The sequence below is a fragment of the Pyxicephalus adspersus genome, chromosome 7, assembly GCF_032062135.1.
Source record: "Pyxicephalus adspersus chromosome 7, UCB_Pads_2.0, whole genome shotgun sequence".
Classification (NCBI taxonomy): domain Eukaryota; kingdom Metazoa; phylum Chordata; class Amphibia; order Anura; family Pyxicephalidae; genus Pyxicephalus; species Pyxicephalus adspersus.
Window position 1 is genome coordinate 54,616,954 of NC_092864.1, and position 144,179 is coordinate 54,761,132.

The 144,179-nt window shown below is 36.8% G+C and overlaps 2 protein-coding genes across 10 annotated transcripts in view; one reads left to right on the forward strand and one right to left on the reverse strand.

Annotated features, from left to right (window-relative positions):
* Positions 1–7,246: 7,246 nt before the first annotated feature.
* Positions 7,247–83,896, reverse strand: COL6A3 (collagen type VI alpha 3 chain). The gene is made up of 45 exons (XM_072418513.1): positions 83,705–83,896; positions 66,162–66,287; positions 59,172–59,774; positions 53,820–54,413; positions 52,289–52,891; positions 49,289–49,870; positions 47,010–47,624; positions 46,182–46,781; positions 45,355–45,957; positions 43,788–44,396; positions 42,327–42,673; positions 41,175–41,253; positions 39,699–39,844; positions 39,299–39,391; positions 38,776–38,829; positions 38,536–38,607; positions 38,423–38,449; positions 37,075–37,119; positions 36,933–36,986; positions 36,641–36,703; positions 35,780–35,845; positions 32,862–32,915; positions 32,279–32,314; positions 31,833–31,895; positions 31,679–31,741; positions 31,086–31,148; positions 30,260–30,322; positions 28,649–28,699; positions 28,408–28,443; positions 27,238–27,300; positions 26,927–26,989; positions 26,789–26,821; positions 26,660–26,696; positions 26,468–26,479; positions 25,120–25,613; positions 24,600–24,696; positions 22,651–23,349; positions 22,022–22,124; positions 21,456–21,544; positions 20,306–20,596; positions 19,705–19,890; positions 17,833–18,003; positions 16,067–16,117; positions 9,010–9,183; positions 7,247–8,214 (listed from the first exon to the last, which is right to left on the reverse strand). Exons 3-45 carry the CDS (start codon positions 59,542–59,544, stop codon positions 8,174–8,176), a joined length of 8,658 nt encoding a protein of 2,885 aa, XP_072274614.1. The 5' UTR covers positions 59,545–59,774; positions 66,162–66,287; positions 83,705–83,896; the 3' UTR covers positions 7,247–8,173.
* Positions 83,897–127,452: 43,556 nt separating this feature from the next.
* The window catches only part of MLPH (melanophilin), a 32,457-nt gene continuing 15,730 nt past the window's right edge, over positions 127,453–144,179 (forward strand). For 2 of the 9 annotated variants that reach the window (XM_072418514.1, XM_072418521.1), the window contains exons 1-9: positions 129,497–129,657; positions 135,181–135,331; positions 137,625–137,846; positions 139,650–139,786; positions 141,896–141,934; positions 142,594–142,682; positions 143,104–143,229; positions 143,406–143,607; positions 144,067–144,179. The exon at positions 144,067–144,179 is cut by the window's right edge and continues 114 nt beyond it. In XM_072418514.1, coding sequence (XP_072274615.1) covers positions 135,222–135,331; positions 137,625–137,846; positions 139,650–139,786; positions 141,896–141,934; positions 142,594–142,682; positions 143,104–143,229; positions 143,406–143,607; positions 144,067–144,179 — 1,038 coding nt within the window. In that variant the 5' untranslated portion in view covers positions 129,497–129,657; positions 135,181–135,221. Of the gene's footprint in view, positions 127,485–129,482; positions 129,658–132,039; positions 132,136–135,180; positions 135,332–137,624; positions 137,847–139,649; positions 139,787–141,895; positions 141,935–142,593; positions 142,683–143,103; positions 143,230–143,405; positions 143,608–144,066 lie in introns of those variants that run through there. The other 7 variants (XM_072418515.1, XM_072418519.1, XM_072418522.1 and 4 more) reach the window with 7 other exon arrangements.

The following is a 144,179-nucleotide window of genomic DNA, read 5'->3' on the forward strand; positions in this document are numbered from 1 at the left end:
CTGACGCCTTATCTGGTTTGCAGTGGGACAGATTTCGCGAGCTGGCCCCGGAGGCAGAGGACAGTGGTCGTCAATGCCCGGAACATCTGTGGGAAATTGCGAGGGGGTTATCAGAGGGCTACGTTACAAAGTCATTCATTGTACGGCAGGCTCTTAAAGGGTATAGAAGGGGTAGGAAGGTTCGCGACGGTAGAAGGCCTTTGATGTTTGAATTGTTGAAGGGTTTGGTGGGAAAATTTGAGGCACTATGTTTTGGGGGATATGAATTCTTGTTGTTTAGGGCGGCCTTTGTGACGGCGTTCTTTGAAGCTATGAGGGTAGGGGAACTGGTGAGCCCGGCTAGAGATTGACCAGGAGGGCTTTTAGCGGAAGATGTATTTCTCAGTACGGATAAGGTGAGTTTGAGAATTAGGCGGTCGAAGACGGATCAGTTGGGAAAAGGTTTTCGGGTAGATATCTTTCCTTTGGGGGGTTCTGGGGTTTGTCCTGTGCGGGCTTTGGAAGAAGTTTTGAAGGCTAGGCCCCAAAAACAGGGCCCCCTGTTGATGCATGAGGATGGGATGTGCTTGTCCCGTTTTCAGTTTGTAGCGGTATTTAGGCAAGGCTTGGCCATGCTGGGAGTACAGAGTAAAGAATATTCATCACACTCCTTTAGGATTGGGGCGGCTAGGTGGGGGGTCGGGGAGTCAGTCATTAAGAAAATTGGTCGCTGGGAGTCTGAGCGTTTTAAAGTCTATGTGAGGCCGCATTTACTGTAGAAGCTACAAGGAACATGAAGGTAAGGGGGGGAGGGGGTGACAAGTTCATTTGGAGTATTGTGGGGGTTGGCATGGTTTGCTTTGTTTTTCAGGTCGGGAGCCAGGCCTGGTGTGGATTCTTGGCCATTCCTACGTTTGGTGGGGTGCCCGGAGAGCAGCGGTCAGGGCAGAAGGCAGACAGTTAGGAGTGCCCAGGACGGAGGCTACGGTGAGGTGGATCGGGATCCCAGGAATGCTGTGGAGTCGGGTGGTGCCGGAGGTCAGAAAATATGCAACGCTGGACAGGCCGCCCAATGTTTTAGTGTTACATGCGGGAGGTAATGATTTGGGGAAGAGAGGGATAAGGGAGTTGATTAGAGATATTAGGTTGGAATTTTTGAGGCTGCAGGTGGAATTTCCGGGCATGTTGGTGGTATGGTCGGATATTGTAGCGAGGACCACTTGGAGGGGTGCAAGGTCTGTGGAGGGTGTAAATTGAGGTAGAATTAAGGTTAATCAGGAGGTGGGTAGGTTTCTGGCCAGACATGGAGTGGTGGTGCGCCACAGGGAATTAGAGGAGGAGACGTGGCAATATTTGAGGGGGGATGGAGTTCATTTGAATGCCATAGGTATTGATCTTTGGTGCTTGGGTTTGCAGGATGGGGTGCAGAGGGCCCTTCATGTGTGGAGGGGCGTGCAAGCGTAAGGGGTCACCTGTGGGGTGCGCTGTGGCGGTTGGGGTCTGGGGGGAAGGTAAGTACCCGGTGGTAAGTCGGGGGTGAAGGGGCATCCTGGGTGGTGGAGTGCCCCTTTAAATTGGTTGTGGTGGGGCCCCTGAGGCAGGGTGGGCCCAGGGGCCATAGCGTTGTTCATGGTGGGTTGCAACTATTGCAACTGGAGGCGGGCTTTACCTTCCAAGACCTGCAGCCTGGATACAGATAACTTAATAAAAGTAGACTAAGAGGAGAGTCTAAAGTTGAAAGAGGGGGGTTAATTTAGTAAATGTTCGGGGTTATGAAAATAATAATTAATAAAGTTATTTATGGTTATATATATAGTTATTTATAAATGTTTACAGGTTATGCTTTTATTAATGTTAAATATGTTATTTATGGTATTTATGGTTATGTAATTAATGTTATTAAAGGTAAATTGTTTATGGTTATTTAATGTTATGAAAAGTTTATGTTATTTATATTTGTATTAATAAACGGCTGCTTGCCAGCCAATTTTAAGTCCAAAAGGTGTTGTGTGTTGATATAAAGGAAGAGGGAGGTATGGTAGGTTGGCAAGCAAGGAGGAGATAAAGGGGGTGGGGGTGTAGAAGTTGAGAAAAGGTTTTAGGAAGGGGAAAATGGGGGGGGGGGGGACAATGAAAGGAGCAGAGGCAGGACATCTGCACTACCCTAGTCATGGTTTCAACACACCTCATTAGGATAATTTCTTTACTTCTTGTCCTGTGCAGACAGCACCTTACCAAATATCCAAAAGAATAAAAAATATTACTAAAGGCTTTTTCAGCAGAATTTTTAAGATGATAGGGGACCCTCAATAAATAGGTGGACATTGGTATTTTAGTGCAAGGTACAATTTCAATAAGCATTCCACTTTAAACAAACATAAATCAAATGCAGTCAGTGCAAAGTACTTATGTGCACTAAGTTTGTACTCAGTGTCAAAGAATGCATTTAAACCAGAATGATATTGATGTATTGATACTGATGTAGCTACATGGCTACATGAAGTGTTTTCAAATTTACTTTTGCCAACAGAACTGTGTATAGACCCCGTGGTGTCCTGCTGTGAATAGAATACATTTTGTTCATTGCTTGGACAGAGTGACTCATGGAACTGGATTTGGAGCATTCAATTCCACCTTTACTTCCATGTGACTAACACAAACCTAGGTGGGGAAAACCATATTGGTTATACTGACTCAGTAAATCTGTGATTTTGTCACATTTACTGATCCAGCATAATTAGGCTGTTGATTTCCAGATTTAAAATTAATCATGCTGAGCAGAATCACTTCCATAGCCCACTACCATTCTTTCCTTAGTGCAGTGGAGCACACGCATACACTGTTTTATATCAGCTGTGCAATAATAAAATATGTTCTGTACAGTGTATGCCTGAAATCACTCTTGGCTGCAGCTTGCATTCCAGAATATGCATCTCCTCTCAGTCCCTGCACTCCTCTGTATGTCTGGGTATTACACTCCTTTCTTATGTACAAGGTGTTTTGGTTTTGTGTTTGTCCAGAACAGCTCTTTAGCTCCTAAGGGAGTGTTTGTCAAATTGTCAATTGTTCTATGCTCCTTTGAGTACGTCTGCCCATCCAAGGACAGATCTCTCAATGAGAAAAGTGTGCGGTGAGCAATGTACTCACTTGTGCTATGATTGCTTAGCAGCTGTACCCATCACAACTTCTTTGCTGGAACACGTGCATGGAATATTGTACCCTTCATTATAGGAAAAGTACTTAAATTATTTGCAGAAAAAGAAATACCTGATTAAGTTAAACTTATTGCTGATTGATTGTCATACTTTATTCACATGACTCTCCTTACTAAACAGTTGCTGATTTGAAAATATCAAAAAACCCTGAAAGTATATTTAGGACTATCTATCTATCTAAAATTCTATATACAAATTTAACTAATCTAAATAGATACATTTATACTGTATACACTTTTTTTAATTTGTATTCATTTTTATCTTTGTATGTCCCTTTTTAGAGATTTCCATTCCCTTCCTGAGACGTAGACTCAATTGAAACAAAAAAAAAGAATGAGTCCAAAGTGAGGATACTACTTCACTGACAGCTTACAACCAAAGGTCCCCATTAGAAGAATTTCCTCCCTTTTTCTGATGACAAATTAAAAAAAATTAAAGAATTTTCTTAGTAAGGACCCAGACAGAAAAAAAAACTAAAAGAGGTCCAAACCGTTTACCATTCTGTGTAAAACTAAAACAGAAAATCTGAGTTTTAGATAAACTGATTATCCAGGGCTTATCCAATCTAGCAAGACAGTTACAAACTGGATGAAGAAGCCAGAGTCAGGAATAGATTACAGATATATTTAAAGTAAAATTACAGCCTTGCATAACACACAATAAAAACCTGCTTCTTAATTCCCAAATAGTTTCCTAGCTGCCTTTGTCTCAAAGTTATGTCATTTGTGAAATAACACTAATTTTCCCATTTCAGAGCCCATATTACTTAGTTAGATGTATTTCTTAGCTAGACCATATCCTGTTCAGAGGGAGATCTGCAGAAAATAGGATTTGGTTGCTTACAGTTATTTCACTTGTCACTTCTCCTAGGTTGTTTGCAAAACAATTTCAGGCTGATTTTCTTCTCTGCATGCATCAAAAAAATGTCTTCCAAGCATAGACTTACACACTTCCTATGGGCTCAGCCTCCATAAAAATGTCTTTTTACTACTTTTTTTTTTTTACTATGGATTCTCCTTTTTTTTTTTGAAGAAAGTGAATCTAATAAGCCAAAAAACCCTAACACCCTGGAAATTGTTTACATCTGTTCTCTTTCCTCCACTACATTGTACATAATAGCACAGCTTATATACAACAAAATAGGAGAGTCTGTAATTGCATGATGGGGAATATGAATTTATACAAATTCACATCTGTTTAAATGTAATAGGCTGCACAGACGGCCCTTGTTTTTTAATTATTCCACATGTGCTTGTTAGTGGCCTGGGAACAAAATAAGCATTAACTTTTCAGAGAAAAAAAGAAACTGCAGGGAGGTTATTTGGCCAGTTTAGATACAAATAGTTCTTGCCAGGGTTCTTCCTGAGCTGTATTTAAAAAATTATTTTTGCCTAATTTTGAAAAATAGTTCTTTGTGGAGAAACTCTTTGTTCCAGAGTGCTGACAGTTTTCAAACAAGGATATTGAGCTTTTTTCTCAATTGCTGAAACCATTATATAGAGGATAACATGTTGAGAGAATAATCATTGTAATAAAGCAATACTAAATTATTGAGTAACTGTAAGAAAGCTCATGGATTAGTTTTTGTTGGCATATCATTTGTATCATATCATGTTTGTAAATATATTAGATGCATAATATAGACATCATTAAGATACAACTCAACCTTTTGAGTTTTCTTTTAGTGCAGACATGTCCAAAGTCTGGCCCCGGGGCCAATTGCAGCCTGTGTTCGGATTTCCAGCGGCCCACAGCCTCTGTCATAAAATCAATATTATGCGGCCCGCCAGCACTGTTGACCACAGTATAAAATACACGTGTACAAGAAAGCTACTTTATATTTCATTTGATCAACTGCCTTGCAATTATCAGCCTGGTACTTGGTGGGCATAATCGGCAGAACGGGAGTCCCCATGTTTGCACAGGGAATCCCCCACATCACTATAGTAGTGGTGTGCTGTGCAGGACCCGCACGGACCACACCCACTCCTATTCCAAGAAGGTGCTGTGCATGGAGCCCACACTGACACCGGACTCTGTGCACAGGCAATCCTTCAAGTCACTCTGGTGGGCGTGTGCTGTGTGGGACCCGTGCAGGCCACGCCCACACTAATCCCGGTTAGTGGTTGGCCCCCATACATTTTCACCTCACCAAATCTGGCCCTCTTTGCAAAAAGTTTGGACACCTGTTTTAGTCGAATGTAAAAAAAAAACTTATGTAAACTTTATTTTAGATTCCAATGTGTTTCTGTTCAGTTTGTTTTCCAATAGAATGCTAAAAACCAGTCCTGAAAGAAGGTGGCCTTAGTGTAATGCCTGAGCAGCAATGAAGCAAAGCAACCACCTACATCACTGATGATTCCTCATCCTACCACAGATATAGAGGTTGGGTACATTTCTGCTCTGACTTCTGACAGTTACCCCATATAGCAGGAAGCATTTTATAAATCTGCTTTTCAGCTGGTGCAAAATATATTAAAAACACTTGAACAAAAGAAAAATTTGTATTTTTGTTCATTTATGTATGCCAGTGGTGATCCTTTAATTAGAACCAGATATACAAAACTAAGCCTTTAATCCCTTTCCAAAATAATGGCTGGCAAATAAGGCTGACATTTGGAAAAGTCATTTTAGGTTCCTCTTTCAGTTGTGGGTTTCAGTTTAAAACTTCCAGACTATGAAACAATCATTTGAAGTTTCCAGCCAGATAACGGTGTCCCACTAAAAACCAGAGATTTGAATAAATGTTTTATAACTTTATAAAACTACATAATAGTTGGTGTCTTAGCTATGCAGATTGTAGATGTAAGTAGCTCATGCCTAGCTGGGAGACTGGAAATATTCTTGTAGTAAAGTATACCCTAAGGCAAAAACTTTTTACGCAGTTTTAGTCGGTGAAACCCATGGACTTTACAACCATGCAAACTCAATATTCTGATGGTAAACCAAAGTGTTAATTAGCCACTGGGAATAAAATAAACATGGGCAGAGGGGTATGTGAACCCAGGATTGCATATTAAGCCTTCTACATCTCAGGCTCTGCCTTTGTTCTACTGGTTTACGTTCACAAAAAAAAATAGGAGCCACGCATGGCATTAGCAGGAAAATTATAGCTACAGCTACAACTAAAATATTACTTTTGGATGTATTGGTCATTAATTATAAAGTGTATGAAAATTACAATATTTGATTCTGTTACTTTATTTATTAACTATAGATACTAGTAGAAAGAAAGAACAGCATGCTCACATTCACTGAAGTTTTCATTGCCCAGTTTTACAAATAAATCCTAAGTAGTTATGAACTGGCAAAGCTCTGACATTTCTTGATGGTGTTAGACCTTGCCTTCTACGTTTTGCAGCAATATGTTCCTATTGATTCATCATTGCAATGGGCCAGCTAACTGAGCAAAGGAAATCTGCGGAGGGTGGGCAGATTTCATCATTACGGAACCTTGACAAAGCTATGCCCAGTTACAGTGGACCAGCAAGAAGTTGTACAGGGGTCATTCAGAGCTGCTATCAAAGTATGTACAACTCATTATAAAGACTTGTCATGCCAAAACATTTTCCCAAGAAATCCTTTTGTAGAATGCTGTTTACAAAATTTACCATAATAATAATGGTTTTCAGAACAAACAACCCTAACCTTTCAATTAACAAAGACTATATAATGGCATGGGGGCCTTGGCTTGCAGAGGTTTCTCCCAGAGGACCAGATTTATTAAAGCTCTCCAAAGAGGAGAGAATACACTTTCACTAGTGAAGTTAAGTGATCCAGCACACTTGGAATGGATTTTGTCCAGGATTGAAAACATTTGCTAACAAAAGAAAGCAATAAATCCATTCCAGGTTTGCTGGATAGCCCGCTTCACTGATAAAAAATGTATCCTCTCCAGCCTTGGAGAGCTTTAATAAATCAGGCCCAATGTAGCCTAGTAGCATAAAAATTCCCCCTGCCATTGAGAAGAAAGTTTACAAGAACATTGCATTATTGTGCTCTATTATGGTAAGAACAACACCAATGTTTAGCAAGAAATAATGACACACATGTTAAACACCTCTTCATTCTTTATTAGCCAATCTTTGTATTCTCTCCCTTCTTTAAAAAAATAAAAACATACAAAGAACAAGAAAAGCCACGCTCCCAAATTTATAACAAAATTTCCCAACTTCCCAATCTAAACACAAATAACAATAAGATCCAAAAATATTGTATTCTTCTGCTCAGACTGCAATAATTGCAGTGTAAGTGGTAAAACCTAAAACTTTAAACCCATGTGCAGCCAGAGGGGCCTGAAAACCGTGCTCTGCAATTCTTTACAGGCTCCTGATGGCAGAGAAAAGGGCTAGCATCTGTCACTTCTGAGGGACCTGCTGCTCTAACAAATGAAATGTGTCACGAGTTTCTGCAGTGCCCTCCTACTAAACATGGAATGTAGGGCTTAGCATTTTAGCTGGAATGGTAACTGTTGCATACATGGACTCACAGTTAGTTGTCAGAGGTGCTGGATGTAGTGAAAAGCTCTATGGCAGAAAAGAGGTTACAAGTCTACTGAATAGTGGAAATAAAAGAAGGGAGGCCTGAGATGAAGCAGGTGTTACTGGAAAGGTCAGCATATCTCTGAGACAGACTCTAGTGCTGGCAACTCTGACACTTGAAACCTGACACGTACAAGTTGCTGATGTATAGGAGTCCGAAATGCCAAGAAACCCTTTCAAAACTGTAGTGAGCAGAGCAGCATTGCCCTCCAGGCTATAAACGTAAGGCCCATGTTGCTGTAATTGCTACAATAATGAAAGGGTTAACATTATGCTTGGCAAGATCTGCAGCAAGTCCACAGAAGAAATAGCACCATATTGATAAACCTTGTAAGCCTCCCTCCCCGTACAGAAGGGCAGGCTGGCAAGGGGAGAGGGATAGAGGAAGGGCAGTGCATCCTGGGTTGTCTCCTCTTGAGTGGTAAGAGTTGGGCTTCATTATGTTCCAATTGCAGAGACTACACTGGCATTCAGAGGTGCTGTGGATGGAATATGGAAAAGAAAGTCATTAAATGGATATTTTAAATAGTCACTGGCACTAGCTAAACTAATTTAAAGTGTGCCTAAAACTATTTTTTTTAAATGGTTTTGTAAATTGTAAAAAAGATTAGACACCCTCAGTTTTTTTTTGTTAAGTTGTGATATTTTGGAAATGCCTAGGCTAAAGATTTTCTATTGTATTGGCCTCTCTATAGACAAAAGCAGGGGGTGGTGGCCTGTGCAGTTATGGAAAATGAAGTTTGTGGGCCTGATTTATTAAAGCTCTCAGGTGGATCACCCAGGTTTACTGATGAAAGTGTATCTTCTCCAGCCTTGGAGAGCTTTAATAAATCAGGGCCTTTGTTTGGTGGGCATCAAAGAGTGGAGAAGGGCTACCTGCTTCCATGTCTTCCAGGTCTCCCCTTCCCCAGTCCTCTAAATTAATTATTTTAAATTAGTATAAAAATGTCAAATAATGTCCAAGAGTTGACAAAATCAAAAAAATGATGTTACCATGAAAAAGCTTTTGTATGACAATAATATTATTTCAGTATGAAACTTTAGTCCTACAATAACTGTAGAGAACAGAAGAGCTGCATATAGACTATCTAGGGTGGTGGAGTTGGAGGGACAGTTCTTTATTTAGGAGCAAGGCACAGCCCCCATAGCCCAATAACTTTTTTGAATCACTTTAGTGCATATTTAAATATATTTTGAGAGCACACTGACCACCATCTACAGATGCCTCCTCTAAAACGATCCATGTTTTGTGTTTTTAAGTTTTGATTACTCACCTGTAGTACAAATCTTTTCACATTCTTTCTGTGTGTTAAACCTGTTCTCATTTCCTCCGCAGCCACCATACCAGAACCGGGCACAACTCTTGGTTTCTGAATCATAGTACCACTTTAGAACAAATTCTCTGCAGGTGCCTTCCTCTTTTTGCAGCTTACATGCCTCAGGTCCAACTGGATAAAAGAAACGAGAGTAAGAATGGAAAAAAACCTATGACAGTAGTAAGTATGATCTACATAATCATTATTTTACATTGTTACAGTCTGTAATTATCCAAAAGAATAAAAACTTTTCTCTGAATATCACAAGCTGCACTGTTTTATCAGGCTTAAGAATAGAGATACAGATTTTTAAAATGCCAATTAGTTAATGGTCATATTTACAATAATATGGATTATAAGGCTTTCGTTGTTATTTACATATTTTGCTCCAACAAGAGAACTAGAAAATATAAGTGAATATATAAGTGAATAACAGCACTCATACCATCCCTAAGAAGTCCCTAAGGGCTTTTACCTTGTATCGATTCCATTATTATGGAATGCTTTTAAGATAATTCAGAAATAAAAGACATGTGCATTTGACCTGCCGTTGACCTCTTTCTGGCCTCATTTGACCCGCAAGTAGGTTTTGCACTGCCATAGATTTGTATGGACATGCAAAACCTGTTTGATCCATACAAAAGTTTGTCCACCCTTTGAGCAGAGATTTGTATTTCTAATTCTTTTTACAGTAACACAACCAATTTAAGTTTTCGATGTGAGAATAATTTCTAGATTGACAGGAAGAGAATGCAATGAATAACACGATTCATATTATACCTGTGGAATCAGACAGCAGTATTATAACAATTTAGGAATGGAGATTCAGATTTTTACAAATGCCATTTCCTGACTGGTTCTTTTTACAGAACAGTGGATTATTTTGCTTTCCTTGTCAATGAAACAGACATGACTAACTGAAACAACTGAATCTATTATACAGCTTTGATGGTTCAGAGAATGAAACACTTAAAATAAAGTATTTAAGGAAATCTATTTGTTTTTTTGTGGATTGTTCATCAGTTTAAAGTGATTCCGGATGAAGCTATTTTAGGCTTTGGTTTCATTCATGTAAGTGATTCAGAACTATTTTAGAACTTCAAACAGAATGATCTACACTTACAGAGTTCCACCCCTCCAATCTTTATTACAACACATGTGCGAGCATTAAAAAAGTTAGGTTTCTCACGCACTCGAGATAGCTTGATATGCTGCGAATACATGTATATTGGACACGATCCACTAAATGTCAAGATCTATCTGGCAATACATCAAATTAAAATGAAAACCACATGCAGTTAGATCAGGCTAAAATGACATCACCCCCACTTTATGCGTTTTCTTAGTTGATTGGTTGCTCTGTTTTTTTTTTTTTTTAATCTGCCTTGAATTTATAGGCCTCTGGTTGTTATTTAAGCACCCATGATGCGTTTTGGAGCCCTAAATAGAACATAGCTATTGTAGCCACTCCCTCTGGGAATTCTGGGTAAACTCAAATGAAATGTGGCGCAGCTATCTTTATGCGTATTAAACTGAACGTATATGTTTAATATGACACAGATGTGTAATAATCTGGAAATCTGAAGTCATTTAACCTTATACTTAAGAATCATATAAAAGATAAAACTAAATCCTAAAGCCTTCATTATGGAATTCTGGGTAAAACAATAGAAGGCCTACATCTGTTGATATAGCTGGTGGCTTATGTACGCCTCATGAGCAGCTTTTTTTTTTTCTTTTAAATAAAGAAAACCATAGCATTGCTGTTGTATCTTGCAATTGCCTAAATATTTCTTTATGTATCGGGCCGATTTTACTCCTTTATCTTCACCTGGTGGTCCCAAAAGTAACATACTGCCCTAAGGTGCCAAAGCTCTCACACTGTACTGTATGTATGGAGGAGCAGCATTGTTACCCTAGGACAGAACACCTTTACTCTAATCTCCATAACATGTAGCAGCATATTGCAGGGATGTTAACAATGACTGATGAGATAAGACTGCAGATTGCGCAGTACAGCGCTTAAATTTGTATGTGTAAATAGGTATAGAGTTTCTTAGGCTATGTACACATGTGCAATCATTGTCCTGGGAAAGGATCTTTTACGGTCCTTTCCAACGACTAAGCACTGCACGATGCATAAATGAGTACATACAGGACCGTTCTGCTCTATAGAGAAGGGGGAGGACGATGGAGCGGCACCACGCTGTGCTCTCTCCCCCTTCACTTCCATTACAATTGTTTGTCCTCCATCGTCCGTGGATCTGCCAGGAGGATGGACAACGAGCGATGTACACATGTAAGATTAACGTCTGATATCGGCCCTGAGCCGATTATCGGACAAGAACAATTGCACGTGTGTACATAGCCTTAGTGACATATTTCCCAATCATTAAATAATTATCATAAATTGTCAACGGTTATTGGCTGTTCAATGTATTAAATTATTGTACGTATTAGCCTATTTAAGTCGGATAATTTAAGGATAAAATCTGATTTGTTAGTCTAACTTTAAGTCATTGAAATATGTATTTGTACTATGCACCTGTCAAACAGTTTATTGCAATACAATATACTGTACTTTAATGCTGTAATGCTACCGGCTTTGTCAGGTGGTAGCAGACACCATTGGATGGGGGGGGGGTCACGGTTCCAAAAATCCCTATCAAACTCTGGAGGCACTAGGATTCTAAAAATATGGAATGAAATCTGAACATTTACCATTTCAAGCCTTCTCTAATATATTTTCTACAGTCCATGCATTGTGTTTTACTGTACTTGATAGCTAAAAGGAAGTAAACTTGAGAAAACACCAGCAGAGAAATAAATCTGAATCTGTGAATCTCTGAAACTGTGTCCCGACAAATTCGATGATGAAAAGGTTAATGGGGTGAGCAGCTACCATAAAAAACAAGTCTGAGGTTTCAATTGCAGAAACAGCTATTCTAGGCATACACATGAGCTTTTCATTAAAATAAATTGCAGAAAACTCATAGAACACAAGATTGACCATAAGCCAAGCACTCCTTAATTTTTCTTCTCTGTGTACATGTTACTGTTAATAGTTGTATGCCTTTGTGCAATGTATGTATCTCAGTACACCATCCAGGACAAAAAAAATATATATTTACCTGAATTCAGGGGATGGCTATCATGTTAATCAAAGTACCTCCCTTGAATAATGGGTGCTACAAGAACATGTTCAGTTCCCAGGACTAATTAAGTATCATATCGGAAGGTGTATTTGAATGAGTAATATGTGAACACATATAAAGTTTTACTTTAAGGGACCAAGGGGGTAAAAAGTCTACTCATCATGATGGCAGAAAGCTGTTTGAAAAACCATTTTACAATGTCATGCTATATATATATAGCATATATATAAAGCATGGCAATGAAGCTGAAAAGTCTACATCCTAGGATACTGACACTGGTCATATAAGTGGAGTTGCACAGGGATTGGTAGTGGACTGTTTATTTTTATGCCCCAAAGTGACTCCAAACTCGGACTAAAAGCAGCCCTGGTACATTCAATAAACACAAATGTATAAAAGTCAGCAATCATTTCTAAGCTACATAAAGCTGGATTGCGCATGTATGTAATCAGTACAGCTCCATGCTGTCAAAAAGAGCAGAGAGTGACCAGGTGGTTTGTACCCTTGCCTTGTAACTTTTGGACCTGAGTTGGAATCCTCTGTCTGCACAGAATTAGAAGGTTTCCCTGTGTCTGGGCAGGTCAGTTGTTCCAATGTCTTCTCACAATCCAAAACCTATTGGTAGGTTCATTGAGTTTCTACCAAATTGCCCTTTGTAAGTGTACATATGGCAGGGACATTAAATTGTGATCTCGTTCAGAGGACAAAGAATAAGATGAGGTTCTTTACACATTGTAAAGTGCTGTCCACACTATATTAATACCAGCAATGCATTTGAAAGATCAATAAAATTAGGCTTCCAAAGTAGCTGTTCTGGAAAACATCTGAGCTATGAAATTGTTATTCCTGGCTGGCACCAGCAACATTAGTTAATAGACTGGAAAACACAGACAGATACAACAAGCTGAGAAGCAAGGCAAACATGGCAAAGATGAAATGGAACACAAATACAACCATTATCCATGAAACGGCACTATAACAAAGCTAAAGCACAACCAGAGAAGCATGACCACATATGGTGTAGACGAAAAACAATATGAAGACCAATAAACAAAGAAACATGCTACATGATGTTCATGGACAAAGAAAAAAGATCTTCACACATATATGACACAGAACACTCCATGGAATGAGACAATGCAAGACAATGATAAGATATGTGACAAAAACAAAGTGACAACTCTAGTTGAAATCCCAGTTCATTTCACATTGCTCATAATTGTGCCCAATGGTAAGCAAAGTTTATGTTGCTTGGTACAAGTAGTGCAAGAATAGCAATGATGTACAAAGAGCAATGACCCTAACATACATCAGATTTGAGTTTGCCTTTATCATAATGGTCACAAAATAAATTCTCATTCAGTATGTATAGGTTATTGCTTTGAACGTATTGCATATTGTCTTGCTGAATAAATCCCATTCAATAAATTCTGTTTTATTTCTACATCTATGTATAGCACAGAAGAGACCTCAGTGCACCTAATGTTGATGAAATTTGGACGTTGATGACCCTGTGACTACCAGTGGGTTGGTAACTACTGCATAAGGCAAAAACAAATAATAAGAGGTGTTCACTTGAATTTTCCATTGGATAAACTACATATACATAATTTTCCATTGGAATAAACCTTAGTAGTAACATGGTTTACTCATAGCCCAGGGATTCAGTAATATTTTAGTGTATGCACCAAATAAAAAAAACAGAGCAGGGCAGCAGTTTATTTATTGTAATGTTTAGGAGTGCAGAATTTAAGAACACCAGGAGCCAGATATGTCATCAACACATCATTTTTAGGTGTGAAACGGAAAGTATTTGAATGCATTAGTTTGGGCCAGAAAATGTTGCCTATGCTAAGATTAGCTCAATTGTGTTTGCCCATTCTGCTACTGTTTATATTTTTGGATTAACTGGATTTTTAATCCAAAAATTTGTCAACACATGTTTTATGGTGCCTTTTGAGGAAATAAATTACGGATCAACTGGCTATCTTTGTTATGATACTAACCGGCTGTACATGACTTTAAGGCACAGTCCAGGTTTACTAGGTCCTACTGCAGATTCAACCATCTTTCTTTTTCAAAGTTAGACCCAACCTTGCCCCTTCTTTCACATTCATCTCTTTTGTGACTTTTAGCCAACTTGGTGGATTGTCAGAATTCAAAAGCCTATGATGTCTTTAACCATTAAGACATCCAAAGTCATATGGTGTAAAATCATTCAGTGTGCCGAGTAGCTCACTTCTGTTCAAGTGGTGACAAAGGAGGTAAAATGACCAAAGGGGAGTTTTTAGCACCAAGATTCTTTTCTGACAACCAACCCCAGTTGCTATGCTACAATTCTGATATATGAATGAAAATCTCCTAACCAGTAACAGTATATAATATTATAAAAGTTTAAACTGTTTTTATATTGTCTTTTTTAACGAGCGATAAACACATAGTGTAACTACAAATAATACAATAAAAACTGGACAAGAGATTTGCCCTATTTCACAATATATGTCATCTGATATGCTTGAGATCTCCCTGTACCAAGATGTTAGTTATGTAATTACCTCCTTCTCATGCAAAAATTCATGTGTCCGAAGTAGTGTACACTCACATGTGCTTTAGTTTATTTTTTATTAAGTTTGCATCTGTTTGGGACTGACTTACAAATGAAAAGCAAAAACAGATCCATGAATCATTTTAATGAAATATTTTAGAAACAAGCTGTAGACACGTGTGCTTTGCCTGCTGAAACAGTTTCCATGACTTGGGAATACATTCTTGGGTTGAAGAACAAATTCAAAGTAACAATTCCCCATTACCCCTCAAAAAGCCTCACTAATACTGGTTTACAGTTAACGCCTTCAAATATTGTAAAAATGGCCCTCAGTGAACAAAGTGGTATTTTCATTGCATTGTGCTTATATACAGTGTGTGTAACAGATCATTCACCCCACCCAAAATAAAAAAAATAAAATAAAGAAAAACTACTAAGACCTGCTTTTAACATCAGGAATTACCACAGCTTTAAAATGTCCATTCAATGGACTAACACATACAGTGCCAAATGAAGAATGTACATTTTGAATCTTTTGTTTTCTTATGAATTTGTATTAATTCACATACTAATCTGCACCTTGCACCACCCCTTCTTTACAGTGCTCTGTTGCTATAGCTCATCTAACACTATGGGGCTGATTTCATTAAGTAGATGTTGTTTACTTAGCACAGTGAATGTTCACTCTGTACAATGAACATTATTAAACAAGGTGAACTTGTATTCCTTTTTATTACCCAATCGTGTGCAAGAGACATTAACAAATCAGAGTCATCTGATTTGATTGACATTAACACACCTTTACATTATTCACAAAGCTTAAAAAAATACTAGCTCATTTTGTGTGAACAGTCACTGCTTTGTGTGAACAGTCACTGCTCCTTTAGTAAATTAAACCTAATATCTCACTAAGGGGCTTATGTATGAAAACAATGCTAACAAGAATATTTCATGTTGTTTCCATTTGCCTTTCAGATTTCAGGATGCAACGAGGAGTCTGATTGGCTTCTACAGCAACAACATCATTTCTACCACATGTTTCACACATAGTACCCAAATAGATATAGGTTTTTAATTTTAAACTGTGTGTTAATCTGAGCTGAGCCAAGGATCTAACATGCCTAGGGGTGTTTCAACAATGCCCATACAGGTGCAAGAGGTTAAAACTTGAAGTGGTAGTTGTCTGATGCTTTAAAATAAATCACATGGTATCTTTAATTCACAGAAGTCCTCTTTTGATAAAGGTGAGCTTTGTCTGGTTGAATCCGTCTGCGCCTGACCATTTGTCTCCTTAATGGGCGTCTTGTGTAATTACCTGCGAGTGTTTTTGTTTCCAACGCTGGTAGCTGCATGGATTTCTCAACCACTAAGAAAAAGAGAATAGGTTATATTTATTAAAATGACACATTTGCAATTGACTTGGAAAAAGTATAATATAGAAAAGTTATTGATTATTATTCCTGTGTGATGAAGGTTCAATTGAAGAAGGTTCAGAAAATTATAAGGTTCACAAATTATCTGCATCTACTTTCTAGAAAGAAAACAGCAGTTAGCAAAGCAAAACATGTTGCTTTATTAAAAACCTAGGAAGTAATGATGGAATGAATTGTTAGTTACAACAAAAAAATGAAGGATGAGTTTTGAGTACTACAAAGGCTCTGAGCTTCTAATAAAATTACCATAAGCTTCTGTATCAATGTGCTTTAGCCTTGTCTCAATGGCATCACTTTGAAATCAGTTTGCAATGCTTTTGAGAGATTTCAAAATGAATTGACAGGCACATTTGATAATTTTCTGACTTGTGTTTGACCTGCTCCACACAGATTTCAAATTTCGATATACTGGAAAACCTGAACAAAAGCTTATTAACACAGTCCTTTTCACTGCAGTGATTTTATATAGGGGAGTGAAAAACAATGCCAATATGTTAAGACAATTCATATATAATAATAAAGATGGCACTGATATCTTTGAAAAGGAGTGCAAGACTGAACAGTACTGTGTGGCTTTTCTGCGCAATATTTGTAAAGTTTTAATTTACAAACCTTTACTAAAAAAGGAATTATGCTAAGAATTGGTAAAGGAATTATGCTACCAATCTACAGGTCCAACTTAATCCAAGTAGTGAGTTGCTGGAAGTACAAACATTCTTTTATTGGTGACATTGCATTTAAAGAATAAGTCAAGTGAAGCTTATAGTGTACTTGAATTCAAATCAAGTAAAATCGGTAAAACCAGACCAAAAATGATTTTTTTTAAATAGGGTCACCAAAAATGTAAATTTTAGTGGACCTGGTGGGCTGAATAACTTCCTTGCCTCATGTATATACCCATCTGTTCCATTCTTCAATAAACATTAAACGTGAAGAGTCTGTTTAAAATGGTGACATATTGGGAATGAAGTATCTTGCTTCTGCTAAAAGCACAAATAGTAGTTTGTGATTCTTTAACAACAAGCTCTTTTTTTCTTAGAACTGACCATATTTACAGTGTATGTACATTTAAATATAGACTTTGCATTTTCTTTTCAGTTAAACAATGTACATACATTTTGATTACCTTTCAGTTTTTCATAATACAATTTACTATAGGTCCATCTTATAAACATTATGAAATATTTGGGATCAGAAGAAGCTGTACAGACATGATGGAGTTTTGGAGCATTATATAACATAACTCCTGAGGTTAGGCTTTCACACTTCTTGGGATTTCTATACTAACAGCAAAGAGGAACAAAATAATCCATGTGGATATGTTCATTTGATGTTGCATGAGACACAGATGGAAATACCTATAATGACAATGGATTATCAGCCCTAAAGCAATTAGATGCTGCATTTTTTTACTAGGAAAAGTCTTGGCCTGTTGATGAAGATGACTGATGGTTAACAGTGATGATTGTCTTTCATGCTTTCATGCAGAACAAGCAAGATTATAGTGAAAGGAAAAGATTGAATCCATCATGTTGTCTGTAGTTGCTGTAAAATGTGAAGCCTGTGGGAAAGAAGTCTTAAGAAATAAAAAACGTTATTTTAAAAGAAAAGTGAATGGTAGATCAGTTTTCCTGGGTCTGATACTTACATGTTGTTTGACACCTACTGATGCATTCAGCTTCTGTGTCAAATCTATTGGCATTGCCACCACACCCACCATACCAAACCTGGGTGCAAATCTTGTTTGTCTTGTCAAAGAACCACTTAACCTCATTCTCCTTGCATTGGGTGCCCATGTCCAGATCTAGCTCACAAGGATCTGTTAAAGTGGAATTTCAAAAAGTTTCTAGAGTTACAAGGTGAACAGGTGGACATTGGGCATACCTAAGGGTTTACCAGGGGCCTTTCATCCCTTTAAGGTTTAAAGAAGAACTGAAAAATGTTAGCCTTGTGGACTCTAAATGAATCAAATTACATTGAATGATCTTCATGTTTTATTGCAAAGAAATATGATTTTATTTTACTCAGCGATGACTGAGATATATTATTTTCTGTAATTGGGCAATTACTATGGTTGTATTTCTAAGCTGGATGGTGTGCAATAGAATACAACCAAAATGTAGGTTGCTTTAATTTATGTCTATTGCATTTATGTAACAATTAAATATTCAATAAGATTTAAATGTTTTTAAAGTAACTTACTAAAATTAATGAACAGAATATTCTTTCCTAATCTAGGCATATTTTCTACATGCAATATATATAAGTATATCTAGATTATTAAAGAAGAAGAAAGTGTTCACTGAGAGCTGTGAATTAGGTAAGGTTGTATTTACTTTGAATAGCCATTTTTGTGAAAGGGAAAAAAACATGTTTTTTGGGTACATGATGGAATGATTAAAGTAAACATAGCTTCATATTATTTACTAATATCAATGAACATTTACATTAAAAAAGTAACCCTCTTTACCTTTATTAAATTACCTCTCAATCATTTATTAAATCACCTCTCTACCTTTATTAAATTACTCCTCAATAACTGTTATTTAACAAGATATACACAATAGTATTAATACATTTCATCCCAACATATGTATCTTTTTTAATTGTTTTAAACTGTAGTGCTCTCAAAAAAAGAAAAATGGTATTTGAATAGTTGTAAGAAGAAGTTAAAACACATTGTAAATGACTTTATAACATAAATATATAAATACCTTTATACACTTAAATATTCTAAACATCACATTCAACCATAGAACTAATATTGGACTATATTTTGAAAAATTTATAATATATATCTAACTGCAGGTGCTTTAAAATATTGAAATAGTGGCAAAACATAAACCCAAGCTGTCAGAATTGCATTGGTTGCAGTATGAATAAAGGAAACATTCCAATTAGTTAAAAATTGGGTGCCCAAGTAAAATGTAGAACAAGTTTAAAATTTGTAAGATAAATAGACAAGTATCTTATTTCGTTCATGCACAACCTTCACAACTAAGGTATAATCAAGATCACCGTGATAGATATTTAGCCAATTTAGATATTGCTTTTAGTGCATAAATTGGTGCCAAAACATATAAGACTGCAATGTTTGCATAATTTAGAATTTTTCAGATAATTATTTTGAAAATGGCTGCACTAAGAATGAATTTATTAGAGGTACATAAGCTTTTTTCATTATAGATTTGCGTGACAAAAATATGTATTAGGACAAACCCTTGTCGCTTAATAAGACCTCATTCTAACCTACTAACTACCATAGCACTTAACTCCCTGACACTAAACCATAAAGGTTAACCCATACTGTAACAAATTTAGTTTATCACTTTATGTTTTATTTTTTTTATGTCTTAGCATAACTTTAAATTTGGCTATTAGTTGGCACCTGAGGTCTTCTGTGAAAGTTGTAATGTTTTTCATGTCTTACATTCACTAATTTTTCACCACATAACAGGCCTAACTTCCAAGCCTACAGAGATCATAACGTTTTTTTTTTAGGTATTACTATAACACTTACCTATCTCAGGACTGTTCAGTGGTTCTGTTTTCACTGATGTGTCAGATTTCTCCACAATCTCTGGCACTATAACCTCTGGTGCCACATCCTCTTGTACTAAAACTTCTGGATCCACAACTTCTGGTACAACTGCTTCAGCTACCACAACCACTGGCTCCACGACCTCAACCTTGGGTTGTGAGTTGCCTGTAGAGGAAACACAAGTCATATGGAAACTTGATGTTAAAAGATGTTAAAAGATAGTGGGGGTTTTAATAAAGGAATGTAGGTTGTTCACTTTACAAAAATTAACACTCTACAGAGGATAATTCAGTTGATTTAAAAAGTAGTGAACATTTACTATACAGAGCTTCATCTCACTCATTAAGCAAAGTGAACTTTGCTAAGTGATAATTTAATTTGCCAAGTAAATAGGACAACAGCAACCAGTCAGCATTCCTGTCTCATTTCCAACTCCACACATTAGAAATGATTGGTAGAAGTCAACTAGTTGTTATAGGCAGCAAAAAATGTTCTAGAGTAATGTCCGCAACCACAATACAAATTCTGTTTTACTACTAAATCACATTCCTTAACAAGATGTAAGAACCCAGAGACTTACTAGTAGTAAAGGTTGCTTGGTAAGTGACCAGGCCAAGGCTTTTGTGTTGCCCTGTAATGGTGACTTGGTATATTTGTCCACTTTTCAGTCCTCCAATGAGTCTTTCAGTGCCTGTGACATTTTGCTTGAGGACTAGACTCTGGTCTGCCAGTGATATGACGCTGAGCTCATAGACATGGGCTTTCTGGGAATCTGAACCGGCCCAGTTTAGACGTACACTATTTTCTGTAACATCAAATACTCGAAGCTCAGTCCTCTGAGTTGTTGTGGTTTCTGGAGTCAAGGTAACATCTTGAAGGAAAAGTAGCAATATTAGCCAATGGAAAATGAAAATGATCATAAGTAAATGTCTACAACATATAATATCTAAGTTTTTTTTAGAAGACCCATTAGAGATGGTACCTTATGAGAGAAGTCATTGGAGTTGACTTATTGTAGTTTTGTATAGAGCAGCAGTCGCTGAGAATAGTTTGGTGGTCCTTCTCCTGACCCCGCTAAGGGGGCGCACCGCGGATCATGTCCCATGTTTGCATTGCAGGCTCAGGGCAGTGAGCGGGTTGTGTCTCTGGACACAAGCCGCCCACTCTCTCTTAGCATGCTCAGACCTGCGATGGGAGAGTGGGTGGGTTCTGGCATCATCACTCTGGGGGAAGTTACTTTCCCTTTGAGTGGCACTGGGCTCCAAGGGCATGCACAGTACAGAGTCGGTAAATTTAGTGGTCTGTGACTTTCAAAGTGTTGATGACCACAGGTATAGTGAGGAAGGCATATAATCCCTATTTTTAAGTATTATCTGGTGTTCTTCCCTCACTAGATGTCCCCATGGCATGAAAAACATGAAGATAAAACTCACAGCCATGTTCAAAGGGTGCATTCAACATAGTTTGTGTATTTTGTAACAGAGAAATACAGACAATAAAAATGTTAAAGAGGTTTTATTGTTTTCTTGATCTACGGAAAGCCAGGGCTTGGGCTTTATTTGTAATTAAATCATATATATGCAAAAAGTTTTGGGGAAAAGAAGTCTTGAATTTTTTTTTGTCAACAAAAGAAAAATTCATAAGAATACACAAGTTGATTGTGACTTTCACAAAGGCATGAATAACAACACATATAAATTCACACAATCATTTCATAGTAATTTAGTTACCTGAAAGAGTGTTGATGCTTGTTCGTACCGTAACAATTTCAGGTTTTGCGCTGGACAATATTTCATCAGATACTAGAGCACCTTCAGTCCTGCAATGCAGAATGTCAGAGCTGTGACTTTTTACATCACATGTATAAAATAATGTTCTGCTGGAAAACTTTTCTTGCTGCCCATTCAGCTAAGTAGATTTTTTTCTTCTTAATATCTGCACTAACAAACTACAGCTAGATAGGTGTTACTTTATTAACACAAGCACTTTATATACCTTATTTTAAAAAATGTTTCATATTATTATATTCATAACAACGATTTGTCTGTATTACCTTCAACAACCAGAGAGAATGAAACCAGCATAAACCTCAGAGGTGGTACTTAAAATTTGGAATCTGGTAGTAGTAACACAGACAAAGCAACAGCTTCAGATTGAATAGGAATGTTTTTTTACTTATCTTATATCTTGCTAAGCTTTGTCTATATCAGAATCAAAAATATTTCAATTGATTGACACTATTTAATATTAATACTGAAAATCACATTTGGACAGATGAAAGATCAGTCTCACTCACGCTTCATTGGTGCTTTCATTCTGTACAGTGTTTGGAGGCTGGTCATTCTGGAACCATTCACAGTGCTTTTGGATTTCAGGAGATAGATGGAATGCATTTTCACCTGTGAAGGGATAGATAAACATGAACAATTATGAGAATTATTATTATTAAGACAATTATTATGAATCTTAACTTACTAATAGGTTTGTTTTGCTAGGTATGAAATAACTGTTAGGTCATATTTACTAGTCGTTAAATGAACTGAGGGATTTAACTTCCTTTGCACACTTACCTAACTTTCAATTCAATTGAAACTCAAGTTTTAAAATAAACATATTTATCTCCTTTTTTCTGCTGTCCAAATTTATCCCTAAGATATATGTAAAGACTCATTTATAGAACCCTCTTTGAAATTCATAATGGCAGGAAGAGCAAGAGGCATGCACATCTAAAAACTATCCAAGAATGCATTCTTTCATACGATGATTTGAAAATTTCCTGCTGGTATATTATCACAGACTGTTTATTGGGCTACACAAGTGTTATGGATACTTGCATTTAATATCTAAAGTGTATTTAAAGCCAAAACTTTTTTAGGATTACAAGTAGTGATTATGTGTACAGATTCATATTATGTTCACACTTACTGCTGATAAATCCTGGAAGTTGTATTCCAAATCTCAGCATGGTCTCTTCATTTAGTTCTGATGCCTTTCCAACTTTCTTGGAGAAAACATCATGTGGTTCACTAGCCAGTGAGTTCAAATGTCCAGTATGCACCTTCTTTCCTACACTCAAGATCACAAAGAAGAAGCCCTTGCATTTGGCCTCGATCACGGTTTGGCGCAACTGTTTGAGCTCTTGAGGCTTCACATCTCCAGTCAAAATAAGGAAGATGACCTTCATGGCCCTTGGGTTGGGAGCGCTCTCAAACACATGTTCTACCACATACTTGATAGCACTGTTCAGTGACCGTGTTCCATACAGCTGAGCCATTTTAGTTAAAACAAATGCCTGTAGTTTCTCTTTCTCAGTGTATTCAGTCAGTCCTACGTCAATTTTTACAGGAGGAAAGCTGGAATTGATTTCATGTTCATAGGGAGCATGCTGGAGTACTGATATGCGTGCATGGTGGGAAGAAGATTTAGGATCTGGACTGAGCTCCAACTGTCCTATCACATGGGAGACAAATCTCTTTATTTCTGCAAACTGGTCTGCGTTTGTGGAGTCTGAACTGTCGAGGAGGAAGGCTAAATCAATGTCTACATCAGTAGCTGCTGACCGTCTGAAGCGGACATCACCCCTGGGGGCGCCAATTCCACATTCACCAGCTGGCTCACACACATCTATGGATAAAAAACAAAGTTTGATAAATATACATTTTAAGTTCATGTTGTCCCTGGCACACCAGAATTATCCCTCTCTTTATACAAACACAGTCTCTTTTGCTACATACTTGGGTGATTATTAAAGTGTAAGTAAACCAATGACTAAAATTTAATTTTAACTGTAACATGTTATTGTAATTATAAAAGACAGTTTTTATTGCTTTTAAATCTTTACATTTAAAAAAATTAAATAACCAGGGATTCTGCCATTACAGCTTAACTCTTAATAAATCTGTGCAACCAATCTTGTGAATCTTCCTTATTTAGATGCTCCATGCTGGGGTACAGGCCTGACATCACTCCATGATGCATGACCAAGAGTCCTGCATTGTAATAGGGATGCCAAGTGTCTGCCCACAACCTGAAAGTGAGAAGAGTAGCTCACCTGCTGCTAGGTGAGATGGAAAAATATTATGTAAACTGGATTAACAGGCAAAAACAAGAGTTTAACCATTGCAATGTGAGGGTAGCTCCACTGTAAGAGTAGCTCTCTTATATAACTAGTGCTTAGCTTTCAGGTTCCTATAACAAAGTGACAAAGCTTCCAACTGTGCCCCTGCGCCACTGTCCTATCACATGGACTCCTATGTGTACTATAAAACACATCCAGTACTGCTTCATGTAGACGTTAGTGGGTTGCAACGCCATTCATTTTTTGGTCTAAGCATGGCAAAAATACAGCTACGTTACAGTGCATTGCAGCACTTTGTGTGTTGTGTTCAGTTGTGCTGCAAAAAATGTGGGATGACCTATTTTTACATGATGTGCCTCAACACAACAAAAATGTGTGCACTGAAGCTAACTGTGTTCAGGTGTAAATGTGCTCTTCAATCCAATGCTTTTTGAAAATGTTATCAGTAATAATCCTTTTTTTAACAAAAGTGGAGTCACATTTTATGGTTTTGAAGTGCGCCTGAAAAGAAAATGTCATGCTATTTTGTTGAATTCTGTAGAATGAGTTAGACTTGTTGTAGCATAAAAGATGGAACTACAAAGTGTGCATAAGCATGTACAGAAGAATAGAGGGAAGATGTTGCATCGGATTTCCCAAGACACACAATAATTGTGGATAATGTAATTGACCAACATCTACCTAAAACTAAAATACTAGTTACCTGTTTTATAAGAATGTCACAATGCAAAAAGATATACCTGTTATCCATGTTTTATTTTGAACACTATAATACATTAAAGAAGATATCACTTACCTAGACATACAAAACAGGAAAGAACTTTGCGGATGGTTTCATTAAACTGAGCGCCGCCTCCAAGCAGTATAGCCTGACCTGCTTCTGTGTTATTAATCTAGGAATAAAAGAAATGAAAACAAAGTATTCATTATCAATCCATAACATAGATCACTGGTTTGCTATATAGCCCACTCAAAGTAGGCCTAACGCAAATAAGAAGGTTATCAAGTAAAGGTCAAATGCACATGTCAAAAAACTCTGTAATATAAGTGTCTCAAACTGATGTCAAACTCATGTTATTGACAAAAGACTTAGACCCAGTGACCCTGGCCCTTAAATCGATTGTGAATTTTGTGATCTATCATTAGTTAACAACTCAGTAATTTGGATAGATTTTTTTTAACTCTACTAAATAGAACATACAGACATTTAAATCATGACACAAGGTACCTATATAAATAAAATGTAGCTATATGTTTGGTTTTGCCTTGGGATGCTTCCAATTTTAATAGCTATCCATTGATTCCCTTACACTTACCTTTAATGCATTGGATAATGGCCTGTCCTCTCTTGTTGTAAGGAACACTGAAGACACACCAGCATCATACAGTTTGAGTACAGCCTCATTTAGCTGTGGGGAGGCTCTAGTTGGAGCATTACTGAAGAACACAGCCACCTTTCTGGTTAGAAATCCGCCACGTGACCTCTTAAATGTGTTCCGTGCCACAAAAGACATGACACCATCAAGGCTTCTCTGCTTGTTAGATGTGACCAGTTGCAAGTTTCGTATCTCAGCAAGCAGTGCTTGTTTCCTGAGGCCTTCAGAAAAGCGAACTTCTGTGGTGACATCACTATTGTAGGTAAGCAGGGCAACACGGGCTCCTCTAGGACAGTTGCTCTCGGAAATTGCCAGTTGGTTTACCAATCGCAGAACTGCTTCCTTCATGTTATTAAATTGGTTTCGATTCACATCAGAAGACGTGTCAATAGCAAATACCAGGTCAGTGGGGAACAGAGGGCATTCTTTTTGACCTGTTTAATGAAGAACAATTTATGATATTTTACAATGTATCCAAGATGGCATGAATCACTTTGTAGGGTAAACAAAGCATTGCCTAGATGTACAAGGTAGCCACTTTTAACATAATCAGCTGCAAGAGGCAGTAAACTGGGTAATAAATAGCTTTTACTGAATACATGTTGCATGATTCATAGCCTGAGTATACTAACTAAGGATGAGAGAGAATGTCTCTGGCATTCTCAAAAAAATTTCCTCGAACTTCCAATGGGTCCCCAAAATTTCGGCGAACTGATTTCGCAGACCCATAGGAAGTTCCAGGAAATCATTACAGGAGGATTCCCAGGGCTGCATTGATTCATGCAGCCCTAGGAATCCTCGTGTGTGCGATCCCAGGGCACTAGTTGTCAATTAACCTCTAGTGCCCAGGGATCGCAGTGGTATGCATTCATTCATGCAGCCCTGGGAATCCTCATGGTGTCAGTGTGCGATCCCCGGCACTAGAGGTTAAATGGGGACAAGTCTCCCCATTCAAAGCCTCTAGTGCTCTCTGATTGACTGAGGAAAGGAAAATCCTGATGACGCTTGAGCTCCACAGTGCCCACAGCTACAAAGGTCAGTAAAGGCTTGTTTTAAAGCACATTTACTGCTTAAAATATAAATAATTGAATGTTAGTAGCCTGGCTACAGGTTCAGGGTAAGTGTAGATTTGCATTTGGGTCTACGTTAGATGGACCCCAATTATGTGTGTGCATCGATTTTTAAATTGTAGCAGATATTTGAACAAATCAGGCACACTGGGCTGGCCACACAATTCATCAAAAAACAGGTAAATTTGTGTTAAAAAGTATTAAATAATTTTACTTACCATAGCAGCAAGCTGTAAACGTTGAGGAGTATTATTGTCCACAAAGAAATAAAAAAAATAGGAAATTAAGAATTTAAATAAAAACACTAAAACTTTTGCTATGTTCATTTTCATTGTACAAACATATTTTAAATCATGCAACTTTATTTTATGTTATATTTATTGTCATGCTATCACAGTTGAATTACTTACGACATGTGTTTTTGATAGTCTTCACAAGTCCACATTGCTGAAAAAAAATTTAAAAAAGTAAAGTAAAATATATTGTGAATGTAAATATATTGATTACGTCATATGATGTCTCTATAGACCAGTTCTTACATCTCTTGAGCCTTCTCGTTCTCCCTTCAGGCCCTGGAAAATAAATATGCACACTTAGTAAGTACAATGACTTTTCCTTCACTATAAAATCATAGATGTGTACATATAATTTATACATCCACATTTTGTGTAACTTACACTTGGTCCTGGATGTCCAGGATCACCTTTAGTGCCGATTTTACCAGGGTCACCTGCAGAGCCCTAAACAAAACACATAAACAATATATCATCATTTAATGACAATCATAGATTTTAAGTTGTGCTGTGGTGGAAATTGCATATACGTTTAACATACAGCACAACCACCTAAGGTTTCCAATTGATTAATTAAAAATTAAAAACAGAGATAATAAATAATTCAATTTTTGCACTGGTATTCTGTAAAAGGCTTGTAATACGAAATTACTTTTTGGTCCTTTTATCAAATTGTTGCTTAAAAAAAAACCTACCCTTCGCCCTCTGCTTCCTTTAGGACCAGGCTCTCCATTAGGTCCTCTGTCGCCAGAGTCTCCCTAAAAAAAATATAATTTTGGTGTTTATTGATGTAGATTGCAAATATGAACAGTAGTCAGGTAGAACCATTACCTATTCAAATTCTGATCATTAATACAGAACATATTTAAATTATAAAGTTAATTACATCAAACAAAACCCCAGAAGGTTTAGAACCACTGTCAAGTTCTTATCACTGATTGCTACGCTTTACATAATTACATAGTTACATAGTAGGTTAGGTTGAAAAAAGACATAATTCCATCAAGTTCAACCACTAGGGAAATAAAGATATCCCAGATATAAAACCCTATAAGTCATAGTTGGTCCAGAGGAAGGCAAAAAAACCCTGGTACAATTTGCTTCAACAGGGGAAAAAATCCTTCCAGATTCCATGAGGCAATCGGATGTTCCCTGGATCAACAGTCTCTGTTATTTTTACTTTAAAGCTTTAATCCCCAGTTATATTCTGTGCTTCTAGAAAAGCATCCAGCTTTTTCTTAAAGCAATCTATAGTAGTTGCTGAAACTACTTCCCGAGGGAGCCCATTCCACATTTTCACAGACCTTACAGTGAAGAAATCCTTCCTTATCCGGAGCTTAAACTTCTTTTCCTCCAGACGCAGAGTGCCCTCTTGTTCATTGTAATGATCTCAAAGTGAATAATGGGGAAGGGAATTATCTATATGGACCATTAATAAATTTATACAGAGTGATAATATCTCCCCTTATACGTCTCTTCTCAAGGGAGAATAGATTCAGTTCAGCTAATCTCTCCTCATAGCTGAGCTCCTCCATTTCTTTTATTAGTTTAGTTTGTGAACTGGTGTCCAAAACTGGACTGCATATTCCAGATGTGGTCTGACCAATGCTTTGTACAGCTTTGACATTTTTCCCTTGCATACAGTCACTGTGACAGTATTTCAGAGACAGGAGAGATCTCCAATGGGAACACATACAGCCCAAAATCCCTTCTCTACCGATATAAAGAACAGTTTTACTTTTTTCTGTTCAATCTCACCTGTAACTGTTTTTTTCTGGTTAGATAATTCTAAATGTAAATTAGGTAATATATTAAGAAAAGAGATAGTATATGATTGAATAAAATAAGTTAAAATTTCAGATTACCTTTGGTCCTGGATATCCAGGGAACCCAGTTTCACCCTAAATAAAACATAAAAGATAACATGTAATTTAAACATTTTCATTTTCTTGAAATTTTACCAAAAGTGTAAAACAGTTTTTATATTATTAGAATTTACCTTCTAAAACTCCTAATGAGTGTTATAAACAAAAACTAGTCGTTTGTTGAGTTTTCAAGATTTCCTTGTCTACATGTCTGCCCAGTTATTATGAAAAAAATTCTTACCTTTCTGCCTTTAAGACCAGGTTTTCCAACACCATCACGGCCATCATCTCCCTGTAAAAATAACATTTGGTTTTCATTACTTCCTTCTTCTTTACTTTGTTAGCTTTATTCACATTTTTTTGATATGGCAACCCTTTATTTACCCTCACATATCTATTTACAAAACAATGGCATGGCAATGTGCTTTGCAAATTGCAGATTTCTCTCTGCAGACAGTGGCAAAGGAATCACCAAAGCAACTTGGTATGGTGCCCTGAGGTGGGGTAAGTTAGTATATTTACCTCTGCTTTTCCTGCTTACAGTCTGGTACCATCTGCCAACTTCTGGTTCCTCCAAACCAAATCAGGTTTGGAATTGTGAGGATGGCATTTGTAAGCAGGAGTGCAGGCAGTTAATATACCACTAAAGAAAATATTCTGTTTCTATCTCTGGGGACCAGGGGGCACATTAATTATAACCGCTATAATTGGGGCACATTTTAACAGTGGGGCTATAAATAAAGCCAACATAAAGAGCAAGGGATCAAAAATAATGCTCATAGCAGCACCTCTGCCTTACAGCATTAAACAGAAAGGTCTCTGGAATGCTGCAGACCCACGGTGTAATCTTTTTTAATATATGTCCTGCTTTTACCTAAATTATACAAGCAACATTTGTTTCCACTGTGATTTCCTTTTATAGGGTGACAATGCTTTTTATGTTTTGTTATAATACACTTACTTTGTACTCCAGAGTTAAAATACACACAGGTTTGTCTATAATTTTTGTGTACTTAAAAATCAGCTGAAATATGCACAGATCCCAGAAAGGTCATGCAAAGAGCCAACAGCATGTGCACAGCAAAGGAAGAGATAACATGAAGAAAGGGGGAACTGTATCAAAAATACATAAAACAATCCTATTATACCTAAAGTGCTCTGCAACATTTTAGTTCCATTTAAATTATATTTACTGAACTATCACAAATGCTGAGGAATGAATTCCCTTTTCTTTTTAGGACTACACTGATACATATAGGTAGGGAGCGTATTTTTTGGTGAAAAACTGATGTCGATAAAAAACACTTCTACCCATGTTCATTCATTTAACCTAAAGAATACTCATTTATGTATAATGGATGTACAGGTGTGCATAATATTGCTTATACAGATGTGAAGCCATTTGGGATTATCAAGATCAACTAATTACTACTTGCTATTGGCTACAGTGATCTTTAAAATAACTACCTCTAATGTTTTAAGGAAAAACCTAAACACTGTATTTGCAGGTACAGTGTACATTAGTTTGCCACTTTGGTTTGGTTATGTGGATCTACATTTATTATTCAGCTGTACCCTGCACATTTCCTCACCTTATACTTTTTAATAAGATCTACCAAGAACAGTTCTGTAAGCACCAGGAATTACCTTTCTTGTCTCCAGCTAGCAACTTCTGGTGCAAATAGCTCTGCCTCGGCTTTCTGTTTACAGAACCCCCATATTTTACTCAAAGAATTTATTCTGCTTGTGCTTTTCTGATGACTGTTTATTATACTGTTGGAAATGGCTGCACATGCAATATATTCATGAGTTTTAGAAGTTGCATATGGATGGTAAATATTTCTCTACTTACTGTCTCACCACGTGGTCCAACAGGTCCATCAGATCCTTTAGGTCCAATATCTCCAGGCTCACCCTAAACATTGGGAAAGGTTAAAATGAACTACAATTAAAGTAACTACAATTACAGAGAAATTTAAAATGAATACTAAAGCTACCTCATTTTTTTAAGCTGTAATGCTTAGTAGCTTTGTCAATTGTATATCTACATAATATTAATGTAACTTTAGTTTTTAGATAAAATATATATTCTGGATATACCTTACTGTAAAACAATATATATATATATACAAAGACCAACAATACAATCTAAACGCATAGATTAGCTCTAAACACTATTTGATGGCAATTTAGTAATAAATATTTAAATGACTGGTGTTTTGTATATGCCCAGAGTTCAGCTTTAAGTTGTAACTAAGGGAAAAGTTCTCTTTCATTTTGATCCAATAACTCTTACTAATAAAGAGATTTCAGGTAACTTCTCATCTTTATCTTTCTTTATAGTGGATGATATAAAACAGGAGGCTACAAAAAAATCATGATGTGCCAAAGTCAGGGAAACTTTCTATGCATCTCTAGATATATTATATATATATATATATATATATATATATATATATTTCTTATGTAGGCAAATTGATTTCTAAGATTTGCTTTCATTTTATTTCAGTTTTCAATATCAGCTAACCTAACAGCAGTGATTTCTTTGTTTTAGTACAGAAAAAGTTAGTTGAAAACTACACAATAGCAAAATTTAAAGAAGGCATTACTATTTTATCCTTTTACTCAATAAAGAACAGAAAAGAAGACAATAAGAAACACTGCAGCTGGAGACAAACCTTGCGTCCCAGTTGTCCAGGTCTGCCACGATCACCAACAGGTCCAGGAGTGCCTCCTGCCCCCTAGTGGAATTTAGAAAATAAATATATGCAAATACAGGATCACTATAATAAATTTCATTTCCTTTCTTCATTCTTTTTACTTTGAATCACACTTCTGTCATTGATCTGTATCACCATTCGTTTTATACTCCAAAGATCCATCAATGGAATTAATACCATTTCAAGAACTGAAATTATTCTATTCTCAATATTATGCTCCAAAATTTGCTGGTGGTGCGTTTCACTTTTATGCATTTATAATAAAAATTTAGGTCTAAGGTTGTACCAAAGGCATGAAACCTCAAGAAAAATACCAACATGAAGAAGATGAAGGCACTTAATTTATTACTACTGTAACATGCCAAGCATGTACATATCATGATCACTCGATACTTGAAACAAATTAATTGATGGATATAATTTATTACTGAAAAACATATGTTGGAATCTATTATAATGTACGCAAGATGTACATGTGAGTAGTCATTTTGAACCTAATGTCTGATTACATCTGCAATAGTTTTTCTAGAAATCGTATCCAGATAACTTACCCTTGGTCCTGGGCTACCTTGTTCTCCCCTTGTGCCTGGAGCGCCTTGTTGTCCTGGCGGACCCTGCATATGAGAAAGCCCAGCAAGTTGTGAAAGGGCACATACTATAGAACAGATAACCTTAGTTATTATTCTTTTACCAAAAATAACTTACCTGAGGACCCCTAAGTCCTTGCTCTCCTACTCCACCAGCAGCACCATTAGGTCCGCTATTACCCTAAAGAACATATTAGATAGTTCAGTTAATTTTTTAGGATTTTTACAGTTAGAGACATTTTTTACAAGTTGGTTCATCTTGATAACCATCCCATTTCTTCTCCATACGTTCCAGCATGTGAAATGACATTAAAAAGAATGCATATTAGCAACAGAACTGTAGTAGTTAGTAGAATAGTAGGAACATATGTTTAAAGTATGAATCATGTGAATTAAAAAGTATGAATCATTCACATATTATAAGAATCATAATTTCACATGATTTAATACAACTTAGTTAATCTAAATAACCATTCAATTTCTCAGTAACTGGCAGTTGCTTAATCATATTACAGAAACCTTTGGACCATTTGTGGTCATGTGGGTTAAAATCCATATTTGTACCTTAACTCCAGGAGGTCCTCTTCGTCCTTGAGATCCCTATAAGGCAAAAAATAACATGTTCATTAAAGGCAGGAAGGGATCCAATTTACCCTAAAGAAAGGAAGGTGCTTTTAGCAACCCTTTGGACATTGGCTTGGTATGTTGTCATTGTTTTCTAACCTAGAATATTATATTTTTCATTTTCCGTATGGTAACACAATGCTATCTATAGCTTGGATATTACAACCTATACACACTGAACTGCATAGCTGCTATGGCAAACAGGAGCGTACACAATAATAACTGCTCTCAGGAAAGAGGATGTACTGTGTATTATACCCCACTTCTACAACTGCCAGGATTACACATTTGACCCTTTACTTATATATAAAGAATTTTATGTAATAGTAAACCTGGATATTGCTTTAAAATGAGAAGGTAACATCAACAAAGATTATGGGTTGTGTAGTTAGACCCAGTTGCTATTTATGGCCATAGGGGATTTGCAGTTCACCTGCTTTTTGGTGTTGATGTCGCTCAGCATATTACTATACAGGTTAGCCCTACCATTTTATGCTTTTAAAATAATCCAGAGAGTACTCACTACTTTTCCTGCAGAACCTTTTGTTCCTGGTAAACCATCTCCGCCGGCCTCACCCTGTTGACAGTAAAATAAACAATTACTTTTTGGTGTTAAACATATTTAGAATACTTTTATTCTGAGAACTTGTGTGCTATGAATCTGCCAACAATGAAAAACATATGCAAAATATTTAATTTTAAAAATAGGCACAGCTAGATTGCTAAATGAATGCAATACTCTTCTGAAGAAAAATGGAGCTTGGAATAATTACTTTGTAGAAGAATATAAACCTCAAAAACCTCTAGTCTAAGTATAAAGCTGCATTAGCATATATTCTATTTAATGGCATACTTAGACCTTGTAAATCAACTCATGGATGATAATTTAATTATCAGAAAAAAGTGTGGTTCATAAAATGCAAGGATAATAGATGTGCAGCTTTACACCAAAGGTTCAATGCTCTGTATAAACTGACCCCTGCCTCATGTTTTGTCTTTGAAAAGAATAAATTCCAAGAATTGACCTATATAGTAAGTAACTGGAAAATGGCTGTATGGTTGTATGACGTACCGGTAAGAGATCAGAATCAAATCACTATACAGCAAAGCTGATAACAAGGATAGTTTCACAATTGTTTGCTGGGTTGGGGTTCTCAAGTTTTCTCTGAATTTCTTGCCATTTCATGCCCAAACCTAAGGACTCCATGACCTTTGTCCCTGGTCAGATGGGTCCCTAGGAGCCAATTATCTGAAATAATAAAATATCTGTCCCTTACCGCAAGAGGGGCTTCGGGTATATAGATATATATATATATATATATATATATATATATTTGGAAGGGGGAAGGTTGATATTTTATTTTATCTTGTGTTGCTAAGGTTGTGTGGGGTAATTGAGCAGTTTTTAAGAAGTGTGCATTAAAAGCACCACCAATTCACCCCCATCACCTTGTTTGAGTAACAGTATGTTTACCTCCCAAAAAATGCTACCATAACTTTTCTAAAGATGTGTCTCAGCTAGAAAGCTATCATTTTTATTGCAGAAAAAGCCCTGACACATGATTTTGAATTCGAGGCTTGTTTGTTCCTTTTACTTTTAAGGCCTTTTGTAAATTAGGTTTTATTCTTCAAATAAACCAACAAAAGCATTACCAATACTAGCATTTACAATAGAGTTTTTTACAACTGTAATTGTTAACATTTCTATATAAAAAGTGTTCTTAGAAAACTATAAGCTGGTAATGATCCTCAGCCATATGAAAAGAAAAATTGATAGCATGTTCTAAATCTGCCCATAGTTTAAAAGAAAATAAACCCCATAGCAAAACATTTATTTATATGCTGCCAAGGCTGCTGATCAGACGGGTACTGTCAGCAGCGAAAACCATGAAAAGTCCTACACTGCAAATGTTAGGAGAACTGGCGATCTGGCTGACAACTCCACGCTGTGTGTCATCGCAATATAAAACAGTGTTTCTTCTGTCCGGAGATGTCATTTGCAGCAGCAAGGAGAACTAAGATAGCAGCAGCCCCTGCTTTTCTTTAGCTGTGCATCCTGATGGATTTATGGCATCCCCAGCATCCATTGTTAGGCTGATTCTAGAGGCTGATCAGCTCCTGACTCAGCCCTGCACTGCCATTGGCTGCTGGGAGTTTAAAGCCTCTCTGCTCCCAGTCACCAGTGCCTGTTGTAGCGTTTAGCTGGGCTTATCTGTGCTGGAGAGATTCTGAGTATTTTTTTTCTGTTGCTGACCTTTGCCTGTTCCTGACAATCTGCTTGAACTCAGCCTGGACCGACCTTTGGCTGTAACCCCGACTCTGCTTGTGCCTTTTCCTTTGTACCTGGTTTGGTGGACTGTGTATTGTTGGGCTCCTGGTCAGCTGCCGGCCTATCCCCAGACACCATTCCTTGCACACCAAGTCCTGGGGCAACCGAGTGCTTGGAGATGCAACCAGTCTACCGAGGCTGGGGCTGCTATAGGTAAAGACTGCGGCGTGAGATTGGGGGACTGGTGTCTGGAGAATACTGGTACTGACCAGGCCTTACAACTAAGCTGCATGGATCTAGTTTGGCAATACCATTGGCTTCTATTTTTGTGCCAGCGCTGCCATTACAAAGCCGAAGAAGAGGAAGGATTGGGGGCTGGAGGGGAGGAGGAAGCTGGATAGACTATCAGGGGACATTTCAACCTTCCTAAAGCCTAGGTAATATACACAGGGGTGTGGAGCAGTTGGAGGACAACTCTGTCCTTAGTGTGTTTCTGAAAAAACTACCTGAAAAAGATCTTCTCCCTTTTTATCAATATTAAATCTGATTGGGGTTATGCTGTATGTAAGCTACTTCTAAAAGCAAAAAAAAAAATATTCTACAGAGAAATTTGCGCTGCCAAAATGAGTCTCTAAAGGCTGTCCATGAACATTGTGTAGCTCCATGGCACCATGTGCAGCTGAAACCTGTCCCATACATTTACCTGTGTTGTGAGTCATTAGTGTAGCCATCAAAGCCACATAAAAAAAGGTCTTTTGTAAACATTATGGTATTTTTTTAGTTTTGGCATTGTAAAATATCCTCCGTAGCAGTGTTCAGTTTCCTATGTCTCTTCTCTGACAGATTGAATATCAATTTTCAGTGGGGTTCAGAGAATGTATTTTCTAAACTTATATATTTTTAAAAGAATGGTCATTAAATAAACCTTGGCTGATTTGATCATCCCTACTTTTGTAACAAAAGCTTTTGACAGACCTTACATGTATAATGCATTAACCAACAGAGAGATTTGGAGCTACCATTGCTCCCCTCCTTTAAAAAAAGATGGTCAGCTAGCTGTGTCAGAGTAAGCATAAATCATTAAATCATAGGAAATTTATAAAAAAACTCTAAAGGATTAAACATGAAAAGTTATAATATTTGGCTTGTTCAAAGCCATTAGGATACTTTACCAGACTTCCTGCTTCTCCTTTTGCTCCTTTTGGACCTCTCTGAGTTGAGTCGATTCCTGGTTCACCCTAGGAAATATTAGGAAAAAAAAAATTGTCAAGTTAAGTTGATTTCTTAATAATTATCCATGCATGCAAGCTAAACATGGATGGCATCTGTCCCTAACATTATCTGTACCAAGATTATGCAAAATTTCTGCTGTTTGGAGTATTGCATATTATAAAAATTTCCAAATGAGCAGCCAAGGAATGAATTTGATTTTGTCTCTTCTTTTTGTAATAATGACAATAAATGGCTACAACTGTATCTTATCATAAAATATCACATTAAAGTTGCTTTTTAGATGTAAATGTTCAGCCTAGTTCCTGGTACCATTCTGTGTTCATTTTCTCTCTGGTGTCTGTGGATAACCAAAGTAATAAATTGATCAATAAAGGGTTCCTCAACTTAACTAGTTTTTTTTTTTGCTTTTTTATACTTTCTGTTTTTTTCAGGGTACAAAATATTGTGATTACATTTCAAGAAAGCATTTTTTTGGGAAACTCAGTAAAAGAACAAAAATGATCCCTGATATAAAGCACACCAAGACTGGAAAACTTTGCCTGGCCTGGGGAACAAATTACATTTATTGACATCTATTTTACAATTTTCTATTTTACCAGTAAATTTGTAACAATCATTTATAGTGCACAACATGTATAACCTAAAGTAATGGTTATTGTTTCATTACAATAATGGTAACTCAGGGTTGAAAGCCCAACAGAGCTCATAGCATGCTCTTAGATAGACACCGCAGTATGGAAATTATAAATGTAATATAAAATCTATATCATGGAATAATATGAATATCTGTTAGGTCTTACCGGATCGCCTCGTAGACCTTGTTCTCCTCTCTCCCCTCTTCCTCCTTTCTGACCTTTTTCCCCCTAGAGAAAGATACAGGGGACAATTTGAAGATAAAGGTTTATAGACACAACTATAGTAAATAGCTATTTCAAATAGATTAAAAGCAATTGCATACCAATAGATAATGAAATGAGATAAAAAAAAGAAGTTGTATTTACCTATTGTCTGTGCTAGAATATTCTTTATACATTTTATCATCAGTGCAGAAGTAATGTGCCAAAAGGATAAAAATGAGAAATAACTACTTACCCGTGGCCCTGGGCTGCCTATTTCTCCTAAAGATCCTGGAGTGCCTCTTTTACCCTAAAACGATAATCATGTCAAGGTAAGGAATTTAAAAACAAAATTCATGGTAATTCTCTTCGGACAATAACAGAAAGGGTTTACTTACTTCTTCTCCATCTATACCATCCAAGCCAATTTCTCCCACTTCACCCTACAAACACAAACAATGGTTTTATTTATTTTCCTTGTTTGAAAAAGTTGCAGATGTATAGTTAGTGGATAGGAGCTCACCTAAGAGTCCTCTCTTGTATTAAAGTTGAGCTATAGTTATCTAAAAATACCATCATGTGTTCCTTCCTAAAAATTTTACCACCATGATAATGTAATTGGTCTATTGGCAGTAAAGTCATCTAGCTAAATAAGAGGAAAGAATTAGAACACACATTTACTAACACACACTACCTGCTCAATAATTGGAATGTTAGTGTGGAAAGGGATGAGGGCGTGTGGGTGCCTTCATTGTTCTAACCTAAAGTGGTTTTCGTGGATAGTAGCCATAATTATTCCTCTCCTGCTGTCAATGGGGAAAACTGCAAGTGATTTCAAATACATGTACTTGGAAATAACAAGTCATAAATATATTTAAAACACAAATTGGCATTTGACAAGTATAACTCTACTGGAAAGTTACATAGAGATCCTTCATGGCTAGCCAGCACTTAACCATAGAAGAACGACATGGAAAAAAGATACTTAGCATGTTGTAAACTATTGTGAGAAGAAACTTTATTTCCCCCTTGTTTGGCTATAATATAGTGTGGTAGTTATGGTATACTAAGTGAAATTTACAGTAATATTTGTTTTTTAATTTTGGCAAGCACTAAATAAAGTTCTTTGTTTAAGAAACCGATTATCGTTTAATATTGCTGTTTTTTGCCTGCAAACCAATGAACTATGTATTTACAAAACAAATGTCTAAAATATTTAAACTTTGGTTTATTGGCTGAATCTAGGATCTGTATTCTATTTCAAATGGGAAACGGATACAATACAAAGTGTGGCTGTACAATTTCAGTCTGAGGAAATACAAAGTGGAATGTTACAAAATGGCATAATATAATTTAACAGAAATGATGGCACCGCAAAGTTATGGTTAGGTATATCTGTGTGGCAAATCAAATGCCTTTCTCATCTTCCACTATCTGCATCTAGTAGATCAGAATAATTCTGAGTTGGAAAAAGTTTAAACGGACCGGTTTGAAGCATAACAATAATATTAAAATCAAACCAGTTAATAGGCCTGGAACCTTCCTGGATAGGAAATGGGGGAATCAGCTGTGTGTCTCCCTCCCCTCCCACCCATGTATCAAAAGGGTCTCTGGACAAAGTATGTATTATGAGTGAAAATAATATCTTTTATGTTTATACATCATATCATGTATGATATGATTATCTTGTTAATGTATTACTTAATGTGTACAGCTTTATTGTGTGTAACATAACGTTTATCTTACCTTATCTCCAGTGAACCCACGACCACCCTGGAAAAGAACAGAAACAATATTTTTTAGCTTGGAGAAAATATGGCATAATTACTAAACACCAGTTAAAACACAAATCATCTCACCTTGCTTCCTCTTGGACCTGGGCATCCCTGAAAACCTTGTGTTCCATTCACACCAGGAGGACCTCGCTCTCCCTATGGTAAGAATAAACAAGATTAGAAAAAAGTAAATAAATAGATAAAATATCTTAAGTCAGTAAATAAAGATAATGTAAAATTCCGTAGCTTTGAACTTGATTTAATTGCACTAGAAAAGAGAAAATAATACAAATACTGATCATGAACTAAGTCATCGGCACTTACTGGTCCACCTTCTTCTCCTGGGAAGCCTTGGTGTCCTTTGAGACCTGGTAAACCCTACAAAAAAGAGAGAACCATAAAAATAATCTTTTTAGCTCAGTCCAGATAGCTGTACATATTTTATCATAGTCTGCAATTGTAAACAACTACAGTAATGATTCATTACTCAACTCTGGTAAGACTGTGCGGCCATAAGTGCTGTTCATAGTCTATTATTTATTTTGGTAATTTTTTTTCCGCCTCCTATTCCGTCTTTAATGATTTTTTTTTCAGTTTAACCTCATAACTGTTATTGTTAAACATAATACATTTTGCAGTAGCTGTTGATTCTTTATGACTTTAACTGAATGTAACTGGCAAATACATGTGTAGATTGCTCTTATTACTTTCTAATGTGTTCAAAAATAATAAGAGGGAATGGAAAATGTAAATAAAATGAATAAAGGGTAATGGAAAAGAAAAGAGAAATGAAAAACTCATTATACCACATTATTGATTGGTATTATTTATATTATTTGAAACCAACCTTTTGTCCAATGACACCTGGAGGTCCAATATCACCTCTCTGTCCAGAGCATTTACATGGCACTCCACAGCATCCTTTCTCTGCAATGTTATCCTGTGTTAGGAATAAAATAAAACATCAGACACTCACCCAACAAAATTAGTAAATAATTATGTATTTTTTGGCATTAGCTGGGATATTACATTTCTAGAATTATTGAAACTGTTCACACCTTGACCAACATTCTATAAATGTAGGTGCAAAAGATTAATTTGCTTAACAAGGATTTTCTTGCACATAATAAGCATCAGGGTACATTTACCAAAATGTCATTACTAGGATCTCTACAAGTATTATATACATTCCGTTCCCTAAATAAAATTAAACATAACAGTCAATAACTGAGACAAGATTGATTTACCAGCTCTTCAACGATCTCATAATCCAAATCCACACGGTTTAATCTCAATGGGTTATTGTAAGTGAATCCTCTTCCAAATTCTAACTGCATAATTTGATCAAACCTGGGAACACTTTCCAATCCCACAAATAGCAGTGCCTTCACTCCTGTAAAATATGATTTACAAATATTCAAATTTAAAGTAGAATACACTGACAATATATACCCCTATAATGTCTTTAGGTGTTTGTGCAGAGACAACCTATTTAGTGGATATTGCTCAGGTGTATATCACTTATATATTAAAAAAAACAACTAAAACTACCTTACCTCCACTGCTTTAGTCAGACCCCTAAATGAGGTACATACCTAAACTTTGTGAATGACTAAGTCACTTCCATGACAGTTCTGGTGCTTGGTGTTTTGCTGAGCACTGTTCCTAGTCAGCCCTGACTATAGTGACTCTAGGCTTACAAATAAATCATTTGCTTTCTCCAAAGGATTGGGGAAGGGGGTAAGTGCTACTTGGGAATTGATGCTTTTCACTGCATTCACAAAACATGTTTATTGTCAGTTTTTTTGGTAATGCCATTTGTATCAATGGCTACAGCTGTCTTCACACTTTGCAGGTTTACCCCTTACACTGACAATACTGTCTAATTTTTGCCTAAGTGGTTTACTCATGTGTCATGCTGCCAAACCTTTAATTTACTAAAAAAACTAACAGTGCAGAGCCTTTACACCCTACTTAAGCATCATGGTAGCAAATATGTAATGCTATGGAGAAAAAGGATTGTTTTTGGAGAAAATGAACAGGGGGTGGCTACAACAATATTCATTTTAGACAGACTTGCAGATTTCTTTTCTGCCATATTATATGTGATGAATGTAACTTGTTGTAGGGCACTAGAGATGGGCAGGCATTTTGTGAAGTGGATGTTGCTGCAAAAATCCTCTATGTGCATTTGGAGAAATAATTGACTCCTCTGGACATAGTATTGTCATCCAAATTTTTGGGGATAGAGATCAAGGGGTCCAGTGTGAATATGTCCCAAGAGAAATAAACTGCAAGAAAGTATGTCATTGCAACATAATCAATGTTAAAATGTGGCCAGGAAACTTCAGCTTTTAAGGTTTTTGCCATCTTTTCAGGTTAACAGAGATACAGAACTTATAACCGAAATTGCTGGATGGGATTCATTGAGACCTATGAAACTTGTTCAAATTGAAAAAGCATGCTTTTGTTTTCTTTCCAAAATATATGTCTCGGAATAAACTTTGAGTAACAGGCAAAACAAAAAAAACATTTTTATTTGTTTTCATTGCTTTTTTTTTACATGTTCCCCTAAGCCCTCACACCTTTGGGAAAATTAATATAAAACTGTAATTTCACAAAATTTCACTTTCAATACATTTCTCAGTTTCACCCATCCCTATGGGCTACTCTTAATCCAAACATTTATACTTCACTAAAAATATTTTTTCATGAACACTTACCTGAAGCCTGTAGAGCTGCAGAAGCTTGTTGCAATTCAGACATGCTTGCATCCACTCCATCTGTCATGTGGATAACCACCTGTGTATTATGAAAATAGGTATCAGTAAAGCACAATCCACTGTGTACATATCCCTATATTTAATATATAATAGCAGAACTGTCATCACATTTTCAACATTATGGTAAAGAGTGGCTATTCTGTTAATGGAAAAATGTGCTTTTTTAAATTATTTTTAATTGTTTGGGGGAGATCCTCTTCCGTCTTTATCACTGCAGCCTCCTGGAATACTTGGATCACATTCCAGGAGGCTGTGGGCTGCTCTTCCCAAGATCAATCATGCGTCATTAAGGGGCTTTCCTCTAATGTAAAAGAAAACAAAAAAAAAAACAAGTGCTCAATCTCACACATGTGCAGTGAGATCATAACTCATTTTTTTACATTTGGACGAAGACACATCACCCAATGATGCGCGTGCACAAAAAAGAAAGAAGATGGCTGTGTTGAACCAAACAGCAAGCCCCGGAAAGAAGAGCGAACCCAAGACTATTCGGAGCCTGCTGGGCTTAATTTGTGGATAGATCAAGGGCTTTTGCAAGAGTAAAGATAAATGATGATAAATGATGATTTTTTTATTGAAAGCTCCACTGTGTTGTTGAATGATCACACGGCAAATCTTGTGTTTTTCGACCTACAGAAAATGGCTGTTACTCCAATAATAGCCTCACCTAAAAGATTTTCCTTCAACTAGCAATCAGTACCCTCCCTCCTGCTTAGGGTAAACTTTCTAGAAAACAATCTATGTTACCTTTCTCCATTTGGAATATAGTTTTGAATCTCTTAAATGTCCTGTAAAAATCCCCTAAAATGTGGTAAAAGCAATTGATAGCAAACACATGTCCAGGATATGGTATTAAAACAAGATATACCCTAAGTTACTAATCTTTTTTTGACATGCCTAATGAAAAGTACAATGCACACTTTTTATAAAAAGTGAAAGTATACTTTAAGATACAAGATCAAGCATGCTGAAATACTATTTTACTGTACATATTTTTTCTTATATTTGACATTCCATAAAATAAAATACAATTTAAAAGAAATAGTGTTAATGAATTTCATTTGATCTTAGAAATAAATCTATCTATCCTACCTTAACACTGTTGGGTTCCCCAGCATTCTTGAATTTGTTCAGATATGACTGCAGGGTTCGGCCATTCAGCACATACGGTCCTCGAGTGCCCATGGTAGTGATTTTGTCAACCAGTTCTATACGGTAATCAGAAAAGTCAAATGCCTCTACAGGACCTGTCCTGCCCTGCGACAAGACAGCAACTTTCACTGAAGGCTTTTTGTCACCAGTGCAGCTTATTTTTTGCATATTGGAAATCCTTTCCAGTATTTGTCCCAGTTTAGGTTTTAGCCCTCTCTGAAATGCAAACACATCTTGCCCAGGGTTTACATCGACATCAAACCCTATAATCACCTCCAAATTACAATCTGAAAAGAAATGAAAATGATATTATTCCACATGTTCTGTTTGATTTATAATATATTTGTTGTGTAACAACAAAGATCAGAAGAAAAAAGAAGAGGATGAGTAAACACTAACAGTTTTATTAATAAACCAGGGAATCTGAAATTCACTCAAACATTCCCTGGTGGGAATTAATTATTCCCTGTTTTATAAATAGAGGCCCAGGTGGTCTATTTCCACCCAAGATGCACCCAACTTTTGCCTAAAATGTACACACTTTTAAAAGAATTGAATTGGATTGAACCCAATGTGAAAAATATGTACATTTTAAGTAAAAGTTCCATAAATATTGGGTAAAAACATTTATAAATAGATTCTTAAGTCGGAAACTCCGGAGCTGCAGTCTGTTATTAGTATCTGATCTACAGCTTGCAGTTGTTAAGTGTGATCAGTGGGTTGTAGATATAGCAAAAAGGTTGTTGGTATAACAAACAGTAATAACATAGACTACATAACTGAAAACTAAATATCTAAAGGACAGAGTTAAAAAGACTTCAGCTTTACATTGGTGTTCTGTGAAAATCTGGTTTTATGGAAAATCTCTAACTCTGGTTTAGAGTCTGAAGCATACTAGTCATCATGACAGCCAAGCAACTTCAAAGCAAAGATCAGTTAGGAAGTCAGCAGTGGTGGATTGCATTTTGTTTTCTATAAATGTGCCAAAACAGCTTATTAGTTAGGATCAAAAGGGTGTGGGCTTTGTATATAAATACAAAACTGGGTGATCCAAAAAATCTGGAATAGATCTGGTCCAGGACTGAAAACATTTGCTAACAAATAGCAAATGACTTTAAGAAATCCATTCCAGATTTTCTGGATCACCCAGCTTCACTGATGAAACTGTATCCTCCCCAGCCTTGGGGAGCTTTAGTAAATCAGGCCCACTGACTTAAGCAAGCACAATGGGTACATAAACATGTATTTGTCTACAATAAAAAAATATGTGTAATTACATTTTAGAAGTTTTGCCACTATTACTGGCAAGTTTGTGGTTAAAGCGTAAATTAAAATACCAGTAGGAAGAATAGAAATAGAAAAAAGAGACGTGGGAAGCAAAGGAGAAATAGATCCACATACCTTTAACAGCACCAGCTGCATCTGGGCAGATACTTTTCTTCTGTAGAGCTGTTTCTAATGTGATCAGAATCTGCTCATTCAACTCTGAAAGGCCCTGTACATTAGGCACTCTGAAAGCACTTGGTGCTTCACTTGCAATTTTGGAAACTTCTTCATTAGTAATGCTTCCTACTCCGATGGAAAAGACTTTGACTCCTTTGCCAGCTAGAGCAAGTGCTGCAGATTGTCCTTCACTGACTGTCTTTGCTCCTGTGATAATAAAAGCAACCTGAGGAACACCTGTGCCAATTCTACTGCCTGCTTCTTTAACAAAATGCTTGTCCTGCAAGTGACGAATAGCAACGCCAAGGTTGGCCAGGCGTCCTCCTTTAAACTCTGATTTGGCCACAGCATCCATGATCGCATCCCGGTTGGTATGATCTTTTAGGAAAAACTCATCTGTCACATCTGAATTGTACTGAGCCAGCCCTACCTGAAAAGTACCATCGTCCTCCTCAATTACAGCATCCACTATGCCAGAAACAAACTGAAGAACCTCCTTAAAGTTATCTCTCCCCAAATTCATGGAGCCATCCACAAGAAAAACAATATCAGCTTCTTTCTTGCCAGCTAAAAGAGAAAAGTAAGAATTGAGCTTTTAGAATTCTTTTTACAATAATATTTAGCTTCAACAAAGTTCTGAGCCAAAACATTTTTTCTTTACTAACATAAGTATACTATAACTATATTATATATATATACCTTTGTATACATTTTTTATTGTTCACATCATGTAAAAAAAAAAAAACACAGAATGCTAAAATGTGTATAATGCATATACTACGTAAAAGGGGGTGATTGGATGCATTTTCTTCACATTTAAAGGCTCCTATGTGACAGCAGAAACCTTTTCCTGTGATACACAAGCCACATACAGTAAAACTAAACAAATAAATAAAAATGCCCTCTACCTTACATGTGAGCTCAAATTTGCATCATCCCAGACACTGCAGCTCCCAATAGGGGGGGGGGGGGTAAGTTGCGGGGACAGTGCAGTCAGTCCAAAGAAACTGGGCAGGGATAAAAGCCACCCGAAGACTGACAGCCTACAGGCTTGTTGATCAGCAGTGATAATGTTTATAGCCTTGCCCCATGCTATCTCTTCCTACACCATTGCGATAGAATCAAACACTGTCTACATGAAAGATGTAATACTGTTTTGAATTTAGGAACATTTATACTCCATGCAGGGGGGCCCTTCCTCGCAAAGCTATTATAAAATGTACTTGATGTTATGTGTTACTGTTTTTTATTTGCAGTAAAGCATGGGAGTTGATTTACTTAAGTAAAAGTAAAAAAAAAAAAAAAAAAAAAAAAAAAAAAAAAAAAAAAAAAAAAAAAAAAAGTAAAAAAAGAAAACCTAAAAAAAAGAAAAAATGTATGTGCTATGCATGCTTCCACATTATAGCAAGTGCTACCACTGTCCCACCAGTCTCTGTTCTGCTTTTACTCCTAAAATTAGGAGCAGCTATCTTTTTTACAATTGCAAAGATTAAAAAAACAAGAAACAAGAGGCAAAAACACTTACGGGTTACAATTTCTGGCCCTGTTGGTGGAGTTGGATCAACGGGTCCTGTAAAAGACCTTATTATTACACTTTCAACGGTTGGAAGCTCGTTAAATTCTTTGATGGAGAAAAAGTACCGTGGATCTGACACTATGGTTTCTAATTCAGTCCTGTCAGCACCACTGGTACCTACAGCAAATGATTTCACCCCAATGGTTCCAAGTACTCTTGCACCTCCCCTGACATCATCTGCAGATCTTCCACCAGTGAGTAGCACTAAAAATTGTGGAACTCCTTCTTCTACTCCACTGCCAGCGGATTTCACAAAATGATTTTTGACCACAAAATCCAGTGCTTTCCCAATGTTAACTGACGTTCCTCCTTTGAGTCGTAGACGACGGATACTGTTGATCAAGGCTTGTTTGTTAGGATGGGTTTTTAGGAAGAACTCTGTGGTAGGGTCATTACTGAACTGAACCAGACCAACTCTGACTTTGTTAGGTTCAACTTGAAAGCTTTGAATAACCTTAATAATGAGATCCCTGATATTTGCCAGCCCTTCAGGACCTGTTCTTGTAGAACTATCAACCAAGAAGACCACATCCTTTCTGTCTGGATCACTTTCTATAAAGAAAAAAAAGTAGTACATGGAGCATTATGATGTTGTTGTGAATCCCCAGAAATAACGCAACAAGGTTAATTACACTTTTCCTCTTACTAAATAAAAATAAAGTACAGTAACCTAAAGCCAACTGTATATCTTTCTAAATGTTGTGTATCTGGCTCTAACACCAGTAATTTTAGTTTCTGTGTATTATATTATGTTGAAAAACATAAAGAATAATTACCAGTAGGAACAGCTGGGACTCTTTCATAGATTTTTTTTATCCCTTCTTGGTCCAAGGTTGTGACAGATGTCAGCAGTCTTTGCTCCAAGGTTGGCAGTTCCCGGAAGCTAGAAACCTCATAAATGAAATCCTTAGTCAAGGCAATTTTATTGGCCTGCTTAGAATCCATGTTCTTTCCAATCAAGTAAGGAACAACAGAAGATGCTTTAATCTGTCTTGCTCCCTCATCTATATCATCAGATGAAGGTCCAGAAGAGGCCAATATAAGGAACTGAGGGACTTGCTCCTCTATTCGGCTTCCAGCTGGCCTTGAAAATATGTTCTTAGACACATACTCTAAGGCATTACCGATATTTGCTGATGATCCTCCTTTTGGTTTCATCCTTCTCACTGCATTTTGTACCTCATCTTTGGTGGAATGAGCATTTAACAAAAACTCAACACTAGGAACTTCACTGTACTGGATCACAGCCACACGAGTATTATCTTGACTGACATCCATTTTTTCTACTAGGTGTCCAATTAGCTCTTTTACATTGTTAAACTCAGAAGTAGCACCCCTTGAACCATCTATGAGAAACACGACATCCTTCTTTGTGCCTAAAATGAGTTCAATACACAATTAATATTTCTTGATAAAAGTCTTGATAAAAAGCCATAGGAAAAAAATTAAGCTTTGCAAAATTTAGTTTACATGGAAATATTGGAATTCTTCAAAGAATCTTTATTATATTTTTTCATAATATACAGTAATTTTTATTGGATATACTGTATAGCTTCATTAAAAAATACAATGATAAATGCTAGTACCATTGCACTGACACTTACCTCCATAGGTGACAGTTGGGCGTGACTGTATCAGAATATCAATGTCACCAGTGGTAAGTTCAGACACTCTTGTTGTTATGGTCTGGTAAACATTTCCTAGTTCGCTGATGTCAGGAACAGAAACTGCAAAATCTGGAATGAAAGAAATTGTTTGCAGCTCAGCTGGGTCAGCATTGCGGACACCGATGGCAAATGGAACTACTCCAGATCTCTTGAGTTCTATAGCTGGTCTACCGACATCATCTCTTGACCTGCCACCGGTCAACAATATTAGGAACTGGGGCACTCCTTCAGAAGCCCGACTACCAGCTGAGCTGGTAAATACATTTCTAGTAACATAGTCCAAAGCTGCCCCTGTGTTTAATGGTGTTCCTCCAATAGGTGATAGACTCTGAACAGCACTGAGGACTCCCTGGCGGTCTGGGTGACTGTTAAGCTGGAAGCTGGGTCTTGTGGTATCACTGTACTGAACAACTCCTATACGAATTCTATCCTGATGAACATCAAGACCCTCAACCACTCTTTGAATAAAGGAGCGTAGAGATGGAAAGCTTGTTCTGCCTTCGTTGGATCCATCAATCAAAAATACAATGTCCTTCCTTTTGCTTATGTCATCTATATAATAAAACAAGTTAAATTAATACAAGCTCATGGATTTGCACTATGTTCGTATTTTAAATACAAAAATATTTCCTTTTTCACAACATTTAAGATTGGAATTTCCAAGTCAGCATGACATTTAAATCTAATACAAAGTATTTTTTCACCACTATATGCAATCTGTGAAAATATTAATGCAATCAACAGTTTGTATCACACCTAAACTTTCTGTAAAAATGTATTTGTTGAACATTTCAGAAAACTGTATTTCTAGCATATCCAGATATATATTTAAGCAGAAGGCTTAATTGCATCAATTCCCCATGCTTCTGTATGGTATAGTGTATCTTCAGTATTGTAGACATTAACTGGTCAAAAACTGCTCGCCTTTCTATACCCTCAATGATTTTCAGTTCACTGCTTAGCAAATAGCTTTGCATACAAGCATGATTTAAATGATGATCAATCATGATGATCAATCATGATCAATCAAATCAATCATGATTTTAATCTGATATAATATAATAAATAATATAAATAATTTCAGGGATTTACTTTTCTTACCTATTTACTCCTCAAATAGCCAAATGATATAGATTAACAATTACCAATCTATCTTAAAATCTTATAAAATAGATTCTCATTGGAGAACCTAGGATATCCAGCAAACCTGGAATGAATTCCTTCAAACTCATTTGCAATTAGTTAGCAAACGTTTTCAGTCACGGACAAGATCTGTTCCAGGTTTTCTGGATAACCCAGTTCCTCATTTTGGAGAGCTTTTTTTAAAATCAGACCCATTTAATCGGTGGAAAATGGATGCATGGGTTCCACTAGGCTACTTAAAAATCTATTTAATAAAAAATGTTAGCATATTAATGGAATAACCTAGGCCATTTATAAGATAATTATTGCACATATGGTAAAAAAGGGGCTGGGGAATATTGGAATCAGACAAAAGCCTCACAGTTATTTTAATTCAGTACAAGAAACTAGTCTGGAAAGTGGTTTACTAATAATGTATCAAAAACTTTTTCTAAAATGTCCAAAATGCATTAGGCTTTCGAAATTAAACTGTAGATTCCAATGGAATTCTAGTGCAAGTTTTGAAATACTATGTGCCTGTGAAGTTACTCTACTAAAGATTGAAAGCTATAAATTCAGTGTGGTTTTATTAGTGTTGAATTAAATATTGGTAATATATAATTCTGTCTGCCAACTTTTCTTTTTTGCTATTCATTTTTTAAGCAAATAGCAAAATTATGAATATGACTGTTATAGATATTACAATAGCATTAATTTGTTATGCATGTTTTTTTTTTACATTTTAAAAGAACAAAATGGGCACTAAGTGACTGTAGGTCACATCTCTGTACAGCTGTCATAAAGGCTCCGTTCTTCATGGAAAGTTGGCTATTGGCTAATAATGCATGATGCATTTGACGTAGTCACAAACGTTACTATACAATTAAGGTCTTGTGGTCCTTTAACCAATTATGCCCTTAAGTATTATATTTTTTTTGCTTTCTCTGTGAATGAATCTACATTTTAAAGAAAGAAATACAGTTCCCACTTAATTCTTATACAAATAAAAATGTTAAAAAAACAGCAATTTTTTTTTCGTTTTTGTTTGTGTGCTTCATTTTTTGCCAAGAATAAAAGAGAAGGTAAGTACTTACAAGACTGTGTTGGCAGCTCAACTGAAATAGTTTTTATGAGATTAACAAACTGGGATTGGATGGTAGAAAGATCTGTAACAGATTCTGAGGATAAAATAAACTGTGGAGCCAAAACAATCTTCTCAAGTTCCTCAGCTTCAGCCTTTAGTGTCTTGACTGCAAATGTCACAATACCAGCTGTCTTCAGTCTATTAGCTGCATTATCTACACTGTCAGTAGATTTTCCTGCTGCAAGCAACACTAAGTACTGTGGTACACCCTCTCGGATCCTACTTCCAGACTCCGGTGTGAAAAGGCTGTCATGAGCATATTCCAGTGCAACTCCAAGTCTAAACTCTTTGCTTGGTCTGAACCTCATTTTTCGGACTGCACTGACTACATCAGCCTTGGTGGCATATGAATCAAACTTAAATTCCACTTTGACATTTTCACCAACTAAGCCCACAGCGACGCGAGTGCCATCTGGGCTAACATCGAGATCATCAATGATGCTTGCCACAAAATCTCGTACAGCAGGAAACTTTCCAGCAATATTTGAAGAGCCATCAATCAGGAATAAGATGTCCCGTTTGCTGTCTGCCACTGTACAAAACAAATGTAACAGTTATAAAAATCCTAAAAAACTTTTTTTAGTCTAGGCAAAGAATAAGTGATTTTTTTGTGTCCAATACGTCGCAAGATCAGATATTGCCTGTTTATTAGGCGGTTGCTGATCGCTACATAGAACAGTCGACCCCATCCATTGGCATATTGTAATGATGCTGATCTCCAGACAGATATCAGATCTTATTTAAATTTTTATTTGCCGCTTACTTACAAACTGAAGATTCAATTCAGAGACTTGGAAATGGCAAATGCCATTAAGTTTCAGTCAACACAGATTCTCAAGAAACTGTTTTTCCGATAAGATAAAAAATGTTTGAGTTTATCCTAAAAAAATTGTTAATATAAATGTTTCCTCTTCAGAAATTGTTTCTAGTATGTTACACATACTGTACATGGAAAGACTAAAAAAAAAGCTTGAATTGTCGTCGTATTGGACGGAAAAGTGCCTGTGCCTAGTGAAATCCTTTTAAAAAATTGATATAGAAAATTTATAGTAAAAACGCTAACATTCTTCAATGTACAATAAAAACATTTCTCAAGCAGCAGAAAATATAAGTGGAGGAAATTAAAAAGTATTCAAAGATGAATACACTATTCCATATATTCCCTGTCATTGTTCACTCTTGCTATTTGGATCCAAAAAAGGAATTTCTGGGGTGAATTGGCTGCAGCTGGATTAAACAGCACCATTTACAGTTATTTCCAAGTTAGATTTTCTGCCCACTATGATCAGACATTATGACATTGAAATTCAGACGAAGACCAATATTCTCTCATCTCATCTCAATTTATGGATACATAGAAAAGTAGGACTATTTTATTTTGTCTAGGGTAAAAATACAAAAATTTTGCCCTTTGCAAAATTCCTAGCCTACATGTGAGCCTCGCGCATACGCAGCCGCTGTTCAACATACAGAAAGTGATGATGTGCAATACGTAATGTTCCACATATTATACAGAATGAAGCGCCGATGAATAAAGCGTGAAAAGCACAAAATACATAATGAAAGTATGGAATAGAAAACAACAACAGCATCAAGAATGGGATGATGTGGAATATGGAATGTACACCACAGTGTACAGAATGGGATGGGGTGGAATATGAAGTGTGCAGGACAGCACAGAATGATGGTGTGGAATAGGGAATATACAAAACAATGTACAGAATAAATAATTATTCTGTATGAAATACAGAATAATGCACAGGATATGGAATGAGGCATGTGAAATAGGGGATAACACAAAGATTTGGGTTGTTTTAACATATGAAATGTACATCACATTGCGTAAAGTAGAAATGATGTGGAACTGGGAATGTAAATCACAACATACAGAATTAAACATTTTTAGAATAGGAAATGTATAGCACAGTGTACAAAATTAGGTCGCGTAGAATATAGAATGTACGGCCCTGTGCAAAGTGTACAGAATTCTTCTATAGGAATATACTGCACAATGCAGAAAATGAGACAATGTGGATTAGGGATTGAACATCCCAGCATACATAAGAATACGCGAATAGGGAATGTACAGCACAGCGTACATGAAAAGGCAGTGCGGAATTGGGAATGTATAACACAGCAAACAGAATCAGAACATCAGAACAGAAGTAGAGGATCCAAAATTTGGGACTTTTAAGCCCAATTCATTCAGGCTTAAGGTATAAAATTAGTAAAAAAAATTATTAAATACATTGTTACAAACCAATAATAAAAACGCACACTCCGTCGACAGTTGGAACATCACATTTTGGTATCCCTGCAAGAGATATTTACCAGTGTGGTGTGTTTTTATTATTGTTATGTAACGGTGTATTTATTTAATTTGTTTTTTACTCATTTTATACCTTAAGCCTGAATGAATTGGCCTTAAAAGTCCCACATTTTAGATCCTCCACTTCTCTTCTGATGTTAACTGAGGATGTGGCCTTAAGAGTATTTGCCTAGAGGGATCTCAACATTCTCCAATACGGAATGAGAACAATTTGAAATATGAAATGTAAAGCACACAGAATGAGGTGATATGGAACAGTGAGCATACAGTGCAGCAACCAGAATGGAGAGGCATGGAATAGGTCATGTACAGCACAGTGCACAAAATGAAGTGATGTTGAATACAGAATGTACAGCTCAGCACACAGAATGAAGATGTTCTGAATTATGAAATCTTTAGCACAGCTTAAAAAATGAGGCATCCTTAGAGGACTGGCAAACCAGCCTACATTTATTATACAGTACAATTATTTTTAGCGGCTAGTCTGACTGACAGCAGGCTTTTGTCAATAGCAATTTGTCCACCAAACCATGCAATGTATTTTTCTGTAAAATGTGTTCAGATATGTTGCAATGTAAACACACGTATTAAGAAAGAAAACATCATTTAACATGGTCTTACCAGCTGGCACTGACTGTACTAGAGTACGTATATCAGATGAGGAAAGTGAACTGACACGTTGAGAGAAAGACTGGTAAGATCTCTCCAGCTGGTTGACATCAGGAACAAAAAGAACAAAATCAGAAGAAAGAGAGATGGTCTGAAGCTCAGTCTGATCAGCTCTGCTAGTTCCGATGGCATATGGCACAACGCCGCTGGCCTTGAGGGAAGTGGCGGGTCCCCTCACATCATCTCTAGATCTCCCAGCTGCCAGCAAAATCAGAAATTGTGGTACTCCTTCTGCTGCTCGACTTCCAGCTGACGCAGTGAAAATGTTTCTCTGTACATAATCTAAGGCAGCACCTGTGTTCAATGTAGACCCTCCAATGGGAGTCATGCTCTGAATAGATCTTATTACATCTTGGCGGTCTGAGTACGTGTTAAGTTGGAACTCAGGTCTGGAGGAGTCACTGTACTGGATAACAGCAATGCGTACTCTGTCTTGACCCACATCAAGGAACTCTACCACCCTCTGAACAAAGTTCTTGAGAAATGGAAAACTAGACCTGGCATCGTCTGAGCCATCAATCAAGAAAACTACATCCTTCTTGAATTCTGGATCCACTGTTAGCAGAGTCAACAGAGAATGAGAGAAAGGGTAGAGAGTATTAGTAGAGTATATTTTTTGTGAAATTAGTCAATTTATGCAGTTGAAAAGAGAAAAGGTCTGTTTATAAAAAGTATAGATATTTCATAAGACAAAAATGTTAAATTTCAGTGAGTTAATTGAAGAATAAAATACCATTTAAAAATTAGAATTAGTTAACCAGAAATTAACTGTTATTATCTATAATAAGTTCCCCACAAATACACACCTGAAATCGTTAAATGGTTTAGAAGTTGTAAATATACCAGAGTTGTGAATTATTATTCAGTGTGCTCTAGGACATGCTAAATGTACTGGAAAGTACTTTTCCAAATTCATCAATTGCCCAATCCCTCCAGAATTTTACTGTCTTTTGATTTTCATTTGCACATACTTACATATAAACATTTATTCAAAATTACTCAAATAATTACTTACAAGAAACCATAACATGTATCTCTGTTTACTGTAACTTGCAAGTAACCCCTATGTCAAGTTCATATAATCTGAACTCAAAGTGCAAATTACACCATTTGTTTCTAAACAGCTTCTTTATAGTCACTTGTATAGGAATGTTTTGTTTTTATCAAGGAATATATAACTTTTAATTCTAGGATCTGTTTGTGATTACTCACTACAAACCTCTAATGCATAACACAGCTGTATTTGTTTCATACATATGATACAAAGTAAAGGTGCAAAGGCCCAAAATAATTTTAGACCTTTTCTCACATACCTTCCACATCAGCAAATTAAGCTTGAATACAGTCAGCAAAGTAAAATAGTCATGGTAACAAAAAACTAACAAACAGAGAATTTCCTCTAAACAATATTTTTTCAGCGGCCTTTAAGTACATTTTAAATAACTAAAAAAGAAAAGACCAGAGAAAAAGAAAAAGACATTACCTTCTGTTATTGTCACCTCAGTAACTTCTCCTCTAACGAAGGATGTAAGAGGTGTTATGATTTGCGTGCTGAGGCCAGGCAAGGACCTGATATCATCCAGATCATAAACCAGTTGAGGGTTAAATGCAATGGTTTCCAACTCCTGCTTATCCGCATCTCCGACCCCAACACAAAAAGTCAAAACCCTTGATCTTAAGAGGTCTTTTGCAGCAACCTGAATGTTGTCTGAGGACTTCCCAGCCACCAAAACCACGAGAATCTGTGGAACGTTTTCCTCTATTCTGCTGCCAGCACTGCTTGTAAAATGATTGCGGAGAACAAACTGAAGTGCTGAGCCAACGTTTACGAGATCACCCCCTTTTATTCTTAACTGCCCCAAACGATTAACAAGATCAGATTTTGAGGTCAGTGTGTTTAGATAGAACTCAGTTCTGGGGGTGTCACTAAACTGGGCCAAGCCAACTCTAGTGCCTTCACTGCTGATACCAAGGTTGTTAATGATATTGATGAGAAAGTCTCTGACTAATGGAAAGTTGGCATTTCCAACGTTGATGGAACCATCCACTAGGAACACGATGTCTCTTTGGTTTATAACTGCAAGTTGGTGGGTGGAGGATACAGAAAACAATGAACATGACATCACAGCAAATTCAGCTTAGCAAGATCATTTAATGCATGTGTTTACACAATGTAGACACATAACTCTTAATAATGCTTAGAGGGCAGCCAAAGAAGGGAATGACAATGAAATCAGAGCAACTTAGCATAGTTAGTCTTAGACATTATCTTCCATCTACTAAATAATTATTATAAATAGTATTCCTTATGGTATGTTGTGTAATTAATCAGGTTATCCTCACATCAAACCATACCAAAGTAAATGTTTGGTGCAATAAAACAAGCCCAGGAAGATAGAAATAGGACAGTTTCTTTGCTGAGTTTTATATTGGTGGAAGTTACAGGTCTGCCACTGTGATCCTGGCTTTACTACAAAGTGTATTGCCTCAAACAAGCATGCAGGCCATGATGTCTTAAGTCCTGCATGCTTGCACGGTTTGTAGTAAAGCAATTTAAAAGCAAGGGCTTATCTTAAAAGCAAATCAGAAATGGCAGCTATCTTATTCCTATCTTTACATGTTCTGTTTAAAGGCCACAATAAATGCTTTTAGCTTTGTTTGTACAATCATAATCCATGAGACACACCTCTCAGTCATCTTTATTTTTCAGGACATATGGTAGGGTATGATTTCACTGAAATAAAGTGAGGTCTGGGGTATAGTACTTTGAGTTATATGAATTTCATGTTTTTCAACCCAAGCCAAAAGCAAAAGCCCTACTTTACAGCCCCCAAGAATATTTCCCCACAAAGTCATTAAAAAAGAAAAGCAAGGCTGTTAAGCAAAATCTCGGGAAATCAATAAAAAGAAGATATACTTGGGCAATATCTATGTTCTCTAGAGTTCCACCAAACATTACAAATGTAGTTCTGGGTGAATCCTTTAAGTATGAACTACAGCATCATAATGCACTAAAAAATGATGTTCATCAGCTTCTTGTACAACTTGTATTTACTTGGTGAAAATGAAATAGCATAGCTATCTACAGTCATTTTTAAAAAGGACATCTCTGCTAGTATTCACACCATCATTAAAGCACTTTGTCCAATCTCTCACGAATGACCAGATCATGCCTTCAAATCCAATTGAAGAAGTGTTCCATGATGTAATGCATACTAGCCAGTGAGCCCAATATATACCACCCATTGCATCTGACAAATATAAAGCATAGAAAAATTGGCACTAAACAATTCTATGTAGATGGAAGTCATAAAATGAGTAACCACAATAAAGTTTTAAAACAGAAGAAAATGAAAGAGGAAGAAGAATGACAGAAGAAATCATTAGGGAGAATGAAGAAAGTAGAAAAGACATAATGCTGTATGTTTCAAGTTCATTCTGGTTTTATCTCACAATCTAATTCTTAATTAATGTTTTGCCATCCTGAAATTCAAATGGCAGATCCCTCTGCTGCATAACAAGCACTTTTACCATTAGTTCTACAGTAAAACCAACCTTGTGGGTAGATACTGTTAGGTCCTTTTTTTTAAACATGGACTATAAGGTCATCTTTATATCACAAAAAGCATTACCTTCACAGGGTAAAAGAACCAAATCCCAGCAGTTTAACAATACCCACAGCACTCCACACAGCTGCTATGGGACTTGCAGGTGGGATGGCATCCTATTAGGTAGATCGTGAAGCACAATTTACATGGAAAAACTCTGTTTATGTGATAACAATACAAATCCAGTACTGCATCAGTGCAGGTTGAAGAGGTTGCTAATGACATTGACCCCCTGTAAGGTCTCCAGTATCGAAATGCTGATATCAGATGCTTAGGAGGAGTATTCAGATCAGTTTTTTCCTTTATACATTTATTTATCTGTTTTAGCTATGTTGATTTATAGCTCCGAGAAGATCTATTGCAGTCTCTACCCAGCACTGTGTATGCATAATACATTTTTTCTAAGGCTTAATGACATGTCACCTGAAATTTGTAGTTCTGCAAAAAAGTCAGTTGGTATAAACTAAAACAAGTTTGTATTAGGATTAGTTCTTGTGTGCAGGAAAATTAACAATCATAAGATGTAACTGCAGAAAAAAAGGTGAAGAAGCAAAACTGAACAAGAGTTGTAGTTGCAAGAAAAATGATTATTACAATATTTTACATTATTCTTATTATTTATTGTTATTTCCTAAGAAACATTGTGTTAGGCATGCAGGGTTAATTTCAGTGTTGGCCAGAATGTTTCCTCCTGTGCACCTGATATCAGCCCTTCTTGACTGTAAACTTCATTAGGAGTACAGGGTCATTACCACAACTCTGAAATTTCTAAAAAAATACATTACTGGATTTGAATTGTATCATATCTTCATGTGCCAACAAAAATATTATTTAAAATGCCTACTGAGGCTCTCAATTACCCCTGGGCCCTATAGTAGCAGAATAGGCTGCTATGGCTCATGGTATGCCACTCGTGCGATTGCTATTGCTGACTATAAAACTATGTCTTTTAGCACTGACTTGCTGTAGCAGGTAAAGTGATCGATGACACTTAAGGTCGAGGGTCCTTTCAGACCCATATGTCACAGCTGTGTGAAAAAAATGGGGGAGGTTGAGCTTGCAGACAGTGGCCCTAAAGGTTGATTTCCTAACAACTAACTCTGGAACCAGTCCCAAGTGGTGTATGGACTATGCTAATAATTCTCCTGGAACCTCTCCTGTGTTATCTATATACCTACAGAACGTCAGCACATATGTACCCTAAATGTTTGAGTAATTGTGAGCGAAAGGTTACAACCTAAGAAGATGCAACTCTTGTGTACAAGTCCCAAAAAAAAATCTTAAACTACTTTTAGCGTAGAAATATGTGAAAGTCACAAAAACTTAGTTAGTTTAAAGAAAACATTGCAACAATACCTCAAAATGTGGCTTGTGATTCATTATACTTTCATTTAAAGTACAAACACTGTGTCAGCCTTTGAATCTTAGGCACATAACCCAAATTAAAGGCAACAATAATGTGTTCAACAAATAAATAGGTAACCTATACTCTACTATACATTTGGGATTCGAGGAACACCACACGGAACTAGGTGGAAAATGTGACTGTGCTACTTAATATTGTGAAAAGTTCTGAAAGCCCTGGGTGATACAAAGTTTCCCTTCACGTAATAAATATGCTCTGTAAATAAACAGTAATGAATGCTTGGAACAAACTTCAGAGGTAATAGGTTTTTCAGCAAAAATTAAATTTAAACCTGCCTGAAGGTTTATCCTTAAACAAAAGAAGGTCAGACTATATGGAGTCATAGTGTTTTTCTGCTCTCCTTCTTCTATGTTTCTAGGTGAAACAAGCTTGAGGATTAACAGCTGGGAAAATCCATACAAAAATGGAATGTCTGTGAAGGTTCTCATTTATCCAGGCCATTATATATCTAGTAGCAGTTAGTCACATTCAAGGTGTGGGTCAAGATTACAACTCCAAAGATATTTGCTTTTAGTGAACACATAAACTCAGTGGACAAACACATCAAATTTAAACCAAAGACAACAAATTACACAATTTGTATTGCATGTTACATGTGAAGAAGGGAGTGATTTGAGGGGATCATTGAGGTCTAAAGGAAACCTACCCACAAATATCAGCCTTTGTTGTTGACCTCCAAACTGGGGGTTGTTAGAACTCTGCAACACTGGACTGAGATGGTAACAACAAAAAGAGTATAAAGATAAAGATCATAGACATCTAAGGAATGCAATGAAAAATTCTGGCTACCCAGACTGGGCTTTTGTTAAAACATAAACAAGTCAAGCAAGATTTCAAAACCATCAAACAGAGCAGACAAGCAGTAATATAGTGGGTCCTGTATGCAACTCCAGTGTCGGAAAAACTGAGAAGACTTTTTAACGAGCAGCACAACCCTGTTTCTTTCAAGGCCACCAACATACTGAAACAGAAGTTTATATATCAAAACAATCCAACACCCAAACACAAGTGAAGTACCCTAGTATATGCAGTGCTGTGTAGTGAGAAATGCTAAGACCTGTACATTGGGGAAAGAAAACAAATTCTCAGCTAACAAATGGTCCAACAAATGGAGGGTAAATGCAATATGGCAAGATTCAGTAGTTTCCCTACATCTGAAAGAAAAGCGGCATTCTTTCCAGGGCAATAAGGGGCACGTTTTGGACAGAGAGAACAACCGGTTTGGAAGAAGTGTAAAAAAGGTCATCTATATCCAATCAGAACGACTACATCTGAACAGAGGTGGGGGCACAATTGAACACAATTTTCACCTTCAACCATATGATTTGAAGGTTTACCATTTATGCAGACTTCCTGAAATACATTATCCTGATGGGATTATGTTAATAGGATAGGTTGGTTCAACAAAACCAACACCTCCTGATCTTAGACATCTGCAGTGTCAAATACCATGGTGATTGGATTGAGGTATGCACGCAAGATGGATAGAAAAGTTGGGGTACTTTATAAACTGATAGAACTGAAGAAGCAATAGGAAAGGCTACAAAACATTTCAACATTACAAGGGCAAGACCAGTTTGATGTGACTAACTACTAGTAGATACAAAAATGGAATGAACAGGTAATTGTGTACAACCAAAGTAAATGTAACCAGCTTTGTTCCTTACAAAAAGTTTGAACAGGACAGTATAGAACCTATGAACAGATCTGCAATAGACAAACAAATAATAACCAAATTGTAGGGGGTAAGATAAAAAAATCGAAGAATATATAAAATACAGATATTAACTAAATGTGTTACCTTCAGTTGGTCCTTCAGAAATGACAACTCCTGTTAGGGTTTTCAGAGGAGTCAGCACCTGAGGAAGTAAGACTTGTAGAGTAACTTGTTTAAATTCTGATGGCTGAAAAACCAGTGAAGAATCAAAAGCGATTTCTTTAAGCTCAGCTTCATCAGCATTCTTGGATCCTATGGCAAAGGTCAGAATTCCTGCTCTCTTGAGGGCCAGTGATGGCTGGACAATGTCATCTCTTGACTGCCCACCAGTAATGAATACAAGAAGCTGTGGAATTCCTTCATCCACACGGCTTCCTGCCGATGCAGTAAAGAAATTATTCTGGACATAACTCAGAGCAGCACCGGTATTTAATGGAGTGTTATTTAGAATCTTCATCTTTTTCAAATGAGCAATAACATCCTTTTTAGCACCAAAGGAGTTCAGGTAGAATTCAGGTTTTACATCTCTGCCCTATTGGGCCAATCCTACTCGAATAAGATCAAGACCAACTTCCAACCTGTTTACTATCTTTACAATCAATTCGCGAATGGCAGAAAAACTTGGCCCGCCCAAATCACTGGAACCATCAATCAGAAACACTATGTCCCTCTTGTTGACTTCCGTAACTGCAAGGGAAAGATATGCATAAGTAAATCAACAAAAACATAAAAATATTCCAATAAATGTTATGTTGACTGAAAAGCTGAACTCACACAAAAAATAGTAACTCCACACAAAATCTTACTAGTCAGTTTAAGATATGTCAGGCATGTTGATGATTACCTCAAGGCTCCTGTAATTTATCCCTGAGCTCTTATAAAGCATTCCCAAATACTTAAGGAGCACTCAAGCCAGAAGAGCTTTAATTCAAATAATAAAACGCAGGAATACAGAAACATGCATGTCAGCATGGCAGACAGATCTTAAGCAGGCCAGGTCTTTAATTGGCTGAACCGATTTTGAATGGGGTTCCATATTGATTACTGCGTTATGCTTAAAATCTCCCTGTTTTAGCACAGCTACTTTAAAGCACATGTAAATTAAATATTAAATGTGGCAACACCATTAGAGAACATGAACATTCATACATAAGGCTAGATGTTAAGGTCATGGTATTTAAAAACAGAGGAAAGAAAATGCTTCCCAGTATGAAAACCAATGTGTGGTAAGTAAAAGCTAGTCACCTAGCAGTACTCACTGGTTATATATCAAGTTTTTCCTATAACCATATAAATTCTGAATTATATCTCATATTTTTCCAGAGAGAAGTACAGGTGATTTTTATCGTATAAAGCTTCCTATAAATCTTACCCTTTATTTCACGCTGAACTCACCAATATGACCTACCTACCTTCTGTTATAACAGTAGGGGGTTGTAAAACAATTGTCCTTTGGGCTACTCCAGCAATGTATGGAACAATTTGGTTTTCCAGTTGACCCAAAACCTGGAACTGGGGCACGGTAAACACAAAGGTATCATCAGTTGCAATTTGCTGCAATTCACTGTTGTCTGCTTTTCCCACACCAATGCCAAATGTGATGACACTGTTAAGTCTTAAAGAGTTGGCAGCTTCTCTCAACTCATCACTTGATGGCCCACCAGTGATGATCACTATTGATTGGGGAACGCCTTCCTCTCTTCGACTTCCAGCAGCTGAAGTAAACAGCTGCTCCACCACATATTCAACAGCAGCCCCCATGTTAGCCTCTTCTCCTCCAACAAACTGTAAACTCTTCAGGGCATTTATCAGCTCTTGTTTGGAAGTATGTTCATCCAAGGTAAATTCTATTTTGACATCATCACTATACTGCACCACTCCTACTTGCATCCGGCTCCTTCCCACCTCCAAACGTCTCTCCACATAATTCGCCAAGAAGTCACGGATGGCATTGAAACCCGTGCGTCCGACATTGTTTGAGCCGTCAATGAGGAAAACCAGGTCAGCCGAGTCTGGTGTTAATTATGAAATCGTGGTGTTGTGTAGTGGGTTAGGTGAAAGATAAAGGATAAGTGCCAAAATAACAAACAGAAACATAGGAGAGAAGAGAAAGAAATGCAAAGGGTGACAGTGTTAACCTAAGTGCAGTGAAAACATGCAGATGTACAAAAGTGAATACATGTTTCTCTCCAACAACAATAAGAAACATGATGCAATGGAAGCAAGGGACTTTAACAAGGACATTTTCAGTTCCTGGGAAACCGTTATACTACGTTATGACAATTTAAAGATATTTTATTTTCTAGCATATGTGCTGACAACACTATTAGAACATATAAATAAATAAATACACATATATTTATATATATATATAGGAGTCACATCTGTGACCAGTATTCTCTAGAGCTCCTTGCAGTTCAGAGCGGATGTTAGTCTGCATGAAATCATAGTCATATCATAGCATTAGCTAGGCCTGCTCTGTCTTTTACTTGGACCATGGATATGAGAGGCATCAACTATGCTCATATTTGGAATATAAATATCTATTAGACAAAGTCATATTTATCCAGCTAACATAATAAACCACTGGCATAATCAACTTACTGCTTTCATTAGAATGAGAAAAGTTATAACTTTCTTTTACAAACACATGTCATGTCTGTATTATTTACAATTGAAAGGAATAGGACCTTCTGTCCTGATGTTTTTTCAAACACCCTTGCCTAAAATAACAGGCTTAAACTGAAAAGGGTTTGGATAAGCAGGGTTATGATATGGAAAAAAATAGCATTCTGACTGCAGTTTTATTTTTGTGACACTGGAGCTCAACATATTCTTCATTGTTTACCAGGTATTGTACTGATGGTAATGAACAGATCAATATATAAAACTTTCAAAATAAGGAACTGGAATGCTTGTGAAAAGTCCCGAGCACCCACTACATAATATCTCAGTTTCATTACATGACAGCAAATTTTAACATCAGCGTTCTGCATTCTTGTTGGATAGACATTACCAGATAATTGATATGAAAAAAACTAAATAGTGTGACAAATAAAGACCTCCTAAGTGTTTAACATTGTGTAACAGATTGTATGCTTTTAATAATTGCTAAATTTAATCAATCACTTGCATTTTTCTTAAGTTGTTTGATATGAATCTGCACTGAACACTACTTTAGACCTGTAGTCTATCTACACTGGTCAGGTCATGTAGGTAATTGTCATGTCATGCTTATAGGTTGCATTTAGATTTGATCACATCTTTTGTACTATAAAATATTTCATTTATATAAAACTAAAATGTTATCACATACAATATTCCTGTACTGGAGTACCTTCAGGTACAAAGCAGCATTACATAACAGATAATAGCAATAATAATAATATATAATGTATTATGACCTTTTTTCGGGTACGTTTCAATTGATATACAGTGTCAATTGATATATTTCCATCACTCACTGTTCTATACATTTATAGAATGTAATAAAAAAAATCTATTATGACTACATGCAATTCTAATTTCATATTTGTTGGGCCATAAATAAATATTTGAATAAAGTTATTTGTGTACCTCTTAACTATGCTTTTTGGTCATATCAACTTGTGTCAGGGCAATGTATGTCTTTTTTATAGACAGATTGTATTTGTTATATTATTTTACTACAATCTTTAGTGTACTAGTATATGTTGTATGTGTTAGCTCCTTTCACTATCCCTGCACATCTAATGCAAGGTAATATTATACCTAACTGTCTTGGTTATCTTAATGTCTTGGTGTGTCAAGGTTGTGTCTTTATATCAGTCACACTATGTTTTGAGAAGACCTGGTAAATGTTTATTCAAACAAATAATGCAAAATCTTGTTAAGGCATTAATAACAATACCAGTGATGACAAGATTTATTCCAAGACTTCTGATCCATTTCCATATACAGAAAAGGCTTCTGTAATCCTACATTGTTTAAAAGAAAGAAAACTGATTGTGACTAAATCACAAAACATTCTGCCAAAGGTTTTGTGTTTTTTAGCTGCCAACATAGTTTCTTGGCTGCCAACAACTTGCTTGACAATTTGTATTTTTCATTAATCAAAGACAATAAGTGATATTGATGATGCCTTTCTTCCATAATAATTTCACTAAGGTTGTTATGATGCCAATTTTAACCGTGGACAGTAAAAGTTAGCCATCATGTGTGACCTAATACTTAATAAAAAATTTCAATTTATCATCAACTAAGAGACACACTATCATTATATTACCAAAAGTCTATATACCAACACTTGTAGGTAGAATGACCAAATAACAAATGTAAGCCATCTCCTATGGCAGCCTTCTACAACCAGACACCAGAGAAATGCCTGCTTACATTGTTGGTCAATGACATAAGTGCCACTTTATATTGATGATCAGTGAAGTGACGTTTTACAATACGTTCAGTGTATTGGCACATTACAGTAGTGGTCAGCAGGGAAGGACCCTTTTAAGTTTGGAAGAATGATCCTCTTATCTTAAAGGTCATCAAGAAAGTCAATGAGAGAACGGCCTCATGATGGTCAGTGTTAATAATGCTACTTACATTGGTGGTAACTGAGATCCCACCTTACAGATGGCTAAAAGAAGACTACTTGCTTTAGTACTTACTTATTTGAGAACTGACTTATTGTACAGTTATTTGTGAATTCAACTGAATAGGTATTGAGAATGGGATCATCAGTCTTTTTGGGAGGTCTTTGGACATAAATGCAAAGTCATCACTGTGTTACAAAAAAATCAGCATATAAACATTTCTAATGGCTGGTTCCAAACAGACCCCCATATATATATATATATATATATATATATATATATATATATATATAGTATATTGGTAATAGGGTCATTATGTGATTAGATAATACCCATTGTACAGCCCACCAGATAACTGTTAGAAACCATTAGGTCAAGCTAGTGCTTCACTCCATAAGCATGCATGTTTCTGACATAAATGTCATCAGAAACATGTAATCTGTTAATTTATCATTGTAAGGCAGGTTTTTTGTTCTCTGATTGTATTTTAGACAAATAAATCTGAAAAAAGACAAACTTTGCACCAAACTCGGCATTTCAATTTTCTTATAAAATGAAGGTCCGGTACTTTCCTCAATGAATAAAGTCATTGCCATGGCATTGAATGTGAAAGTTACAGTGATATTAAAGTTAATTGGCATCATGGAATTACATACTCATTGAAGGGTCACATGACCAGTACATGCTTCATTCCACACGAATTTGAAAGTGGTAAATCTAACCTTCTGGGTTTTTAAGGTGGCATGTTCCCAGATTAATGTGTGAGAATGAAGTCAGATGGGTGGAAACAAGTGAGGCTGTCTAAGGATTTCCCTTGAAATTGTACAGCCAAAATGATGTCATTTTAGTCTCCTCTGTAGTCTAAACCATTTCATAAGCTGCTAAGCAGCTGAAATAAATGTAATATACGCAATAAATGGGGGCTAAAAACTTGAAACACTCATATGAGCTGGTAATGTTCGCACTACAGCCTCAGAAAAAATTATGAACGTCTAAAAAGCTATATACGACACCTCCATCCTATAAACACAAATTAGAAAAACAAAATACTTTACTTACCCGTTCAAATAGCAAATGCAGCTTAACTGGCTAGAAAACTGCACGTTCTATGTTAAATAATTGTAGTTATAAATAGTTGCATTTTGAGTGCACAACTGTAATAATATAACATTATAAATCCAAATATATACACATAAGGCATGTGCATTTACCATAAAGTAATCATTGCCTTGTGTCTAAGACAGAAGAGTTGACGGTGGTAGCACAAAGCTAAACAATGCACAAATATGTTTGTTTTCTTCCTAAAGTGTATATGAATGCAACATTTTTACTTGAGATTTGAAAAGAGTAGAGATGGTTTGGAACAGCCTCAACAACAGAACAACAGGGTGTAAGAGGAAATTTGTCTAAAATGATGGGAATTTCCCTCTTACACAGTTGTCACCATGATATTTCGAGGGCAATTGTGTTTATTTTAAAAATAAATAACAAATTCTCTTTTTTCTTGTTTAGGCCCAATTCATACATGTATGCTGTGGCATCACATGTGTTACCACAATGCACTTCAATACATCTGACACTCATTGGTGTGTTGTAAGGCCATCTCATTCTGATGACACCCCAGTTCACATGGCCAACAGATGTGGGTGGGCTACCACGCATTACAATGCACAGTAACACATTGCCATGTGTTTTGGTGCAACTAAAAAAAAGAAAAGAAAAAGGGCCATACCCTTCTTTTGGCACGCTGCCATGTGTAAGGCAGCTTCCCAATTATTAGGCTTCCTTGTCATATAGCAACAATGCACTGTACAATGCAGAACACAAATACTATATTTGCAAGACATGGATCTAAAATGCCCAATAAAATTCAGGGCATTAAAAAAGACAGCTAAAACCATCATTGTCATCGAATGAGTCAAATGAAAGTTACAATCACATGGGTGAAAATATTGATCTTTATCCTAGTGTGTGCATTCTCAGCTTTGTGAAATTAACCTTGTCATATATCATATAAATTGTCATATACATATTTGTAATCATTTTTTGTCATTAACAGTCAATGTAATCTGTGTCATTTCTCAAATCAATAGCTATGTATTTATAAATGACTATATAGAGAAGTTAGTCACCAAAGGCAACCACTATAGTTGGGTCAGTAAAGAGATGGCAAATACGGGTTTGCCATTGCTGAATTCCTTCTGAAAATTGTAGTTGCCTGGGTCATGGACTGAACCCAAACATGCAGCAGGAAAACTTAAGACACGGGAATTCTTGTTTTGGGAAAAGCAATTCTAAAGCTTTAAAACCTGTTGGATCAGCATGTCAGCCATGCAACTAGCATATTCAGATAATAGAGTCATGAAAGGAAGCTCATATAACTCTTTCAGTACAGGTTAATGTTCAAAATAAACACACTGAAATTAAAACATTTTAGTAAGCCAATCTCTGCTTACCTTACCTTATGTTTTCCTTGTATCTCTCATTATATTTTGACACCTACCTTCTTGTTGCTGTGCATCCAGTCTATGTATCCCTGAGAGCATTAGGCATAAAAGCGCCACCATTGGCAGTAGGCCATGCTCCCTCATCTTGACCATGTATGGGTAATAAGCACCAGATGATCAAACTGAAAAAAATGATAACAAAACATGTTGGATTAATTTTATTCCCTTCTTAGAAATGATCATTTGCTTTCCTAAGATTGTTAGGAACAACAATAGCAATTACTAACAGAATAAAAAGAATGATGTAATGCACATATATATATATAGACCTAATTCACAAGCTAATACACAAGAATGATGATCCTTGTTTTTGAAAAAGCAAGACAGTAATTTTCATCCACTGAGCCAAATGAAAGTTACAATCACATCCGTGAAAAAAATCTTTATCCTAGTATGTGCATTCTCAGCTTTGTGAAATAAACCTTGTCATATATCATATATATTGTTATATACATATTTGTAATCCTATTTTTCATTACAGTCAATTTAATCTGTGTCATTTCTCAAATCAATAATGTAATTATACATGACAGTATACAAAGTTAGTCACCAAAGGCAAGCACTATAGGTGGGTCAGTAAAGAGATGGGTTTTGACTTTTTTGTTATGGATTATGTGTTGGAATACGCCTATGATCAATGAATCTGGTACAGTCCTACTAAAGGGTCATTCACCGAAATGTGATATGACACATACAGGTGAATTATGATAAATCATCCCCAATCTACGGGGGATATAGCTAGTGAGATTTCTTTAATATAGATCCTGCCTTTAGTACCCCTCTACTTAGTCCCCACTAAGAAGGTTTGGGTAATCCAGCCCACTTCTTTAGATGAATTCACCATGAGATAACATCAAGTTTAAACTCTAAGTTGTGTGGGACCTATCATGGGATGCGAAGGGTGTGCACAGCTAGAAACCCAAGAACACTTTACTACTTTGGTATCAAAACTTGGTAATAAATCATTGGGTGATTTTACCCCTTTTTTAACCTTTGATAAACATTTTGCATTTTGGTAAAGGTAAAAAAAGAGACAATTTACAAAGAAAATGGCTATCCAACACACACGTTTTCTGAAAAGTAAAATATAAACTGGAAAAAACATTTACAATCATGAAGCCTATTACAATCAAAGGTTTTTTTTTTTTTTTTTTTTGCTAGAGCCCAGATAACACACACCATAACCATTACCATATCCAATAGAAAGAGCATTTTCTTGGAAAACCTAACATTGACCATCTGTCTTTAACACACATGACTCTACTGCTAAACAGAAATGATATACACATAAAACATTTTTGCTGTTGTCCATTGACCCCATGTAGTGAGTTTCGTGGCTCTAGCATATAATTCTTGACTGACATGAATTTCTGAAGCTACTTTTCTTAAACGTAAATTAGTCATAAATTTTCTCAGTAGGTAGTTATGAAGCTGTCCATCAGTTCAAACATCATTTATACACTTTGCAGGCTATGATAATACCCAACACATGCTGCAAACTCATGCATGTCTACACCCCAACTGTGGGAACACATGGTCCATATGTGAAATGACTCATATCAATAAAAACTATTAAGCTTACCTTTAAAGTTGTCTTATCACAAACCTTACAATACACCTATGTCCTATCAGTTAGCTAACTGAACATGTGTTGGTCTGTCTTTGCATTAGAGTTATAAAGCTGCTTTTTATTCATCTATTACAAGTCTATATTAGGTTGCCTTTAAACAGATAAAGCATGCATAAGCATAGGCAAAATATTTGGAAAAGGCAAGCTTGCACTAAGCAAGCTCATATATCTATGAAGGTTCACATTGACCCAGGTCATGATCTACCTAGCACATTGATCAGAACATTGATCCCCTTATCACACAGTTGAGTGTGAGGTTTCTAACACACGCCATGATTCCCCTATTTGAGTCTGTACAACAGTAAGACCCTACAGAGGTTTTCCATTGTACTGTAATGTTATGTCATTGCTTTCTGAATCTCTAAGGCCAACTCTAAGGCAAAAGTGAGGCAAATACTGCAACAAGGACACAGGCAGCATTTCCAACCCATTGCTTCTCTATCCGGTATAAACCATATGCTGCACACATAATTGGCTACCTTACCAGACAACTTTCCTACATAACAGCTATGTTATGATATTGGCATATTGGGAGAACTAATATCCTGTCTTTATAGTTTAATCTCCATTTAATCCAATGCAGTTGATTATTCATGGTGTCTCTGACATATCTGTGAAGAGAACTTTAGGAAAGCAGTAGTAAATCTATCCTTCCACAAGTGCCACGTCTTTACATAGTCACTTCGCCTTGTTCCTCATCCCTGTGCCAGACAGTGACATTACCTCAGCCCAGTGATGCCGACACAAACCATTCACACTTCTCAAATTAGAAATGCCTTCATGATATAGGGCCAATGGAACACTATTTTCCAAATAGCCATCTAATTTATAGTGCCTGGGAAGAGAATTTAATGGCTGGTATGTGTCACTAATAGCACATGTGCACTGTCTGCCCAGAAATGTCCTTGTAAAAAAGTATAAAAGTGGCAAGAAAATGGAATTTATATTTCAAATTATAGATGCCAATTTAAAAAAAAAGATTTATGAAGAATATGTATTTTGCATTGGATTTAAAAATAGGAAATTGTTGCATGATAGTGGGAATAAAATACTCTTAAAGAAAAACTCCAGCCAAAAAAAAAAGTAGCCCAGGGCGATAAATTAAAAACAGATTTTGCTGCAAAACTTACCTAAAGTACAGGTATGGTCCCAGCAGTACTGCTTTTTGCTTCCCTAAAGATGCCCTCGGTCTGTGAGGTTAAATGACCACAACCATCATTCAACCTACTGATTTGGAGCTCAAGTTGTTTTTCACTTGCCCTAAGAATGTGACTGAATAGCTAAGAAGAAGCAGCGTGTACTAATTCTCCATGTTTTTTGTTCTTATGCTTTTTTTTTACAAGAAGTGCAAGGGGCTGATATCAAGCCGAGTTCAGGCAATTACCCTGCTTACCAATAAAAAAATAAAAAAGCACACACATACAATGATGTCCTACTACTGTACTACATTTAGAATGTTTTTGCTTTTTATCTCCCACAACTTCAGCTTTAGGAGCCCTGGAGCTCTATCAGTAAAGCTACGTACACACGTCAGATTTTTATCGCCCGATAATCGGCAAACCAGCCTTATCGGTCTAAAATCTGCCATGTGTACAGTGTCCATCGTCCGGACGACCGACCTGCCGGATCCACGGACGATGGACGACAGCCGATCCTAATGAAAGGGAAGGGGAGAGCGCGCAGCAGGGTGCCGCTCCGTCGCTCTCCCCCTCCCCTCTCCATAGAGCAGAGCGGTGCTGTATGTACAGCACCGTTCATGCATCGTGCACTCCCTTGTCGTTGGAAAGGATCGTGAAAGATCCTTTCCAACGACAAAAATTGGAAGTGTGTACGCAGCTTTAGTTAGTTAGATGTGTTAATGATTTGTATACTTTGGGGTCAAATACTGAAGACATTGGACTAGTCAGCTGCATATAAGACCTTAAAGACTATAAAACCCATGTAAGTATAAATTCAGTTTTTTGCGTGTTCTTTGGAAATTTGTATCACTAATCCTTCCACTGATGAGCAGATACTCTGGCTGTGGTATGATCTAAGTATTTGTGAGGACATGAAGCAGAAATGATGCTGCACTATTGGGGTCATTTGTAAATGACAGGAATTAAAAGCAGGTCTTTATTCTTCTGGCCACAGAGCTTCTTAGAATCTCCCTGTGTATAAACAACGACTAACTTCTCCTAGTTTCCATAATCAACAGTAAATTTACAGTATTTAGACTGAAGCTAAAATATTTATACAGGAGAAATGACAGATGTGTACAAGTCCCAGCTTTGTTACATGCTGCTGTTCTACAAACCATAGTAGCTTACTTACCAAAGCCCAACTTCTGCCAAAAGTTATAGGAAATCTCTCCAATGGGTGACACATTTGGGTAGATAGATTAATTGCTCAAAACATAAGAAAAGACTGAAAATCACCCTATGTTTGATAAATGAAACTGCCATGCACACCTACTGAATTTTAACAATAATGTCTTTTTTTGTAAACTACATAATTGGCCCTAAGCTCATAAAGACTGATGAAGATAGACTATCATGGGTGGACCTGGGTGATTCAGTAAACCTGGAATATATGTAGTCTGGGATTGTAAACATTTGCTAAAAAATTGCAAATGATTTTAAGAATTTTATGTTAGGTTTGCTTGGTTGCTCAGCTTCACCCTTGATAGTCCATCATCTTCAATCTTGCAGAGCTTTAATAAATCAGGCCCAATAACTCCATTCCCTTTTCCCAATAACCTAGGTGGGATGTGCTTTGTAGTCCAAAGGCATAACTGAAAGAGTTGATTCATGTTTTTTGAAAATAAAACAAACAGAAACAACGACGGGAAACAGAACCCACTGGTGTTTATGAGCTGGAGATACCCCAGAACTCTTTCTATAGTGTATTAAACAGCCCATAAAGGAGAAAATAGGACAATATATTGATAGGGTTGACATAAAAATGAAGTCACTGTAGCCTTGCTAGATTTGGCAGTAGGCCTTCCTAGTGATTTTGACACTCCTGTACTAAATTTCAACTAATGAATGTAGACAAAGATCATATTAGAACTCTGATGTAAGTGTCTATGTCTTATCAATATTGAGAATAGAATTTCATTAATAAACCCCAGCACTAAATATTTTAATCATTTATAGCTGTATGGACGTGTGTTAGCACACTCACGGTTCATGGACCTTCTATTCTAACTCACAAATACATGCAGTTTTACCCCTTTCCCTAACTTGACCTGGCCATTCCCAAGCTTACTTCACCATAGACTTTTATGAGACCATCACTCTACTTATTTGAATACATATATATTTTACATATATTTGCAAAAATAGCAAAGTGGTAAAACAAAAGTTGAACTCATGGAATATTTCCCCTATATGTATGTTGGTGGTAACTCAAACTTTGGTGTTGATAATGGCCACCAAGAAACTGACAGATGAATCCCTCTGGCATGGGAGTTTTCATTTTTTTTCCATGCTAATAACAACTAAACAATGTTTTGCCTTTAAATACACTATAGCAAAAATAGCAACATATATAAAAATATGATAATGTACACTTTGTATTTCTTTTTTTACTGTGGTATGAGATATTGAGCTTGGGCAGGGTTCTTTCCTAACCTATTCCTTTCAGATCTAGCACAACATATTAGCAGGATGATTTCAGAGCCAGGTTTATTTCCTTTTTACAGGCCAAAAATATTGTTCAGCAATACTTTGTTTTCCAGTGAGTGCTTTCAAAACCAAAAGTATAGTCATTGGTATATATCTATCCACATTGCATATTTTTTATTGAAGGTTGCAATTAGTCTAGACCTAAAATTTGAAAATGAGGATACAAAAGAAAGTAAAAAATAAAGTTTACACCATCTATCGGAACTAAAATATATTTGTATATTAAGTTTACCTGTCCAGTGTATGTCCATAACATAACTTCACTTTCATACCCATGTAAATTGCTGTTTCAAGTTTTTATAGCAAGAGCTATGTACATGCATCGATATGATCACAATGCAGTTAGGCATTTGCATTTCAACCAATTTATTAACCACTCTGCCACCCATGCATGGACTGCAACCTCAGAATAATTGTAGTGTGTTATATTGATAGAAAGTGGCAGGCTCTGGGCTTCTAGCTAACATTAAAAAACAACTATTTAGGCAACAACACCAGCACAATGGACCCAGCCATTTCCCTAGCAATACCTTTTAGATCCTAAAATCCCGGTCAGATTTTCTTACTGCTTTGTAAGAGTTCATGCTTTGTCTATTTTCTGCTGTTTTCAATATAGTGCATCAAGTTAAGGATGAGAATGCAATGTGCTAAGCAGATGAGAAGATCAGAAGAATGTCAAATTCAAAGGGACAGGGGACGTTGTAACTGGAGCCAGCTGTTCTACAGTACGAATGATTCATTGCACATGTGTCAGTATGGGTCTGGGCCTTAGGACCATCTCTTCTCTATGGCTGAGAGAAGATCTGCTTTTCTAACACAGCTGCTTTTTATTATTATTATTCCACTGGCCTCAGATCTCAGCTCTCCCAATTGCTCCTTTTGGGCAGATTTTCATCCTAGAATCCCAGCAAATAAAACAGGTTTTTTGACTTAGGAACAAAATGAAAATATTTTAACCATTTCTGAGAATCACTTTTCTTTTATTATATTTGCAGTGTGTTTAAAGATTCTGTCAGGGAAAGGCCCTTACTTCTAACCAGATATAAAGAATAGAAACCTAGATATTTATGCTTACCATGTCTATAGCTAACGCCTTTTAGTTCTGGGAATCAAAAATAAAATTGTAGGTACTATTTAAAGACATTACATTCAATTGCATCTACCTCAACTCTTTCTCCTAAAGCTTTTTCTAAGTTCCTCTAGTTCTTCTCCAAAACCCACCTGGCCCTTATCACTATTTTTGGGTTCCAGAAAAAAATATCTTGAGTTACAGCTGCATGGATGTAAATTGAGGTTTGCAGTGGTATAAAAGTAATGATTTTCCTGTTTTTTTAGAGAATATTTGATAGTAAATATTACCAGGAATTATGGATAATTGTTTATTCAGTTCTTTATAAAGTATCTGCCTGCTACAACTTTCACTGTTTCTCAGCTTTTGTTGGTAGAAGGAAAACAATTAAAAAGGTATTAATAAATCAAACCTGCTGCTGACAGGAAAGTGACGCAGAGAATTATAAAGTGTAGAAAAGAAATCCTCTTCCTGCCAGCAAAGAGGGAAAGAGCCATACAATTTTATTACATATTCCACTCCCCCCCTTTTTGAAGCAGTAACATTGAGATACTTGGCAAACAATTAACCACAATCCTACCAGCCAGCTGTAGGACCTCCAGTCTTTTTAGGTAGAGTGCTAAAACCAACCATCTAATAAGAATTAAGCTGCGGGTTCTATTCTAAATACCTACAATTGTCAAATGTGGTTAATAAGTGTTAATTGCAGCAGATCATACTCTTGTATGATCTAGCTCATAGAACTTTACTTTTTCAATTTTTTCCTGTGGTTTTAGAAAAGGGAAGGACTTAGACTAAACAAGCAGATCTTAATTTTTAGTGCAGGATTTACTTTAAACCTCAGGCGCAGCTATTTTTATAATAAAATTTATAATTTTTTTTAAATTTGTAATTGTGACATTAAAACTTTTAGAACTGTCCTGCTGTACATATCAGAAGGTCTCAGGACCCAGGAGCTCCAGAAGTCCTAAGTGTTAAGGCGAGAAAGATTAGGAAGCAGAATATTGAAAAAACTCCAGGGGTAAATCCGGACACCAATATTTCATTCCACCACTGGTATGGTTTTACTGAATAGTGAAATGTTTTTTTCAATAAAATGTTATCTATTGGGTTAGGGTTATGTATTTAGGAGATGGAAATGAGATTTCATGTACAGTTCTAGTCAAAAATGTTTTTTTTTAATATCTGGTACAATGTGAAAGAGTTATAATTTATGTTAGGTTTTTACAGCTCTCTGTTTCTCATCAGTCAAAAAAATTGATTTACTATCTAAGAGATATGACAATAAGTAGGAAACTGCGCAAAGTGAAGGAGAAAGCCACTTGTGGCATTTGTCACTGGCACACGTCTACTCACTGGAAAATGAGAGTTTCTACCCTACCCCTGTTCTGGGGCCAACCTTATTGAGTTACCTATCACTTTGTGTCTTGGTGATAATAGTCATAATAACAGCTATGAATTCATCTTCTCAGACTAAATATACATATGAATATAAAGCTGAAAGAGGTTGTAATCCCTTTTTTTAATAATAGTTTTTTATGATTTGCAACAATGATATAATAAGTTATAAAATAAAAACATATAAAATATATATTTGTACATATGTCACAATCCAGCCACACAGCATTGTGTTTTCTCCACAAAAAAGGAAGACGTATATTTTATTACCACTTTTGTTTGGCCCTTCAACATACAATATCTCATCATCTTGAATCCTTTAGGTAAACATTGGTAAGGGACAGATGTTCATGTAACCTTTCATTAGCTTGGGGTATTAGTGTAATATTACATTAATAGAAACAAAAGTCAGATATTTCTAAACTGTTCTTTATTTATAGCAGGGACCACCCAACTAAAGGCAGAGTGAGAAAAAATTCTGTATAAAAACTTAAAGAAATATTTACAGGGTTTATTTCACATGCTTACAAATGAATCCATCTCCATAAAGACAGGAAAAAGATTGTCTAAAAAAGGAAATCCCTAAGGTAAGAAATATTGAAACAAATTCACCCAAAAAAAATTATTGTAGACATAATGTAGACATAGTGGCATAATGTAGACATAATGGCAAATATTTTGAACAATATATTTTACATACACTTAAAGTAATGTCCACAAAAAATTAAATATTTGTCCTTAAAAACATTTTTTTTCTGGCAAATCTAGCAATTTGTGATTGGTTGTTATGGCTAATACTTCTACAATTGTTCTTATTTTATTTGTTCTGGTTTTCCTAAATCAGCTCCTAAGAAAAGTCAGCTAGTACTGAATTGTGTACATGCTGGTAAAACTATGGTGCATACATCTTTAATCAACTTGTAGAAGTATACTAAATCAGAAACATAAATTAATAACTTTGAGCATTCTTGGTAGTGACATATCTACCTAGCAAAATACCCTACATAATGTACAAATGAGTATATCAGATTTATAAATGTAAGCAGTAAATCCTTTATATGTAGTCTAAATCAAAGTATATGTTAATTACCAGTGCTCTGTATTTAATGTTTTCTGCTGATTACAGACAGGATCTTAGTAGCTGGGGAGAATTCCATTAAACAAACTCCTGGTGGTCTGGTTTTGTCCTCTCGCCTTTGATGGGCATGTTACACAACCAGTGTCCTGTACACAGCTGTGTGTGATGAAAAGCAGGAGGTGCATAAAGTACCATATTTGCAAATGATCCGCATGACACACCATTACCTTCTGTCAATATGCCTAAAAGATCCTAGTATAATTTTTTTCTTAAAATGATAACACAAAAAAAAAAATGCATGGATACCACAGGGAGTGGATCACGGAAAGATATACACCTTTAGGTTTAATCTTCCTTTAGTAACTATGTCACAATATCATGCTTTTAGGGCTTGAATCACAAAAGTCTACCAAAACATTTTATGTAAACAATACTGGTACATACATAGTACAACCATTCCAGAAGCCACCGGTTCACTTAAGTTCTCCTACTGTACCAGTGGTGATTATCCAGGGACAGAGCAAAACACTTCTAGAGCCCTACAAAACACTGACACAGAAATGACAATAAATTGTCAGCTTAATTAGTATTCAGTGAATACAAGCCTTGAAAGAAAAATGGGTGAAACATTTTTTCAAAGTCAAACTCAATTCAAATAACATGTAAGTAGATTGAGCTGTCCTCTTTAAAAATTCCAAAGTTTATTAAAAATAGTGACTAAGGGGGTCTGATCACTCTACAGTCACTCAGGTCTCCAGTCAGTCACTTTTCGCTTCAGATAGATGATGTTGGACAAAAGTGGATGTAGAGTAGGTCATAATGGGCATTCATCTGTCATTGCCCAAACTGTTCACAGGGCATCTGTTACCCAGACAAGTGGCAACCACAGCCACGATGCTTCCAATTACTGTCCCCCTTATGGCAGGTCACAGTAGGCACAGACCAATGTACCAGATTGGCTAAACGTGCCCATCTTCCCTTCTCTCTGCTAGGCCTACTCATTCTCCTTCCCTGGTCATGTTCTGACACCCCTGTTCTTGGCAGATCCCACTGCTTAAAAGGGACACATGCAGTTGGAGTGCTGCACCAAGAACCTGCACCAGACCATGCTCCATGCACATATGCTAACAAGGGACATGTGGACAAAAGAAAATATCTATTAGAGGCAAATGGGGAGGCTGACCCAGGTCCTTCAGCCAGCAGAGGTCTCAGGCCTGACTGCCCTACCAAAAGTTTTCACTGTGCTGCTCACTGTGCCGCTCTGCTGAAAGACAGACTCTGCTGTCCCATGCAGGCGGCACTGTTTACCGGTACAGCAGTACATTGCCATCCCTCAGACTGAATTGGCCATGGCTGGCGTGATGGAGAAGTCCAGTGACATTAACAAAGACATTTCCACCTCTATCCACCTGTTGTGTTTAGGGCTTGGGTGGACCCCCAAATGTCTTACTATGACCCTGGCAGACAGGAAGGAGAGACAGCAAAGCGAGCAGAGCCAATAACATCAGAAAGTTGTTTCTTCATTGTCTAATCATGGGGCTGTGGGCTGACACCACTTTATTCCCTTACTCTTCACATATGTATATTTCCACTGTGTATTACACCTTATTTCCCGGCAGTTCTTATACTACCTGTTGTCTAAATCTGATAGTCCTTCATTTACAGTATCCAACAAGTACAAGACCTAGAAATATAGTAATGTGTGGCTCTATATTGATCGTTCATTATACTATGGCTGAGTAAAGCTGGAAGCATAAGTACAAATAAAATACTTTCACAAAAATGAAAATCTGTCATTATTTAACATGCCTTAGTACAACACACAACACATGAACAGTAGTCACCTATGCTTTACAATGATAATTTAAGAAGTGTGTAAGACACACTGTTAAATAAAATCTTGTTCCATGTATACACTGTATAAATATGAAGTCGGGACAATGTCAGATGGGTGATTTTGCAAAAGCAATTAAATGCTGTTACCAGTTGTTAAAACCGGTGATTGGCAGCCTGCGATGCAATGTGCCTCGTAATACTTCTCACACATGTAAGGCTGATTTGCCAAAGGAGTTGAGAAACTTCATTCAAAAAGAGTGAGGAGTTACTTTGGCTACCCAGTCCACCTTTACCATGATTGGATAAGTGAAGTGAATCTTTACTCTTTGGTAATTCCTCTAGTATATTAGCCTCCTTACATCTACACCTGAAACCATTTCTAGAATGGCGGTACCAAGAATTGATTATATCATTTTTCCCATTCGGAGATGATAATATCACTCCTATATAAGTTTTCAGGGTTTTGGCCAGAGCATCTCATCTTGGGATTCGAATCCACACTCAGGTCACATGTTCTCTTAAAACCATAAGTGTAAGGTATTGAACAAGGGTCCCCGATGGAGAAATATTGTGGCAGGGGAAAAGGGGAAAGTGAGTATTAGTGGGTGGGCTTGAATTTTTACTTAGCCCTGAATACAAAAAAACACAACAAGTATAATTACCAATGTAACTCAATAACCTAATATACCAAATGATAAAGTACCATCAATTTGAAAATTGATGCATAGTCCACCAGTTTAATGGGTTTGCCAAAACTCACACAGCATTCTATAACTAAAAGGACCTGAAATCTTTTCTCTTTTTTATGCTTTTAAAATATAATTCTCCTTGCGGGGGGTGTGGCCGGAAGCGGAAGCGGATGGTAGCTTTTGCCTGAGGCTCTGAAGCGTGGTCGTGCACCGGGAATTACAGCGGCTATTAGCAAGCTTTCTTTCTTCTTATCTTCACTCCTGAGCATACTGGGGACCCTTTTTTAGCGATGGGCAAGCGGAAAACCGGCTCCACACCGCGGAAACTGACAGAATTCTTTGCAGCGTCGGATCAGCCTGGCCAAGATGGCGCTGGTAGGCGGGCTTCCAGACACAGCAAGAATATGAATGGCTTTAGTGACCATACGGACGGAGCTGTATCTAGAGGAAGAGAGGGAGACTCAGAGACAGCATCTCGATCCTCATCTACACAAGCGAGTCCAGTCAAATCTAAATTGAAGCTGACAACTCTCCCAGCAGATTTGAGTGGCTACCTATCTCAACTTATCTCAGTACTGATACCAGGTGCGGCGCCCTTTGAGTTATTGATTGATAGAGCTCACAGACTACCCAAACCTGCACATCTTCCGGAGAAAGTGTCTAGAGATGTTATGGCTAGGATCCATTTTTTCCATATCAAAGAACAAATAATGGCCAAATCGAGACAAGAGGCTAAACTTCCAGACCCATATTCTAATATTACCCTTTTCTCGGACATTTCAAAATATAATTCTCCTTGAAATATTTTAAAATATCACCAGATTATGTTTTATGCCTATAAACTTTATTTTAGAATGTAACAAGTATCATCAAGACAAAGAAAAATGCTAAATCCACCCAGTGAGGACACAGGCAGCATTACAAACATAAACTATTGCTCATTCTATCAGTTAGAAAATGTTTGCCTTTACAAATATTTTTTGGAATATTTTCACTTTTAATCACTCTGGTGTTTCTGTACAGAAACATAGAGGCAGACCACGGAGTCATGAAGATGACTGTTTGAAGTATGGCCGTGGCAATGTGGACATTTATGGTTCAGAAAGTTTTGACAACAATTGTACATAAGTGATGAATTATAACCTGCATATTTTTAGCACTAATGATTATAAGTGAATACGCTATGCTCAACATGACAGCAATCACAAATGTCATTAAAATAAATAATGTCACTATGGATATTCCTACATAGAATGGTAAAAAAAAGGAGTCAACCTTTGTAAAAATGTGAAACCTCTTTTAGTATGATGGCAAAACCTTTTTTTTCTTAGAACACGTGTCCAGTCAAAAAATATATCTCATCCATTCACTCAGCCATCTCCATGTGGAGGAGCCAGAGCATGGGGTGTTATACTGTCCCCTGGTGGAACAAAGATTTACTTGCACCTAACATCTTTGATATTATCAATGTTAGGGCCACATATAAACCAGGGATGACCTAGACAGAGTACTGCACAAATCACCCGGGCTCATGGAATCTCAGATTAGCACATATTGACTGGACAGACATTTAATTTTGCACAGAGTTTTTAAAACCAAATGGTGATCTTTACATGGTGATATGAAAAAAAAGTAGGAAAAACTACTAAACTATCTTGATCTTGCCATATTACCATCTAAATAAATCAATATGGTGTTTAGAAGGAAATAACTTTGCCTGTGCTTTATTGTCTTGGTTATAAATATAATGAATACCATACTCCTGACTTTGCTGTGCAATTATTTCTGGCGACTAAGGGGTTATCAGGGGTGTCTGGGATGCAGAACTGCTCTGTCTGTATCTTTTGCCAGCATTTCACTGCTCCTGAAAACTCTCCATTTATGGAAAGCTACTGCATTCCCTGTGCTTGTCACTCTACAAAGAATTAATCCCACAGAGAAAGATAATACGAACAATATGTGTGTATAATTATCTTTTTATAACTAATATTTTAATACTGTACATACAAACATAACTAAAATGTCTACAGAGTATATAATGATTTTATTTTTGTATACTTGAAGGATCCAATAAAGTTGCTGATATTTCTGGGACCTAAATAAACAGGTGGCTTGAGAATCATTAGGACCCACTATACATTTAGTATAACATTTCTGTTCAGTCAGATACAATGGGCCTGATTTATTAAAGCTCTCCAAGGCTGGAGTGGATACACTTTCATCAGTGAAGCTAAGTGATCCAGCAAACCTGGAATGGATTTCCTCGAGGTCATTTGCTATTTGTTAGCAAATGTTTTGAATCCTGAACCAAATCCATTCCAAGTTGTGTATCCTCTCCAGCCTTGGGGAGCTTTAAGAAATCAGGCCCAAAGCATTAGCTTTGTAATGCATCTTGCAGGGTGGTGGTTAACCTATGGAACACCAATGCTTATCAATAATAAAAGATTTAGTAGTGACAGGCATTACTCTTATAAGTGGCCCTCTGACTATAGAAGCAATGTCTTCCATATAGGAGTATAGTCAAGGGGTGTGAATCCTGAAACATCTACAAGCTATTCAAGTTGTTTTAGACCAGTGCTAAGTTTAGGTTTGGCAGTTTAGGCCATTAGCTAGCCAGCTTGGATACACAGTTAGGTTTGGGTCCGATTTCACAAGATTACTTGATTGTATGTGAATGGAGTTACAAGAGCAGTTACCTCCTGAACAAGACTTATCATATTTGTATGTACTAACATATTATTATTTATTTATAATTCAGAATAAAATATCAATGGCCCACAATTTAACCTGAAAATCCGTGTCATTGGTTTCTACTAATTAAATATTTGCATTTTGCGAAACTCATGATGTTACCAAACCAAATATAGTACTATGGGTGTGGTGTTTCTGGCAATCAGACTTGAGCAAATACAGTCTTGGTAGACGATGCCAGTATGAATGGCGCGATTTTTAAAGGATGACACATATAACTGCTGTTATATACCAAAGCAACAGATTTTAGGAGTGGAAAATTGCTCTGAGATCCATTTATGCACACCATATTTACTAAGATAACTACATCAGTCATTTGATTTACATATCTTGTGTGCTTTTATTGCCAATGGTCAGAATGCATATGACTCCAATATATATTTTATTTTTACCATACCAAGTTCTCCATTCAATATTATTAAGTTTTTAAGTTTTTAATCATCTCTTTTTAAAAAGAAAGTTTTAGTTTGGACACTAAGCTTGAGATGTGCAAAACTAGGGATGAACAAAAACAGAAGTTTGAGGTGATCAATAAATGATCATAAAACAGAAAGATATGGCTGCAATTGAAATTTTTAATGCTAATCCAATGAGAAATATACATTCTGGGCCATTGAGATCCAAAGTTCTGACTCTACTGTAATCCACTGAAAAAAAAAAAAAATTTGAAGGGTGACGCTCTTGTCACTGCTATTTTTTGTCCTGGGGGTGAAGAATTTGGTGATATAGTTACCTATTCCATGTTTTAACAGGCTTCCTCCTCTTTGGTTCCCTAAAAGTCCTGCATTGTCTGTAGGAGTGGACACAAATTGTCCAAATACACTGCAAAGTGCCAGACAGCAAAGATGAGCACCAGCAAGGAATAGGAAATACAGAATAGGTAGATATTCCCTGCAAGAGTAATTTATTGGCTTGAAGTTTAGCATTAAACTAAATTTAGCCCAAGAAACTGTTATTTTCAGAAATTGATATTTGATCATTTGCTGCATATATATTTCTTTAAGTGTTGATATCTTAAAAGCAAATGCATTGGTTGCATCAATGCTACACAAGGGGAATACATTGAAGCCCATGCAAACAGGTTTTTTGAGGAATTTAATGCATTGCAATAATGGACTGAGGAATAAAATGCTAGAATAGCATTGTTTTGTGATTTTTTTTTATTAACTAAAGCTTATGTTTCCTTTATTTAAAAAAAACTTCTGTATTTAATAAACATTTTCATAGGAACAAAAAATAAAAAACATGCAAGCATAGTTAAACAATGAGGAAAGAATCAATTTGCCCACCAGGCAATCTGTACTTTTTTCATTTGCTTGTATAATGTCCTCCAAATATGTCCAATCTGCAAAGGCTCATTCTGTTTATGAATCACAATTGTCTAGATTCCAAAAGTTTATGATTCTCTACAGATTGCACAAACCTGCAGTAAATATTTACTTGAATTAGAAAAATACCAAAAGCTAAACACAGGCAAGCACAAACTGCATAAATGATTGAAAATGCAACAAAAAAACTATATACATTTAAGTAAAGTTAAAAATATGCAACAAATGCTCAAGTATTTGGACCCTTTAGCTGCTAGATTGGCAGAATAATTGTTTGAAAAATGCAATATGAATAAATAACAGCAAAAAAAGGTCTGCCATGACTTTTGATCAGTGCTCATATGGGATTTTATGGTGCAGGGAAAGCAATAGGGTTAGAGTGGGGTATATCTTGCCACTGACATCCCTAGGTGGTATAACATGCCAATAGGTGAGTATGACCACCAGGCTCCACACATGGTTCAAATATATCACTTGAAACTGCCTTTTCATTGCATAGCACCTGTGTATTAGTGCTATGATTTATGGGCGTTTCCTGGTATATATCTTGAGCATTTCTACCCATACAATCATACTTTCCAAGTAGTCATAAGCTTTTACCAGACCACACAAACCTCTTTCCAAGGTGCTTTGTATAGTTCTCTAAATATAATCTTACAAGCCCTTTGATAGACACATTAGGACTGTAGGTTCTTTTGGCATCAAGTTGCAAATTGGTTTGTAGGCATCTGCAGAGTTCTATTGATTGTGCCAACTCTAACAAGATCCTTCAAGTAAATTCTTCCACCACTCCTGAACTAAAATGTAATATTTATTTTATGATGATTAATATTGTTACATTCAGAACAACCTCTGCTTCTCCAGTTTCCAATTGCTAATGACAAAAATAAAGAATTCCACAAACTAATTTTATAAGTCTAAATACTACTTCTGTAACAGATAATAAATCCAGGACACATGTTACTATCAAAATTCAGCAGCATACTTATTACATAAACCTAACTGCCCATGGCCACTTACAGTGCACATACTAAAGTTAAACATACTAGCTCTAACATCACATTGCATATGCATAACATATAACACAAATGCAGAAAATTAGCACAAGAAGAGCATAATAGTAAATAAAACCCAGTATCAAAATTACTGTACAAAAAATGACTCTAGCTTGACAGTGAAGTTATTACATAAAGCCACATCTAACTGGAATATAACTTTTTTTTTACAAAAGCAGCAATAAAAAGGACTTAACACAGAAGCAAATGAGAATTGCAGTTGTCAGACAAACAGGAGCAGATGAAAGAACATGATAACAGCAACACCATAAAGGAAGAATGCATTTTACTGCCGTGCCATGGCGTGACCCAAATTCCAGATAACCCAGACACACCCACCCTAAAAAGGCATTGGGGGGACCACTGTGCATGCAGCCAAGTCTTCAGCCTGCTATTGACAAACAGGGGTTTATATAAATTAGAGGAAATAAAAACACAAAAGTTGAGTGGTTTCCCATGGCAATGACATTTACCTTTCAAAAAGAGGATTTTTGCATTGCTTTTAAAAATAATCAAATTTTCTCCAATCTTCATTAATCAAGTGCCTAGCATGACACATGCATTTCAAAGAATCTATCTCAAAGAACCCTTTTATGTAAAATTTCATATAAATGTTCAGTTTAAAACTAAAGAAATCTGCCTTTTGTTGTCTCTTCCACATCTCCTACGCTAATTGTTAGGAGTTACTAAATTGGCTTGCATTTCCTGAGCAAGCCTGAGTATCATATTGCCTCTATAATCCAGTATTATGGCTTTAATTATGTGTGAGCAAGAACATATCACTTCATTTCTCTCCCTTAACCTACATTGCCCAATTACACATTGCTTTACTGTGTCTACCCATCACAATACCACACTGCACACTTTCTTTCAGCAGATATCTTCTATGTAACTATGTAACTTTAATTGTTCCTGAAGGTGAACTGCTTATACTGTATCTAATATTCATGCTAAAAATATGGCTAAAAGTTTTAAGCTTTCCTATTAACAAAATTATTACAAAATTCCCAAATCCATAATTGCCCTTGTTTCCATACCCCTGAGCTGAAGAAGAGATAGTAGGTAACTTGTCAGCTTCACACTTGTGTGCCAGTCATGTTCTTCAGTCAGGACTCCTGTGATGCTCTGCCAGGCAGACTTGTCTCCTGGTCTCCTAGGGCTGATGAGGATAGAGATGGTGAGAGGTCCAGCTGCTCAGACTGAAGGTAGCAGCTCAAGACTGAAAGAGGGAAATCCAATCGCCTACAATCCCAGCCCAAATGAGAAACAGTTCAAAATACTCCCCCACTCCCCCACTCCCCCTCTCCAAACCTGCCCTCTTTCCAAACTGCTCCCATCTGGCTCCTATCACTGGCTGATGTCACTACTTTATGTTTAACCCTCAAACCACTATGGAACATATGTATCACAGTCATTAAACCCTTCTCGTTTCTAAAAAGCAAAATCCAGGTGGTCTGTACTGGATTCAGTCATCTTCTGTATAAAGCACAGAATGGAAATAAACAGCACAGACATGGAGCAAATAATGTCACAACCTTAATTAGAGGAGTGTAAATAAAAGACTAACGGTTACCGTTGCTATAAGGTGGACAAATGACAAAAAACTATATCATGTCAGGAAAAAAAAATGTATGCTTGTTTGGAACATACGTGACATGTCCTTGTTTGCAACATACGTGACAGACACATGAAAGTAGGAATGAGATGTGTCAGTGACGAGTCTATGTTATCTTCTTGATAAGACATTATAAACTCAGTGTCCTGCCTACACCCACCTCCCAGCCTCCTTCTTTTAGTCCACATTCCCTTACTTAGAGCAAGTGAGGAGAAACTATCCGGGAATCCACTTTCAGGATTTCAACTTGGCAAACCTACAGCTTTTTTGCACTCTTTGGCAGATGTTATTAAAAGTTATGCAAACGGCAATAGGAAAAGTATTTGAACTTAAAGAAACTGAAGGAGATAGCGGAGTGAATGTGTCTGTTTTCAGTAGATCTCCACTACAATTCTAATAACAATTCCAGTAGTATGAAATGCTGAGATTGTCTGAGAAAAAGCTGCCATATGAACCTTACACAACTGTGTTATGTTGTGAGTCATAAAAGGAAAACTGTGGATACTTTTTTGTAGATCTATTGTGGAATCCAGGTGACCCTGGGGATATTACATTGCATGGCACACCTGCCATAAAGCAAAATAAGAAATTCACTTCTGTAAAGCATCAAATATTTTTTTTTCCTTGCTTTACTAATGTACACCCACCTAGCCTACCTCTAATAGCAGAAGGGTTGACGTACATTTGGTCTGTCCATGGCAAACAGCCTTATGTGTATGCTGAGAGCCTGGAGAAAGCCAGGCACTGAAGAAGTACGTGAGAAGAGACCCAGTCATGTGGTGGGGCCTCCTGTCTTATTTCGCCTTAGACCTAGTTCACAAGAGTTTCCACTTGTATTAGAGCAGTGAGAGCAAGCATTTGCAAAGTTTTCCACAAGCTTAATTAGCTTTGCTGGAGTCTTAAAAGAAAACCTCAGCTCCACTTTGGAAAGCTTAAACACAGATCTTCATAGGAGTTCTGACTTTAAACAATTTATAATTGACATTGCCTTCATTCTCTTGCAGGCTCTCCAACATGAAAACTGCAGCAAAAAACAAATACCAACATTATAAGTCTTAAACAAAAGTTCCCTCTATTGAATAATAACAAATTCTGCACCCTAGCTAATATAATTGTAAAGGACATGGCATGGTGGAGACAAGGCCCAATAAAAAGTTCAGAAGAATAGAAGTTATTAATTGGCAGCATCAAGAGGGAAATGTGTGTTTTTGTGTATGTCATATGTAAACATTTTTAACAGTGCCTTTTATTGTAGATGTAGGTGGACATTTCTCTTTAAAGAAAAGTAACTAAGGGAACCGAAACGTGGTGTGAGGGATCATGTTTCATCTAGATAAAAAAAAAAATTGTAACTCTTTCTGAACTAATCAGCCCCTTATAGGCATATTTTGTTAAGCATGTCTTCACAACTGATCAACATAACTGAAAGTCTTTTTTAATGTACAGTTTAAATTTTATTTATTTTTTACATTTGAAAATGGCCTTTCTGGTTAGTACAGAGGTGTAATCTTAAACACTCCACATAACACTGAAATAAAGCATACATGGTTACATGGCGGGTCATGTGGGAATATATTTGACTAGTGTGTGTATGCATGTAGGTGACATAATAAAATTAGCAGTGATAGGTAATGCTTCTTTCCTAATCTGCACAAAGTAGCTTTATATAGCTGGGGTATTTCCAGAGAAAAGGGCAATAGTGGCTTCTTAAAGCTTTGCAAGAATATGTCTGAGAAAATCACACACACTATTAGGAGATTCATCTGTGGTAAGAAATAATGGTTCGTCTTCATCGTAACAAAGAAGAAATGAGTCAGAGGTAAGCAGTTGCATATCTTCCTGAAAAGCCTGAGAATGCTAACAACTATTTCCAAGGAACATCCATGACACAGACAACAGACAACGATGAGGATCTGCAACTGTAGTTTTATGAACAAGAAAGCCATGGTATAAATTCACAAGCCAAGATTTTGGCAAGAGTTCTTGTTTGAATTTTGGTTCAGTAGCATATAGGATACATTTTTTTTTGTCTTGCCTTCTGTTAGGTGAATACCCAGTACTTCCAAGCACCAACCTTTGTTTTTTTTTGGGGGGGGACATAAGCATCACTGCTTACCTAAGTATGTTTTCTTCAAAATAGAGGAGGTCTGGGTGTCCCTGAATATATTAAATATTTCTATGCAACACACTTACGCCATTTAACCTCTGTGTTCACCTTGGCGTCTTTCAACCGTTGGATGGAGATCAAGAAGCTATGAATGGCTCTATTACATGCCTATTCCCTATTATGGATTTCTTCTTGAGGCCCTATGCAACTCATTAGACATACCTGGCTTCAGTGTTGTATAGTTACATAGTTAGGTTGAAAAAAAGACATAAGTCCATCAAGTTCAACCATTAGGGAAACAAACATAAAAAAAAAATAAATAAAAAAAAAACCCTATGAACATAATTGACCTGGAGGAAGGCAAAAAAAAAAAACATGGTTCAATGTATAGACAAGTTTCAATTTATGGCCCCAGAATGAATTTTCATAATTCTCAACTACTGTAAAGTTTCCAGCATCAGACTGTTCTACCCTGGCAATCCAGATGTCTCTTCCACTTTGGGCAGTTAGTACATCCATGCACAAGGCAGCTTCTCTCTTTTTCAGATTTACAGAAGAAATGTAATGTCCTACACACTTTTTTTTTGGTTACTTTCAAATTCGGCACCATACTCAGTCCATCATTAAAAACGTACCCTTTTCTAATCTAGCTCCCTTGGAATGGATATGTGCAAGGGGACTTTTGAGAAGCACCTTATACATCAAGTAGTAAATACTAAGCCAACAGTGCCCTTTGTTAAACATTGATATATGCGGACATGGTACTTGGAAGGGGTCTTCAATTGGAGCTCCGCTCCTAAGAGCTCCTTCTGCACGCTATATAAGGAAAATGCATAGAAAATTCTAATAACTTACATGCCATTTTTCCAGTTACCAGGAAGATTTGATGGAGGAGTCATTAGAGGTTATTACCCTATACCACATATTTGGCCAACTTTTAGTCCCCTATTGTTGAATGATTTTTGGTCACCTTAATAACCTGATGGAAACCTTTTTACCCCTGAATGTATTGACCCATCTGCAGGGACTACCTGTATATACCCTCTCTAAACTGAAAAAAAATGTAACATTGTTAACCTCCCCCCTGGACTGTCGGATCTCTACTCTCAAATTAAAGATGTTCAACTAATGAAACAGCTCGTCTTTATGACAGGATTAGTAAATTTACCGCAATATGGGCACCTTAAGATTCATTATTACTATCTCTCCCTAAAATGTTTCAACGTTTTGGTTACAATCCCCACAAGGGGGAACAAGGATCTTAAAAGTTACCATGATATGCTACTCCCAGGTTCAGTCCTAGCTGTTTCTCTCTCTTTTTCTTTTTTTTTTGTATAAGTTTACTACTTGTTTTCTTCTTTTCCTTTTCTTTTCTATATAGTCTTTATAAACCATCACTCCTGGTATATTCCAATAATGATTAAGCTTTTTACAATCTCTGATACTTCCTGTATTCAGGAATAAATTTATTGTCGCTTGGTATACTGTGATAGTTTTATGGTCTACTTGTTTTTCATTTTTTCATTTTTGGTAATATTTGTTATTTCTTTTAATGTCCAATTTTTTTTTTCATCTTTATATTTCATTAAAAAGAACTGATTGTTAAGGGATAAGCATAGTAATATATTATTTTCAAATCACCATAATTTGATAAACAAAGGAAATCTTGAGAAAATGAAAGTTTTCCATGAAGAACCACAATACTATACATATCATTACATCTAAAGAGGTCTATAGAGGTTAGCCTTGCAGAGACCACAAGACACAGGAAACAAATAATTTAGCAGCACAGCACAGCTGTATACCACAATATTAACAAAGTACTTTAGCAAAAGATTTTTGGAAACCTGATCTCTATCTGAATGGAGAATAAAGTCTATTAAAGCAGAATTGATTTAGCCAGAATATATCTATAAACGTATTCACATTTTATGTAAACCACGCTTAAGAAATTACTGTTGATTTCCAGGGCACATACAGTTGTAAAAAAGTAAGTACCTTACATGAAAATTCTTGGTATTTTCAACATATTTAATTCAAACAACTTCTACAGATAAAGGTACCTAAAGTGTTCCTTAACTCAGAATTTTTACTTTACATAAAAGGGTACACAACCCTTTAATTCAAAGTAAATATTTTGTTTTTTTTAAGTGTAACACCAAAATTCCTATTAGGGGGCGATTACCTAGGTGATCAAGAATGAATAGGAGTGCAAAGCCTCTTGGGATAGCTACGTCATGCCTCAGGGGAGGCTCTTGGCTGCTCTCCGAGAGCCTCTCGCATGCACAGAAGGAGCCTTTTTATCAATAGAGGACAAAATTGCCAATCTCACGCATGCACACTGAGATCGGCAAGTTTTTTCCCAAACTACGGCACCCAATTTGATACCTGCACAATGCGAGATCGGGTGATGTAGGAAGAAGACAGAAGAAGAGAACATAGAAGCGCCTGGCACTCCCTCTGCGCTGGTCCGAAGACGGATACCGGGATGATGCGGGACCCGATGGAAGAAAACTCCTGACAGACTGATCTGTGGAATTGAAGGTAAGTGTGATTTTATTGTTTTGAGTAAGTTTTGGGTTTTCTTCCACTTTAAATAAAAACAGAAGGAGATTGGTCTTTTAAATAATTTATCAAACAAAAATATTATTAGATGTAATGGTGTTCTGTGGGAAAAGGAGGTACCCTCTTGGCCTTATCTAGTATTGCCTCCTTAGCAGAAACTATTTTCTACGGTAGTATTGCCTCCTTAGCAGACCACTACTCCATGTAGTTTTTTTTTTATTTTCTTCCATAAACTGTCTGTTTTAAACCTCCCAAAACTATTTCAATAGGACTAAAATTAGAGTTTTGACTAGACCAGTCCATAACCTTCCATTCCTACTTGCAGCCATTATTTAGTTAATTTCCTAGTATGCATCGGATCATTATCATGTTGAATGATCCATTCCCTTTTTAACCTCAACTTTTGAAAAGATGTCTTCACAATCTATTCACCACACTATCAAATGATTCATTTTTCAGATTTCATAGTTTACGTTTATCACTGCAAACTATCAAAGACAAGAACCAGCAAAACAATACCAAATCATAACATTTCCAACACTATGCTTCACATTTGGTAAAGGGTTTAGGGTTTTTCTGAAATGCTGTCTTTCATTTACACCAAAGATGTATACAGTTTCTGTGGCCAAGCAATTATATCCAATTCATCAGTTCACAAAAGATTGTTTTAAATGTCATGGTCCTTGTCCATATGTTCAAAAGAAAAATAATTAATATTATTTGTGAACTGCATTTTTTTCTTGGCACTTCTACTTGGTGGTAAATTGGTCTGACCTCTTTCTGATTGTAGGTTCATGCACTTTAATAGCTATTGTAAAAGTTACCTGCAGATATTGCACTTCATCAAATGTTGTTCTTCTGCTTTTGGCATCAAATGGTAACTTCAACTTGGTGTGCAGAAATGTCCTCAGCAAAATACAAGGTATTTGATATATACCTTACTCATGTGTAATAAACCTTAAAGTGGAGTGTTTAATATTAAGTATTACATATTGTTTTCTAAATCCTTAGGCAGAAATTTAGACATTTACAACCTCATTTCTGTGGGCTTTAGAGAGCTCTTTTGACCCAGGCAGGATGACACCACATACATCAATAGAAAAAAGAACACCAGACCTTCCATATCTGAGGTTTAAAATAGACATGTTCCAGATGCATATTCCCTTTGAAGGTTTCCCATTATTGACACCAAACCTGGAATGCCTGATTCTAATTTCATGGATTTGAAATGACAGTAAATGTTGGAACTTATTTTTTTCCCAGGACAAATCTGCATTTTGTTCATTTAGTTTATAAGCAGGAGTATACCAAGGTTCTTATGTGTCATTAGTTTAAGTATATCACCTCTAATTGTCTCCACTGATTGAATTGAATATCTAATGTGTGCTTTCCCAACTATGCCTAAAAATCTCAATCTCAAGCCCTAACTTTCTCACATGACTGCACTTATTTACAAAATCAGCTATGGATTTCTATAACTGAAGGTAAGCATGTTCCAGGAATGTCAATGACTAAATCATTAATTGTCTTTAAACAAGCGTGTGATCAGCAATGTCTGAACTGTCATTCTGTATAATTTTTCCATTTAATTAACAAACTCACTAGCAAAGTCAAGATCCGTATGACATTCCCAGAGGCTGTACCTTCTGACAACGATGGCAGCTCCCATAATTCTATCCTCAGGTGTTCCCTTTAAGAAAGCATCTGGATGGCAGACCCAAACATTTTATTAAAGCATGGATGAAGACAAATTTGAAATCTCTCTAGTGCAGTGTTACTCAACCAGGGTTTCCTGCAATCCTAGGGTTGCTCCACAGGTTGTTAGGGATTCCTTGAGAAATTAACAGTTTATGTTCAGTTTAACTGACACCAATGATCTTTTTGGCTATGTGTATGGGTGACATTCTTCCCAGTGACCACACTGATGTACTGTGAGCTGTTGGTAAAGTATTTTACTTGAGTTTTTTTTACCCATTTTACCCTGTCTACTCTTCTACCATTTACCTCTTCTTACTTTCCACCTTTTATTCTATTTCCATCATCTCAGTGACCTTATGTGGTGTACTTAAATATGTGTACATATACTTATGTATATGTTTTCCTAAGTGTGGGAAGTGATAGGTTTGTCCATAGTCTGGACAGTACACTGTCCTGTGGACATATATGTATTTTAACTATGTATTTAGTTGTTTTCCTTGAGTACCATAAATTGTTTACTCCATATCCAGAGCGGAAAACCTTGGTATGATATATATAGAAGGTGTTAGGTTGACTAAAAAGTTCGTTAAAATGTCAGCAATGTCTAAAAAAACAATCATTCAAATTTAAATTCACAATTTACTCCCATTACTCAAACTATTTCCTGGGGGAAATTTCAATGTGCTCCATATGGACTGAATTGAGGCTGCAGTGTATAAAAAGCACAGAGTGGAAAATTGATTAAAATGTAGGAATATTTTTTTTAATATCCTTGGATTTTTAGCCAGATACAAAACTTTATAACAACAACTTGATATCTCTAAGGAAAGATTACCATTTATTCTACAAAACTATAACATTTGCCAATGAAGCTACAAATTAATGTCATCAAGGAAGTGTGTAAGGAAGTGTGTGAGCAGTCCTTACATACACTGCCTGGCCAGCAACAAAGTCATAACTTTTATTGGACCGCCTTTAGCTTACATTACTGCATGCATTTGCTGTGGTATTAGCCCAATAAGCTTATGCAATGTCACAACATTTATTTCCATCCAGGACTGTATTAATTTTTCACCAAAATCTTGTATTGATGATGTGTAAAGTCTTCTTCAGCATATACCAAAGATTATCATTGGGTTTAAGGTCTGGTCTTTGTGGTGGCCAATCTATGTGTGAAAATGATGTCTCATGCTTCCTAAACCATTATTAGAATTTGAGCCTGAAGAATCCTGGCATTGTCATCTTGGAATATGCTCATGCAACCTGGTCATTCAGCGGACCTCATTTATCGGCCAAATAACATTGGTGAACCCAGACCTAACCAACTTAGGCAACCCCGAATGAATATAACACTGCTTCCACAGGTTGGGGACTTATTTTAGCCCAGAAATTGGGCATTACTATAGAAATTATTATTACTATAGTGCAGAAACTTTTTGGTTGCATTCTTTAGTCTTACATTCTTTGATTAGGCAATATTAAACATGAAATGCGTAACAGTGTTTGTCTATACTTTCATTATCCCACATTTTATGGGATAAAGATCACTTGCAAAGAGCAGCTGGTTTGTGCCATCAGACACAAAACTATTTTCACTGCACACGGTAATGAGCTGGATTTGCACGCTGCGTATGATATAGGCAAGCATTGACTGACCTAGAGATGACTTTTAGTAGTAGTAGCCCTGCCTTTCTCTTTTGCTGTTAATTTCTATGACTATGCCTTCAGGTAACACTTGCAATCAACCAATGCGCATAATAAACAGTTTCCTGCCCTGGTGGGGCAAGTTGCAATAGAACAACAGTGTGAATGTGGCCTAAAAGTACATTGCAGTGTTTGAGTAGGTTGATACTTCTGCTGCTGTTGCATGATAGTTTGTGTAATTTGCAGCAAAGTAGTAAAGGCTACTTAATATGTAATCCTTACTAAAGTAACAGCATAGTAGTGGGGGAGGTCAAGTCGGTGGAGTACATTGTACAGAGTAATTAATTGTGGGAATTTAACAAGCCTTATTGAATACATTTTTCCTGATTAGACAGGCCACCAACATAGATCAGTACCTGATGCATCTTTTTTTGATCCTCTTTGACCTTAATTTGCTAAGCAACATTTGTATGCAGTTTTAATATACGGCCTTGGCTTCATAATAAAAATGTAGATGTCAAACACAGCCAGTGCCCATCTAATGAATAGTGATGGGAAATTGTGAATTGCATCATATACTAAAACCATCTGCAATAGCTGAAGCATAGCAGAGAGGAAAGTGGGGATTGTAGCTGTGGGTATCAGTAAGTGGAAACATATGATGATCAGCTGTGAAGCATATGACAAGTACAAGGACATCTAAAAGTATAGTAATGCATCTCTTAGAATGTACTCTTTATGTTCAGTTTACATCATCATATGTAACACAAGTAAGCAAATCAAAAGCTAACTAGAGTGTAATTTGTAGCTTTGAAAATTCATTTCTTTTTCATTTTTTTTCAACATCAGAATATGTATGTTTACTGCAAACTGTTCATCGGGTAAGGTTAAAAAAAAACAAAACAAAAAAACATCTTTTTGGTCGATATGGCTGATTTGCACACATATTTGTTGATCTAAAAGTTTAAAGTGTGTATCAGGGCAAAATAATTAAAAAAAAAAGCTATTTGCTATTACTAAGTATACAGGTTAATTATTTTCTACCTAAGTATTGCACAGGTCTCATTTGCAAGAACAGAAAGTCTGTCCTAAATAGATAAAAGCAAAACTGGCTTTGAATTTCAGCTTAGTTTAAATTTCGTAAAACTAGAACCCTTTCATTTTTTTTAAACATTTTTACTGGAACTATTTAATTTTTAAATTGTGAAGTGGGTTCTAAATTGGTCTGGTGGTTACAGAAACTAATTTATACTATCCTGTTCATGTAACAAGAAATGCTAACCCTGACTATGAGAGTTCTAACCCTCACCTTTGGCCACAGGTCAGTCTCTTACTACCTGGCCTATGCATGTGGTTGCAGTTATCCCTTCTGCTCTGGATTCATCAGATGCAGGGATGTCTTAGCAAAATCAATGTGTTTTTTCACTTGATTTTCATGCCTCATGCAACTATCTTCTTCCTCTCTTTAGAATTCCTACCAGTCCTGCTGTTACAACTGCTTTGGTCTAAAGGTTCCCTCCTGCCCACCTGCTTCAGCTGGGCTTCAGATTCAATATATTTGTTCATGGTTCTTTTTTTATTTCTCTTTTCCTATTTTTGACTTAGTCATGACTATTATTGGCCTATTACAGGCCCCTACCTACTGTATAGCTTTGATCTCAGTCTTGTCTTTGATTTTGTTCCTTATATTGGTGCTGTCACCAATTTAAAGGCATCTGACTGGTCCTGAATACCATCCCAAATTACTTTACATGGGACTGTGGATAAGATACACAGATCAGGCAGTATTCTAATAGTCTCTAGTAAAAGCAAACTTCAATTTAACAAATCACAGTGAACTTACCAAACTGTTTCTTACCAAAATTTATCTTATTATAAACATAATATTTGGAAATAATTTTTAGTTGGCCATACCAAGAGACCCTTGCAACCTAACCTTCTGGCTCCATAACTCTGCCTAGAAAAGGACACTCCAAAGACCTCAACTCACATGTTGACTACTTGAGTCCACCTACCAGACACTCTTGTGTATCAACGTATTTTCGCTGAAGGTCAGCTTCCTATGGCCATTCTCAGAAAGTGTTTTAAGGCTGGTGCCCACACACAATTAAGGTAGTTTACAGACTCCTCATGCTTGTCAGTGGCTGCATAAATCAAGAATGGAATCCTCCCCTCTCCTTTACCACATTGTCTTTGCTTACTTAGGCCTTCAGGAGCTATTGGATTACCATGGGAATCAGACATCACAATTCTTTTGGCTTTGTTCTGCTCCTGGTATATGCTGTTCTGCAGGGATAGTGTAACAGACTTTATACTGCTTACGTACTTTCACCCCAAGACCATTTTTATCCAAATCAGCTTAAATTGCTTTCTAAATAAACAGATGTATTGCAAACTGTAGATCATTTAGCCATTTCACTGTTGAGTGTAAATTATTTCACCACTGAGTGTATATTATTTCACCACTGAGTGTATATTATTTGACAATTCTGCACAGTAAATAATAACATATGCACACTTTTACAATAGGACATCTACTTTCTTTAGTGTTTGAGTTCAGAAGGGAAGCAGTTAACCCAAAAGGAATACTGCAGATGATCGTAAATTGTTATACAATAATTTCATCTCTAGATGAGTCATAATGTCCAGGTCCTCCTGAAGTCCATTACTCTTCTAAAGACAGCAGATAGATTTGGAATTTTCTGCCCGCCCTTATTGTCTCCTCCTGTCCTCCTCTATGGTCTCAATTTCCATCCACAAGGTTTTTGCCTTTGGCTGATGTCCAGGAGGCAGCTGCAAAACATCGGCTTGACACATGGAGAAAGCAGAAGGGTGAAGGGAGATAGCTAAACCCTAGGGAGGAACTGCAGGATTGTGAAGACTGTTACAAGAGAGATTCTCTGTCACCTTATAAGAAATATCCTTCGATGAAACCCTTACACAGCCGGCTATGCTTACTTTTTTTACCAGGTGTATCATAGTGGTTCCCCCCACAAAACTATACTATATTAATAATACAATCACCAATTCCCAACCTAAGCACTAGGAATCCTCTCTCCGGTCCCCTTGACTTTTGCTCTCTATTTTTAGTAAACAGGAGAAAAAACAGACTCTGAAATGAAAAGCACATGAAATAAATATTATCGCACATTATATTAATGCTCCTATTATTTATTGTTTTTATCTTTCAGTGAAATTATTCAGAAGTTTTTCTTGGATAGTCCAGCACTGTATATTTTATTTACTTACTTAGTCCTTATGATCTTCTGCCTTTCATATATAAATCTGATTTTCCTGCTCCTTCATGTTTTCTTTTTAACCTAAAATGGGTCAGACTTTCCAAAGCCCTTATGAACACAGCAACAACTTTTTTTTTTTACATTCTTAGCCAGTTATAATTTAGTTTTTATAGATATGATTATTGATGGTAAAGTCTTCTCAAAAATTATTCTCTATTAACATTACTTTTCCTCCATCTAAAATGACCTTTGTATACTCAATACAGTGACTTAATTTAACTCCTGTCAAACTTGTAGCAACTTAAACAACTTTGGCATACAAAATTTATAGAGAAACAGCTATTCAGATATACCGTATTTTTCGGACTATAAGACGCACTTTTTCTTCCCCAAAACTGGGGGGGAAAAGTGGGTGCGTCTTATACACCGAATACACGTTAAATATACCGGTAATTAAAAAAAATCATACTCACCCGATCCCGCGATGCTGTGGGTCTTTCAAAAATTGAATTTTTTTTTTGTAAAAAACTGGTAGCATGTAGTCTACTTTATATTCAAAGCTACTTTCTAGATGTACTACAAAAATAGTTTTTTTATGTTGTGAACTATAAAGGGTCCTGTGGCTTCTCTCAACATCCACTGCTGTGACTTCCCCCAACTTTCTGTTTGTAAATTTAGCTATAAATGTCCAGGGATGACCAGAAAAAGTGACTAAAGTAACCTTGAGGTCTATTCCTTAACTTTAATACTATTGGGGTAGCTTCTTGTTTTGACCCAGGACTAGCATTCCATCAAGCCCCACTTTTCTTCTGACCTCTTGTCCTGCAGTGTTCATTCTAAATCTTAGGCTCAAGTGATTGAAGTAAGAGAAGGCCAAGAAACTAGGATTTTAAAAACAGGTCAGCTGCAGCAGCCTAAACCTATAGGCCCTGATTTAATAAAGTTCTCCAAGGCTGGAGAAAATACACTTTTAACAGTGAAGCTGGGTGATCCAGCAAATCTGGAATGGATCTGGTCCAGGATTGAAAACATTTGCTAACAAAAACTTGACTTTTAGGAAATCCATTACAGGTTTTCTGGATTACCCAGCTTTACTGACGAAAGTGTATTCTCTCCAGCCTTGGAGAACTGTAATAAAGCAGGGCCATAGTGCAGGTGTTCTTTAAAACTGTGAAACAAGGTAAACTTGTATGTAGTTTATGATTAAGTACTGTAAGTGGCATTCAATAGGCAGTGTTTTCCAAATAGTTGTCTAATAAAATAAGGCCTGCTTCCTGCTCTTAGATAAAGTTTTTATAAACAGGTTCCTTAGGCAATTGAGCTGTAGCCATGTTTCAATTGCTTAGTACGTTTGATCTCCTAATGCTATGCATACACTGATTTCATTGGTGATAAAAAATATTAGTTGAGGATTGTAAATTGTGAAAATAAAGTGGCAAAAGATTACATTCAGCTGCCACCACATACCAGACACCTATATGTGCCATCTCGAAATGCCAAGTACACTGTACTTCAGGATGCACTGGTATTCAAATATCAACTCAACGTCTGTGGTTAAGAGCTTTACTATTACCCCTCCTGCGTCCTACAACTTGTGGGCCACTTGTCAAAATAATGGGACAATATTAGGGTTAAGCACCATGTTCTTGATCAGGGAAGCATGGTCAAAATTTCCACTTTTTGGGTGCATTTGATCATTCAAGCCACCTAGGATACCAAATGGACAACTAATCTGATATGAAAACACTGAAAGGTAACTGTAATGTACAACATTGGGTAATCTTGTGAGTCTCCAATTGCATGGCGATTTTAACAGTGGCAGGCCTCCTGGCAGCCTAAATTACAGTAATAGAGAAGTAACTAGGCCCCATGGAGAATTGAAAGTTGCAGAAGATTGGTGGGCAACTGGCACTAGTGTTGATGTTCGAATTCGGGTTGTCCCTATATTCCACCCGAATATGGCTGTTCGAATTCAGGTAAAGTAGTATGGTACTATATGTTTTTGTCTGTGTATTTAGCTGTTTGCCTAAAGTTCAAAAATTGTATTTTTTTGTTTTTAGCAACACCTACCCTATCTACATTCAGTTTATTATGGGAAACCATTTATATAACTTAGTTTATATTTAGCTTTTTATAGGTGCTAGATTTGTCTTTTCCATCAAAGTTTTATTAGAATGAGTCAACAGGTCTTACTAATTTCAGCTGATTTTAATGATTATGTCACCTAAAACAAATATTTCATTTTATAAATATGAGGTAACCTTCAGCAACCAAGGAACACAAACGTAAAAACCTAAAAAAAGGCTTTTCTTAGGGATGTCCTAGCTGGGTTGGGCAACTTCTTCCAATCTCAATAAATGCAGTTGAGAACTATTTTCCATGTGGCCAGCTAAACATTGGTGGAAAGATCATAAACAAGGTTACTAAGTAGAAGTAATTGCAGTGTAGATGAGAAATGATGAGAGATTGCATTAGGTATTTTACAGTAATGTGCTTGAAGCCCAAAGTAACATTATATCGTTTTACCAAACATGTTTTTTTTTTAAATATATTTATACACTTGGTAAAATGTAATAGTAACAGCTTGTACCTGACATCCTAAGCTATTTACCCCAAGTAGTGTTCCCTGACTCTGATGGAAGTTGTTATTTGGAAGTCTGCGTGAGTCACTACCACTCCTTGATCCCACCCAAAACCTATTAAAACTTTCCTGGCACCTGGAAGGTTCTAAATACAAAGCTCTGCTGTGTTGTAGAGAAAATCCTGTACCATGGACCTGTCATAAAGTTTCCAATGATACAGAAATAGTTTATTCCCCTGTTGCAACCCTCAAATTCTATATCCTTATTCACTGGATTCAACACCAAAAACAATTTACTATTTTAATTTTTAAGTGCATGTAAATCCTAGCAATGAATATATTCACTCACGTTTGGTCTGTTCAGCTGTAAATGTTTTGTTATATCTGTTTGATAGGTGCAAAAAAAATAATCTGTTGATCTTCCCAGAAATCCATTGAGCGTCTAACTTCCTATTTTTTTCTCCCAGTACTGCCCCTAAATCTCAAGCAGTGTTTTCAGCCTTGCCTAGCTTACCTTTGCGGACTTTAGAATACCTCCCCCTATGTTATGGAGATAAAGTATATTAGTCCAAATGAGGAGGTGTCTTGTTAGCTGAAGGATCGCCAGGTAAAATAATATAAAAAAAAAGCCTGCAAAAGCTAAGGCAATCCCTACATTTAAGATATAAGAAATTGCTAATTATATCATGTTTGTATTTCAGTTTAGATACACATTAATAATGTTTTGTTATCACATTTACCAGATTGTATATGCCTGTAAAAACTCCTTATGATGGCTGAACAATATCTATAAATATTCTCTCTCTCTCTCTCTTTGTACTACTTTGTGTTTGTAAAATTGTTTATTTAATTACCCTCACAAAAAAGTCTTTATTTGCAGTATATTTAAATGTTGGATTGTAAATTCCTCTAGGTAGGGTCCTCTCTTCCTCCTATGTCATTGTTTGTATCTGTCAATCATTTGCAACCCCTATTTAATGGTAAAACTAGTTTGATGGTAGATATGGATATGACATACTGTGTATTTCATCCTGGTGGGCACAATAGGAAAAAGGAATACACAGCAGACACAGTCTCATTTTGTGCAAACCATCTGCCTCTTCACATTGGACATGCCTTGCATTTTCGATTTCCCCTTTGTTCATTAGTGAGAGTTACATTTTTTTGGATTTGAGTGGAGGTTTTTAGCCATATACTTTTCCATCATGACTGCTCTCCTTCCATATTTATAACAGTGGTGAGGCCAACTTATCTTTCTGGGGCATATTTGGAGTGAAAAAGGTGAGTACTATTGCCATCTTGTAATCTGTGTAAATAGGCATAAAAAGTTCATATTATTGTAAATTGTATTTGAATATTTGAGCAATAGCTATGGTAACATGTGAATGAAAGATGTTATACATGGTGTATATTTTTGCTTTACCCATAAAGATTTCAAAACATACACACACATGTTTTGTTGTAATTTACTACTACTACCACCACCACCATTAGTTCCATCAACACCACTACCAGCACCTCCACTACCGCCATTAGCACCACCACTGCTGCCACCAGCAGAAGCAGTTGCAGAACCAAGATTTTGAATAGCAATGTTGCCCTTATCAATGCCCTCCTCCTCTGTACTTCCCTCTTCTATGTCCTCCTAAACATCTCTACCTCATCACCTCATGTTTCCTGTGATTCACACAAGCTATTTTTATTGAAACCCTAAGAGAAAGGAATATTGATTTCAAGGAAACAAGGTAATTAAGAAAGTGTGCCCTTAGAGAGTGGTTATGGGTGTCAAAGAATAGGCAGAGGAACCATTGTTCTAGGGTAACGTATCATGTTCACTGCCTTCATCTCTCTTTTGTGACTGAGATGATGAAAAGTCCATTTAATTCAAAAACCCATCTCAGTCCTTGGCCTTGTTACCTTGTGAAAACATAGTAACAATAATGTTTGCATAATCCTAAAAACATTTAAAAGTTGAAACGTAAAATTCAAATATAATAAATACTTCTAAAAACTGGATCTTTATTACTTTTTTTGACTGCTACATTGGTTCATAACATCCAATCCTTGCCCTAGCATTCAGGCTTCAGGAAGACAGCATTAAGTTTGATTTTTGTTTCAGCTGCGAACTGTGGCAATTATCAACAGTTGAATTTTCTTTTTTAATAAAAGATGTGATAGTCAAGGATTTGATTCTGGATGAAACTGAGCATACTTAATGCCTACTATATTGTCCATAACAATATTTTTTGTTGCAAATGGTGCACCCAAAAAACAGACACAAACAGAAGTAAATAGTTTTCACTTATATATAGAGAAAAAATTATGGATGCAGCCATCAGATCCAAAACCAGTCAAGCAGCAAATTACATTTTGTTTACAAATGCACCCACACCTACAATAACATTGGTTACAAATTTGCTAGTATACACTTAAGCTGGACTCCAAGCAGGCAAAAACCAATTATTTCAGCTATATATATATTTGCAGCGTATTACAGTCATTTTAAATAGATCAAGTGTGAGAAATTTGTCCTGATAATCAGCCTCCAGTAATCCCCTGCATATGGGCACTCGAACTTGAAACTTTATTGTCAGAGCTCTATTGTTTTGCATAGTCCTGACATCTAACAGTCTGAACATTCCTAAAAGAGGAGATAATAACATGAAGAGCCCATCAATGTGCTGATTCTCCATTATTGTTCTATTAACAAACATGTAACCAATTTGTATGGCTTAACCACCGTTTAAAAATGTGAGGTTGCAAGCCTGTCTATGCTCTCTGGAAGGGTAACTGGAGCAATATTAAGATTTTTATTGGTAGTAAACATCATGAATTGATGTCAAGGTGAATATTAGAGCCATTCATTGGTAGTTATAGACTACTTAGTGACTTTAAATGTAAAATTTTTATGGAATGGAGTTTACATTTAAATTTTCAACTCAACAAAACCTTTATTCCATAAACGATTCATTAAGTTAATGCATTCTTTCCAAATGCACTGAAAAAAAATATTAATTGCTGCCATTTCTGACATATGACAGGAAATACAAAAGTCACCAAACCCATGGAAAGGTATACATAGCAAGTGAATATTTGTTAACAAACAGTAAGCACAATTTAGGTAGTTAAATCTAACACATATACAACTGTTATACAGTATAACTATTTACAATTACAATATTCATAGTAATACCTGTACATTTAATAAACATTTAATAAGCACTTCCCTGACCAATTGCAAAAAAAACTATGCAATATGTTCTATGCTCACATGTTATGAGTATAATGTAGTTCATTAGTACATGGCCTAAACACATATAACAAAGAGTTATTACAATTGAAAATTTGGTAAAGTGCAGTCACAGCTTTCCTGTTCATTGGCTACAATTCCCAGCACACGGAGACAGAGTCCTAGGGGAACATAAGTGTCTCAATCACGTCTCCTAAATGGAAAAGGAAAACCAATTTAGACACACATATGGAGCACAGCTGACCCTTCACTGCAAAAAGGATCTACAGAGTCTAAATAATATGATGATGAGGACTCTGGCATGTTAAAAGCAGTAGTGATGCATCAAAGCCATCCAGATAGAAGAGAGGAAGAGAGTGGCCTCATTTAAAGTATGTGGTGTTTGCCCACTTTCCAGATGTCTTAAAAGTGACTCTTCTGTCCTCAATATAGGACAATACATGAATGCCTATTAATGTTGATTAAATGTATCTATCTGTATTGGAAGCTCCATGCAAGAATTACCAAGCCTAGCCCATAGCATAGTATATAAATGTCTCCTGGCCTTTTTAACTCGGGGGAACCCCTTGAAATAACTTTCATTTTTTCAGGTAACCTCTACTACAATTACTATATCCACAGCTCACAGTAAGTTAGTGTGGTGATCAGTGGGAATGCCACTTACATTGCTGGTCAATAGCCAAAAAGATCATTTTTTTCAGTGGAAACTGACCTGAGAGGCACACATTGCTTGTTTCTTAAGGAACCCTTAGCAACCTGTAGAGGAACCCTAGTTGAGAAACACTGTCCTATATGAACAATTCCTCATTCCCACAGCCCTTACAATATACTGACATTTTGACTTCCTTTGAGGATGCTTTGCATGTTGTCGATCAATGCTACCAAGGGCTGTTTCTCCAGCAAGGTTTGCAATCATGGTGACAATCATAGTGACACTGCTTTTACTGTTACGGTAACAAGGGCCCATGTCTTGAAAGATACCAGTGGAACAGAAATGTCCGCGTGCTGACATGAAAAAGGCTTAAAGGTGGTATGTTTTATGAGATCACCAACCTTTTAATAGTTGACAACAATTTAGACACACATATGGAGCACAGCTGACCCTTCACTGCAAAAAGGATCTACAGAGTCTAAATAATATGATGATGAGGACTCTGGCATGTTAAAAGCAGTAGTGATGCATCAAAGCCATCCAGATAGAAGAGAGGAAGAGAGTGGCCTCATTTAAAGTATGTGGTGTTTGCCCACTTTCCAGATGTCTTAAAAGTGACTCTTCTGTCCTCACTATAGGACAATACATGAATGCCTATTAATGTTGATTAAATGTATCTATCTGTATAGGAAGCTCCATGCAAGAATTACCAAGCCTAGCCCATAGCATAGTATATAAATGTCTCCTGGCCTTTTTAACTCGGGGGAACCCCTTGAAATAACTTTCATTTTTTCAGGTAACCTCTACTACAATTACTATATCCACAGCTCACGGTATGTTAGTGTGGTGATCAGTGGGAATGCCACTTACATTGCTGGTCAATAGCCAAAAAGATCATTTTTTTCAGTGGAAACTGACCTGAGAGGCACACATTGCTTGTTGCTCAATGTGTGTAGAGGAACCCTAGTTGAGAAACACTGTCCTATATGAACAATTCCTCATTCACACAGCCCTTACAATATACTGACATTTTGACTTCCTTTGAGGATGCTTTGAATGTTGTCGATCAATGCTACCAAGGGCTGTTTCTCCAGCAAGGTTTGCAATCATGGTGACAATCATAGTGACACTGCTTTTACTGTTACGGTAACAAGGGCCCATGTCTTGAAAGATACCAGTGGAACAGAAATGTCCGCGTGCTGACATGAAAAAGGCTTAAAGGTGGTATGTTTTATGAGATCACCAACCTTTTAATAGTTGACAACGGTTTATAGTGAAAGTGAAGTCTCCATCCCTTTAAGTGAGCTTTTGATCTGCATGAAGGCTATAGGATAAAGAAAATTAACCTTAGGTCAACAGGCTTCTCATTGACTGGGTTGTAAAATGCTGTTTTGATATGGAGAATGGGTTCTTATTGCAATCCAACTTCATCACAAAAAATTGTCTATATTAACTTATAATAAGTTTGAAAACAGTAATAATTCTCGATGACTAAGTTTTTGAGACATTTCTACACAATATTTCAGTATGAATTATATTAGGAGGCTATTCCAGTAGCTGGGATTGTAAAGACACACCCATTAACATTACACTGTAATGTGCATATTTATAGCTAAGCTTAGAACACTAGCTGTACCCAAGCAAATATATGGAAAATGTTAGTAAATTATGGCAACCAGACACTGAAAACTGTGTAAGATTTTCAGCATATTTGTTATTATCTGGCATTAGGTGTGCATTAACTAGAGTTAATCAATGGCAATTGATACCACTCTGAAATGTTATATTTCCTCTCTGCTAGCTTGTGGTAAACCTGGTCTTAATTTCAGCAAGCAGGCTGTGTGTTAAAATCTTGCCATGAACTTGTGATTACCCTTTAATGTTGGCAACGAGTCTGTGGATTTTAGCAACCATAATACCAAAATCAGGACACTTTGTGCTGAAAAGATTGGGGGGGGGATTGCAATGTGTGGTACAATGTGTATTCAACTGTCATTTAGGTTTTTTTGGTATTTAGGCCAATGTATTACGTTTACTATACTTAGTCAAATAAATATTCAGCAAGTTAAGCTGACCAGAACAGGCTGATATCTCATTAAAATTATCTGCCCATCCTTAAGCAGTTGAGTGGAACCAGAGCAATCATCTTACTGATTTGCCAGAGGTCAGATGGAGCACTTTCTTGTGAGCAGACAGAAATTTTATTAGTTTGTCCAGCAGGTGTAAAATCATAATTTCTGCTAATGATAGGCATAGTTAGATACATACATGATGTAATTCTCACCAATGATAATTAATTATATGCATCACTGTTTTTTTGCATGACCAGTCTAAGACACAGTTAGTACTTATAAAGTAAAAGTTCTTTGATTCACATAGACATATACCAATTTAGGTTCCCGGGATCTTCTTATGTATGCCTTAAGTGCCCTTTGTGGTTAGTAGTGTTCAATTACTAGTAGTAATTAGTTATGCTAAACTGTTAGATTATTTCATAGTTTATGCAAACCATTTCTTCAGCTCTAATTAGTGCCAAGAAAATAGCCCAGAATTTATATCCGCACAGAGAGGAAAAACACCTCAATCCATTCACCATGGAATGTAACAAGGCAGATTTTAACAAAACACAAAGAATAGGGTGGGAAGTGTGAACGTTGTGGAACCAGCCTGTTCTAGTTTTATAATTCTGTCTTCCTGGCACTCATGTTAACTGAATAAGTGGGTTGGAAGACCAATGAAACATTCTTAACATTATACAAACAAATCCAGTTTAAGATGACCATGTATTATTATTTATTATTAAACAGGATTTATATAGCGCCAACATATTACGCAGCGCTGTACATTAAATAGGGATTGCAAATGACTAATACAGACAGTGATACAGGAGGAGATGACCCTGCCCCGAAGAGCTTACAATCTAGTAGGTGGGGGAAATGTACTTACATATACTCATCAGAAGTATGAAGCCACTGCATTCAAGCTGGAGAAATTATAAGTATATTATGTGGTTACTTCACAATTGTTTTTTTAAGTTTAGACAGGGAGAGGGAACTACCTAAACACCAATAATCAACCAATGTTTTTTGACAAATATTGATATTATATGATCTATGCACAAACACTATTTGAACATCATGTTGTCAATTTGCAGCTCACTGCCACATGTTATTAGCTTAAAGCTACGTACACACTTCCAATTATTATCGTTGTTAAACGAACGACGAACGATCCTGCACGATATCTACGAACGATCGTATAGCACCGATCCTGCACATACAGATAACGACACGATCGTTCATAGATATTGTACACACAATAGATACGATCGTTTGAGCGATAGAGGAACTATGTGCACGACAGGAAGTGAACGAACGTTCGTTCATTACGCATGCTCAGACCATGGACGATCAACGAACGATCATACACACGAACGATGGTCAATGATCGTCGTCCAATCCGATCCGCCGTTCCGGTCGTTCGTTTCCAACGACTTTCCTCGTTCGTCGGCGTCATTGGTTACTTTTTTTACGAACGATTTTTGCCCAATCGATCGTTCGTCGTTCGTTCGTCGTTCATTTTGAACGATAAAAATTGGAAGTGTGTACGCAGCTTAATTCTCTTGAGATAGCTAATCAGGACAGCTAAAGACATCAAACAACGCAGACTGGAATAACACGTCAATACAAACTCTGAATCTCTGGAGCATAGGTAAGTATAGTTCTGCTTTAATTATTAATAAATTATAAAGTAGCAAAATGGTTGCCTGATGCCCAATTTTAGATAAAATTGTTTAAGTTTTGAAAGAGTTAGGAAATAGTTAAGGTTTTTGTTGTTTTTAGGTAACCCTGGGTGCCACCATTCTTGCCTCGATGACACCATACCTCCCAAGTTTGGACCTTTAAAAAAGAAGGGTGTCTGCAAATAAAGAAGACAATTGAAAATAAGCATGGCTAAAATGCACTGAACATTAGGCCTGGATTATTAGAGCATAGTCTGAATCTAAATCTACATGTTGTACAGTCAGCACTCCTTGCATCTACTACATACTCCATTATTACTATGTTATGAATGAAGGTCTGACTTATATGTACCAAAGTAAACAAAAAAATGAATATTTACAAACATCTAACTATCTGTTTAAGCCTCCCGTGAAGAAAAAGTTATTTAGTTGTGAACTGTGTAGGGAAGAGCAACAGTAGAAAATAATCATAGGTCAGGACTATGCTTTACACAACATAGACTATAGAATATATGTCAGATCAACTGTAAGGGTTACCTTAAGGACAGTGATCATGGGAACAAAAAAATAGGAAGGTTGGTGAAAGGAGGAAATGGACAGTGAAAAAAGGCCTTTCATAGTGGAAGGAATAAAATGCCTCATATTGGAGGTCAGGGAGATGAAAAACACAGCAGAGTAGTTGTTAGTGGGTAGAAATGCAGGCGTCAGTAGTTAGTTTAAAGAAATAAATGCTGCTGTTGGATATCAGTGGAAAGAAAAAATGTCAAATGTTAGTGTTTATGTGAAGAATAATGCCCTGACACTTATACCAATAAGGGACTGGAGTGAAAATAGGGCTTAACAAAGGGATGCAATGGTATCCAGTTAGAGGTATAAACAACAAAATTGTCAATGAGGACAACAGTATCCAGTGAGTGTGGGGGATCAATAGGACCCAGCAGAGAGTGCCCAGTAGGGGGTTAGATGAAAAAAGAATACTCAGAATGTAATTGGGGTACAGTAGCACTAGGGGATGGTGTCAAGGTACCAAAGTGGGGGGCTAATAGTAACCAGCATGGGTTGGGGGGAGTGCCAAGGGAGGTTTTAGGAGAACAATAGGTCCATCAGGGTAATTGCAAGAATAGTGCCCAAAAGGGAATTTTTATTCTGATGCAAAGACTAAACAAAAGTCTGTCGGGTAGGAGATCACCCCAACCACAGACTCTGCACACAACAGCAATACTAGTTTCAAATTTTACTTTATGCTCAGGAACCTAAACAAATAAAAAAATAAATAAACAGCAAACACTACCAGACAACTCATCTTTAATTTAATTTTTGCAACAATATCATTTTCAAGTATGTTCTTAAATGTTATTACATGTTAATCTCTGCATAAGTACAATTTCCCAGAAAATTAATCATGCTGCCTGGACCCCTATATCAGGGGCAGTCAAATTCCTTAATACAGTTGGTCTCACTGTATTAAACAGAAAGCTGTCAAGTACTACAGACATATAGCAAAAGATGGTCAAATAGTTCAGGTATTCCATGAGGAATACAGGTGGTCAGAGACTGCAGAAATTGTGCAAGAAAAGGTCAGAGACTGCATATATGCTGTATAAGTAGTTGATGACTGGCGACATGCTTTAACAGACAGGAGCTAAAATGTGGAGAAATATTATATAAGACTGATAAAGAGTACTGAAATACAACAACTTTACAAATCAATGCTTTCACAATTCCGCTCTTTACAGCCCCCTTATAAATAACTGTGTGGCATTTGATATTTCTCTCATCTACTGTAAAAAATCAGGGGAAAATCATGGGGGAAGAATGATGGACAGATAGATAGTATGAAAGAAATAAAACATGGCATTTAACTATTGGAGTCCAGTCTAAAGAATATTTTCCTTCCACACAGAATATTGTCTGCACGAACCCAGATGCAGCACAATAACTGTCAAATCCCCAAGCTAAGCATCAAGACTACAACTTAGGAGATGTAGTTCTGAGGGTTATGTCCATTGTCCTTGCCCATTGTCAATTAAAACTGACCTGTTTCTATAGACTTACATTTTACAAGCCTAGTGAGAATGTTACTAGGAGTAATAAAAGCTGTTTATTACTACAGGAATCGGATTAAATAATACAAAAAAAAGCTGAATCACGCTTTTTGATAGGAAGAATTTTGGTAAATTTGGGTTATGCCTGGCACTTTTCTTTATTGCTACCATTAATATTGTTTTCAGACATCTGTTTATATCCTTTGTTTTCATTTTTACAATTTTTGTAATATAGACACCCCAGGCCAGTTCTGTGTATTTGTCTAAAATTGCTTTGGTGTTAGAGAGCCAATAAGATTGTTAGATTCTTGGGAGCCATTTTTTCTCAGTCTTGCTAATTATTAGTTCTAAATTGATTTGCCACACCTCTTATGCCACGTTCATTACTTCAACCTGTAATGGACAGGAATATTCATTTTTTTCCCTTACTATGATTGCTTAGTAAGATTGGTCCTCTGTGCTTCGAAAGCTTTTCCATTCATTCTATTCTGCTGTCTAAATCTTTCCCTCTCACACATGTCTGTACAGACAAGTCATAACTGAACGAGGCGGGAATGACTACTGAGTGTAATCAATAGCCAAGAATTTAAAATATATAATAATTTTACTCCAAAAGTAACAGTAACCAAATATGACAATTAGAGCTATCATGCTATTTATTGACAGAGCATGCTGGGATTTGCAGCTCCCCAGTTGCACAAGTACTTCGGTATCAGTAGTTACATTTCTAAGACTAAAGCACAACCAGATTTTATAAAGCTCTACAACTACTACTGTGGAACACATCATCATGACATCCAGAGCACTAACACTCTTGGAAGGAGAGATACGTAATTACAGCTTCCATTATTGTCCCCGATAGTTGTTCTTCATGCAATACTAGGTGGCAGAGTGTTTACATTATCAGTACCTAGCTAATGCCATTGCATTGCCCCTTTTGGGAAGCCAGTCTTACTTATTAGCACTGACTGATTCCTGGACTTTAGCTATAAAGTTAATTTATTAAAGCGTAACTCTAAGCAATATAAAAAGTTTAAATTTTTGAAGCTCTGTAATCAGTAATACTTCACTTTTTTTTTGCAAGCAGTACAAATACCTGAATTTGTGTTAGGATCTGTCCCCATACAGCATGGGGGTGTAAGGGGGGGGGGGGTTAGGTGTATGGGGGGTAAGTAGCAGCACAAGGAGCCAGGCATGTGAGCTGTAGTGTGAGGAGCTTGCTCATAGGAGGAGTGCAGATTGAAAGAGAGATGGCTTCCAATTCACTGCATCTGTCCAGTCACAGGTTTGGAATGGGAAGACATCCTGCATGTGAAAGAGAAACCGCCACAAAGAATGAAAAGCATCCTGTCCCCTGGCAGTGCTGTAAAAAAATATTGTACAAGAATTTTATTGAAGTACAAATCTGAAAAAAAAATAACATAGGACATTTAGTCAGGGCTAAATAAATGTTTACAATAAAATGCAATAATAGACCAGAGGCTGTGATGATGAGGATAAGTGGGAAAAACCTGAAAAAAGCTTCAGAAACAAACATTATTTGGAGTATAATGCCAAGTCTCCAAGAGCAGGTGGACAAATGCAACAAAAAACAATACTATAGGTGTGCATAGCTCCGAAGTATAGAAAATTCTCAAGCTGAATCAAAAAGACGAAATCTCTACAGGAAGAAAAAGAAGACAGAAGAATAAGTAGAAAGAAATCAGGGAGAGGAAAGAAAAGGTAAAAAAACTCAGGGATTCCAGGTTCTGCATTGTCTTACATCTAAGGTTTGTGCATACTTGGGAATGGCAGAGGGTTCATTAAACAAGAGAGTTTCCCAAGAGTTAGATTGTAAGCTTAGTTAAAGCATTGGACGTCCTGGACGTGGGAAGATGTCAACCAGATTTGAAACTTATCTCATAGACTTGACAATAGACCAAGCCTCTGAGCATTGTTCCTCTGAGGAGGCCAGCTTCAGATTTCACTCCCATGTAGAGCTTAGGAGGACTTACCCCTATTTATAGAGCAAAGTACAGAAGAACAGAAGAATATTAGGATAAAATAAGACCACGCATGTGAGGATCTTCTCAACAGGCCCACTTGGAAGCAGTGAGTATGAAAGGAAAGTGAATATTTAGGAGGGTTTTAAATAATGGATTTGTCCAGAAAGAGTTTGGCATTAGGAATATGCTTGTGGTCCTTAAAAAATTGGAACTAAAGTACGAATAGTAAACAAAGAGTATTCCATGTGACACCTGCGGAATCTAGATGGTATATGTAGCCCTGGTGCAAAAAAGGGGACAACCTCTAATTCTTGCTAAGCTACGGTCATACTGAAGCTGTGTAAATTTCAGGACTGAATGCTAAGAAAATTAAATCCTTTGGCAGATAAAATGGTTCCCCTATATATATTTTATCTATGCATTTAGCTGTATATTATATGTTTACATGCAGTTCTGCTTTAAATTTAGACGAAACCCAGTTTCTATTTCAGATGATACTGTTGTCTATCTATAATAAAAAAAATGTTTTTTTAGGTTTATTAAAGAAAGCTGTTTGGGGGTTAGATACCTATATTTGCTTCTACACATGACATGTAATACATACAGTTAATACCTGCAGAAGGAGTTAAGTTGTTATACCCCTATTTATATCCTCTAACAGTTCAGCTGCTAGGAGACTACAAATATTTGAATAAACATCTCTGCCCCTTTTAGAGACAAACTAGTTACAGATGTTTTCAGAAAAAATGTATTCCAGATGTATTCTGGGATCCTGGCTGTTACTCCGACTCACTAATCTACACTCTTTATGGCACCTTTATACGCCTCCTGGAACTGTTCTCACAGTTTCCAACTCTCCAATTAAATTTAAAAAGTAGCTAGAGCAACTTTTGAAGAAATGCTGGAAAGATGTAAATTTGTATGTCGTCATTACATATATGAATGAAGACTAGAAGATGAGATTTATTATAAAAAAAAACATTTGTAGCTAATAACTGTAGAAACTAACCTCTTGTGTTTGTATGGCCCCACAAATTTCATATGTTTATTGTTCTTTTATATTTTTTATTTTAATGGACAACTATTGGTGTTGTTTGCGAGTCTAATGAGTTTGTTTTAACTTTATATTAGAACTAAATTTCTAAAATGTTAGCAGATGGGGATTATTTCTGAAAGAAACATGCAAAGTTTCTTCTGTTATCCCCCCTTCTTTTCTTTCTTTTTTTACTTTCTGTGTACACCGTACTGCGAATGCTGAGAGGGAAGACAGGTGGAGGGGACATTATAACTCATGTGTGCATGCTCAATAGTTACATCACCAGTAACTGCCCAAATGGTCAAAGCAAATGACTGGAAACACAAAAAAACGGAAGGGGAAACAGCAGTAATAAAGACAGCTGTAACTAAGGTAAGGATGTACAATGCATACTTCAAATTATGTTGTGGCACATCTCATCCCACAGCAGTTTTGTTCTGCTTTAAATAAACATAAAGAACAAAAGGCAGCACAGTCAGTACAGTGTTCTCATTGTGGAGTCTGCTTTTTATCACTGCATATCTAAAGACTAGAGAGGTGCTAAATTACAAACTCTGAAAGAAAGCAGACTATTGCATTTAAAGAGTAAGTCTTAGTTGTATGGAGTGAGCAAAAGCCTAAAGACATAAGGGTCAGCGAGCCCTAGATTCTGGCAAAGCTTCCTCTGGTGTCCAAATGAGTTGTTATTGCTAAGAAGAAGAAAGCAGCAATCTAGTAAATCCCTCCAACTGCACCCCACTTCCCCACTAGCACTTCCACACTCGCCCAGGTAGAAGGATGCCCAAACCAGTCCCTGAATACAGTGATACATCTCCACACTAGGCAGGTACACATAGGGCCTAATACCTTTATGAAAAGCAGCCAAACTCTTATCTCTGCCATGCTGATAACAAAAGACTGAAATGAAGAGGTTGTTTGACAAAATGTCAAAATGAAGGCCAGGAATGGTCATACCTATAATCAGAGTGAAATTAGAACTGAACCCCGTGCATCCCCATTTTGTCATGGGCGCTGCCATCTTCTTCTCTTCCTTGTTGAGATCTTTGTCCATCTTGACTGGCTGGGCCAGGAAGACGCGGGAGTTTATTTAGGCTCAGCGACTGCAAGGAAAGCCAGGATGTGCCGGATGTCCCGACAGCCAACTCTATGAATTGCACATGTGCAGTGATTTTCACTACTAAGGCAGAGATCAGGTAGGTGAGTATATTTTATTGCAGAAGAAACATTGCCTTTCCCCTTTCTGAAATATAACTCTGCCTGACCGCAATTTTTTTAAGCTGTTCCCCCTCCTTTGGAATAATAGTATTGTAGGCAGGCACAGGTATGTTGTAGTAGTTCTGGCTGAAACAACATGGGAGATACTGTTTGTGTATTTGGTACGATTTGTATTTGTTATCTAGCCACTAGGAAAAGCTCGCAAAGTACACTGCTGCCTGTCTTCAGTCAAGAAACACCTGTTTGGTTGTTCATCAGTTACCTGTGGTAGATTATTGAATGATATCAAGGGACTGCTGTACACACCTCAGATTTTTGCCCAAAATGAGCACAGCTAATAATCTCGCAAGAATCAATAAACATTTGTATGTAGCTTTAGTTTTGCCTACACTTTATCTCCAGATACACTTTAGGTGTACGTCAAGCCAAAAAAAAAGATTTTTTTGTCTGTTGATACAAATTTACCTTCACTTCCTGCCTAGTTAAACATGTCATCTGGAGAAGAATTAAGAGAGACTTTCTGCTGTTGGGTAGCAGTAAAAACTTAACAGGAATTATTAACCTTCCCCACTCTATCCTAAATCAGAAAAAATTTGGGCTACAGATGCAGGGCTACAGGGCTACAGAGGTCATACAATACGTGGACGGATCCATGAACAACAGAAGATGAACGACCGCAATGGAAGCGAAGGGAGGAGAGCACAGGGAGGTGCCGCTCACTTGTTCTCCTCCCTCTCCATAGAACAGAATGATGCTGTATGTTCTACAGTGCTCGTTCCTAAATCTTTCAGATGTTCATTCATGTTTTCATGATTGTCGAAACAATCATGAAAGATAGTTTACAAGGATAATAATTGAGTGTTGTATATAGCCTTACAAATATGGGAACTGTTTAGTATTAGACTGTCAAGCAGTTAACTAAATAAAGATTCCTGTTTCCTGGCACTGTGGGATTCCTTTTGGCCATTAACACCTTTGCCAAACCTTGGCAGGCTTACAGTAATACTTAAAAAATGGGGAGTAATGGCTGCTACACTTTATCTTATTCTCATGTGTATAACCACCAATATACACATGTGATTGATTGCATGCCCAATTAATATATCAAAGGTTACAATGTAACACTGACTGCTGTAAATGTACTAACATTGCCATACTACTGGTGTTTGCATATTGCTGTCCAGATGGCTTAATTAAAATTTTGCCCTACACAAATATTCTTCATGTGAAATCCATTTTGTCACCATGTACAGGTATGTGACTATTATGCAGCTATAATGTTATGCTGCCAAGTTCCTCCCCATATTTCTTCTGATAAGTGCAATAACTCATTCCTTTCATCCCAAAACACTTCTGCTACTAGAATTCCACCATTCTGTAAGTGCAAAGGGAACTGCCGGGCATTGAAAGTATACATTTGTGAAAGAAGAGGGCAGATTATTTTTTGTCAGAGAAGGGGATAACTGAAAAACCATGCATTACCTAAAAGTGCAGTTATCCTTTACAACCATAGTTACAACATTTTTTACAACTAAGTATTATATAAAACACTACATAGACCACATAACTAATGATGCGTGCATAAAATATTGTAAATATAGTAGGTAGGTAAAGCTCCCACCTACAAATTGGTCATCTAAAGCAATGTTTGAAAATCCTATTTTGTGAAAATAAGGCTGTTTATGACTCATGACATTAAACACAGAGGGCCTGGTATATTTTTCAATTTATGAATACTGTGGTTTTTATCAAAGTATTGCATAGGTCTAAAGCTATGTGGCTCCAATCACATGTGCATGTTTGCAAAATAAGCAATGATGGGAATGTACATAAAAATACACTTCTTTTCATTTTTCTTTGATGGACAAACATCTCAAAAAAATAAATGTCCAGAAATTAAAAAAAAAAGTTCACAAACTGTCTATTGCTAAATATCTATGTAGAACACTGATAATATAGGGGTAATCCACAAACATAAACAAGAAGTTAATTCAAGTAGTAAGCTTTTGTATGCTATTAGGAGCATTTAGATATTTTTATTCTGCCAAAGCAGTTCTCTGAAAAAACATCTTACATTCCACCTACATTATAGCAGTGCACTTGCTGGAAGCTGATGGTGTCTAGGCATTCCTGTGCCTACAGGCCCATACCCGAATAGCTGCAGTGTAAGATTTAAGGCACTGTTGCCACTTATTGTTAGCCTCAAACGATCGGAGCAAGATCTGCTGATTTTGATGTCCTTGTTGATGGTTTTGACATAAACAAGCAAAGACCTGTCCCTGTCAAGGTGGCAACCTATATACAAAGACACAGTGCAGAACAAAATGCTTTAAACATTCTCATTAGATGGAAAGGTTTGAAATCAGGGCAAAATTACCCACTTTTAAGCGAGTGTCTATTGCAGCAAGGATAGAGGTGGTTGCACCAAGTCTCAAAATATACAGATTATAATAACTTTCCTTTTTTGTGTTTCTTTTTTACTTTTATGTCTTTTTCTGCTCACCTGTTGTAAAATTTAACAAGAAAACCCATAGATGGGTACATGAGATTATGAGGTTATGAATCAAAGACTCTTTATATATAAAAAAAAAGATACATAACAAATTTAAAAAAAGAGGTTAAAAAACACAAAACCTTCTCTTCAATCTAACATTTATTGATAGGTAAAGATGAAAAGTGTTTCTGTAAATACATTGTAAAGGAGATTCCGTGCAGCCTCTGCTTTTTCACATGACACAAGAAGCACAACTTGCCAAAAAGGCCATCATCATTCTGATATGTATAAGGCAGCATGATGTCCAAATATACTGTTTAGAAGAACAGTTAGGAAAACAGATTGTGCTATCTTACTGTTTGTGATTTGGAAGTATATGTGAGTGGAATATGAGTGGAATTTGATAAGATGTGTTGTAAAAGAGCGGTTACAAGGGATCCTGTAACTGGGGCATGCTGGTAAGCACTGTTAAACTTTCTATCACTAAAACTTCAAGTTCTTTGCCAAGCAAATAAATTTAAAGTGCATCTGTAGCCCAACTTTTTTCTTGTTTAGGATAGAGTGGGGAAGGTTAAAAATTCTTGTTGGGTTTTTACCTCTACCCAACAGCAGAAAGTCTCTCTTAATTCTTCTCCAGATGACATGTTTAACCAGGCAGGAAGTAAAGGTAAATTTGTATCAACAGACAGAAAAATCTTTTTTTTTTTTGGCTTGACGTACACCTAAAGTGTATCTGGAGATAAAGTGTAGGCAAAACTAAAGCTACATACAAATGTTAATTGATTCTCGAGAGATTAAAAGCTGTGCTCATTTTGGGCAAAAATCCAGGTGTGTACAGCAGTCCCTTGATATTGTTCATTAATCCACCACTGGTAACTGATGAACAACCAAACAGGAACCACTTCTGTGCACTCCTATGTGCACTCACTCATCCTTTCCCCTCGCCTCTTCATTAATCAAAATGCTGTCTGTAAGTGAAGGTTTTGGGTTTTGATGTGACTGTCATCATGTTACTTTTGGGAACTGTATGCAGGAAAAATTTTGCTGGCTTTTTTGCTTTTAACAATTAACATTAGCAGCTGGAAGACAGGGATTACAAAATGATGACATTTATGAATGTGTATTGTGCAACAAAACTTTCCCAGATATATATATGAATTTTCTCAGGATATAACTATTACACCAGAATAATAAATTGCATGTGAAGGCTGAAACAATTCTCAAAAAATATATTTTGTATAACAAACAGAGTTGCTGTTAATAGGAGTAAACATGGGCCTGATTTAATAAAGCTCTCCAAGACTGGAGAAGATTGACTATGTTGGGTGAACCTGGGTGATCCAACAAACCTAGAGTGGATTTCATAAAATAATATGCTAGTATTTTGCAAATATTTGCAAACCCTCTTGTATCAGACTGAATAATTGCCCCAACTCTATTGTTTAGTGTTGTGCAAACTATATGCAACCATGAACAAATTATCCATAACTCATAGATCAGGCTATGGCTCCTGTATAACAAGCAAAACCTAAACATTTCTAATTGAACAAAACACACCCTTAAAACCCTGGAGGTTAGCATTACTTGAAGTATATGGGGTTTGTTTTAAAGACCTTCTACTACTTGTTAAGAATATGTTTTCATGTTCTAGATTAAGGGGCAGTTTAGGTATGCTCCAATCAGACAGACAAATTGCTTAATTTCTACTAGTGTTGAAGTGGACCTATCACCACCATTTTACCATTATATAAAAGGGTGACTATCCCTTTCATATAATAGAATATTGTGGGCTTTTTTAATACTTTCTTGTCTTACATGTGCCATTAGGGGCTTTTCTATAATGAAAACAAAGTGTTCAATCTCATGCACGGACAGTGGAATTGGCATTTTTTTTTACATTTTCTCTCCTTGCAGTGATTACCAGAAAGAAGAGGGAAACCGAGCCTGGACTCGCTAAGCTCAGTTTGTGGACATGTGGGGGCTTGTCACCGGTAAGGTAAGTGATTTTTTTTTAATGAAAGTTCCATTTTAAGGGTCTGCCTAATGATGACTTTGGATTTTTAGCTTAGAAATAATGATCCTTGCTGTTTTGAACCTGTGAGGTTTGTGAGGTTGGGAGGGGGTTGAGATGGGGGGATGGGGGGGGGGTGTACTACAACCATGCATAGTTCACTAGGTATTTAAAACATAAACTAGGAAAATTGGGCTCCAAGTGGGTGAGGTACTGAAATGCAGCCAGCATGTCCAGAGGACCATATCTTTTTCCATGCAGTAGTTATCAAATGCTCTAATTTCCTCAATTCTCATAATATTATTAATCCTGGTTACTCAGTGGAGTAGGGAAGGAGGTGATGCCTGTTTCCAAATATGGGGGATGAGTTGGTGAGCAGCCACAAGTAGGAAGTAATATAAGGTGTTTCTTTTGAGAGGCTGGAGAGCCTGGAAGTATTGGAAGAAACTCAATTTAATAATTGCTGCACAGGGAGGTATCTTTCACTAGTTTTGGAATGACAAATATTGGCCAATACCATTTTTGGTGAGGGAGGTGATCTGCATTGAATGTCTTGTAGAGGAGTGGCAATAGGTAGGGTGCAAAAGCCTAATAGAAACGGGAGTGATGGCACAAAGGCATTACTCAGATTTTAGTGAGGAGTCTAGGGAAGTAAATATAGGGAGTTCCAAGGTTGGGAGTTCCGTTTGGGAGTCTGGAGTGGTTGGGGCAAGTGTCCATGGGAGGTTAGTTTAGCGAAAAATTTAAACACCTTAGCTATGTCTGTGTTACCATCCACCCTGTTGCCTTTGGAACTCACAAAGGATATGGAGGATCTAGGAGGTCTGGGATGTAAAGTTTGGGCAAGGTGTTTTCCACATTTGGTGACAAACTCATAATAGAATTTTTTAGCTATATCCCTAGCCAGGATAGATTGGGTATCTAATATACTGGTAAGCTCCCTTCTTGTGTTGGAAATCTCAACTAGGATGCACAGTGAGAAGTAATGTAGGGACTCCAACTCTACTCACCCTACTCAATTTTGGCAAGGAGATTTTTAATCTGGGTTGATCATTCTTTCTAAGTGTGAGCCATGTTTGAATAATACGCCTCTAAGTTTGCATTTCAGAGCTTCCCATTGGGTAAGTGGATGAGTAGTGTCAGTCTCATGTATCAAGCAGAACTCAGTGATAGTTTTTTTCTATCTTCGCCGCACAAACCAAATCTCTAAGGAGTGAGTCATTAAGTTTCCAGGACCACCAAGAATTAGATCTGGGGGTTGGCCCAGCTCCATATGCATTTGGGCATGGTCCAGACACAGCCACAGACCAGTCTGTGCCTTCAGATGGAATTGTGTGTCCAGCAAAAACTGGGCAATGAGGAAGTAGACGATGCAGCTATAAGTGTTGGGCATACAGGAGAAAAAGCTATAGTCTCTCTCAGTAGGGTATGAGAGTCTTCAAGCATCTGCCACACAGAGCTTATTCCATAAACATTTCATCTTAGAGAGGGATGCCAGGGGAGGGGCACATCTTCCTGAGGAAGTGTGACTCTGTGGAACCAGGTGCACAATAAAGTCCCCTCAAAGTATCAAATTATGTTTGCCAAACTGTTCAAGAACATTGGCCAAGGTTGCAAAATAGCGATGTTGATCCTGATTAGGAGCATATAAGGGATTAGGAGTGTTGGCTAATGTGTACTTGGTTAGATGATCTAATGGTTAGGAATGTGGATCCACACAGGACTGCATAACCTCTGGGGCAAAGGACTTATGAAATAGGGAGTAAATTATGCTTATCAACAGGATGGGTCAGTAGGGCTCGTCCATTATTCATCTTAGTAAATGAGTGTCATCATTAAAATTCAGTGATCTTGTGTCACACGTCACACGGGGGTCTTGCATTTGGGTTGATATCAAGGTGATGGTGTCAGAGGATCCAGAAGAGTAAGCAGCACTGGCCAATCAGGTAAGGATAGAGCTGAAACTCCCAGGGGCATTGAAAGGTTCATAGGTCCTCAAGATGGCAAAAAGAAGCTGATTTCCCGTTCCCAAAGGCAGTCACTTGAAATGGGAATCCCCGGCAGTATTGAATGTTGTTTGCACAGAACACATCCAGAATGGGTTTAAGAGTGGCATGGGGATGAGGCAGGAGAGATTTTGCAGAAGCTGGATCAGTTGACCATTAAGGAGAATAGGGGTTTGCGAGTGAGCCACTTGCATAATGTCCTCCTTGAAGTGGTAGTAATGCATCCTGCAAATTATGTCTTGTGGTCCAGATGGGTCTTAGCTTTTGGGGCCCAGGGAAGATTGGATTCTGTCCAGTTCAATTAAGTGGTCTTTGGGTTTTTGTAGGAGCTCAATGAAACCCTCACTGCTGGTAATAGCTGGTCAGTGCCTTGTCTTTTTGGAATTCCCCTCAGCCTACTATTGTTGCACTGATTTCTCTTTCAGGTTTCCAGGTTGTCATGTTTGTAAATCAGTTGGTTGAGAAGTGTAGAGTTTTAGCTCTGACATTTCTGATTAGTATGTTCTTTCCATTCTCTGCACTAAGGTCTCAAAATCAGCTTTAGTGGGCAAAGCCTTTAGGTAGGACTCAATATCCCATGATGTTTGAGGGCACTTGAATGGTGGCTGGAGAGGAGAGCTGGGAGGCTGTGAGAGCTGTTAAAGTGGGTCCCGTGGGCTGTTGGGTCAGGAAGAGTGCGGTGTCGAGCTCATCTGTTCCTGGAGGGTGGTATAGAAGTAGAAGTCGAGCGCCATTAAGAAATTGGCGCCCTCGTATTGCGCTTCCTACACTGCCTTGCATCAAGCCACGCCTTAAAAAAATAGTTGTGATATTCTAAATGCTACATTGCATACAAGGAATGCAACATTCCTTCCAGCTATTATTTTCTATGACTCTTGTGGGCTCTGTTCTGTCCTTTGCACACAATTCATAGCTGGTCTACTAAGTACTTTTCATTACTCCACATTTTCAGCCCTGCTTAAAGTAACATTCGTCTACTCTACTCACAATGGTTTAAGTAGTCTGGCTGAACAATTATTTCAATTCTGTTTTTTAAACTAGTAAAACTTTGCACTTCAGCAGCCAGCTGTTCAGGAAATGATGGTAGAATCTGTTTTCACTGTCTGGTGATTAATAACTGAAGAGATGAGACAATACTATTACTGCAGAGCATATAGAAGAAATCAAATCTTTGTTGAATTAACAGGTTTCTTTACTTTGTCTTTGCTTTTGCTTTGTGTATACTGTATGTTTGTTTATATACAGTTTGGCAAGTTTGTATATTAAAAGAAAAAGGAAATAGTTAGTATGTTCATTCATTGCAAGACCATTAGGAAATTTTGCAGTGGTATTAATGTTTATTACAAACAAATAAAGACTTTTTATTAATCCCTTTTTTAACACAAATATTATCCAAAGGGTATGTTTGACTTTCTAAAAATATGGCCCAGTATCTGGTGGGTGGTGTTTTGTAGTTCAATGGAAGACCTAGGGGGCTGATTAGACTTCAGGAGTACAGGAGGGACACAGTACAGCTGTGGATGTATGACAGGATCAGCAGGTATTTTTTTGCTTTGATCAAACTGAACAAAACATTGTGATTGGCATATTTAAAATACCAAAATGTTAGGGTTTACATACACTTTATCATTGCTTGGAGGGGGTATTAGATACAATACTTTGAAAATGTGGATGCTATTTGCATGGGAACTTCAATATTCTCAGCATTTACAATTCATTCCATTGGAACTCAACATAGGAAATGATTCACTGTATGGAAAAGAAATAACAATCATTTCAAAGCACAAAGCCATAAAGTAAAAAATCTGCACTTTTAAATGTATTTTTCCCTTTGAGTCTGTGTTGCCAGGTTAGCCCTAGCCAGACAGAGACATGCAGAATAGTTATAGAAAAGTAATAAAATAAATTAATTATGAACAGGGTATGATAGGGGTCATACTCCTCACCTGTTGGGTGCTATCCAGAGCCCCTTTAGAGAGATTTACCCTTTACCCTTTACTTAAAAACCTACAAAGAGACAAAGTGAAGATCTAAATGGCAGCAACGGTCATCAATGTCTGGCTATTGAATCGCTGGAGGGTGCAGTTTGGTAGGTAGGTGTTCCATAATTAGCAAACATGTTGTGTATATTTGCACATTATGGCAAAATCATGTGCACTGGCTAAAGTACAGCTTACTTCTGCTTTAACTGAATAGGTAAGTTTGGTAAAGCACAGGGTTTTTTATATAAAATGCTGCCTAAACCTATTTTACACTGTTCATTTTTTAACACTCTTTTAACCACTTCTGGTCTACATGCATTCTCTCCAGTGTTGGCTGCACATCGCTCTTCTAGACAGCTCCGGTGGACCATGGCTATCAATGGGTGTCAGTATGGCTGTCTGTAGCCTTCTTCAGGGGCACATGGGACAAGGTGGCAAACCAGAGACACAATGGGGGAAAGTTTTCACCTCTAAACAGGAAGCATCTAAAAAGGGACCTTCATGGCACTTGAATATATCTGCAAATTTAAAATCAGTTAAAGAAACTTTTAAAATAACTTTAATATGTGAACGCTGATATGAGAGTTTACTGGTTAGGGGTTTACTTTAAAATCCAAGATTTTTGAACTAATCAATGGATACCATGATACAATGATATAATACACCAAAATCAGAAAAGTGTAAAATGAAAATTATAGGCAACATACCGTCTTTTGTGTACATTTAACTTAGCTTTCAGTATATTAATGGAACACTATGTTATGAAAAAGCACCCTCTGCTGGTTTATCACTTATAGTTAAAGTCAGGCGTTATGGCCTTAAAGCTAGAAATATGTTTAGTGATTTTATTACAGAATTCATCTGGATTCACTTCCACAAACTGATTTACTGCTTGATTATCTACTGGAAAATACATTTTCCATTTTAAACTTTTATAGGGTTAAAATATGTTTTTTACAGCTTACAATGAAAAAGGCTTCCTGTTAAGTTCCCACAACATTATCCCCTTTCACAAGATAAAAAAATCCACAATCAAAAATTTGAAAACAATCTCACCGAAGTGACTAAAATACAGCGACCACAATTAACATTAGGACCGTGTAATCCAAAATCTAAAATAAATGAAGCAATATTATACTGCAGTGCTCCCTCTACTCACATGGCATAATATTCCTTCACAAATCTCAGTAATGAGCTAGTATAAAACATGTCCACAACATATGCGTATAAAATGTTAAACACCTAAAAAGTGAAAATCCAAGTGAATACATGGTTTCCTTCTGCAGCACATAAATTCTGATTGGTCAGGACCTCACCGCCTATTTCACCTTCCTACTACAGAAGTTATGTATGTGGGTCTCATGTATTCATTTACAGTCAATGATACCTATAAACCAAAATGTTCCACAAGTGAATGGCAGCACTTCTTCATAATAAATCTTGTTATTTATAAAAAGGCTTGTAGAATATTTCCTTTAAAGCAGGGAATAAGGTTATAGGGTAATTACTGTAATAAAATATGACAGACTTAAATAAAATCATACTCACAAAAAACAGTTGGATATCTGCAAAATAAAAGTTTTTAAGGTGTATGTATTTCATCTGGCGCATTTGATATATAATGACCTCTTCCCATGCGGATTATAAATGGGCTCTAATCTCCTTAAATACTGCATTCACCTCCATGTGCCCCTTTATTCATTTCCTGTTCCAGCAGACCATTCCAATTGGTTGTGTGTGTGTTTTGCTTAGAATCAAAGTAAATGTAACTTTTTTTCAAGTGTGTGGTGGCATCTTCTGCAGCACATAGAACTGATCAGGAAACTTTCCAGCTGCTTGAATCACTTCTAAAAGAAAGCTATCAGTCTAGTGTAAGCAGATAAACAATATGTGATAGCATAGATGCCACTGCTGCTTCTGACATAACAATGGCTAAATTAAAAATTTAAACATAAAGTACAAAAACTTTTATTTAAATGTGTTCATTAGTAGTCACAAAGGACATAAATCAGTGCAGAGTGCATGGGATAGCTTCTTACAACTCAAATTACTCAGAGTATGTATGTCCATAGGTTTAGGCATGCCCTCCATGTGGCCATTCTTTGCACTGAGCCCAGAGCCATGTATTACTATCATGAGAAAAACGGGGATATGCAAAGCAGCAAAGGAAAACCCACTAAGCAACATCAGCAACAAAAAATAGCACAAGAAAAACAATCATTGTTTTGCAAGTCTGGGTGAAATTATACAAAGGAAATATTTTTATTTTTTGAAAAACCAGGTTTAAGAAAAGTCACAAATGAATGGAAAACACATTCCAGCTATGTTTTGTCATCACAGCGGCCTCCTACACAAGAACATATGGCCATAGTTTACATAATGCAAGGGACTTTCCTAGTATAGAATACAAATATCCACATTACACTTACATGTTTATTCATGGTCTTGGAAGCTTCTGCAGTAAAAACCAACTGAGTGGTCAAAGAAACTCCAAAGCTGATGACTGTGAAAAGAAGGAGTATAAATATAAAAGAATATAAATAGTTAAAATGAAATAGGCTTACCATATAGAACATGATCCAGGAAACTTGACCCAGGACCCCCCCTTTACCGTCACTATACAGGTAGCCATCATTTAAAGTAAACCACTGGAACCACACCAAAAATAGTTCTCCATTTTACCACACCCCATTTTTAGGGTACCTTTCGAGGACCCCAACAGCCCCCTATACCCAATTTACTCTCCCCCTTACAGCAAAGGTGGGCAGGAGGGAAACTCTTTACTCCATCTCTCTGACTCCCCCCACTTCTTGTTTGTCCCCCCTTTCACTCTACTTTTCCCTCCTAGCCTATTCCTGACCTTGTATCCTTGTAACCCAACTATCATTTGCACTATCTAGCCCCTGGTCATGTCTTCAGGCCTTTCTAGACAGAAAGTGCTACTTATTCTTAATAATATACACTTATAGGTGACAACTTTTAATCATTTTACACAACAGAACTGAAAAACTATATTCTGCAACCTGTACAGCTTACATATAGGATTTTTTTATTGTTATATATCATATGTGGAGCTACGAGGAGGTGTCCTTATTACCACCTATGATACCTTGTTTACCCTGAGTGCTGGCATACACCATTACACATTTCAGGGAATTTTTTGCATAAAAACTGAAAAAGAGAAAAATGCCAAATACAACTTCAGATGAGCTTTAAAGCTGTTCATAGGCTGATATGGTCATCACTTTTATAACTGAAAAACAGTTTCTGAATAGACTGGTGGTCAGTGCTGTTTATCAGCGTGTTTACTACAACCATTGCACTTATCACCAGATAGAGTCTGGCCCGTTGACAGAGCCAAATGCCATAGGCCATAGTAGTAGTGTTTGTTTCAAATGGGCCAAGTACTCCACTTTCAATTATTGTGATCAGGTACTCCATATACAGTAGGGTAATGAGATTCTAATAGCCTCTTATGGGCAGTTATGGTACAATAATCAAAAGACTGATTTCCACAATATAAAATCTCATTGCCCTTATATAAATCTGGCATTATAAAAGTAGCAATTATATTTAAAAAATAAAAACAAGGAGGTGGAAATATTTTATCTGACCACAATTTATTTTATATTACTTCCCAAGCCAGTAAAAGTCAATACATTTCATTATACAATAGACTAAAATAAGTATCTGTGCTCAAAACAGCAAAAAATAGATTTAAAATATAGGTTTATAGAGGGGTACATTCTAAGTTAAAGGGGAACCCTAAACACTACATTTTAAAAAAAAACTGTGGCCAGGAAGTCCTTTATTAAAATAAACTTTCCTGCTTGATTAGAATGTGTTATTTACACTCACCTATCCTTGCCTCCAAGTAGCACCACCACCTTCATTCAGTCTTCTTCTGATCTTGGGACATCTTGATTGGTCAGGATGAATTAATTTTGTCCCAGCAACCCTGGGGGATGTCACATAGCCCTGCAATGATTTGTGCATGTGCAGCTTGGTGTACTTTAAATAAGAGATTGCAGACAGTCAAGTTCGTTTATTTTTTTTTTTTTTTTGCAGAAGGGGCATCACCTCTCCCTTGTACAGTACAAATCGTGTCTGCTTGCAATTTTTCATTGTGGAACTATAGTTCCACTTTAACCCTTTGTACACTAGTATACACCCTTACACAGTGCTAGCCATTGGATGACATGCAGTAAATCTGTCCTAGATGACCAGGACGTTTATTATCCTATTATTAAAAAAAAAGATATGAAAGCCAAGTGGTGAAGTCATTTACAAAAACAAAAAACAGAAATATATAGATTTAAAGAGATTTATATTCTATAAATACAAAGTAAAAGCCACATTGCAAATATACACCTGGAGATAAAAAGGACTTGGGGTTACAGGAAAGTAGTTCACTGATTTCACTCACTGCCTTGAATACTTTTTAAGTTATTACTTTTGTGCTTGCTTGAACTTTAATGTCCTCTGGAGGGATAGGAGGGAGTTATGTATACCTAATAAAGTATTATTCATCCTATCCCTGACAGTAATTTTATTTATGTTGAAAATATAGTGGCCCATGCATCCTCCCTGCTGGTGGGAAAGGGGGTAATAATGGGCTCAGGCTACAGATCAACTACAACTGTCTACTCTAAAGAGCTCATTTGTTGGTAGATCATCCGGCCCCTAATTTTATTAATGTTTTTGCTAATAAGGATTTTGGTTAGATGTTGTTTCTCATTTCTTTTTATTGGTAGAGATTGTATAATTATTGCTTATGGTATTTGTATTGTAACATCTACAAAAGGGCTAAGTGCGCAACACAGACACAGGATGCCATGCAAGGTAGAATGAGAAACTCACTAATGCATCACCAAGAACAGACAAAAAAAAACAAAACAAAAGGCACTTCAGTCTTGTTTTTGGAGCCTCTGGGAAATATTAACAATTTAATGTATAAAATATACAATATATATTATATATACATACTATAAATGAAACTTTTCCTAAATAAAAGTTAAAGTGCTCTTCATTACAACATTGGAATAATGGAAAGATAAATGACTCTCACTAACATCCAAATTATATTGCTTCCACTGGCATTGAGTCAAAACCAGCAAACACAGAAGCTTCCACTGTTTCCTTTTTGTGGTCCCAGGGCTCTGTGCTATTAGAAGTCTAGTATATGATACAGTGCAATGTAATATACATTTCTACCACCAGGTGGCGATGACATGTCATAAACTTTCTAGTTGCATTTGAGTGCAAATGAGATTTCTTTTTCTGAGTTTCCCAACAGCAGGGTTCCAATTTGTGTATTTTTTATTGTTTACTAAGAAAATTCATTCTCACAAGGTTATAATAAACTAACAATTGAGCTTTTTTTTTTTAATGTTGTATAAATTGTATGGTTTTGCATGAATGCTGCAACATAGTTTCCTTGAAGTGGGTAACTTATCAGTTGGAACTTGCTTAAATCTAACTGGGTGCAAAGTTAAATACAATTGTATTACACTGCATAAACTGAGAATAGAAAGAATTTATGTCATAGTAAACATTGTAAATTGGCGATGATGTGTAATAGCGGAAACAGCATGATGGCTGCACATTAGTTCAGAACCCCAGGAATCTTTGGCTTCCTGATATGCTAATTGAGATCAGTTCCTAATGTCATCATGAGCCTGGTTTGCTCCCATTCTTTCCCTAGACTTAAAGGTATTAAGACACCAGTGGAGCAAAAGAGAAGACTAAGTTAGGGGTAAGGCTAGGTACACACTTGCAATAATTATCGCTTGAAGACGAACGACTATTGAATATTTCCGATTATTTGAAACAATCGTATTGTGCACAATTCTGTACATACTGTAACGACACTATTGTTCAAATATAATCCACCAATAATCTACACACACTAGATACGATCGTTTGAACGATGCAGGAAGTGACATGTACAGGAGAAAGTGTATCACAAAACAATTCACGATCACTGAACAATCATGCACACAATAGATCACAAATTGCCAAATCAGATCCGCTGGGACGGCGTCATTGGCCATCGTTGTGCAATTTTTTGTTAACAATTATCGAACGATCTGTCATTGGATTGTTAGTTTCCAACCACAAATATTGCACGTGTGTATGCAGCCCAAGGCCAGGCTCTGAAAGATTTACCTAAAATGATCACAGCCCAGTCTCCACATTTAATCTGCAGAATGATCAGGAGAATAATTACAGTGATATGCAGGCATCAGCTAGTTATTAACACCCCATATTGTCACAATTACCTTTTTATCCTTGCCTGCACCTTGACTGCCTATTTGCTGACAGTGTATCATAACATTTTTCTACTTGCTACACCATTATTACCACAATTACTTGTAGGTTTTATATGGATTGCCATTTGTCCCAATATATTGTCACTGTTTTTTTATGCTTTTGTATAGTCCGTGCCCCCAGTTTAGGAGCCCCACCGACCACTCTGCTACTTGCTATCTACAAGCCTTATATTTGCCAGGATATTGTAAGGGCAATTTCTATATTTCTAGATTTAACAAATAATATTAGTTTTTGTAATCCTACATGTCTTTTTACATAGTAGCTTTTCAGTTTGCCATATGATAATGTAATGCTTTCAAAAGAAAATTGAAATTTTGATGAGGAAGATGAAAAAAACATTTTCACACAAATAAGGTATTTTCATAAATGTATTATATGACACTTGAGCATAAATGCTACTAATTCTCTAATTGGTGATGTGAGTTATTTTAGAGTTTTGCCCAGCCCTATATTCATGTGATGAGTGCAGCTGATTAGAGGGCCCAGCAATGGGAAGTGGCAGCAAAAGGCAAGAAACATGTGACACCCAGGGAAGGGCTTGCCTTCATTTACATTAATACACAATCTGCTTTACTGAGAGTCCAACCCAGACATTCCTTGCTGCAGCCAGCGAACAGGTAACGGAGACCCATGCTGTAAGAATGTACTGGTTTTTCTTCTTTAGTAAATGTTGGTATAATGTAAAACTAACATATAACTGCCAGATGGTCACATACCCTTCTTGTAACTTATATATTTTGTTACCTAGTAAATGTTTTGAGTTTTTTTACAATGTTATTTTATATAGTATGTATGTAAAACATCATTAGAATGAAAGGTGTTACTGAACAGACCTATGAATATATAATAATGACTGTAATGATGGTAAACTAGAGATACTTTACTTCTAATGAGCTGCAAAATATGGTAAAAGAATAATGGGTCTATTTAAAAGCAGTGACTCTGACACTTACCACAACATTGGAGAATCAATCTCTGACATTGAAATGCATAGACCTGGAAGATTCTCCACCAGAGAATCTTTATTAGATGCCAGGTTCCTGCTTTATAAATAAAGTCCTAGGAGTGTGATCTTTAAAATAATACTAGATGTGTGTGTGCATCAGAAAGTTGTACCTTGTTACCATTACGATAGCAAAGAAAGTTGAATTAAAATGATCGTTCATTGGGTGTATGAATCAAAGTTTATACAGAGTTGCCATCTAATCACAATTTTGCTTTTACTAAGCACATTATTTAGCGACAACCTTGACTATGGTAAACACTCTTCTTACATATGAAAATGATCAATATTTGAACAGTTTAAATATTGAATACAATAAATGCTTCAAGTAAACTGCATTATTTTATAGTTAAAAAGTCACAGTAAGTAAAACAAAACTTCAGCATGACTGAATGCTTAATTGGGTTCTTTGAACTCACTGAAGAACCGATGCCGAGTCTGCTGCTATTATCCTCTCTTTGTTGCACAGATTATTATATCTGGGAAGTTTTAGATGTTAGTGAGCTTGGGATAGGGTGCGGTAATATGTAATAAGACATGCCAAGCTGAAATTAGTCGCTGTGCATACTACACTCTAATATAGATGCAATGGGTGCAATATAGCAATCTGGAGGGTTAACTAGCGGAGCACATAGTGTGTTGACCTATACTCCACCCTGCATATGTTCTGTTTATACCATCCCTGGGAATTTCACCTCCATTAACATGTCACCTGCATAGTGGGGACAGATCATGAAATCTGCAGCAAAGACATATGCACCCATGTGCTACAATTTCACCCATCACAATAAATCCTCTTATTCTATTTTTTTGATGCAGGGCTGTCCTGTGACAAGGCAGTAACTGCTGTTATCTCATCCTGCCATTGTCTCCAAGTGCAGCCAATAACTTATCTCCTGAATTTTGGACTATTGAGTTCATATGTGGTGGAAATGTATACTTGTTTTTGTTTTGCATTTGCGACCATTTACTGACTATTATAGACAGAGGTAAAATGCCTTATCTTAAGAACAGTTCAATAATTAATAGATGGTTGTGGTTGACACCCCTGATTTTTCAAACCTTTAATTGTAGAAATACACATAATGGGTACAACATATTGTCTATGTGAGGCTGCCCACCTTTTATGAGTAGAGAGCAAGATTCATCAAAGGAAGCAGTCAAAAAGAACAGCAATATCAAAGGCCTAAAAACCTGGTGGTGGTGGGGGGGGGGGGGGGGGGGGGGGTATTTTAGGAATGTTGGAATGTTTTGTGGATATTTAAGTAAAAAAGGGGCATAATGGAAATCATCCAGTTTCTAGATCTTGTAAAATTGGTGCTCCCATGTTTGCACTTACTTTATTTTATTTATTTTCACAGCTATGTGATGACAACTTTGTTTCCCACTCACTGCCACTTACCTTATTTTTATACAAAATTTACACAACTGAGCTTTTAGATCCCATTTATGATGTGTACCACAATGCACAGGTGTGAAGCAGCATTCTAAATGGCACCCCACTGCTGATGGACAAATATGCATTGCAGTGTGATGCACAGACAATAATGGTACATTTTGGCAAGTAATAGAGCACGTTAAACATGCAATAATGTGAATGACACTGTGATTTAGGAATGTTTTATACAGGTGAATTTAGATGACCTCTGCATTATGTTTCAGATTTTTACATACTAGCTGGAGTATATGAAAAAGTGACATAATCCAGCAATAATCCACTTCATTAAAAATAGAAGGTGCTTGTGTTTGACTTGGAGCAGAAAGTGTGAAGTCGAGCCAGCAGTTCTGTAAGCATCCACACAAATTACACAGTTTATTCTAATAAATGTATTTTTATAGATTTTTTTAACAATTTACCTTAAATGCACAACTTAAAACCTGAATTGCATCAATTTCTTCACTTAAGACTTTTCCTGAAGTACTGTATTACTAATGTATTGATGTATTTTTTTTTGTCACTTAATTCATCATTCATATCTATAAGGGTCCTTTCTCTAAGCTATAATGATGTTTTTGCCCTAATTATTGTTAAATTGGCTATTAGACTATGCATACAGTGCAATAGAGGAAACATATTGATTACCCATGGTTCTCAAGTGTCTGCTTCCATGGGTTTCACTTGACATGGAATGGATGCATAATGTGAGTTGGATGTACTTTTCAATAGTACAGGTGCTAGTTCTGCTTTGAAAATGCTGTAGATGTACATAGTTTAGTCTGGATTACCAGTGATTTTTCAGGAGTTCTTTGCCTGGTACAGTAAATGTGTTGTCAGTAACATATACTATATTTGTTTGTAGTATATGGTAGCTTTTTTTTAACTTTATAGGTCAATATTTTTTAACGTTAATGCCATAAGCGCAAAAATTCTCTCAGCTGACACATATTTTGAACGTGAGATATTTGTTAGCATTATAAAGTTGGTATAATTTAAATGTATATGTTTTGATCTATTTACTTTAATCCAACAAGGAAAATGCAGCAATAAAAACACTTCCACCTTGTATTTTTGTGCCTCTCTTTGTTCCCAATTTCTTATCACCAGTAGGAACACTGATAGCAATAAAACATTTTTGGATTGTGTTGGTTTGTAAGGGTTTATTGGGCAAAGTATTATAACATTCTCAGGATTGAAAAGTGCATTTTTTGTAAGTGCATATTCCCAAGCTTTTGGGACCTTTAATTTTAATTGGCACAAAAAAATCCTGTTCTCCAAAATTCATGTCTAATGATGTTAATATAATGTCAATATAATGGTCTGTACTCCTTCTCTTACCAAAATACTCCAGATAATCATAGTGTGATGGAGCCTTCTTTTTATCTTCTAAGTGGAACCTTCTCTGACTCCCCTCTGGCCAGTTTGCAGCATCATTCTTGACTTTTCCTGTATAAAGGGTGTAGCAGGACACCTTTGTTGAGCATATGGCACAAAACTTCATGTTCATTCTCAGTAATGTTGCAAGTAGAAAATCCCTACTGCCAATGCTGGCATTTAGAATGTATACCCACATTCAGTTTTAAGAAGTGTAAATGAGGTAATAATATAAAGCTGTAAGATATGTTTGGTGCCCATATTTTTAAGAAGAAGTTAACCAATTTAACCTGAACTCAAAAAGTGAAGATCTGTTATGTCATAGGGAACATCCAGAAATGTTAATGGTGGCTAAGCAATGCCCTGAAAATTTTGAACTTCTAAGAAATATCAGTGCATTTCCATATATATGATAGCGCTGAAGTACACCCGTGCCTACAGCCGCACTACTGTATATCTGCAGTGTAAGATGAAGAATCCCCAGATTTAGAGTATGATTTGCTATTTTTCCTAATGTGCTGCTAGCTGGACAGCAATCTGTATTTCACTCATTTTCCTTCTACTCCTATGCCTAATTCAATCTTCCTACCTGTAGTTTGTGCAGTATTGCCCCACCAGTCACCCGGGATGTATTTCTAATATGAATCAAACATTAATGCAAACCATTTTATTGTAAGTCAGTAATAGGAAAAGATCAGCTGCAGAGGAAGCACAGGCAATACTAAATAGCCCTTTGTCATTAGTGTACTTTATTGAAAGCTACACAGCTTTCAAACTTTAGTTCCTCCTCAATTTATTACACATACCAGTGCGCAGTGAAGTATTGCTGTTATTAGTAAAAACACAAACTAAAGCTGAACTGCAGAAAAATACTAATCCCCCCCAACTGGTCACTGGCAGTAATTTACTGGCAGTAATGTGTATTATTATTATTATTATTTATTTATGATTTATATAGCGCCAACATATTACTCAGCACTGTACAATAAATAGGGGTTGCAAATGACAAACAAATACAGACAGTGACACCCTGCCCTGAAGAGCTTACAATCTAATAGGTGGGGGAATTAACACACAATAAGAGGGGTTTTGGGATTAAAACTGGTTTATAGGATGTTAGCAGTAGCATACAAAAATAAATCTTATCTTAAAACTTCATGAGTGCTAATACCGGTATATTACCTTTAGACTACTTCACTAATATCCATAGAATTCATTGTTATTAATATGTCCCCAGTACAAACTACATTTCCTGACAGTAAGCATGATAGTAATGATGTGATAAGTGGGAGAAGGATATATTCAGGATCTGCCCCCCTCCCTTCTGAAGTGCCATATTAGGATTTTACCGGGCAATTAGCCATCATTTAGCTATCTGACAAAACAAACAAGAAATATGAATAAGTAAACACTGTGTAACCTGAAGAAAATGGAGCAGGAGCAATACAGACACGTAAGTGAAAAGCTATTTCATGAGTGAGACTGTGATACTATAATGCTACCCATGCACAGTGGATGGACATCTAGCGACATTTTGCAAAATGCACAATTGTTCAGCCATTGACAGTTGTGTGTAATGTGTAATGACTGCTGACAAGCAGTTGTATCCATTGTCCTTTGTTGGCCACTGGAATCTGGCATGGAAGAAAATTCTTAGTGAGTCATCATCATGAAATAATCATTCATGTGTGTTGAATCTCACTATATTGTACAGAAAGAAACATAAATGTTGTGACATATCACAATGTTTGTTGATGTTTGTGATGTGTTGTACGTAAACAGATAATCACTTTACTTGATAAAGTAATGTAGCTAGAGCAGCTTTTTCCATTTTATTCCAATGAGCTGCCCAGTTCACCGCACAGCACAAAAACATACTTAGCTTTTAAGAGCACATTTCACAACAAGGCACATTACAAATGAATAGTAACACAGCAAACCAATGCTTTTCTACAGGGTGTGTGCAAAACACACTTTGAGAACAAGCCCCAACTAACTGTGATTTTCTGCAACATATTGATGACAGGTTTGGGCTAGTAGATTGTATGTCCTATAGTTTAGTTATTTCACTAATTAAACTACTAAAAACTAAGATTTAGTTAGTTGTTCATCCAGTATGGAAACTTGAGACAGTATTTTGTGGTTTTAGTCAGGTAGATCTACAGGAACATGCCCCAAGTTAAAAAGAGTAGTTTTTTGGTGACATTATTATGTTCAGAAGCTTTGCTTTTTTTCCGTCATCAAATGGCTAAAAATCAAGTTTTTGTGTTTATAGTAAAAATGTTATTTTCTTGTGAAAATACAATTTTCAATATTGCACATTCCTAGTTCTCAGGTAACACTTTTTAGGCTGCCTATATACATAAAATGTTTGAAACAGCACTTACTGATGCTGCTCTTGCTATAACAAAGGATAGAATTGTCAAAGGATTTTTGTAGTAGGCACTTTATCTACCCTGACATTACAAAAATACCTATGGGAAAATACCTGCATATTATCAGTGACAGCAGTGAGTCCTCACAGGCAGGAAGAAAAGCTCAGCCAATTCCCTGTTGTCACCCACAGAGTGCTTCACAGACAGAACCCAGATAATGTGGCAGGCCAGGAGAGAAGGAGCAGTGAGGATTCCCTAAATGTTTTAAAGAAGCTTTTCCAACAAGCTTGGAATGGATCTGGTCCAGAACTGAAAACATAGCAAATGTTTTTTAAACATTCCATTCCAGGTTTGTTGGATCACCCAGATTCTACCATAACAGTCTATCTTCTCCAGTCTTGGTGATCTTTAATAAATCAGGCCCATTGTTTCTGAGATATTTTGGTATGAACTGCTGCACACAATAAGCATTAGTAGGGGGTTTGTTTATGTAAGCGGCATTACCTCCCTGACGGTATTCCCAAGTGTGGTTCGAGGTGGATTTTCCATACCAAAAGGGGTAACCCCCATAACCCCGAGCCACACTGGAATTGCCAGGGAGTTTAAAACTCCTACCTGATTCTACTGCCAAGGAGTTTAAAACGCCTACCTGGTTTCCACGTTTCAGTGGTGTTCTCCCCACGGCATCCTCCAGCGATGTCCACGGCGTCCTCCAGAGCTGGCATCGGCTCGCGAGTCTTAGGCTGGTGGGCAGGAGGGGGCGGGAAATTTAAAATAATGAGGACCGCTTTTACATTTAAAAATCCTCATTAATTATACCGCCAGGGAGTTTAAAAGAGTTTCTGGATAACCTGCTCTCTTCAGATAGCTTGGATCTGTCTGTGGTCTAGTAATTGTTGTAATATGATTGAGATGAGAAGTTTACAGATTTGGAGTGATGTGTAATATGTCTCATCCGGAAGTCTGTCATTGTACCTTTACATTGCAGTTTCAATAGTACTGTTGTTCAGACCTTCAGAGCTATATCATGGCTGCCCGAGGACAGTCCATGGGGGCTACAAATTGGTCAGGATTTTTTTTGATTTAACAATCATTGTCTGACTCTTTAAGCTTACTAAATGCATGGCTTTCTATTAGAGAAATACAAAAAATGTGTGCCAATCTTGTCCCTGAAGGCCTGGAACTAGACACTGCAGATTTTTAAATGGTAACTAAACTTGTTGTCAATGAATTATGGTCAATTAAAGGATATCGGTGGCAGGCCTGTTCACAGATGTGAAGGCTTCTAATTCATTGGTATCACAATTTACTACTACAGATTGTAGCAGAAAGGGACTTTTAGATATATAAGGGATATTTAGTTATAATGTGTCGTTTTTCCACACCTATAAATAATTTTAAGTATGCATTCTTAACGACAGGGTCTAAAACCTCAGTGCCATAGTTCATCTTTGTTCATCCCTTGTTGTTCCAAAATGTTATTCCATATACAGCAGGGCCCCCTGGGCAGAACATTAACCAAATACCAAGGAAAATATAACCACATTTTAGGGAATTTAGCTTCAGAGCATGTATGACAAGGATGGTACGTGAAAACTTAATGCTTTTAATATGCATAATTTAAGATGACAATGAGCCCATTGAAGGAAATGACATGAACTTGGCCACATGTTGTCTTCAGAAATCACCCCCCTGTGGTATGACCATCAGCTGACTGACTATGAAGTCTCAGTTAACTGTCTGCTGCTCATTATAGACAAAGACAATCCAAACCCCTCTGCATGTCAGGCTCAGTAAATACTTGGGAAAAGCATGTATATCTTGTTAACAAATATCCTTTTCTACCCTTGCCCTCATGCTCTAACTATCAATTATATGTATTTATAAGAAAAAGTCTTTCAGACTTTATCAGTCTACTCTGTCTATTCACTTCCTGTATTTGCTTCTTTCAGTAATTTTTATCATTCTGGATCTCCAGAAAAAGTCATGTGGGGATTATGCAAACAATCTAGGTCAAGTTTTCAACTTTTTTTTAATTTTATGACTATGTTGTAAATCATAGACCATCTGTTCTTACATAGCAAAGCTATTCAGTCATATTTCCACTTTTGGCTGTATCATAGGGCTCCTGTTTCTGTCTTTGCTGACTACATTGGGAATTGTCATGGGAAGGAAGCTGGACCTGTCCAAGCTGAGCGATGAGGAGGCTAAGCATGTATGGGACGTTGTCCAGAGAGACATCAGTCTGCGCAAGAAGGAGGAAGAACGCCTTGAGTAAGTAGATCATTTTTGGAGTTATAATCTGCTCGGCCAAAACAAGATCCACAAGCATGTGAGGGCAGTGGTATAATCTGTGGTTGCTTCAGTTGGTCAGGTCTAGGTTTATCCCAAAAAAGTAGATCAGCTGACCACCTAAATATACTGAATTACTGGGTTTTACATGAATTTTCTTCTTCCCTGATGGCACCGGCATGTTCCACGAGGGTGCATGAGACGTCATTTTCACGCAAGGATTGTCCACCACCAAGTCCACACCTTAACCCCGTTGAAAATCTTTGGAATGTACTGGAGAAGACTTTATACAGCGGTCCAACTCTCCCATCATAAAAAAAAGATCTTGATGAAAAAATATTGCAACTCTGAATGGAAAGAAATGTTGTGACATTGCATATGCCTATTGAAACCTTACCATGTGGGATGTGTGCTGTAACCAAAGCTAAAGGTGGTCAAACACAATCTTGCAGTTTGTGACCTTTTTAGTCTAGGCAGTTTATATAATTATCTGGAAAGGATCTAATGATTGTTGAGTCAAGGTTATTGGTTGCATTGTAGGATACTAAGTATTATGAAGCAGGAAAGCACTTCATGGTGCATTGCTTTTCAAACATAAGCACATGTAATCTGAATTCAAATTGATAATATTAGTGTTAACTGACATTTTTTCAGTATTTATTAATAAATGTTTCTAAAATCCCTGGCTCATGTTATCCAAAGTTCAATAGGAAATTCTTGTTTCTTACCACACTGCAATCCACACTAAACAACAGATCCAATAATAAATACCCTTTTCAAATATTCAAACTTTTAGGGTGGATTCAAACTTGAGTGATGTGCATTAAAACTCACTTCAATGTACATGACATTAAGGTACATTGATTGCGGTAAAGATAAGGTACCGCAAGGTCAGGAAAATATAGACAATTTTTTTTTACAATGCAGCGCAATGTGTCATGGTGGACTGCAGTTTGTGGGGGTCCTATTCGTAATAAGTGGCACTGCAATTCACAACATGTGGAGCCCTGCTATGTTTGAGTAATAATGAACCCTTAAATTGTAACCAAACCGGCACTACTCACCTATTCAATCGCAGGGCACCACTTTCTTTTCTTCTTCATCCTTATAATGTCCGGCCATCTTGATTGGTATCTTCCAAGCAGAAGCGCAGGAGTTTATTTTTCCCCGACACATGCAAGGGAAGCTGGGATTGCTGGATTTCCATAGCAACCACTGCTGAGCTGTGCATGCCATACTACGTCTCTGGACCAGGCCGTAATGACACACCTAAACCAAAAAATGTCTCTTTGATACTCATTTAAATGAATTCTTTACAAGAGAATCTTTTAAAGCTATTTAACCTGCTCTGAACAGGCACGTTGGAACCTACCTTCATTCAAGCTGCAATGTACAGAAACATATTACTAGTGGTAAAAATATCACATTCACGAAGAGTGAATATCACATTCAGGAAAGTGCATTCCACAGCTTTCCCTCACTGTACAACTCATCCTACTAGCCAAACACCATAACTACTCCACCTTGCTCAAACCCAAAAAGCAAACAGCTCCTGGTCTAAGCTTCAGAGAAGAATGATTCATCATCAGTGAACAGTGCCAGCATCACACTGCTGCCAGAATTGTACCTGACTACAGTGAGCAATGTCCCTAGAATAGTGTAACTGCATGGAAGGACATGAAATTGTCACTAAAAGATTTCTATATTATATATATTTATTTTATAGATGAGTAGTCCATTACCTTTAGAGTTTTTGCAACATTTCCAAACAATGGATAATGTTGTAGGCAGTTTTCTTGTTACCTATAGCTTTGTCTTTAAAAAAAATCCATATATATACTGTACTGTGTATATATATATATATATATGTATGTGTGTGTATGTACATATATATATGTGTGTTTTTACATTATTTAAAGATACTGTGAGAGTCTCAAACATGTGGCAAGTGCTTGAATTGAGCCTGGAAGGAGTAGTGGGAATGTTCAATTAATATACCTTGAATACAAAGCTTAAAATTTAGACATAGCAATATGTATTATACCTTTTGCCTATGTTGTATTAAGTGTTAAGTTTGAATTGTTAATCTGATCCTCCAATACCTTCTATAAATCAGTATATACTTAGACAAAGCCATTTACCTTGGGTCTGATTTATTTAATTTGGTAGGGAGAATCTGAGGTTTATTAGCTATTTTTAAAGATCCAGACTTCACACATATATTTCCCAGCAATTTTCTGGGTAAATCAGTAATCATCTGCTTTCTGTTTTTTAGGGAGCTGAAGTTCAAGGTGGAGAAAGAGAACAGTAAAAGGGAACTTTTGTCTAATGCGAGTCACCTGAATAACACAAACTGCATACATTGCTTGCAACCCTTCCAGTTCCTGATCAATAGTAAACGCCAATGCAAAGACTGCCAGTTCTTTGTGTGTAAAAACTGCAGCCGCTACAATAAAAAGGAGCAAGGCTGGGTGTGCAATACTTGTAGGTCTGAACGGTAAGTGACATCTAGCTAGCTATAAGATATTCATTTAAAGTGAACAGCTTCACTTTTAAAGGACGAGATGGGCTTTTAAAGATAATTTCTAGGCAAACAACTACATACATATATTAAAGTCATTTTTCCTGCCTGGTTTTTGTATTCCTCTCCATTCTGTTTTAAGAATTTATCTGCTGCAATTGCATAAAACATAGAGGTTTTGTCCTTCCTTCAGCTTATGACTGGATAGTGAAAAAAGAAGCAACTAATGAGCCTTGCCACAAACATGCCATTATATATGCCTACTGGTGACTTCCAATCTGACTGTTGCTGTCCCATAGGAATATATTCACATAGATTTCTAAACGATGGAGTGTCCTCTGACCTTTGCAATACATATTTGGAGAGGCTATATTTAACTTCAGAGAACATTTTCAAAGCAAAGGATAAAAGCAAACAATATTAAGAAAAAGAAAGAGAGAAAGAGAGTAGAAGTTAAAGAAAGTTAGAAAATGTGATATATGTCACTAACATTGTTATGTATTTCTTTGTATAATATTATAAATGATGGATCAGGTTGTGAGATCCTCATCTGTTATACTCTGAGGAGCAGAATTTTTTTAGCTACAGCTATAATAAAGTATCAATGTAAGCTTTCTATTGGGCTGGTATCACACAAACAGGATCATGCATGGTAACCACCCCAGGAAAAACGTACATTTGGGAATAGAGGCTGAAAAAGACAGTTTACCTATACTGTTTCAGTGCAATTTTAGCTAGAAGAATAGGAACAACAATTACTATGCAGTTCTATGGAAAATAGACCCCAAGTAATTAAACAATGATTATGAAGCAAACTGTTCCACTAATACACAAGGACAATAAAGGACCCAGCAGGATTCTGTGAAGGTTTGATGGCAAACTGATGTGTGGGTTGGTATATGCTGTCAGTGAACATACTATATTTTCCATTGACTATGGAGTAATCTGTCCCTGGCAGTACTAAACTATAAGTAGCATAATGTAAGTGTATGAAACATTTAGTATTAGATGTACATAATGTTTGTGTAGCTTATTCATATTGAATATTTACCAATACCCCCCTCTATATATATATATATATATGTAAAGCCACCACCTAACTTCACCTGTACAGTCCAGCAGACCTCAGTTCGCCTTGTGTAACCTCTCAGATAGTTTGTACAGTGTTAGTTGATTATATAAAAAGCAAACTACTCAAAATATCAGAGTATTTATTCCATTAGGGCCTTGAAATATGATACATCTCTTTAGTTAAGAAACTCTTGAATTGAGTTTTGTTGTTGGGACCCCAAGAACCCTGGAAGCAGCCTATCCAGTTCTTCCAGTTCTACGATTAGCAATTCTCATAAAGGAATTAGAACGAGTGAGTAAAAGTTTAACTATGACTTAAGGAAGTATATTTCTGACCATTCATTGATTTCTTTAAAGCTGTCACTGATACAGCGTGCACTGAATTATAATCACTTCACAAGCAAGTCAGCACTAAATAATTTACCTAGCTGCAGATGTGCCCATGAAATAAATGAGTTTTTTTAACCTTCTTTTGTTGCTTTTAGTATGTAGTAGAGCAGTTCCAACTTCCATAGAAAGAAAGGTAGATGGACTGAGTGCAGTGTTATAAAAAGTCATTTAAGTAGAACCAAAATAACTAACATAACTATACAACAGCATATCATTACAGTTCTTATATTTATGTAGACAGACTTAAGTACAGTTTGTATTTTGCTGAATTATTTTTTTCCTAAAGCTTATTTCTGAAGTTTTATATGTATTTTGCAGGGTGGTGAGAATTGGTTCCCATGAATGGTATTATGACCATGTCCGTTCACGTTTTAAACGCTTTGGTAGTGCCAAAGTAATGCGTTCGTTATACATGAGACAACAGTTTGATGCAAGGGGTGGATCCTTTATGTCAGGTGAGAACTAAGTTGTTGAAGATCTACAAAAGGGTTAGTTCTTTGAAAAGTGTGGTCATTGGTCCAATCCTTCTGTATCATGGGATGTTGAACATGCTTTATGGCACTATAACAATAACAGTACCTGCATTGTCCCCATGTCTGAAGCAGTTTTTGGTATGACAGGCAAGGACTTCCTCATCCTGATCCTTTAAATCCTTAAGGCAGGGGTCCTCAAACTACGGCCCGCTGAGGTTCTCCATCCATAGTTTTTCAAACTATAGTACAGCCCCCCGACAGTCTGAGGGACCGTGAACCGGCCACCTGTTTAAAAAGTTTGAGGACCCCTGCCTTAAGGGCTTCCTTAAAGCATGTAGAGAGATTTTTACAACATGCATATGCATGGTATATAGCCACGCTTTTCAAGTAACTGAAGCCACTGGCCGTCAGAATCATGGTAAGTGATGAATAATGGTAATGAAGGGATCACAACTTAAAAATGAGACAATCCGGCCCTATGGAAACAATCCTCTCCTCCCACCTTGTTACAATGGTTTAGAAGAGTGAATGACATTATGGCAATGGAAGACCTTATTACCAGCCGGGACGGTAGAACGGATAAATTTCGAAATACTTGGTTCTATTGGATACAGTATACCACTACTCAAGCGTACCTTTCAGTATACAGTGCGGCTGATAATGCCGACGATCTGTTTTGAATGCAGAGGATATCATTGAATTATTGCTCTGTGTTCCCTACTGTGTTATGTCTGGCCTTTACTCAATCTGGCCTGCAATGCTGTGCCCCTCCCCCTCTTCCTTTATTTTTCTTTCTATTTCTCTATTTCTTTCTTTGGTTTTTTTTGTTAATACTTTGAAAAATGCCTGTGCTCAGTCATTCTGCTTGTTGGTTCATAATATGTTTGTGATGATAACACAGTTGGTGATTTGTATGTTTTATGCCAGTATGTATGACTGTTCACTGAATAAAAAATAAAAGTATAAAAATTAGACAAAATATGTATCCTTCAAATACCTCAATATTCCATGGTATGGTACGGAAAACCACTGGAGAAATGGCCACTTCGGCATAAGAGAGTTGATTTGCTCTCTTCAGAAGTTAGGCGTGTTTTCTAGAAAACGTTTCATCATCAGATCATTTAAACAATAGTTTTTTCAGGGACTACTACTAGATAGGTTTCTAGGTCCTGGGACCAACCTACTTTAAAGCGTTATGTGATATAAAATCTTACAAAAAGCTGACAAATACACAAAAATGTTTTTTGGTTAAATCCCCAGTGTACTTATATTGTTCACTTTTACTGAACCCCCTCTCCCCCATTCGCTGTATTAAATTAGCTCATTCTAATCAAATGCATACATACCTCCCAATTATCCCTGACGTCTCTGTTGTTTTTTACATTACTCCAGTGGACATTCAGTGCACTGACAGAAATACCTATAGAAAATACTGTGATGAGACACAACAGTTTTAAAGCAGTGGGCCTGATTTATTAAAGCTCTCTAAAGCTGGAGAGGATAAACTTTCATCAGTGAAGCTGGGTGATCCAGTAAACCTGGAATGGATCTGGTCCAGGATTTAAAACAAATGATTTTGAAGAAATCATTCCATGTTTGCTGGATCACCCAACTTCACTGATGAAAATGTATCTTCTCCAGCCTTGGAGAGCTTTGATAAATCAGACCCAGTATATCTGTCTCAGACATGTATGTACTCTCAGTAGCATAGTACCTCCACCTTGATCTTAAAAACCAACATAACACTTGGGTTGATTTCATTTAGTAGGGCAGAATGGTAATCAAGGAAAGCTGAGCAATATGGCTTCATGCAACACCTTGGGAGTAGTAACTGTTGATCTATTACTATAGATATTTTACCCATAAGTGATGCTCGTTCATCCTAGGGATAAAAATATGTACATTCATATATATTTACTTCTGTTTGTAAATGTTTATAGGCCTATGTAGTTATTTGGCATTTCATTAGGATCTGTGTTTTTTATTTATTTCTTTAAACAAAGTATTAATCAGTGTAGCCAGAGCCATCAGTTTTGTAATCTTTCTTGAAATTTCTATAATGTAATTCCATGTATAAATTTGTCTTTACAGGTCTTCAGGACAGAGTGTACAGTCTACCTGACATCAGTAGTGAGTACATCTATACAATGTTTGAGTATCACAAAGGAAAGTGTGCTGATATATATGTGCTGACTATACTTTGCTCTATTGCTCACCAAAAAAGCAGTACACATAAAAGTGTGGAGAATACAGTTAGTCTAGTGCCCGCTACCTGCCAATTTAAAGAGCATTTATACTAAGATTCAGAAGTGCCAGTGCAGACTCCATGGGCAACAGCAGAGAGGACAATGCATTTACTACATATTAAACATTATGAAGAACATACATTTGGAAGAGATAAAGTAATAATAAGTGGAGATCTACATTAGGGACCCAAGATGAGGAGTTTGTGGCTGGAGAATATATGTAAACCCAAAAGGAAGTAGCCTTCCTCCTTTTTCCAGCTTTTAATCAAAATATACGTTGGTGCCTATAAACAAAGCCCCAGCTGTCTCTCTGGTATGTTTCACACAACAAATTGGATTTATAGTAAAGAATGCAGTTTTTATGTAGATGCTATAATGTAATTTGGTGGTACCTATAGCCTATAGCCTTTGGTGGTACCTATAGCATTACTGGTAGTGCCTATGCATGGTGGAGTTTGCAATGCCAGTATGAATGGATTGTCCAGTTGACTGTTCTGAGTAGAACCTATGCTGCTGACATATTGCTGTTCTGTTGCCTGTTAGGAGAATATCTGCAGCAAGCAAGAGCTGGGATGTTTGCTGATGATGATGAGGACGTAGTGGATAGTTCTGAAGCTCAGCGCTACAGTATGGTAACTTCACAACTATTGCACTCATTTATACATTGGTATCTGTACTTTTTGGGGCTTTTAGGCTCACATTGCAAATACAATGAGATACAGAGGAGCATTATGACCATAGTAGCCTCAAAGGCAAAAACAGAATTAGAAGGAAGAAACCCTAACCTTGTCATCTATGACGGAATGCTATTTTGAAAATAATGAAAAGTACTTCTACATGGTTATAGACAACTTGTAGCTATTATCCAGTCTTCAGAGCACAGAAATCTATCTATATTTTATAGGTTTTGCCTTTTTCATCCAAACTGCTGTGTTTTATAATATTAAAGGAATACATAAAGTAATGGACTTCTGTATCTTTTTGAAACATAATTCCCAATGGTTTCTCACATCCTCCAATTATTTTACTTCTTAATGCTTTTCTCTCCCTAAGATGCGCAAGACCAAGCGTTTGCTCTCTGTCCATCCATTTGACTTTGAAAATGACTCTGAGTATTCGGCTCAGTCTCGCAGACAATCAGTTCAGCTGTCTCCTTCTCTAGATCAAGATGTTTTCCAGGTATTTCTGAGGTTTGGGTCTGTCATTGATTTATGCCTCTATATCTCACTTTGATTGGTATGGTGGCCAGTAGGCTACATTTTCTTGGCTGGTTTAATACATGGACAGAAATCCTTAGAGCCCTCTATATTGGATATCACTGTATTTATGTATTCTATGTTACCTTTGTTGTACAGTCATTCTCTGAGTTCACCAGCTCTGGGAAAGATGTGGCTCGAAAAGAGTCTCTCATTGCAGAGGCTGAGCTGGCTTCTGTGTTCCACCAACTACTACAGGAGCAGGGACATACTAATACTAATCCTGAGCAAGAATTCAGCACTGAAGTCCGGCTGACAGTCAACTCCCGACGCCGTAGCCTTGATAACATCCGGAGGTCCAGTAAGTCACAAAAGTCATCATATACTTCAAATATTGTGTTTCTGCAACTATATATTAGGTAATGTGAAAAGATGGGATACAAAAACATTGTAGTATAATTTTAGAGCGAAATGATCCCTGCCACAGGCCTTTGGGGTACCAAGCTTAAATGTCAAGAGGCCAAGATAACCATTTCATCATTCAGAATCATAATATGTATTAGTACTGCATTTCTGAGGTCTATACGAAAACATGTCAGAGACTTTTTAGCTGTGTCCTCAGTAATATATATCTAATATCAACACATCATATAGAATTAGATATAAGTTACACTTGGACAATTAGCCAGTTGTATATTTATAAAAGTTCTATAATCTCTTTGTGATCACAAGTTAGAGAAAATTGCTCTATCTGCCGGTATAACTGCCATGAATAATGCCTGCTTTTCAACCTCTTCTCCTTCCTGCCCTAACTTTCCAGACCTTCCTTCCGTAACAGAATCCGAAGTAAATTGTTCCTTCCCTGATCCCCAACTAACTCGCACCCGCTATCTCCCTAAAGGCAGCCCTGCCCCTGTACCTAAGGGATCCCAA

Excerpts from the sequence above, each read along its gene's own strand:
- COL6A3 (XM_072418513.1), bottom strand. The coding sequence starts at position 59,544 with ATGAAGATTCTAAATAACACTCCATTAAATACCGGTGCTGCTCTGAGT. Across the intron at positions 44,397-45,354 it reads AGGGCCAGAAATTGTAACCC|CTGGCAAGAAAGAAGCTGAT; the intron begins GTAAGTGTTTTT and ends TTTCTCTTTTAG. Across the intron at positions 8,215-9,009 it reads TGAAAAGATTTGTACTACAG|CACCTCTGAATGCCAGTGTA; the intron begins GTGAGTAATCAA and ends TTCCATCCACAG.